The 144179-nt window shown below is 37.7% G+C and overlaps 5 protein-coding genes across 10 annotated transcripts; 2 read left to right on the top strand and 3 right to left on the bottom strand.

The window, feature by feature from the left end:
- Positions 1–16306: 16306 nt before the first annotated feature.
- LOC141426177 (androgen-induced gene 1 protein-like) lies at positions 16307–19938 on the bottom strand. Its single transcript, XM_074085033.1, has 2 exons — positions 19727–19938; positions 16307–17343 (listed from the first exon to the last, which is right to left on the bottom strand). Exons 1-2 carry the CDS (start codon positions 19874–19876, stop codon positions 16804–16806), a joined length of 690 nt encoding a protein of 229 aa, XP_073941134.1. The 5' UTR covers positions 19877–19938; the 3' UTR covers positions 16307–16803.
- A 13235-nt stretch (positions 19939–33173) lies between these two features.
- Positions 33174–35558, bottom strand: LOC141426176 (protein asteroid-like). Its single transcript, XM_074085032.1, has one exon. It carries the CDS (start codon positions 35385–35387, stop codon positions 33189–33191), a length of 2199 nt encoding a protein of 732 aa, XP_073941133.1. The 5' UTR covers positions 35388–35558; the 3' UTR covers positions 33174–33188.
- Positions 35559–36261: 703 nt separating this feature from the next.
- La (La autoantigen-like) lies at positions 36262–42579 on the top strand. The gene is made up of 6 exons (XM_074085267.1): positions 36262–36604; positions 37757–37923; positions 39151–39411; positions 39686–39832; positions 41467–41575; positions 41968–42579. Exons 1-6 carry the CDS (start codon positions 36478–36480, stop codon positions 42303–42305), a joined length of 1149 nt encoding a protein of 382 aa, XP_073941368.1. The 5' UTR covers positions 36262–36477; the 3' UTR covers positions 42306–42579.
- Positions 42580–44447: 1868 nt separating this feature from the next.
- Positions 44448–45892, top strand: LOC141426175 (uncharacterized). Its single transcript, XM_074085031.1, has one exon. The coding sequence runs from the start codon at positions 44585–44587 to the stop codon at positions 45872–45874; it is 1290 nt and encodes a 429-aa protein (XP_073941132.1). The 5' UTR covers positions 44448–44584; the 3' UTR covers positions 45875–45892.
- Positions 45893–47617: 1725 nt separating this feature from the next.
- LOC141426392 (GTPase-activating protein skywalker-like) lies at positions 47618–125748 on the bottom strand. 6 transcript variants are annotated; one of them, XM_074085265.1, is made up of 11 exons: positions 125394–125748; positions 102109–102313; positions 67965–68089; positions 63022–63168; positions 61531–61715; positions 60653–60818; positions 60310–60339; positions 55488–55646; positions 54247–54350; positions 51945–52082; positions 47618–50725 (listed from the first exon to the last, which is right to left on the bottom strand). In XM_074085265.1, the coding sequence occupies exons 1-11, from the start codon at positions 125694–125696 to the stop codon at positions 50584–50586; spliced, it is 1704 nt and encodes a 567-aa protein (XP_073941366.1). In that variant the 5' UTR covers positions 125697–125748; the 3' UTR covers positions 47618–50583. The 6 variants fall into 6 exon arrangements, with proteins under 6 accessions (XP_073941366.1, XP_073941364.1, XP_073941362.1 ...); XM_074085263.1 differs by lacking the exon at positions 60310–60339 and adding an exon at positions 59637–59723; XM_074085261.1 differs by lacking the exon at positions 60310–60339 and adding an exon at positions 58951–59043.
- Positions 125749–144179: the final 18431 nt, after the last annotated feature.

The following is a 144179-nucleotide window of genomic DNA, read 5'->3' as shown; positions in this document are numbered from 1 at the left end:
GGCAACACGGGTGTACTTAAAGGGGCGATCAGCCCGCATGCAGCAACACCAATATTTGACTCGGCAGCCATATTTGCAGAGCGCTGTTTGGATTGCAACAGGACGTACGGATTGAAACGAGAGTTCAAACTAATATGAAAGGTTCTTTATTAAACTTTTTCTATCATAGGTTATATTTTTATCAGATTGTTTGTTAGTTGGCTTTGTTTAAAACAAGGCGTTGTTGTGAAGACCCCAACAGGCATAAACTTCCGAGCAAAAATTTTATCAAAAATATATGAACACGCCTCTATTGTTAACGGCGTAGAATCGTGTTCAGATATTTTCTGCCCACGCTGACCTTGCTACTTTTTCTTACGAAGAGAATTAAAAGAGAAAATAAAATCAGGTACCTAATTATTGGGTAAATTATGGGGGAGGCCTGTTGTCCAACAGTGGACGTCCTTGGGTAAATGAATTATACCCAATGCAACTGTAGCTGCTAAACTTGGTATGCGGTTTAACAGTTCCAAATGATTAATGACACCACTAAACTGAGCTTAACACTATCAAATTGGTTTTTAATTAAGCTTGATTATTTTGATGCGTTTTAATCTAATGAACGCTTACTAAAGTTACCTACGTTTATTTCAGAAATAATAGTAAAACTATTAACGAACATGAAACTGCTCGTCGATAAAGGAAGTTAATGTGATTACAATACAGTTACATTTCAATTTGCCTAATGGAAGCAAATATCGCGATAAAAAGAGACTGAAATCTTTCGATCAAATTACTTAGAGGGCATAAAGACGCATAAAAGTCCGGCTCACACGCACAGTTTTGCTAATAGTTAGTAGTCATTATGACAGTCGAAGGTTATGGCTTGAGTGGTTGTAAAATAATTAATTGTTGGTACATTAAGGAGGTTTAGCGGGAAATTATGATGGGTGGGTGTTGTTATTGATTATAATGTAGGTACCTAACACATTGAAACAAGAAAGAAATACTGCGCATATATCGTCGTGAGCCCTCGCGTACTTTATAAAGAACCAATTACCTACCACTAAGAATAACGACCATACGAATTGCAAAAATTCGAATTGAATTTGAATTGAATTGCACATTGAATTCCTTTAAGGGATACGAGTAAGTTCGCCTTTGTACGTCTTCTTATCCTGTGTTCTGTTATTTTCATGTGTTTTTATGTACAATAAAGAGTTTTACAATACATACAATACAATTGTTCATTGAATAAAGCATTTGAAGATTTTTTAAATAATATCCAAAGTATAAAGCCGGTGACCCACGTCTAAGTTTGAAGTACCTACTACGTCCATGTAAAACAAGTTAGAACTCAGGAGAATATTGTGGAAATTTCGTGTATATATGAATTGTATATCAAAAACACGCGTCGCGGATTGTCAAAAATTTTCTTTTCTGTTTTTTTTTCAAAGTGTAGTTATAGCATAATTAAGTAAAAAATATTGACAGTCTGTTTCACCACTCATTGATAATTGTAATGGGACAGGTATGATGCCCCGTCTCTGTTTATTATGACAAACAAACAGAGACGGCATCACAGATATCTGTCACATATAATTTGTCAGTATGGCGTGCAACAGGCCCTTGCTGTATTATCTTCACGGGAGAGCCGTAAATATTAGCACAAATAAATCGGGAAGCTAAAAATCCGAGTTTGATAGTGATCAATGAGCTTATTGTAGTAGTATTTCGTTCTTAAGTGTACGTAATTAGTATATTTTAAAACACTTTTACTAGTTCTATTTAAACACTAGGTTACCATGAATAATTGCTACCTACGTTATCTATCTCCATATAAATAAAAAAACTATTTCCAATGTTCATTCAAAACCAGTGTAAATAAAAACAGTTGACGACCTTAGGTTAGGCTGGCGGTGACCCAAACGGGTTAACTTAGTTGACAGCCTAATTCTGAGGCTTACGTGCTCTAAAAATATCGCCTTTCCCTCATCACAATATGACAATGCGCTCCCCAGCCTCTTGTTTTTCTAATCTTTTTGAAATTTCATTTTGACAGTAAGCCTTAGGAATTAGTTTTCGAATAGTTATTCGAGTGGCCTCGTCGAGAACGCTTTTGTTTAATTGGGCACGCTCGGTATGGTAAGCTTTAAAGGCGCAAGAACAAATCCCGGCAAACACACTTAAAAACTTATACGCTCACTTAATTTTTAGATTTAGTTGAGGTAACGCTGTGTTAACAAAAGAAATGTCTATGGTAGCTTTTAAAAATGATAAAATCTCTTGCAAAGTTTGTCCTGCCGCTACCGCCATCCACCTTGCCGCTTTGCACCTTTGCATGGCGCGAAGGGAAAGATAAGGTAACGGCGCCTATTACCGGGGGTATCGAAATCGACGGCCATCACCGCGGCAATTTAAAATACGCATTTTATAATCAAACCGATAGATTTCTTAAAAAATATATTTTACACGATAAAAGCTTATTTAGTCGACTCACGGATCTATGAGCGCTAGTGTATGTGAATGAATCAGAGATCTCCCAATTCGTGATTTTCCGAAATGGCACCGACGGAAGAGGATTTGCCATACTAACGCGTGACACCACATACAAGCAGACTCGAATCTTATTTAGTGTTTTACAAAATATTTATGGCAATTGAACTAATGTTATGGTTTTTAAATGTCTTTTTATAGTTTTTTGTACGAGCTCTGAATACTTCTTGTACATTTTTTGGCCCGGAAATACGATTAAAATGGAAAATAAAATACAGCGGCGATAGGCGCCATTTTTAACTGTTGATTGTAATACCGTGGTATATCACGGTAATAGTTAAAGTGGTGGTTTTGGTTCTTCAAGCTTTATTTTTGGTATAAATTATCGTTTATATAATTTGTTACAGTTATTCCAATCTTGATCTATTCACGCTTTTAAAAAACTATTTCCGTGGTATGAAAAGTATTAACAAACTCTTAATTTTTAACAAAAACTTCAATACTGAATTCGTAGTTTCTATAGAAACCGTTATTTTGGCAAGATGTTTAAATATTGCGATGAAATTTTAAATTTACTTACCAGTTATGTAATTTTGGTTACATGCCAGGGATGTAATAAGTATTTTTGATTTGTAATGCAAACACAACTCTATCCTATTGTTTGTATGGGTCGGAATTAGATTTTACAATACTCCAAATTAAGCCAATTAACGATGGTATGATCGCATAACCCTCGGTAATAGAATGTATGGGACTCTATTACCGACCCATTCAATTGTCTTTGGGTCGGTAATAGGGTCTTAAAGAAGTACCTATTACCGAGTGACATTTTATTTTTCTGATAAAATAATTCACATTTAGGGTACCGTAAGTGCAGATTTTTTTGATAAAGTTGTGAATTTTACTCAGCATGCATACATCAAATTATTACTAGTGGCATAAGCATAAAAAATACAGTGGGCTGGATACACTATTCGAATCATACTTTAGTTTTTTTTATTTAGTGTTCTCAAAAAAAAATGGTGTACAATATAATATACAGAACCAAAGCCATTACCTTTTTTTAATCCCTCGGTATTAAGTTCCAAATCATGAGTCGGGTTCCTTTTACCGATGGTAGAAAATGGCTGTTTTTTTATGCCCTCGGTAATAGAAGCTCAATTCGCGGTAATAGAATCACAGCCTGTCCATTACCACGGTAATAGAAGATTTGGGTATTTTGATTTCAATAATTATTTTATCAAATACTAATAACTAATACGAGCCCAAAAAGTTACGACACTGAAAGTTCAATAAACGCTCTTAAATAAAAAAAATATTCTCGTTTGTTAAGGAGCTTATTTTTTCAAATGAGTCCCAAAAATTAAGGGTATCAACCCTTAATTTTTGGGACTCATTTGAAAACTTCCTTAAGTACCACGGTAATAGGCGCCGTTACCTTATTTGGTCGCTCAGCTAGTGGAATTTAACTTGGCATGCCAAAGGATACTTCTATTGACCTTGGGATTTGAGCGCTAAGAGAGATATGTAGGTAAGCAATCGATTCCTCGCGTATACCTCCATAGTACATCTCTAGTGGAAAGACACGCTAACTTTGAAACAACATAAAATATGTAGTATGGTAGGTAGGCCACTGGTTATTATTATTGCGCTATGACACTATACAGGGAGGGTTCGATATTCAGAAGCTGAATACACCTCGTTACTGCATCTTGCGCTTGGCAATTTGACGCCACAAAGTCCTTTGTGGTATCTCCACTTTGGCCGGTCTCAGGGATGGCTCAATTCAATCGCTCTTTTATATATATATAAGAGGGGGAAAACGAGCATGCGGGTCACCTGATGGGAAGCAATCACCGCCGCCCATGAACACCTGTCAACACGAGGGGTATCACAGGTGCGTTGCCGGCCCTTTGAGAGACTGATAAGCTCGTTTTTAGTGTTCCGTACCTCGAAAGGAAAAAACGGAACCCTTATAGGATCACTTTGTTGTCCGTCCGTCCGTCTGTCAAGACCCTTTTTCTCAGGAATGCGTGGAGGTATCATGCTGAAATTTATATCAAATACTCAGGTCTACTGTCCCTTGGAGCTGTGAAAAAATCAAACTTCTAAAAGCCAACAAAAAAAATACAGCCGTTTATGCCTACAGGGTACTTCCCTTAAACTCAGAATCTTGAAATTTGGTACGAAGCAACGTCTTATAGCACAGATAAAGGAAAAATTGCGAAAACCGTAAAGTTATAGTTACATCATATAATAAAAATATTTTTAATAATTTTAAAGTTACTACCTACAGGTTTGTACGGAACCCTCGGTGTGCGAATCCGACTCGCACTTGGCGGGTTTTTTTTAAAGTTCCCTAAGTTGTACCGCTCCGGAAACACTGTCCCAGGAAGGTGCTCTGATTGAATTATCGTCGTTTCATCCAAATATTTCAACATTTTCTCGAATATTCATCTGCCATAATTAATTTTTCTTTCTTATATCCTTATCCGTGGTGGCCTAGTGGTTTGACCTATCGCCTCTCAAACAGAGGGTCGTGGGTTCAAACCCCGGCTCGCACCTCTGAGTTTTTCGAAATTCATGTGCGGAATTACATTTGAAATTTACCACGAGCTTTGCGGTGAAGGAAAACATCGTGAGGAAACCTGCACAAACCTGCGAAGCAATTCAATGGTGCGTGTGAAGTTCCCAATCCGCACTGGGCCCGCGTGGGAACTATGGACTACTGAGAGGAGACCTGTGCCCAGCAGTGGGACGTATATAGGCTGGGATGATCCTTATATATTTTCCAAGCATTTATCTAATAGTGCATATAGCGACCACATAAATATACACTAATATTCGATCTTGGTAAATTTACCCTTCAATAAATTAATCCTTCATAGATTAACAACATAAAACTGTGATACATTTTGTGGTACCATCAGCCAAATAAGTGGTCTATCAATTTTTAAACAAGTCCCTATCAAATGGATACGACGCTAAAGTCGAACTTTCAAGTTGACAGAGACGTCTATTGGCATTATTGTTTTATGAGATGCAAACGATTATCAACTTTAGGGTGGTAGACCACATATTTGACTGATGGTACTATAACTAAATTCACGTTGCCTTGAAAAGGGTTAAATACCACACGCACAGCTTATGGTAAGTTAGATTTGTTGACTTCACGCACAAAGACTTGCTATAGCAATTCAACGTGGGAATGCTGCCTGCTTCATGGGCACCCTACCTAAGGGTCCAAATTTAGATAGTAATTTTTAGTTTTAATTTTTGTTTAGCTATTTTAAGTTACTATTTACAGAATAAATTAAAAAAAAAGAAACAAAAAGCTACTTTTTTCAATTTCCCATATAAATATAAATATAAATATCACGGGACAATTCACACCAATTGACCTAGTCCCAAAGTAAGCTTAGCAAAGCTTGTGTTATGGGTACTAAGCAACGGATAAATATAATTATATAGATAGATACATACTTAAATACATAGTAAACACCCAAGACCCGAGAACAAACATTCGTATTTTCATACAAATATCTGCCCCGACACGGGAATCGAACCCGGGACCTCAGGCTTCGTAGTCAGGTTCTCTAACCACTAGGCCATCTGGTCGTCAATATCCGCATTATATTGCCATGAACGTAACATAATTTATGGCACACATTTTAGGTCGCGTAGGGTAAATGCCCTAATGGCGTGATTTTGATTTATAACTAAACCCGGTTCCGCTTGAGGGTTCCATTTCCATAACCGAAAATTAAATTTAGCACGAGCTTTACGGTGAATGAAAACATTGTGAGGAAAGCTGCACACACCTGTGAAGTAATTCAATGGTATGTGTGAAGTTCCCGATCCCTCTTATTCTGAGAGAAGGCTTGCGCCCAGCAGTGGGACGTAAATAGGCCGGGATGCTGGATTCACGTTAGAATTAGTAAAATCTCAGAATATCAATACAACTGCCAGACTTTTTTTATGCTAGCGAAGTCGCGGGTAAAGACTAGTGCAACATAATAAGACATACGTAAGTAATAAATAAATAAATACTCAGTTTTGACGCATTTTTGAGATACATTTTTTATGCGACGTCTTTACGTTACTATTCAATTATTGGAATTATACCTTTATACTTTTTGTGGTAGATACTAGTCGTGGCAATGATTTTTTAGGCAAAGTTAGGCGACGGAAAGTATAGTAATAGTTTTACTGAAATAATATTTAAAAAAAATTACCAGTATTTTAAATATCACATATGAGACCAGCTTCCTGAGACAGCGTTCCCGGAACATTACAACCTAGAAATATTTAAAAAACAAGCTTATCACTATCTCAAAGGGCCGGCAGCGCATCTGTGATACCCCTCGTGTTGAAGGTATCAACGGGCGGCAGTGATTGCTTCCTTTAGACCCGCATACTCATATCCCAATCTTTGTAAAAAAAAAGTTTTTGTTTATTCGCGGTTAGTTGCGTTATACATATTATATTATCTATATTTTTAGGTGATGTCCTGTGATCACCTTTTGTTACTGTCAAGTCTAATTATAACTACATCAAAATTTCAAGTAACAAATACATCATTAGCATACTGTACGAGTATTTTCACAGCCGTGGTGGCCTAGTGATTTGACCTATCGCCTCTCAAGCAGAGGGTCGTGGGTTCGAACCCCGGCTCGCACCTCTGAGTTTTTCGAAATTCATGTGCGGAATTACATTTGAAATTTACCACGAGCTTTGCGGTGAAGGAAAACATCGTGAGGAAACCTGCACAAACCTGCGCAGCGATTCAATGGTGCGTGCGAAGTTCCCAATCCGCACCGGGCCCGCGTGGGAACTATGGCCCAAGCCCTCTTGTTCTGAGAGGAGGCCTGTGCCCAGCAGTGGGACGTATATAGGCTGGGATGATGATGACGAGTATTTTCAAATTTAATTTATTTGACTGTGGCCGTAGCTGCGCAGTTACCTTATAATGTAACTAGCTTTTGCCCGCGGCTTCGTCCGCGTGGGATTCGGTTATCGCGCTCTGTTCCCTCTAAGTAGCCTATGTCACTCTCTGGCTTATAAACTATCTCTATGCCAACATTCACGTCGATCTGTCGCTCCGTTTCGACGTGAAACACGGACAAACATACAAACACACACACTTTCGCATTTATAATATTAAGTATGGAAGTATGTTATGGATATCACATTGCCTGCTCATTCAATACAAGTGCATGTACTTCTAATAGCAGTAGTCGTCTCTAGGGTAAACGTTCCTAATATCGTCCCTCTAATCTAATGGACATTGCGTTAATATAAACTAAGGGTCCAATGCTGGAGTCCTAACGGAGGTTTTGATGGCTGATATCAAACATCTGGGAAATTGGATTGGAATTTAGGATAGTTTAGTCAGATGACAATTTAACACGCGCAGCATTTATATTTCTGTTAATCATTTAAACAAGACACTGAGGCTGCTAATTTTTTTTTCTTACCTGAGTTCCTATGAAGGAGGGTTATGTTTTTCGAGCGTAGTTATGTTTATATCTTTGCTCGTTTCTGTAGCCGAAACGGCTGGATGGTTTTCAACATATTATGACACACACACACACACACACACACACACACTTTAATTTTTAAGTAGATATAGTTCCTTAAGGATAAGTTCCTAGTTCCTAATTACTCATATTGTTACGAGCAGCGTAAACTAATTTTAAACACATGTTCTACTTTTTGGAAGAGGGGGGTCTCCTGCTACAGGTAACCTAGGTACTTACCTACTAGGAGGCCTCAACCTTAACATTTAAACGACACAGTTATACAATAAAATTATTATTATTATTATAATTATTAGATTCGTCAAAACTGTCACGACACGAGTGACATAGAGTTATAATGTTTCAAATTCCCAGTCCGGTCCGGACTGTTGAAAGTGCTACTTAACAAAGTTCTAGACTACTACATTTCTTTTTTTTTTCAATTTTTTTTATAAAAGTACTTAGTAATTTATGAAGTAGGGTGGCAAACAAGCAAGTGAATCACTTGATAGTAAAGGGAGCAACACCACCTATGGCCACCATAGGTGATGTTGCTCCCTTTACTATACCACTTACTATATCATACTTTATACTAGCATCACCAGTACCACTACCATGAGTTTACAGTTTTACAGTGACCGTACTCGATAGCGACGGCGTAAATTATTTGTATGGAGATTTGTACAGCGCCTTTACAAATAATTTACGCCGTCGCTATCGAGTACGGTCACTGTAAACTCATGGTAGTGGTACTGAGGATTGCAGATAAGTCGTCAGCCATCAGCTCAGATAAATTATATGCCATTAATTTTATCGGCCAACCAAAAGGACAGACTGTGTAGACGTAGATACTAACTGATAGATTATTATCAAGGGAGTACTTATAAAATGTTTTCTACTCTTGTACTGTAATCTGCGATTTATTTAATCACGAACAGTAATATAACAGCCTTAGATGAATGATTGGTCTCGCGCGCTCGCTCGACTAGATACCGCGCTACTTAAAAACAAAAGGTTCGTGAATGCGGCAACTCAATATTGTAGTGTGCGTAAGAACGGTGTAAGACAATTTGCAAGGATGCTAGTGTGCGTGACGAATTGTGTTGCCAGCTGCTCCACTGTTACCCGAATTATTGGGAAAATAAATTATTCTGTGGTCTATTAAGTTACTGGTTACAAAATGTATCTTTGGAAATACTTAGAAATGAAGAAGTAATTAAGAGTGAATGTATTAATATGTTTGTGTATTAAAATGGTATGGTATGATGTAAGTATATCAATGATCAGGCCTCACTTTTAATTAAAAAATATATATATTGAAGGACATTCAATATTTACAAATTATTACTAAAAATTCATGGACTGAGTCACCAACTAAGAAGTTTTGCGTACTTAAGATAACACGTTGCACCTATAGTTAAACCTAATATAATGTACAGGTTAATTAAGACTTAAATAAAAAAAACTGTTTACAAAATATACATACATACATGCATACATACATACGCTTGAAAAACATAACCCTCCTTCGGGCAGTCGAGTAAAAAGTTAACATTTCAGGAAAATGGGTAGAAATACAAAAAAAAATTTTTTTTCCTTTCCCGTAATACCTAAGTAAATCAGCTGATTGGGCTTTTTGAATGGGAAGACGAAAAACATTTTTAATTTTAAGACACATTCACCCCTTAATTAAATAGTGTCGGGTAACAATTTATACACCTTCAGTGTATATATCACAAAGATAAACATTAAATAATAAAGAACTAGGTTATATATATATATATAATAATTACGTTAGATACTTAAATAAAATAAGTTATTAAAATTTATCAGCATTTAATGCCAACATAAGTAACGCATATTTTAACATCGTCACAGGTAAGTAAACGTTAATAAAAAACAAAATTTAACTCAGAATTTTTTGTCATTTTCATATTTCTCACTTGTTTATTGTTGTTTACCTTCTCTTTGCGTTTGCCATACTTTATACTGAAGTATGAAAACATTTAAAGTTATTTTTTCTCTAATTTTCTATGGTAATTAATAAGTACCCAGTCGAAGAAAAAGTATTGTCCCTATGCAACGTTGTATAAATAAGTCAAAAAAAGCTCGTGGCGTCTTTTTCTTACTATGTTCGCTAAAGCTCACGTCGTAACTCACGCCACTCACCTTTTTTGAACCCTGTTATACAACTGTTGCATAAAATACTATTAAGAATGTTGTTATGCAGTGATGTTAGCGCCTGACAAAAAATGCTGTGTTTCATTCTCGTCGTGACACTTTGCTGTCCTTTGCAATGGGAACTTGTTACACATTTTGTAACGGTAAACAATTATTTTAATTAATTTTGTATTTTATTTAATTGTATGTGCTTACATATGGATTCATGTAGGTAGTCTAAGATAAATTATTTTATTGTTATTGTTTTTTTGTTACAGACCAGTTTCGGCCTCCGAAAATAGGTTAACAGAAATAATTTGCGAGAGCAATTAATACGGTTAAGCGGATTAGACGGTCTATTTAGAGATCCTTACGCGTAATTTACGAGAAGGTTCATAGCTGCGAATAGGTTTATAAATGAACAAGGGATATTAATGGAGGTCAACGGACTGGCTTTTACGGCTGTTTTACGCAGTACTAATTTACGTTTGATTAAATTCTATGTTATGTTGATAGGAGTTTAATTGCTGACTTACCCTGTAGTTAGGGTATAGTTACATACAAATTAATTGAAAATGACAAGAGAAAGTGGTGTTTAATGTAGGTAGATATTATAGCATATCTACAGTGTTGCCTATAACATGAACAATACTGACTGGCTCTGTTACATGGGGCATATTGTTGAGAGGCCAATGGAACGCATGCACACACATTTTGCACAAATTTTCACATTGCCATTTGAAACCTGTTCCAAACGGTCCCAACAGCGTCCCAACAGAGGTGACCCTGGTTGGAACTTGGTTTACAACCACGGATTGTGTTTCGGCTACGGTTTACAACCACGCGCCAACTCGCTATCGAATCAGCTGGGCTACTATGAAATTCGAAAATCGAAGTTCGTCTCGTGCCGTCCCTCTCACTCTCGTATTAAGTAATATAAGCGCCAGCGGGACGGCAAGATACGAAGTTCGAATTTTGCACTTCGTAGTACAGGGCCAGCTCCCATACTAAGAAGTCGGTTGGAAACACGTGCCCGTCTGCCAAAATCGTTGAAGCACAATACACACAACTAACGTATATTGTGGCTGTTTACATGGATGGCAACAAGTAACGCCACCCTTGTTGTGACGCTCATTTACGCCGTCTGGAACGCGCTTTAGTTCCATAATAACCGCTATCGTTGAAGAAGGAAAAGTTAAAGTGAGACGCACAAAACCAGAGGCTTTATTGTCTAACACACTTGGAATAACAATAGTTTTCATCACTTCTTTCTGTCACAGGGCATAAGACGAGGGTAGAAAGAGATGGTGAATGCGATCGGGAACGTCAGCGCGTTAAGCAGCGTTTCCAGAGATTTGCGAGGATGTTTTGCGAAGAATACCTATGTTTTTCGTTAACCAATAGAAAACGCTTCATTTATCTCGCCTCGCTCCGCTCAGCAGTTTCCACCAGAGATGTGCTGCATTGGCGTATATAGGGTTATTTTTCAGACTGGCCTGGATTTTTGTGTGAAGATATCACAGTATTAATGAATTTTGAATCGGTCGTCCAACATCCTGGGTGGGCGCAAGACCATACTGGGGTGGGCACGACCCACCCGGCCCTCCCTCTATATACGCCTATGATGTGCTGTGCGAGCATTTGTAAATGAAGTGTTTGTATTGGTTACATTCCGAAAAAACACATCCCTCGCAATACATCCTCGCGCATTATTGGTGGAAACGCTTTAGACACTATACCCTTCAAAATATCCTTGCAAATTATCAAAAAGGCAACTAGTAACAAAAGGCTCGCCGCCGTAAAGTGTAAGACCTCATTAGTAAAGCCTAAATATACTTTTTGCGCAAACAGCGCGGATTAGTGCCTCTCGTTAACGCGGCTTAATGATCGTGGTTTGGGGTTCCACACTGGCTGTACCTCTATAGTTCGAATTTACTGCGAGAGCGGGTATCCCACTAAAATTATAAATGCGAAAGTTTGTAAGTCTGTTTGTTTGTTTCTTCATCAAGTCTAAACACAGGACATAAGATAGTTATTATCCCGGAAAATTGCATAGTTCCCGCGGGATGGCGATAAACGAATTCGCGCGGACTGAGTCGCGGGTCACGGCTAGTACTTTAATAGTTTTGTTAGCGTTGTTGAATCGATGTTGTGTGAGCAAGGGTGGACACGTCGAAGAATGTTTCGACCAACCGTTTATATTATGCATTCTATTATTATAGCATTTTCAGTAAGCTACAACACCGCCCAAAAATCCTGTTTCCCTTCAAACCGCTGTACAAAAAGCGGCAAAACTTTCCGTCCTCGAAAAATATAGTAGCGAAATTGTCGGTCGTTTTTCACCTTTCTAAATCTCCCGTTGGTTAGAGTGAGACGAATGACGTGCTTACAGTGGAGTAGTTCAGCTGGTTAGCCTCAAAAATAAATGAAATGGAAAATACGTGAGTTTTCGGCTGCGGTCCGTAAATCATACGGTTTGGAAAATGCAAAAATGCAGTAAGTAAGTCGAAAATATGAAAATAGTCGAGGCAACTACGGAATCGTTTACTTAAAGTACTTCTATAAAAACGTAGAGAATACTTTGCTTGCTATTAAGTGCTTAATGTTTAACTGTTAATTATAGGAAGCCCTTGGTGCTTGAGTACGACTTACACATGGCTGTTACTCGTATTTTTTTTAAATTCCAACGGCCAATGAAAATTTCATAAATTATAAAAAGTAGTTTTACTTTGGAATAAGTTTTTGTTAAAATTTTCATGTTTAATATCAGCTTTTTTGTACTGCCTGTTCTTTTTGTTGACTGTACTTGCGTTGTTATTCAAATTATATTTGCGTGTCAAATTTCAAATCGGTTTTTAGAACAAGCTTATTTTACAGACTGTTCTCGAATTGTCATCCAAACCCTATATTACTAATCGACAAACAAGTCTGTCCACCTGGTTGGACGGTTAGTATTTTTTTTTCTCAACCTAAAACCCAGTTGGGCCCAAAACCAAACCAATCAATCGGATCACTTAGAGCTGGGTGAAATTAAATAGACTAAGACTTGCCAGATTTGACCCAAACATAACGTAAAAATTTTAATTTTTAAAACAAGTTTTTTTTCTGACTGTACTGTACTTTTTATTAACTCGACTTGCATTGCCATTCACCTTACATATGTATACTGAATTTCAAGTCGATCCGACCACTGAAAGTGGGTCAAAATGAACTTGCAAGATTTGACCCAATAACAACAAACAGGGCAAGTTAATAGTTCACAGTCCGATGAGGCACATATGCCTCATGGGTGGTTTCACTGGTACGTCCATGCGGCACATGTGCCTCATGGCAATGACGTATCTTAAAATCGTATCCCGAGGCTTCGAAGATATTAAATAAGAAGAATTTTGAGGCACATGAACGTATAATATAGAATAATCATAAGGAAAGTATTTAAAATAAAATAGAAAATGGAAGGTATTAGGTAACACGTAAGAAATAGAGCTCTGCTCAGGACCGCGCCGCCGGAAGGAATGTGGCTCTGCTTCTAGACTGGCCTTCTGGGCAATTCAAATGATTTCGAATACGCCGCGCAGTTCCACGCGCCGGTGTGCAGATGTTTCGACACTATTGCCAACACGCGGACCCGACTGCGGCTAGGGGGGTAATGGTTTATCTGGCCGCTACACAATTACTATGAGGAAAAGCCGAAAGAAAGCTAGCACATTGCTTCGGGACTATGAATTGTTAAATAAAAGCTTATGAAAATTCCCCACAGCTTACTCACGGTTTGTTCTTGGCCACCTTATTTACACCCTTAGGTGTGCGTAAGCGCCTTACTCTAACCGCGTAAATCTCCGACTTAAAGTGAACCGGGGTGCATAAATTCAGATTTTTTTTTAAGTTTTCGGCTTTACTTTACCGCTAGGGGCCGTTGACTTTGTGTACATTGGAGGTTTTTCACCCCCGACGCAAGGGGTGTTGAAAGTTTGAGGCTAATGTCTGACTGTCTGTGGCATTGTACCTCTCAAACTTATGGGAGCGTGTGTATAGGATATGGCGAATGCAGAAGTTATCACATACCGTCAATGATATTACTCGTATATATAAACAACTATGAAATATCATTGCATACCGTATTAACTAACTGTCCACGCATTACATGTAATGCACCGTCAAACTAGCTCTGCCACGTCTACGTGACGTCAAAAATGGATGATTCTATACATTTGTGCATTACCTGTAATGCACGGACGTACCGACCCATGACAGTTGCGAAAGCGAGGGACAGTTCAAGTGTTAAGATGGTAGATCAAATATTTGTCCGGTGAAGCCTCGGCAAGTAGCAAAGCTTGGGTTTAAAACTTGAAACGTCATGTTTTTCCAGAGCTAATACAAAATTAGATAAAATGCTCGCATCCGAAAACCTCCACATAGTCAATTTCATGGACATCCTTAAGCCGAGTTTAGACCGGGCCCTTTTCCACCATGCTGACAGGTGCGACTACTATAATATAGAGAGCCGTTGTGAAAATACGCGTATGTTAGTCACAAAACACTACAATTGTAACGCAAACCTGACACAGCTTTAGTCTCGTATCGTGTCGTATCGTTGCATAATTGGCTACTGCAAAAAAGATTCTACACCATCAAAGAATTTCTGTCTTGCAAAGGGTAATCTTTATTATAATGAATATAGTATTTAATTTGCTTGTAATTGAATTATATAATTGTTTTTTTAAACAATTTGCATGCTACTGTGTAGTTAAATAGTTGTGTCATTATTATTCCTATCCACTATCTTATTGTACACTATTTTCTGCAAATAAATGACTTATGACTAAAGATTTACTGACAACTCTACAAATAAATCAACTGGGAAAAATTATTCTTGTTTCACAACATTATCATTAAATTTGTTTGCAGGTGGTAGGACCTTGTGCAAGGTCCGCTCGGATTGCTACCACCATCTTTCTCGCTAATCCTGCCGTGAAGCAGCAGTGCTTGCACTGTTGTGTTTCAGCGTGGAGAGTAAGACAGCCGGTGAAATTACTGGCACTTGAGGTATCCCATCTTGGGCCTCTAGGTTGGCAACGCATCTGCAATCCCCCTGGTGTTGCAGGTGTCTATGGGCGGTGGTAATCTCTTACCATCAGGAGACCCACTTGCTCGTTTGCCATCCAGTCGAATAAAAAAAAATTTAGATACAAATAATAGATCGTCACTCGACATATGTCACTGACAATTGTCAAGTTGGTGAAATAGGGGCCGGAAAGAAAAATCCTGCACGATGCATTACATTGCGGCGCTCGCTTGACCACTACAAGCTCGTTGGCTTTACGGCCTTGCCATGTAATGCAACTTGCACGGCTTTTATTGTAGAGCCAGAGCCCTTGAAATTCGATCATCTTTGATACATTTAATTACCCAAAGCGCTCAATATCCAAACTTCATATATAGTTGGGGATCGTCATTACCTGTGTTCTCTTAGCAGGCTTCAAGGGACCGCAGATTAGAGTATTCGATATCAATTTCAGCTTGATACGTCCACGCGTTCCAGAGAAAAGTGTCTTGACAGACGGACGGACGGACGGACAACAAAGTGATCCTATAAGGGTTCCGTTTTTTCCTTGCGAGGTACGGAACCCTAAAAACACGAAGATATTAACGTTTATAACTAATGATTAACTTACCTAGTCTAATCAACTAGATATCAAAATATAATTCATTTTTAGTAGATAAGAAATGTTAACAGATTGGATTCTAATCTCTGTAATTTGGCAAATGATAATATTGTTTCAAACTTCGCTGATGTTTTTGTGTGTAAAACTTTTTTATGGAGACATAAGAATAGAATAAATGTAAATACACGTAGATAGTTTACATAAAATTACTTATTATGTAGGTACCTACTTATCTGTTAGTAGGATTTATCATAAATTTGTTACTTTATTTAAATCGTATGTAAATCTTAGGTATACCTATACCTAACAATAAACTAACTAATTTATAACTGAAAAAAAAACTGTCTCTAAAATACACATAGCAGGATTTTTTTCTCTAGATACTTTCTCTTTAATGTCTTTCTTTTGCTTACATATTATTCTATACAGACATTCTTGAACTCTGAAAACAATTCATAACTTTCGGGTGCAGTTGCGCAATAAAACATTTTTATCATAAACAGTCTTGATTTATTATATTCAACAGTAAGTTCCATAAAGACATAGTGCCTTGAGGAACGACATAATAAATAAAATAAAAATAAATTATTTTGATAACTACATCGTCGAATCGCATGTGCCATTTTTTTTCCAAAAATTAGGTATTATACTGGAAAAGGTACAAAATCTAATAACACTTGAAATTATGAAAAGTAGTCATTCTAAATAGTTGCAATAGTTACTGGAACGTTCTTGGAATGTTGACATTAACCATTTTAATTTTGCCAACTTACGAAATAATTAATTACATACAAACAAATGGAAAATTAATCTTTTCTGATTATAGAAATGTAACACTTTTAAGACACTTTTACACTTCTTCGAATATTTACGTTGACCATTTTAAGTTTGTCAATTTATCCAACACTTAACAAACAAACAAATAGGAAAATGTACCTACTTCACCGATCATAGGAATGTACACTTTTAAAATTACGGAACCCTTATTTACTTTTAATTTTTTGCTGTGAAACCTTCGACCAAACCAAAGTATTTAACTTTTCTCCCAAAATATAAAAAACTAGCGCTATGCTACAGCTTATAGTAATAAACACTACCCTAGCAGGCCAATTCAACACATTAAAAATGGGATACACCCACGAATTGGTCTCGAAATAAATATAATGGAACCATAAAGTGTATGTTAAATTAAAAGCAAGAACTATTAAAAATCCTGTTGCTTTGGAGGGGTACCGCCTGTAGGTAAATGTAAGTTCTAACGTTATAAAGATTAAGACAAAAGTATGCATAGTATGGTTTGCCCAAGACGGGAACTCCTTCGCGACATGGTCAGGGAAAATCAAGTCCTTGTCCACAGCGTATATACCCCAGAAGGCGCATGCGACGTAGAAGGCTGTGGGGAAGGCGAGGATGAAGAGCTTGTCATTGATGGACCGGAGGATGGAATTCTGTTTTGGGTTGGCTACGTTCGTGCCGACGTAATCGTTCAGGACAGCGATGGTGAAGTATGTCGTTTGCATGCACTGGAACAATAAATAAACATTTAAAACGAGAGAATTGTCACACATTTTCTTTTACATTAAAGACGAAACGGAGTCTACACTACGAAGTGCAAAATTCGAACTTCGTATCTTGCCATCCCGCTGACGCTTAGATTACTTAATACAAGAGTGAGAGGGACGGTACGAACTTCGATTTTCAAATTTCGTACTAGCCCTCCTTTCGAATTGGAAACTACAAACACCATTGAATTGCTTCATAGTTTCCCACGGTGGTAAGTTTTAGCGCGAGCAAAGCTCGGTCGCCCAGGTACTATATAAATGTCATTTTACAAGTACATAAGTAATCAACTGTCATTTTTTGGGTTCCGCAGTCAAAATGGCAAAAACTGAACCCTTATAGTTTCGCCAAGTCTGTCTGTCTGTCACTTGTAATCACTCTATAATAGCTTGCCAGTAGAGTCGTGTGTCATCATTTAGAGCATCGTAACCGCTTATCCACTTCTGCTGCTGACTATACCTCAACTTTTATAAATTGTGTTTGTTTCTCTATTTTTGTATAATAAAAAGTTTACGAAAACACTATGGGGCTGTTTCACCACCCATTTATTAATTTTAACTGACGGATAAATTTAATCAATGGATGGTGAAACAGCCCCTAAATATCGTAATAACATGCACAAGCTTGCAGGTGGTAGGACCTTGTGCAAGGTCCGCCCGGATTGCTACCACCATCTTGCTCGCTAATCCTGCCGTGAAGCAGCAGTGCTTGCACTGTTGTGTTTCGGCGTGGAGAGTAAGACAGCCGGTGAAATTACTGGCACTTGAGGTATCCCATCTTAGGCCTCTAGGTTGGCAACGCATCTGCAATACCCCTGGTGTTGCAGGTGTCTATGGGCGGTGGTGATCTCTTACCATCAGGAGACCCACTTGCTCGTTTGCCATCCAGTCGAATAAAAAAAAAAAAAAAAGCTATTAATATATTTAAGAATGTAAAAACTATCACTAAATTAACCTACCTACTGTCACTTACCTTGTAGGGACGCACTGTTTTGAAATTGAACTTTGTGGTTTTTTGAATAAACAATTAACTTAAACCATAATTGCTTATCTTACAAAACAATCAGGTTTTAGGTGCAATTTTATATGTTTGCCATGGTATTTCGTCATACTCGGTCCAAAGTCTAAACTGTCACTTAAAAATGTTGGCATGTATTATTATAATAACCGGAATAGGTAAATACGATTTTTACAATCTAAAAATTGTGTTGTTGGCATTACTAATGTCATCATCGTCATCATCCCAGCCTATATACGTCCCACTGCTGGGCACAGGCCTCCTCTTAGAACAAGAGGGCTTGGGCCATAGTTCCCACGCGGGCCCAGTGCGGATTGGGAACTTCACACACACCATTGAATTGCTTCGCTGGTTTGTGCAGGTTTCCTCACGATGTTTTCCTTTACCGCAAAGCTCGTGGTAAATTTCAAATGTAATTCCGCACATGAATTTCGAAAAACTCAGAGGTGCGAGCCGGGGTTTGAACCCACGACCCTCAGCTTGAGAGGCGATAGGTCAAACCACTATGCCACCACGGCTTTTTATTACTAATGTGTTATCCTTTAAATATGGTCTACTTTACATATTCAAATTAGGCAGGCAAATAACTATACTCAAAATCTTTATTGTTTTCGATGTTGTAAAGATAATCTGAAAAAGTAGGTGCAGTTTCCAAATCTTACTTGTAGGTAAGGTACAGCAATATATGTACAGTCAAGTGCAAAGATATCGACACGGCCAAAGTTACAAAAATAAGTATACACGACTTTGTGCACTTAACATTAAGATCGTGTATAAGTACATATTTTTGTAACTTTGGCCGTGTCAATATCTTTGCACTTGGCTGTACATAGTCTAACTCTTACTAACAGCAAAAACACACCTCAAACTTCAGACAGTTGATTATTATGATATTCAAAGTCAGCGTCAAAATTTCTATATGTAAGTATTCAATTTAGGCTCCAGCACTTATGAATGTCCAAAAATCATCTGCTAATAAGGAACTCTACGGTGTATATATTTTTAAAATAGATCTACAAGTTATTAATTGACTTACATTACTTTAAATACAAGTATGCAATGATATGTTTTACACAGTAGATTCGCTATTTGAAGTAAGGGGATTCCGAGCATCCCTGTTATTATATAAAAAAACACTTTTCTAAGAGAAAACAAGCAGAACCAAGGAATGACAATATTATTAAATATCTTTCCCACTCCAGCATCCCACTAGGCAATGACCTATCATATCAATAACCACGAATTAAACCATTCATCAATAGCGTAACGAAACTGAATGGTTCTTTCAATTCAATCGACACATCTAAAGATATTTAGAATACAACTTACCAGACACCAGAACGTCAAAAATGTAGTACGTCCTTTCAATGGATAGCTCTCCAAACCCTTAGGGAATGGTATATTTATAAAATTCTGGTCGTACCACACCGTGTACCAGTACAACGAAGCAACAGTCAAGTGGTATAACCTTAACAACATGTTGACACTAGCACTTTACTATACTTCACCGTTTGACGGCTGCACGACGAATGACGTGACTCCATTCTGGTTTGACGAGCTGATTACGTGCATGACTGGTAATTTTATTGATAAAGCTTGTTAAGGCTGAGTTTGTGACTTTAAACATTTGTTATCGTCGTTCTATCGCTGCTCTGTGGTACCAGTATCCTGTTTCGAAGTCTGCTGACTTGGCTTCAAGTGTACTAATATTGGCTATTACAGTGATTGTACTTAAATTTATCATGAGTAGGTTCTGATATAAGTACCGCAAGGTTCTCTATCGTTTGCCCGAATTTCATATGCCCGAATGTATCGTTTTCTAGAATTTTCATTTGCCATAAAGTAATTTATTTCTGAAATAGTAATTTCTTCAGAGTTGATATTAAACTAACCTAACCTAACCTACTGCATTCTATATGATGACATAAAGAAAAATGCTGAAAACAGCACGGTTCTATATATTTTATGGCAAACGATGGTATGGCAAGTGAAATTCGGGCAAACGAAATTAGGGCAAATAAAGGTAAACGGTACCGCAAGCAGAATCTATCGACTATCAGCTAAATAAAAGCAAAAAGGCAGGTAGAGTCTTCTTCGCCCTCGATATTTGGTATCGATGAAGCTATCTTCCTGGGTCCTAGTGAACTTTTTAAAGTATAAATTAAAAGGTAATAGGTAGTTCGATTTGTAGTAGAAATTGTTCCATAAAATAATTAAAATCTAAAATAATAAATAATTAAGATATGAAATAATTAAAATTGCTCGAATTGTTAATTGAATTTGAAATAATTAAGCCTCGTGTCTGGAAAATTGTTTAGCAGTAGGTACCCTACCTTCCGTTATTGCTGACTTGTACTTTTTTCTAGCAATTTTGATGTTTTTTTTTTGTTAGCTGGTGCTTCGCATGTGGTCCCATTTGGTCAAGATCTGAACAGAAGTCTTGGAGTTACTTTTTTATTTTATTTAATACGTAAATTGAGTGAGAAGGCGGCTGTCAGGGAGGAATGGAGGCGTATTGTTAAGCTTGCTACCAGCACCTAGAAAATGATGACCACGACCACTCTGTCAAGAGTGAAACGACGAAGAAGAAGAAATTGCGTGAAAATACCTACAATAATGTGGTAGTGACTTCCGGGTAGTCCGTCCAGGATCGTCTCCACAGGACGGTTAATGGCATCGGCTTGAAATTTAATATACAAATGTAGTTTGGGTAACAATACAAGGACAGTCAGCAAAAAATAGCTTGTATCTATTAAAAATATTTTTTTTACTATAAACTTATTTTTCTACCCGAAGCAAACAGGTAGGCGTGGTAACTTGGTGGAAGAGAGCGAAGAAAGGTGCGATGAATTACTTCAATTTCTCAGGATGTAAGAAAGTTTTCAGCTCTGATGAAAATATTTGCCGAACAATCATTTGTTTTTAGGGTTCAACACTTCAAGTGGAAAAACAGAAGATGTAAGTACAGGGTCAAATTATTTCCTAATTCGTTTATTTTAGCATTAGAAAAAGGGGTAAACAGTCTTGACGAGTCTTTTATCGATTAGGTACTTATGAAACCAAAAGAATTAAGAATTAATACCCATTACTGTGACTTGTTTTTCAAAAGTGTTTTTCAATATAAGATACGTCAAGAGCGCTTACATTATTTGTAATGCAATGCTAAATTAAAAATAAACGAAGCGTCTACCTATTGTATAGTCGAGTTGTGTGTAGCATGGTAGAATTGTATTTAATTTGTAATTGCGTAATAATTTTATTTCTCTTGACATTACTCAGTTTAATTTAATTTTGTTTAATTGATATAATATGTAATTATTTTAATGAAATTTGTGTGACTTAATTGACATTAGATATAGATATATTATTTAGATTAAGACTTTTGCGTGCCATATTATGGCGGAGCATGCATTCATGTAACTGCACCCACCTATCATGTACAAGTAACACCTGTGATGTTCCAGCAAAATAAATCATTTCATTTCATGAATTAAAGTCCTCGACCGTACCTTAGTGTGGAGGATACCACACACAATAGAGAAATCTCTCTCCAGGCGAATGTTATGGCTGAATCGTAACGTTACGAGATAATCGAGATATACAGCTCTACTGTGACAGACAGGCAAACATACAGACAGACGGACAGCGAAGCGACTGTGATAGGATTCCGTTTAACACCTTACAAAAACTGAAAATAGCTTTTTACTTACACATTCCAAAAAAAACTTATATTAATTAATCTTGTTAGCCTTAATCATTTTCAATAATTCAATAAATAATATTTTTTTAATTTTCAATAAAGATCCGAGTTACAATAATTTTCATACATGAAACCCTCGGCGCGCGAGTCCGACTCGCACTTGACTGACTTTCCTTGTATAGTAACCGCTGACTTTGGGCTGACTTTTTTCATCTCCGGGTCGGCTAGATAACGTAAGAAAAAGGTCATTGATAACTTTAACCTCTTGTTTTTATATTGATAAGTATTCTATATCCGGTTGGCGTGATTGTGGTAAGATATAATCTTATTTGGTTATAATTATGAACGGGTGATTCTGGTTGAAATTTACCACGAGCTTTACGGTGAAGGAAAACATCGTGAGGAAACCTGCACAAACCTGCGAAGCAATTCAATGGTGTGTGTGAAGTTCCCAATCCGCACTGGGCCCGCGTGGGAACTACTGCCCAAGCCCTCTCATTCTGAGGGGAGGCCTGTGCCCTGCAGTGGGACGTATATAGGCTAGGATGATGATGATGATTCTGGGTGAACATTCGAACGTTTCGATCGCTCTGTTAAACGTCACCATCCCATGTTTATTAGCACAACGGAAGGAAAAATCGCAGTTTTTGATCACGATAGATTTAACATCGGTATTTTCTTTCGTTTTTTTTTTCTCTAAGCACCATCTCCTTTAATAATAGTTGCTGAAACGTTAATGACGAAAAAACCGTCCAAGAGTGAGTTGGACTCGCGCACGAAGGGCTCCGTACCATTATCTACATACCCCCTTATTCATAAACGACAATCAAACCTATTTTAGTTAAAATGCCGCTAAAATTCGTTTGTCCTTATCTGTCACTTCGACATTTGTATTTGTTAGAAAGGGACAAAGCAAAGGGACAAACGCCATAAAAAGGAAAAAAAAAAAGACAAAGCATTTGTTAGTTAACATAGGCTTGTTAAGTTTTATGAATAAGGGGGTTAGACACTGGCAAAAAAACACGTTTGTTGCATGGGAGCCCCCCTTAAATATTTATTTTATTCTGTTTTTACTCGTAGTAGAACGTACGTACGTCTCGTTTCGTCGTAGTAGTCTGAGAATCAGAAATCCAGACTGAAGATTTGCCAACGAGCTATGGAGCGCAGCATATTAGGGGCCAAAAGGACAGACCGTATCCGGAACACCACATTGCGCTCCAAGACTCGAATAGCTGATGTTGGAAAAGCGACCGCCAAACTTAAGTGGGACTGGGCCGGGCATGTCTGCCGGATGCACCCACAAAGATGGGCGCACAAAGCCACATGGTGGGTACCACATGACGGGCACCGACGGCAAGGCAGGCCGAGGCGGAGATGGCGAGATGACCTGGACGCGGAATTGAGTGAGTGGCCAAATATAGCTCTGGATAGGGAGATGTGGAAGTCAAGAGGAGAGGCCTTTGCCCAGCAGTGGGACACAGTTATAGGCTAAATATAATATAATAATAATAATAATACTCGTAGTAGTTGTTAGAGTGGGAACAGAAATACATAATCTGTGAAAATTTCAACTGTCTAGCGATCACAGCCTGCTGACAAACGGATGGACGGACAGACAGCGAAGTCTTAGTAATAGGGTCCCGTTTTTATTCTTTGGGTACGGAACCCTAAAAACGCCATAAAATTAATATTTGCCCTTCTACATTGATGAGCAAAAGTAGAAGTCACTTTCCATACAAAATTATTTCAAAGTTTAAATTTCTTTATTCAATTTAGCTATTACGAGCACTACTGAATGTCAAAAAAAATCTACCACCGGTTCAGAAAAACCTTTGTTGAGAAGAATCCGGCAAGAAACTAAAATTTTAAGACAAGTATTAAGTTATTTTTGTTTGTCAATGGTTTCTTGAGCAATAATTGCGCCAGATGCATGATTTCGTTGTTGCTGGAGATCAGCAATGAGCTTGCGCCAGATGCACGAGTTCGTTGTTGATGGAGATCATTAATTAAACTCACCTTGGTTTCGTACTCAAACAGTGCCCTACAGGACCCTCTTGCCGCTCCTGTCTGTCCGTCTGTTTTTCATAGCTCAGTATTCTTAATAATCATACTTGCGAATGTAACTTTCTGTCTGTCACCTTTTCAAGTTTAAACCGCTGAATTTAAATGAAATTCGGCATGGAAATATTTTGAGACCCTCGGAAGGGCGTAGGATCGTTTTTATTCCGGAAAATTGCCTAATTCCCGCTTTAATTTCCTAGAAAACAAAGTTATCGTTATCATTTAAACGGTTCGTCATACGAAAAACGTGTTTTTTTTTATTATTTAAATGGGTAGACACTTGAACATTTCGGTTTATGTTAACCACGACTGCTATAACAACAAATACCTAATTATGTTTCAGTGGGTAGGGTTTCATGTACGGGATTTTTTTAATTTTAGATAAATAAATTAAAAAGGCGGTTCCCATACCAGAAGTTTTCATTTCGGTACTGTTGTAGCCATGGTGCAACGAGGTTAGTGAGCAAAGGTTTACTTCCTCTAAGGAGCAAAGTCTTAAGCGGTCACTCCGCTCAATAAAGGCTTACCGTATTATCATGTGCCCACACGGGCTAAGCCGAGCGTGCCACGAACTAGCACGAAGAAGTATGGTGACCACGAAGTTACTTGAACTAGAGACTGGCTTTAATTTGCCTTCTGGCTGAAAGACGTGTGGGGCCACTCATAAATTAGGTCACACAGATTGTGTCCATTTTTAGACCCTTGTCACACCCATGACCATTGCTATGAGAATCGCAATTATTTAGTTCCTGTGTCACAACACAAACCGCCCGACGTATCCCAAGTGACGCCGGGTCACGCCCTGTTGTCCACTAAATAGTGGCCTAATTTTTATATTTTCTTTCGTTAATTATAAAGAACTATGTTAGTTTAGAAAGTATTTATTGTAAGTATGAGCAATGTTGGCTGAATTATGTAAAATGGTTCATTTTTATTGTTTTAATTTGTGATTTTCGTGTAAATTTCGAATTATGGGTTAAAGAAGTTAAAGTAGGGACTTATAAATACAATGAAGTCGAAATGTTGAAATAGTTTCATATTAATAGCTTTACTTTTATTTTTTACTATTGTTGTATGTGTAAGTATATTGTTATTTTTATTATCGTAGTACCATACATTTTGTTAATTTTTTACTGTTAGATATTCCCGAGTATGTCTGAATAAAATAAAATATAAACTAAACAAAATATTTGCGTACTTCCAATAGTTATTTGTGTCACGAGGGAGCAAAATGGTATATTTACGGCGAGGGCGTACATTGAATCCAGAATGTAGCGAAGGATTCTACAATAGAATCCTGAGCGTAGCGAGGGATTCTAAAGTAGAATCCTGAGCGTAATGCGGGATTCAAGTGTTAACGCCCAAGATGAAAATAATTTTGCTCCCGAGTGGCTCATACAACTTTTCACACCGAGCAATAAGAAACTTGAAAAAAAAAATATAATTAAAAAACAACCAGCATAGAAAATGGCGTAGCTTTACAATTATCAACTTCAAAAAATGGCATTTGCAATAAAACACTTAGAAAAGCCTTGAACAGAAAAGTTGCACTTTGCTCCCTCTCGACAGGGAGGAAAAGTTACTTTTCTGAGGGAGAGGTGTGAAAAATAAATTACCAAACCGAGAGTCTGTCGTTAAATACAAACCAGTGTAAATAATGCAAATCTACGTTTACCTACTACAAAAAAACTTGTACAGCAACATTTGTAAACATAACCTTGATTCGAGCACTCATATTCTCGCCAACCCATTGTTTCCCTGCGATTAGGTAACCCAAAGGTTACAAACACTTAGATGTTATTATGTTGTTATGTTGATGTAAACACGAAACGAGATTATATATCGACTTGTGCCGTTTGCTTAAAACTTGGGCCCTTTTGCTAGATATTTTTAGCATCGTTATATCAGCTAGAAGATGTCCACTGGGCATGGACATAAACAAAATGCAATACAAGACAAGACAGGTACACAAGGGCGACGCCAGCCGACTGTGGGATTATGCGGGGATCATGTACAGTCTAGAGCTAATGAACCAAGTGAAAATTGCCAAAATCCAAATATATAGGCTAAAATTTTTGTTTCTCTGCAACACCTCCCCCTGCCCCCCTTGGCGAAGCCTTTGCAGCTTTGAAATAACTTATCTTAGATCGTGAGGTCCGTTTGACGTTTGCTCGTGATTGGTTAATAACTAACAATCGCAAAATTTTAATTAAATTCCGCTCCGTTTCCTCACTTTGACATTGGCACAATCGTCGTTCTATCCGAACTTGTATATTGCCATTAAAAAAAAAGAGTATTTTATGGGTAACTATCTATAGGCGATGGTGATTCTTTTCTAAGTTCCAACACACGACCCGCCGCTCGTATATGTCATATAGACCCCAGGAAAAGTGTCAAAAAAATTATCTATCTATCTATCTAATACCTTTAAACTTAAACAAGCAATTCTTGTATATATGTATTTCGGAGATCTCGGAAACGGCTCCAACGATTTCGATGAAATTTGGTATGTAGGGGTTTTCGGGGATGAAAAAATCGATCTAGCTTGGTCTTATTTCTGGGAAAACGCTTGGGACCGAGTTTTAGCCCGAGTGGAGCTCCCAGATATTTTAGTCTTTAAACGTGGTTTCAACTGGACAGCTTTCTACATTTTGACACAATTAAACTGAGTTAAATATTTGGAAAAAATATTCTAGCAACAATTTAGGTACCTTAAAAAGGTAAGTCCTCTGAACGGTCACTTCATGGGCGCCCGAGCATCTATGAAACTCAAACGGCGACAATGTTGTGTCTAAAGTATTAACTTTTCTATTAATTCTCACCAGTTATTGCCAATAACGCTTTATCCGGATCAGCTGTGCCAATATTTCTAATGGCCCCTCACACTCTCGCAATAACCTGCGAATCGACGATTACAACACACGGCGATACGACGCGCGTTTCCGTGAGCTCGGTGCCCTTAGTGTATTTTTTCGGTCACAAAATACGTCTCGATCGCGTTTGCGTTAAAATCTTAATTTGTATGGAAACACGAACAGCACCTCTAGCGGCACGTTTGCGCAACAACTTTTGCGAGTGTAGGTCTGCTTGTCCAATTAACGTAAACTATTTCGTCCGCGTATCGTAACGTTAACGTAAACTCGATCGACTCGACTAATCAAAACGAATTGGGATGCCAGATGTTTCAGATTTCGCGGGATTCTCCCTATTGGCAGATTTTTCTTTTGGGCCGAGCAACGTTTGGTATAATTTCGTTACGCCTATTATTCGTTTCGCCGAGTAGTCGGTAGGAAGAATAGCGATATCCAGATTTACTTTTATTTAGTCGATTGTTTGTTTCGTAATTGTTATTATTTCAGTTGATCGAACAACTGTTTGCCGAAACACGTAGGTGCGACGACGAACGTTAGCGAGGAGAACTGTTAGGTAGAATTGTGACTTGTGTGCCAGAACCGAACTGCTGGCGTCGCGACTTAGTTTGTTTTGACTTCAGTATAAAATAAACAAAAATTCGAAAGCGAAAAGTTGTTCGAGCAAACGTTAAAAATGTGTAGTGATGCAACGGCTAAACGAATTTCTGTTAATAGTTGTTCGGCTTACTGACTCACAAGCCAACTGAATACTTAGTCTACTAAAGGTTGAGTTACGAAACATCTGCGTACAAATTCATCGGCGTAACGTTACTCGGCGAAACGTGGTCTGCCAATCAATAGTCTGCGTAAAAATTGTCGGCGAATCATTAGGTAACCATCACCCGAGCCGCCAGAGCCATCTTACGAGTAGTTCATACTGACACCAAGAAATGGCCCCGTTGAAACGTAAAAAAAACATGAATAACAAAAAAACATTATTTTACTTCAAGAAAGCGAATGTGGTCGAGGACACTAGAACATGAGCCTCGTGTGCCCTTATGGTAAAGACGGTAAGCCAAGTGCAAAGATAACACGGCCAAAGTTACAAATATGAATACACGTCCTTAATGTTAAGTGCATTAAGTCATGTATAAAAATTTCTGTAACTTTAGCCGTGTCGATGTCTTTGCTCTTGACTGTACTAGATGCTGAGTAGAAGTACAGTCAAATGCAAAGACATCGACACGGCCTAAGTTACAAATATGTATAGGTATGTTCTTCGTAACTTCTGAGCAAATTAAACCGCCGAACCGTGTTAGAAAGAGTTTGGTACCTATTACCTATAGAATTGTGTATCCCAGAAAATTGTGTAGTTCCCTCGGGATAGTGGCAAATTAATTATTTTGCACATAAAATTTCCAAAATTAAAGTGCGAACCCAGGCTTGAACTTTTTTTTTTTTTCTTTGACTGGTTGGCAAACGAGCAAGTGGGTCTCCTGATGGTAAGAGATCACCACCGCCCATAAACATCTGCAACACCAGGGGTATTGCAGATGCATTGCCAACCTAGAGGCCTAAGACGGGATACCTCAAGTGCCAGTAATTTCACCGGCTGTCTTACTCTCCACGCCGAAACACAACAGTGCAAGCGCTGCTGCTTCACGGCAGGATTAGCGAGCAAGATGGTGGTAGCAATCCGGGCGGACCTTGCACAAGGTCCTACCACCTGCAAACTTGAGTCCCATCTGCTTGGGTGGCTATGGGTAGGTATTCTAAATCGATGGGCTATATGTCACACCACTAAACTACCTGTAGATAGTAAACCTAGGTAGGTAGTGCCACCGGAGTTGACGTTACGCATATAAGAACTTCTCATGTACCTAATGACAGCCCTCCACAAAAAAAGAGGAGTGTTATAAGTTTGACCGCTATGAATGTGTTTTTTGTCTGTCTGTCTGTAGCACCGTAGCTCTTAAACGGGTGGACCGATTTGAATGCGGTTTTTTTAGTTGAAATCAGGTTTTCTAGCGATGGTTCTTAGACATGTTTCATGAAAATCGGTTCAGCCGTTTTTGTTATATAGAACTTTGAAGTGACCAAGTCGGGGGTTATCCAACTTCTTGTTGGTTTTGGTTAGGTTAGGTAGTGTAGGTAAATTGTGTGTGTAGGCAATGAGGGATTTTTTATCTCACTAGATGGCGCACTGTTGCGTGAGGTTTTTAAGTATGGCTTTCAAAGTCTGTTATTACGGGCGTGAAAACAAAGTTTAGATTAAAATCATATTTAATACGCCTTAAAACCGTACCATAAAAATATCGAGCATGCCACAGCGCTACACTAGCGCCTCTAGCGGCGAATTCATACGCGATAGCCCTCATTAATCATTCACTTCCACTCTCGTAAAGGTAACTTTATTTGCCGTGGATATAAAAAAATTATAACAAAAAATTTAACCGACCACTCCTGCTGGCTCGTGCTGAGGCACCGACTTCAGACTGGTAGAAAATTATTTTCATGGTTTTCGATATTAAGCTAAAGGATCAAGGTGAAGCGAAAAAATGAAGAATCGATTCCTGGATAAGTAGATATTGATATAAGGCGATATTTTTATATACATTTACTTACCTAAATTTACCTTTCCTTCGTTTTGCACCTCAGAGTTTTAGAAATTCATGTATGTACATTTGAATCGTGTATGCATGTGCCTTTTTTTTATTTGGTCATTGCTGTTTATGGTTATTTTTGAATTTTGTTGTATTTGTTTCTTTGTGAAACAAAAACACGGTCTTTACGGCTAAGGAAACTTGCGCAAATCTTTGAAGCAATTCAGTGATGGATGAGCGTGAATTTCCACATCCACCCTGTACCTACTTGTGAACTATGGCCCGAGCCCTCATTCAGCAACTGAAAATTGGTACCTTGTATGCGGAGCATTACAACTAAACGCAAAGGGCCTTATTGCCTTTATTAGATAGTTTTTTTTGCCTGCCTCTCAGCTTTTATCTGGCCTGGCGGGAAAAATCCTAACCTCAAAGTTAAATCCATTGCCGCGTAGGTAATGTCTACTTATATCAATGAAACATAATATAATTTGATTTCGGGCCGAAAGTAAATGCCACTAGATTTCCCAGGGGCGAGCTGACCCGCGGCGCGGCATATAATATTTTGTTTAGAGCCTTTTAGAATTATTAGAGGACCTAAACATATTTTTTGGGTGTCGGGAGCAAAATCAATCTCTTTTTATTACTTTCAGGAGTCCATTAGAGAGTCAATTTCACACAGACTCCTCGTAAAGGCCTTTCCTTTGGTAATACATTTTGGTAAACTCGCCTCCGCTTCTCTAAAAATAACAGCGATGGTTGTTTTTATTTGCGTGCGAAACAATGTACCTGCTTATGAATGTAAGCCGTTAGGTAGTGAAGTGAGCCGACTGTCCAAGTGAACGGAATCAAGAACTTTTAGTACTTACTGAAAAATTACTTACAAAATTCCCGCGGAACGCAGACAAAGTTGCGAGCAAATATGCTGAAGAGATAAACTTTGTTTGTGTATTTGTATGTAGATAGGTACTTAAGTCTCCGGATAGTCTGACCAATCCGCAATGTTCACTGATAAAAAAAAAACTACGACGCGTGCCACGTAGGACATCCACCTGGTTAAAGCCGCAGGTTCACGGTGCATTCGGGCCGCTTCCAACCGAAGCAACTGGAAGTTTATGGGAGACTATTTATGTCCAACAGTGGACTTGCTACGGTTGGATATGACGATGATGGTGATGAAAAAACTACACTATTTATCCCTGGTTCACACTGTGCACTTAGTGTAAGTTTTCGGTTACAAAATAGGTACGTCTCGATCGCGTTCCCGTTAAAATCTCAATTTGTATGGAAACAAACACAAACATCGCAAACGATCCGCTAGAGGCGCTGTTCGTGTTTCCATATAAATAGAGATTTTAACGCGAACGCGATCGAGACGTATTTTGTAACCGAAAACTTACACTAAGGGTACTGGGCTACTTTTTATCCCGGGTAAGTAGGTACCAGTGAGGGCGCTAGGACGGCCTCGCTCCTTGAGTTGCTCGTTTTTTTGCTCTTTTAAAAATCGAAAAATATGTAATTCTGATGCCAAATTTAAGTCGTAGGACTTTAATTTTAGGACTTAAATTTGGCCGCCAATGGAAGGTGCAAAGTTACTGCGGAATACGGGCGAAGTTGCGAACAGAATTAATAGCAACGTTTAGATCATTTACAGCAAATTAGAAACATATTAGCGTCACAGCAATCTAAATTCATTTGCCATTGATATTTCAGTTTATGTATGTAACCCCAAACCCGTAGAGCTCAAGTCGAAACACAGTAATTAAGCCAAATTCCCTCGCTCATGCATATTCATACCGCAACTCACTTCGTCCTTAACAGAGCAAAGAAAACATAATTTCGGGTCAGATTTTCATGAATATGCGCTGCGTGTGATACCTAAATTCTCTTATCCGGTTGAATAACATGCTATTTGTTTAGGACGCCATCGCCACACACAATTAGCTTGAGTGTGTTTTGTTTCGTCGAGTAAATACCGAACTACTTACTGCAGTGTGATCAGTGGCGTAGCGTAGTGGGGGGGATGAGGGCGGTCTGCCCCGGGCGGCAATTTTGGGGGGCGGAAAAATTCCTTAATAAATAATAATGAATAGTATCTAGATAATACCACTAGATAGTATCTACGATTCGGGCCGATATATGAATGATTATGAAATTTTCAATTAGGTAAGCTACTCATACCTACTATGACGAAATCGGGGAATCCCATTCTATAATTGAACGGAACAATAATAATGACATCTTGTAGGTATGCTATAGTTTTTAGGGCTCAAAAGGAAAAAAACGGAACCCTATAGGATCACTTTTTGTCCGTCTGTCTGTCTGTCAAGACCCTTTTTCTCAGGAACGCGTGGAGGTATCAAGCTTTAATTTATATCAAATCCTGAGGTCTACTGTCCCTTGGAGCTGTGAAAAAATCAAACTTCTAAGCCAATGCAATCAAAAGATGCAGCCGTTTATGCTGCAAATTTCCGCAAATTTTTGAAACTTGCAAGGGAATCAAAACCTACAGGGTACTTCCCGTGAACTCAGAATCTTTAAATTTGGTATGAAGGTAGCTATTATAACTGAAAATCTTGATTTTTGATATCTGTCTGTAAATATCAATGACCAATATAATCTCACCCCACACTGCGTACATTTTGCTTAAGAGTAGGGTCCTGCATACACTGGATGTATTAAATCACTCGGAAAAAGCGAGAAATATCTTAAAGACACGATTCTCGTTTACTTACTATAAATGTGTACGGAACCCTCGGTGCAAAATTTTCTTCCGCCCCAGGCAGCTGATCACGCTAAGCCACTGAGTGTGATCAAAATATAAAGAATTCGCGGGTAGTCAGATCTTGTCCTGTCCATGTTTTGACCCGAAAGCTGCCATCATCTTACTTACTAATGCAATGCCGCGAAACAGCCAAACAGCAGTGCTTCTGATGCTGTGTTACGTCGTGGAGATAAAGATAGTCGGTGAAATTATATCTACGTGGCTTATGCTATCTCTAATCCAGATCAAATCTGTCCAAACCACTGGTACAGTGAAGTGTATAAATATGTACTTATTCAAAGTTTCTAAAATATGTACCACTGACTCTTATATTCAAATTCAACGCATGAAGACCGTGGTAACATATTTTTGAGTGGTTCGAATAGATACATGTTTTTGCACTTGACTGTACCGTCTGGTGCGGTAAAGTGTACGAACACGTATTTGTCGACTGAACAACCTCATTATTCAAACCCACCACACCTTGACAAGAACAAGGATAATTTATAGGTTTAGGTTAGCTTGAAAAGATCCCTTTTAGGGATAATTTCGCCTTTGTACATACATTTTACATACATTTCTCTTAATACACCTAATACGGGTGATAAAAATAAATCAAAAAGTTATTTATAATATTAAACATCCTAATAAAACACCCGTAACACGTAACACCCTTCAGGGACTTCGGAGCCCTAACCTATGAATAAAACATATGCATTAGACATAACAGTGCCACAAAAAACGTGCAGTTAGGGTTTTTTAGGTATCTGTAACTTAGAATAAACATTAAAAAAATCAATAAGAGTGTATACAGTCATATAATAACTTCTGATTCAAAACCTTTAACAATAAAAGAATTAATGACATCATCAATATCTTGGTCTGCATTTTTCCTTCTTCCTCGTTTCTTCCCCACTTTCCCCAGCCATTTGGTAGTCTCCAAATTCATAACTTCTGCACACTTTTCATAAATTCTATATAAATTTCTTAAAAATCTTAACACGGTTGCACCTTTGATATATTGCTGCAAATAGATGTATGGTTCCATCTGGTGTTCTAAAGCCAAAGCAATATTATAAACAAAAGTCCCATTATAGCATTTTGAATATGTAGTAGCCTCATAGGGATCACAGCACAAATTGTTCAGTGAGTTAAATTGATACAGGCAACACTGAAAACTAGCAAATGAATGCATCTTTCTTTTGTCATAACTTCTTGGTTTCTTTTTTATAGTGGCATCTATTTCAAAGTGCTTCAGTAGCACACTGGCAGCCAACAAACAATCTTCATATTGGACCTTGTTTTTATTTAAAAATATTTCATCATCTTCACTTTTGACAGCTGGCAACCTTTTTAACTCCTCCACTTTCTTTGAATATTTGTTATTGAAATAATTATGCCCCCTGAATGTTCCAGTTTTTTCATCAATCACTTCTAATGTTAAATAACATGTTAATAGACTTAAAACATGTGCTAAGGGAGGTTTAGTCTGTTCAACCCACCATAGTAATGCAATCATGTATAGTTGGAAATTTTTTGGCAAATGCTCTAACATCCCTAAGTCTAATTTAGGCATTTTCTCTTTGATGAAATAAACAAAACATATTTTTAACTGCTCATTGCTTAATTCATGAAATGGTGTTTCAATTGGTCTAGGTATGGCATACTCTCTGTTCACAAATATCCTCTTATAATTTAAACCATCCTTGCTGACATAAATGCAATAATCTTCAGAGAAATCTGTTAATAGATCAAATGCATATCTGAGTATGGGCAGTGTGCATAAAAAGGAGTCCTCGTCACTGTAATCTTCTGCTTGTGGGGAACAGAAATGCAAATGGTGCACATACAGGTTTAAGTATGCTTGTGGTACTTGATAAGTCCTTATTTTCTGAGCAAACCAATCTGGCATTCCTATTATCATTTCTTCATCAGGAATACTTTCTTCGTCTGAAGATTTTTCTTCATCGCCTGATGAATTTTCTTCATTGTCATCAGGTTCATCTTCCGAGTCATTTTCATCGCCACTTTCAGGCATGTGCAACTCTGTCTCTGATGTAGATTTGTTGTTATCGCATAAATTGAAATATTTCAAAGAATTACAGGTTTTACTGTTATATCCATCAATACTTCTTTTGATTGTGGCAAATATTCTTTGTTTCTGATTCTTCGGAATCCTCCCCAGTATTTTAGCTACAGCAGAGTCTAATGTCTCGTTTTGCAGCCATTTGAACAAACCATGGATACACCGCTGCTGCTCATTCTGTTTCTTTTTACTTTTAGGTAGTTTTAGTTGGGCAAAGAATTTGTTGAACACACCTTTTTTGACGTAATCATTACCCAGCAGTGTTGCCAAGAGGGGTAAAAGTTCATCATCAAGTCCTCCAAAATGACTTAACATGTATTCAACTTTATACATTTTGCACTCTAAAGCGTTTATCTTGCCGCCATTTTCTTTATTATCTATTGGTTTAGGCTTCAACTCTAAAGTATTAAAAGGTATGTAGAAAACATTGTAGATGAAGAAATCGGAGTCATAACTTAGTACCGGGCAGTTCAAATGTCGGGCCATGGCGGCAATTTCGTCATCAGCCTCAAATTCGCAGATCGTGAAAGGTATTTTCATCTCCAGAAGGACTTCTTTGAATGTGTCCCTCAACAGAAGCGGAAAAATCTGTAGGCTGCTTTGGGTTACAGGGTCAAGTTGTGCAGCACCCTTTATCTTGGATTTTAGACGACTGTAAGCAGTTTTCAACTTACGCCTCTCGTATGTTCCGTCGAAAATCACATAAGGTGTTACGTTACATTTTCGTAAATTTTTCATGAAGGTTTTAGTGTACGCAGCGAACTTGTCATAGTCGCCGCCGAACGCTGAGAAACTGTTTAGAAGCCTATAGAGCTGAGCGCACAAGCTGTGTCCATCTATCACCAAATTGGTATCGTGCAGATGATGGTCGCGTAAAAACGCATTTTCGTTATGGTTTATGTACGTCGTCAAACCTCTTACGCCCATTATGGCACTTATTGAAACTGAAGTTAAGTTCTTAAACTAAGTAAAAAGAAATAAAACGATTTTACTATAACTCCCATAAGTAAACAAATAAACGTATAACGTGACACTATTGAATTAATTTGATTGATTAATCTAATTTTGTAGGTTATGTTATCAACACAACACGGAGTCACGGACCAAAGAGTAGTATAATCAGGGGGGGGACAGTCGCCTATACCGTACTAATTCATGTCGATAGCGCCGCCATCTCCTTTACGGTTTTACTCATGGTTAACTTGCAACATTGTCGATTCAAGCAATAAAAAAAAGTGCAAAATTTTTACACTGTTAGATACCTTCTTTAAGGAAACTAGATTTTTATTATATTTGACAAATATAACAAATCGTCACTACTTTGAAAAATCTCGTATTTAAAATCAACAAAATTAAATTGAACCTTGACGTAATGTTCATAAGGTCCACTCGGTAAAATTATCTATTTTGAAATACGTTTTTTTTTTAAAGTAGTGACGCAATTAGAATTAGAATCGATTATTGCAAGTCAAATATTTCTTACAAGAATAAACATTAAAATTAAAACCTAGCGTAATTCATTTCTGAACGAATCTTTAAAAATCAGAGATGAATAACAGAAATATACCTGTTTTCTTCACACTCCAGTAACATGTATGTGATGTATGTTATGCTTATCTCTGTCTTATTTTTGCAATGGCTGCAGGACTACTAAAAAACTTGCATCTCGAAGTTCGTGTCGTGCGATCTCTCTGACACTTATACTTTTTAATACGAGAGCGAGAGAGACGGTACGATACGAACTTCGAGTTTCGTAGTAGCCCTGTTGCTTTCTTTCGGCTTTCGGCCTTTCCCGCCCTTCGCTTCCCTTCTCTCGCCCTCGCCCCTCTTCAATCAAATCATTCTTTTGCTTTGCCCGCGTGTATGGAAGAAGTAGAAACGCACGTGTTTCATTTAAAAATTGGAGTTAATTCTGAGCAAGCGTCTGATTTTTTTGGGATAATCATAAATCACAGTACTAGCAGTGTTTTTGCCAATTGCGCTACATTGCAACGTTGTAATTATCTGAATCATAAAAATGACTGAAGAGAAGGTAGCTGAAGTTCCTACTGAAAGTAATGGACAGGAGAAAAAGGAAACCGATAACGTTGAAGAGAAAACTGATCTGGATATCGCGATTATTCGACAGGTCGAATATTACTTCGGTGAGTCACGATTACCCTAAATACATTTTCAAACGTAGTGATGCACATAGTTTTGCCAAGGATTTTCTATTATGATCGCTTAACTTGAGCGCGTTTGGATGTTTATTGCCTTAGAGACAATTTAACGACTCAATAGTTCAGAGTTAATAGTGCCAACTTAGCATTATTAATTTAAGTATCATATTTTTTACTTTGCTTCTTATGTAGGTATGTCAGAAGTCGGAAACCAACACTATATAGGTACACTCAAAGAACTGCTAAAGGAGGCACAATCCCTGTGCATGGTGAAAAAAACCTTTCATGAAAATATCAATCAAAAACAATAAATACCTTTACAAACCAGGATCACATTGCACTTACCTCAATTTCTTAATAAAGTACTTCATCCACTAGTGTTTACTCAGTAACAAACGCTCTTAGACCAGTGATAGGTACCCGAAATAAACTATCAAATCAGTGGGGTAGAAGATGATCCGTGTGAGGTCCACATGCAAAAAAAAACACTTTTGAGGGTGATTCATTTACAAAAATGTATTATTAAGCATTCATCATTCATTTAGTCATTGTATTGTATTAAGCTTACAGTATGTCCGAGACTATGGACATGGGGCTACGAGACAAAACATTTGGGGGCCTCTGTTTTTGACTTAACGGAGCTGACAAAAACTACTCTTGTTCAAGCAACATATTTATTTTATCTACACCCATATAGTAAATTCTCCATAATGCGTTTAAAAACCATAGATAATGACCAGCATTGCGACATTGGATTCTATTATGAACATGGCTGTATTGTATTAAGTTAGAGATTTCATACATCATTACAGCACCGGGGCGTGCTGCGCCGCGCGCACCAGCAGGGCGCGCAAGTCGTCGCGCGCGCAGCTCGTGGGGCAGACATACCTAGTTCTCGTTCATTCCCAATGGTTCTTAACACATGATGGAGGATTTAATATGGATGTAGATAAAATATTTTATGCAACTGTATGTAATTAGACCTTAAAACACTCATGTGACCCTATTATGAAAGTTTGCTACTCCTTGTTTCATAAAGCCACACTCGTGTTTTAAGGACCCCTGTTACGATACAGTTGCATTAATAACTGTTCCATAACCAACAGTAAGTTAAAGGCGTAAATATAATGATTCCAGGTGACCTGAATCTTCCCCGTGATAAGTTCCTCCGTGAGCAGGTAAAACTGGACGAGGGATGGGTGCCTCTAGACATCCTCATCAAGTTCAACAGGCTTGCACAGCTCACTACAGACCTGGCGGTCATTGCGACTGCTCTAAACAAGTCTACCACAGGACTGATAGAGGTTTGTACTTTTAAAGTAGAAATCTAAGATTCCTATGCCACATTTACACATGCACCGATGCACATTGTAAGTGTTCTTAGTCTTAAAGCATGTACTACAGTTAACTACAAAGTTTTTTTTTAATCTTATATTTTAATGAGGCTTTAGTACACCAAATGTGACTATGTCAGCCTCATGGGGACCCTCGAGATACATGTTACACTCTCCCTTGTACTGAAATCTAGTCTCTGGACTCTAAGGCCTGTCTAATGAACCTGTAAATCAGCATCCTGCATCGCTTCTTCTAAAAGTGGTTGACACAGAATCACATTGACAACTCCAGTCAACAAGCCCATACCATCCAGATACCTGTTTCTGATGTCCTTATTCTGATCACATTCCGGAAGAAAATGAAGGTCTTCAGTTTTATTACAACCAAACTACAAAGTTGATATGGCCAATGTTACAATAAATTGTATGTATACACATCCTTAATGTTAACCTCCTGGGTTACCCAGTACACACTTGACTCGTGTTGTGCGTGACTTGAGGACATAAAAAAAAATGAAATTTATGATTGATTCAAATTGTGGAAACAGTAATTTTACTTCAGGTCTCAGGAGGTTAAGTTAATAAAATTGTACATTACTATCCAAGAGTTTGTAAAATCTTGAAGCTTGTGTATGCTTGACAATAATTATAGTCCATTGTTGCGTGAATGAATTGCCTTCATTTTTTTTATTCTTGTTTTTAGAGTTCCATACCTAAAAAGGAAAAATGGAACCTGTTGGTTCACTTAATGCAATCAGGAGATATAATTTGTTTTTCACAGAAATACTGTGACAAATAGTTTTATTCATTGCTGACTTAAATTGTGAAACTAATTAATACCTTTATCTAATGAACTAATTCTAATTTAATTTGTTTGGTGATTCCATAATGACAATATCATTTATAATTTGTAAGTTATTCATATTTCTTCAAAAGAGTGGCAGAACATAATTTATTTCCAAATAAAGCATTTCATTTCTATTCCATGAAATACAAATATACCTAATTTGAGTGCTTATAAATTTGCCTGGGCCCTCTATTGATTGCTTCGATTGAAATTTCTTGGTCAACATGAAATCAATTGAAAGTAGAGACCACTCATATTCTTGAGCTAAATAATTGTCTAGCAGCTAGACTCTAGCTATACATATTTGAAATAGCAATTCATATTATAAAACCTTTTTTAAAATATCGCAGGTATCAGAGGACAATAAGAAAGTCCGTAGAAGCCCAGAAATGCCTCTTCCAGAAATGAATGAGGAACGCAGGAAGGAACTTGTGAGCCGAACAATCTATGCCAAAGGGTTCCCCAAGGACTTGGTTCTGGATGACTTGCTGAAGTTCTTCAAACAACACGAGGAGGTTGAGAATGTCATCATGCGAAAGTATCAAGAAATTAAGACCAAGACGAGGCATTTCAAGGGATCTGTGTTCGCAACTTTTAAGACTAAGGAGCAAGTAAGAATACTTAATTTTATTCAATTTTACTAATATTTGTAGGGTATTTTTATTGCAATGCAGAAATATTTGTAGTCATTACAATCTTGATTATAGTTATATTATAATCTGATCAATGATAAGTATATGAAACTAATTAAAAAACCAAAGTAACATTTGACTGCTGACACTGAATTACGCAGTTTCATATGTTTTGTCGAGAAAAAAAGTAAAATCTGTTAATATATGACACACCTATCAAAATCTAAAACGAATTTAATTTACATTTTCACAGGCAGAAAAATTTATGGAAATAAAAGATTTGAAGTATGGAGACAATGAGTTGATCACCAAATGGCAGGATGCATATCTCACTGAGAAGCAAGAAGAGTATGCCGCCAAGAAAGAGAAGAGGGATAAGAAACCAAAGAAGGAAGATGCTGTGAGTAACATGAATCTAAGCAGGGTTTCTTAAAGTGGGGGGGGGGGGTAAATCTCCATATACCTGTGTTTTCTGTACTATGTGTTGATGTTCAATAAAGAGTTATTGTATTGTATTGTGGGGTCCATAGCATGTGTATCAGGGGTCCACAGTAGGTCAGTCTGTAAACATATTTATCAGGAAATTTTCAAAAAAGTGGTCCTGACTGCAATTTAAGAAACCCTGAATCTAAGGCTAAGTTCAGTTGACAAGCGCTTAACGCGTGTTTTGATAACGCACAACTACATACCGACGGTTATATATTGAAGTTATATACATATTCGGCATCAGTAATTTTTTCTCTTTTGTTTGAGATGTCTCAAAATTTTCATAAAACGCTTAGTCAATTTCTCTTTTCAAGTGTCGATGGCCTAAATAAGCATGTAGTTGTAAACGCGCGTTAAGCGCTTGTCATCAGAACATACCCTTATAGATTACTAACAACCTGCACCGGCTTCGCACGGAAGCAATAAAAAAAATATCAAAGAATTAAGGTCTATAATCAGCACTTCATATTTTTCACCTCTTCCCTAAAACTACTGTCAGACACATTTACTACTTTTAATACCTTTAACAAGTTAACTCATTAAAGGTAATTGGGTAAGGCTCACGCACGACACGAGCGTTTCGCCAGCCTTTTCCAGTGTGTTATGAATATTGATTTTATTATTATTTAAGGATAATAATACTTTACTTCAAAGAGAAACTACTTTCATCAGAAGTTGACGCAAATAGTTATTGTATGCATCAATATTCATAACACACTGGAACAGGCGGGCAAAACGCTCGTGAGCCTTACCCAATTGTGATCTACTTCTGTTAAAAAAGGTCTATCTATTGTAATTATATATGAATCATTAAAAACTGATACCTACTTTTAAAGGTTCATTTTCAGTGGTCGGATAAGTCAGTCGATTTAAAGCATGCGAGATAACGACCAATGGAAATCATTGAGCAATTAGACACTTGGTCGATATATATAGCATCGGGTATTCCCCGCATGCTGCCTCTGGGCTAATGAAATTCATCGATCATTTGCGACGGTATGCGTAAACATAAATCTTCATCATCGTCGATGGAAATATATATCTATAAACAAATCTGCTAAAGACTGAAACTTATAACATAAATAACAGGTCAGTCATGACTTGAGGCTGTATTGTCTAATGCGCGATCGCTCGCAACCTCATTTCCTATTTCTTTCTACTGTCATCCTATATGGTTTGCCAGAAGGAAGTGGTCAAAGCAATTATAATTGTAAGACAATACAGCCTCAGGAAATGGCACCTTACCTCGCGCCTTCCCTGTGCTAAAAAAATATGACATCACATTGGTTACGGAAATCATTCCATTTAACCTGTGAAGCAGCCTTTGCTCAAGTTCATCTGTATTTATAGGTCGTTGCCTGTGTTTTGGTTTGGTTTAGTTTAAGAGTTCGAAGGAACAACAATTTTCGTCATTAAGTAGCGCAGGATAGACGTGCCCTGTACATAACATGTAAACGTCATTCCCATTCCCAACAAATACTAGCAGAAAAAAATGCAGTGAACATTTATATTTGACTTGGACAAAAGCTAATCACTTTTCCATTCCAGGAAAAAGCAAAAGATGACATCCAACTGCCAACTGGCACGGTGCTATATTTCACCCAGAGCAATGAAAAGTTTAAGCGAGAGGACATCAAAGAAGGACTTGAAAAACTTGGTGAGTGTGTAACCGAATCAGAATTTGAAGGGTTAGAAACTATGAACATGAAACTACCGTGAGACTGACTCATATTAAATGAAATAAAACTCAGTCGTTAGTGCACGTGTTGCAGAAGAAGGGCTACAAATTAGCCCAAAACATGTCAAACTCAAACTCGATTTAAGGTTTGAGTTATCTGGTTTTATTTCATTTAATATGGTTAGAAACTAAGTATTTTTTTACCTTCGCTTTAGGAAATTTGGATAATTAAAACGAACTTCAGTAAATTCATGTTTATGGTTTTGAGTTTTTCTTGATTTCTTCCAACACTGGTAGTTACGAGTATGTGTGAAAATGATAAATTAATACAACTTTGCCATACTAGTAATAACTGATGTAATGTTTTTCAGAATGCGAAATCGCCTATGTAGACTTCAACGCCGGCGATAGCCAAGGCTGGGTGCGTTTATCCAAAGAAAACGCTGCCAAGGAGGCTATTGAAAAGATCCCCGACGGCAAACTCACCATCGGCGAAACAGAGGTCACCATTAAACTGCTTGAGGGGGATGAAGAAAAAGCTTATCTAGACAAGACTATCGAAGAAATAACCAAGCGGCGTAAGAATCAGAAAAATAACAGGCATAACAGACAAGGCAAGAATTACAAGGGAAAACACCAGCATGGAAAGAAACGCAAGCAAGGGAACCATGAGGAAGCCCCGGCAACCAAAATCAAGGCTGACAGCTAGGCGCAGAAGTTGTGATCCGATTCCTTGTAAATTGATTAAGCACATCTTCAAGTTTATTCATACGTTAGAGATCTCAAAACTGTTATTAATCAGCTAGATTTCATATTTTGTTGAGGTCTATTAAAAGTTATGAATAGTGTAAACAATGAATGTTGAAACATGCAAATACGTTTTTGTTATTGAAGTGTAACTTAGATATTTTAAGATATCCTAAAGTGAAACTGAGTTTCTCTTTATTTTTAACGTACAGGTACTAAATAAATCTTTTATCAAAGTTCCTTTTTTATTTACTATTAAGATAAGTTTTTAAGTTTTTTTTTAGTAAATCTGTATTCAGCTTCATTTCTTACTCAGCCGTCCACTGTCCAGTCCGGTATTAAAGCTTTGGTTTCCTAGGATAAGCTGTGCCGTCATTATAGCGACCGTAATAAGCGGTGAATGACGTCACTAGAACGTTGTCTATGTGAACAAAATGGCGCGGTTTCCTAGAGAGCGGTGTTAGGAGGAGGAGGAGGAGCAGTATGAACTACGGCCGCTATTTGACGGCACCGCTGATCCTAGGAATAGGAAACCAAAGCTTAAGACCCCTTTCACATTAGGGTGACAGTCGCTGAGCAGATCATAGACCGTCTTGAGACCTTACACGCTGCTGGATGGAGTCACAAATTGGCGGAATTCTTGTCGTCTTCTATCATTCATTTTATAAATCGCACTAATATAATAAACGTGAAACTAACTGTTCGTCTGTTACCTTTTAATGCTTAAGCGCTGAACCCATTTTGATGAAATTTGGTAAAGAGGAAAGTATGAGACTGGAAAGGACAGAAGGTGGTTTTTAATCCCGGAAAAATACATAGTTTTGGGTTAGGTACTTCATAAGATTATCATCTGTTTTCCGCAATTTCGTCTGCGCAAAATTCATTTATCATTATCACGCACCCGCTAGAACTATAAATTAAATTTCTCAAACGTTTTTATTTCCATTCATAAATATGTTATACTTGTACAAAGAGTAAGTAGAGAAAAGATACTAAAGAAGGATGGTAAAAGTAGCCAGAGTAAGCCCCAGACCCAGAATACACATGCTTGTAATGTAAATGCCATAGCATGATGCTGTGTACCAGAAGTTGATATTAGTTTTATGCGTCATGTTCATGAAAAAATTAGTAGGCTGGGCCCTCATAGTGTGGAAAGTTTCTCTTTCAGTGAAACGAGGACGTTTGATTAAAGCTTGTTAAGTGTTTTTGCTCAGACAACTTTATTCTGTACATTACACTTTAGTTCTAGACTCCCCGTGCCCGTAATGCCCGTGCATTTGGGCATTTCTATCTACCGAAATTTCTATATTAACGAAATTTGGGAGGTAGAGAGTTCATGATTCCGAGCTGGAAAAGCAGCAGGGCTACTACGAAACTCGAAGTTCGTGTCCTTCCGTCTCTCTCGCTCTCGTATTAAATAGTATAAGTGTCAGAGGGACCACACGACACGAACTTCGAGTTTCGAGTTTCGTAGTAGCCCTGCAGGGTCTCCAGATTTGTCCCCAAAATATTGTATGGATGTGTCCGTTTTGTTACGAAAATTATTAAGAAAAAGTCTATGGCCGCACAAGACAATGAGTGTCACCAACCGACACGCTATTATTCAACATTTAAGTTAAGAGCGTTTTCACATTATCCGATCCGATATCGGTATGGGACGACGATAGACGACATCCGATAGCCGACAGCAATGCTGCTTTCACATAATTTCCGACAAAATCGTTCCGATACGGCCGGCTCAAAATGGCCGCCACGCATCGGGCTTTGCGCACACAGAAACAATTTAGATACACGCATAGCACATACAAACTTTATCATCCGACAGCCCACAGGCGTCCGATGGTGCCGTCAACATATCGGTGTCGGCTCCGATATCGGATATCGGGCCGGACAATGTGAAAGACAGGTACAAATTTCATACATTTTACTTGCCCCGATAACGTATTGTCGTCCAATACCGATATCGGGTCGGATAATGTGAAAACGCTCTGCTCTGATAGTCACAAATGAATAATCAAGCCCACATCAAGCCAAACTTCATCGTGGAACCATAAATGATATTGTGATCACTTCGAAAAAATACATGGCTTAAAAGTGAACGCACGCTTCTCATGTCGTGTCGTCATGTCAATTTGACAGATGGTGTGGCGTCGTTTTTCCCCGTCTCTCTCTTGGCTGTGAACAAAAGAAACCCAAACAAACGTATGAATTAATGCGTTTACGTAAGTGAAACCGATCAAAATGAAGCCAGAAGAAACCTCTAAAGAGGAGGAAAACAAAGCAGACACAGCCAGTGAAGCTCCAGTGTCTGGAGATGTGATTGGCGACACTGCTTATAGCGAGCGGTTTGTTTTGAAAATCCTGCTTAAATTAGCTAATTTAGACACATTAAAGGACGAAATTAAGGAAAAATCCTTTGAAGATGACTTGTGCACGCTTTGGGATATGACTGCGGAGAGAGATGTAGTTTTATTTCTACAAAAACATGAAATTTTAAACCTCTTTTACTTCGCGTTGCCGGTTATAGAAACGCCGCGCATTATTGAGATTATTGTCGGTATCATCGGCAACTTATCTTGTCATAAAGATGTCGTAGCCACTCTTATGAAGATGGACAACTTTTTAAACCTCCTTCTGGGCTACATGAAGGCAGATGACAGTCTTGTACTCATTCAGGTTTTGCGTCTAATAAATTCAAATTTGTTTCTCGCCCACGACAAAGATGTTGCAATTTGGATGAATCTGTTTCCAAAGATTGACTATGCCAGCACTTTATACTTTATCTTGAAGAATTCTTCAAACAAAGAGTTATTGGTGACTGCTTTAGAGAATTTTAACACACTATGTTCATATTGCAACACAGAGAAAACAAGGACAGTGTTCTTTACACATTTTTTAAAGAAAGAAGCAATGGAATCACTTGCAGCGGGCTTCACGGAGATAATTGTTAATAAAAGGGACTCCTGCGAACAGGATGAGCTAGAGAGGGTGCTTGTCATTACGTTTCAAATCATTCTAAATTTAGTGGGGTTTGATAAGTCTCAGGAAATCTACAGTGAGACTAACGACTGTGTCACAACCATGATCAGCCAAGCTTTATGCTATTATGAGAAGAAATTAATTAACCAAAAAGAGATTGACTCGGATGTAATCGATATACTGGACTCTAGCATTACGATAGTTAATGTATTGAAAATAACTTGTGAATCTGATAAATATTTCAAAGCGTGCCAGAAAATGTGGAGAGCTGTAAGCTTGATTATGAAAAATAACAAAAATGGGAATAATTTTGAAGAGGATGACAGAGAAGAATTGACTGAATACACAAAAAAAATGGTCAATCCATTGGCCACCCTTATGTGTGTTTATATGAGAACTTGTTCAGAAGAAGCTTTGGAAAAAATTCTAGATGAGCTTGGAGAGGAATGTGAGAAGATTGTTAATTCTGTTAAAGACAAGGAAATCCAAACTGAAGTTAGTAAAAGGACTGCCAATTTTAGGACTAGGTTAAAGGAAAATGTAGACTCGTAATAAACATTTGATCAAATATTTTCTTTTCTTTATATTTGGATTGTGTCAACTGACCCAGTTGATAGAGGTATTTAATCTTAAGAGCAACCTGTACACAGCTGTATAATTATTGTTTCTTGGAAAGTTATTTTTTTAACCATATTTAATCACTACTGAGCTTTGCTTAATATTTTGATAGTCGGAAAATCTCATTTAACCAGAAGATGGCACAGCTAGTTCACTTTTGGGCCCCAAAAAACTGTAGTAGCAAGTATCATCGTAATTATTAGCTATTTTTCGATATTGCTTGTTAAAAATTTCTTTGTTTGATTTGGCACACATTCTATTGACATGATACTAGCTTTGCAGGAATAAAATTTGATATTTTAATTTTTAGGCCATTTTTAGGTTTCCATACCTTGAAAGGAAAACCTTTATAGGATAAATTTGTTCTCCGTCTGTCCGTCTGTCAAGAACCTTTTTTCTGTTGGAATTTGTTTATCTTTTTCACTCTGTTTATAAATAGGTAAAGTTTGTTTGTATATCAGGGGTTTCTAATCTTTTTAACAATGAGTACCTGGGTGACCGAGCTTTGCTCGCCTTTGCTCGGGCTAAAACTCGATAATAAGCGTTTTCCCAGAGATAAGACCAAGCTAGATCGATTTGTCATCCCCGAAAACCCCTACATACCAAATTTCATTGAAATTGTTGGAGCCGTTTCGGAGATTATAGATTATATAAATATACAACTTGTTTTTGAGCATGCATTAATTTGTAATTTTAATTAAAATCTGCGTATTAATTCACTTTTTTGAAATGGTTTAAAAAATTGAAATACTGGAATAAAATAAAAGTATAATTTTTAGAAAATTACACATTTATACAGCTGGCAACACTTAAACTTATAGACAGCAAGTGAAGCTTTCAGCAAAATCTTTTAAATCTAAACTTCTTATATTTCAAACGCATATGTAAACAGCACAATAGTCTGCTGGTTCTGACCCAAAATAATATTACTCTCTTGCTCACATTTGTCTCAAATGAGCGAAAAGGAAAATATGATTCTAGGTTGCATGTCATTTACTATTGGAGGTAATCTCTGGAACAACTTAACCCAGTGGGGCAGTGGTCGGCAACCTGCGGCTCTTTAGATGTAAAAGTTGCAGCTCACCTATACCTGCAAAAACTTCGCTCTTTATGTCATTTAATACGCGAGTGAAAATGCGATACGAACTTCGCCGTACCTGCAGTTCCATACGCAAAATTTAGTGATTAAAATACTTTGTCAAAATCCTGAAAAATCGTGCTATCACTCCACTAGTGACTATTATATATCTATCTTTCAGACATGTTTTTGGTTTTAAAAAATCCAACTTGGAAGCAAATGACACTAAACGCTTACGTTAGTGGCTCTTTGGAAGCTAGTAAATTTTGAAAATGATAGCTTTTAGCTCTATCTTCTCAAAAGAGCCAGTTGCCGACCTCTGACCCCTGATTAACATAAACTAGTTTTTATCCTGGGAGTGAAGTGTCGTGGGATGACATTGAAGTTATGGGTAAAAAGTAGTACAGAGCTAATTTTATTTATTTATTAACTTTAGCACACAAAACAAATTGTAAACATGCGGTACAGTAATGAGAATAATTAAGACAAGAGATCATTTACAATCACATAACTACATTGTATTGTTTTCCATGTTATTGTAATTTGTTTTAGGATTTTAAAAAATGGAACCTTTAGCAACCAAATGAAACAACAACAAATATATGGGATTATATATTTTGTAGACATCATAAAGCAACATTTACATTACCATTAAACAAGTTTCGCTCCGCCGAGGCGGACTAAAACTATCGAATGTAACAGTACATCGTAACGTAACAAAACAAAGCTCACTCGCACGGCCGCGGCCCACTCACTGATATGCTCACGTCAACATACACCACAAATACTGAAAGGGAGAACGAATATTAATAACAGTATACTTTACATTATATGTATTTATAAACTAACTAACCACGAGTTCCTACGGGCCCCTCGAGCGAGGCAAAATCGCACAAAAATTTAAATATCAATTCGTAAATATTTAGATTATATCGTTAGAGATAAAAACAGGATAAAGACTAGACTTTACACTGATCAACGACAACGTTGGGCGCTCTCCTGCTACGTTTCGTCCCGGGCGAAGCTGAAGCGATGCTATACTATCCAATAGACTTCTTGGTCTTTGCCGGCGAAGGCACGGTATGAGCACAAAATGTAGCAGCAGAACTCCTGCTAACAGCAACATAATATCGCGACTGGCGCCCTCCTGCGGGCGCGGACCGGACTATATAACCTAAAAATTAACTTACGCGTAAACATGTATATGTATAGGCGGCGACACAGTGCGAACGGCGTGTTTGATGCTGCGGCGGAGTGCGGCCGTTCGCACTGTGCAGACGACTATACCAACTCAAACAACTGAGCGAATATATCAAAGTTATCAGGCATAACTTTTTGAATACGCCGCACACCGCAGGGGGGCGCAAAATTAACATTATATAAATCATTAATTGTTACCTATTCAATAAATTACATAAATAATCTGAATTTAAAACAAGTCTTAGGCTTTTGATAAACATAATTGTATGTAGTACCATTAGAAATTCCAGATTAGCTGCTTCCAAATTGGCATAGGTACTGTTTTAAAACAATATTTAGAAAAATAAATAACAATTTTAAAACAGCAATGCATTGAGAACAAAAGTGGAAATAAACTTAGCCAATGAAAATCATAAATCTCTTAACGCCACATCATGGACTCGACTCTACGTCGGGATGATGAACTGCACTCGAGGTGATGACGAATCGGTGATGAGCCGCTAAGGCAGATAAGCCGCTGGTGATATGACAATCCCCTTTGTACTAGCAGGGATATGTATTGTGATGTCCACATAATGCTACGATCGCATTCAACATATATAAATAATCGCACATTAAAATTACTTCGTTTCAAATTTAAAATTCTTAATACGGTCAGTATTTTTTTATCCACTATAGTTTCGTCATATACCAATACATTAAAATTACATATGAAAATTTATGTATCGATTAATTTGATAGGCGATTTATATAAATCCACGAGTTAGGACACTATTTGTAAATGAGTCATTCAAACACATTCCAAACATTGTTTCACGTTCGAGAAAGAATAACATTGTACTATGTATAAATTCAATCGTGAAAATTTTCAAAATCTCCCCGCTAAATACAAACAGTGCCAGAAATAATACAATTTAATTTTGTATACTGATTTGTCGTGTAATTGTCCAGTGGTCCATATTTGGCACATAACTGACAAATGTAAAATAATACAACACCATAGGGCGTGTTACGCTCCTCCCTACGCATGTTTACTATAAGGTACATATAACACCGATAAACTGTTAAAGTCCAAAAACGTGCGTAGCGACACCTACAAAATTCTACTTTAAACATCTTTGGTACATTTTTGTGAGCAATGACATGGTGACAGTTCTGATTATACACGTATGCGGCGGCAACGGAATGAAGCAGATCTTGGCGCGGTTTATATTTAAGCTGCACACATCCTATGACCTTCTTCACTATATTAGCCGATATGTTTCGACATATACCTACTTTAGTAGTTACGATCCAAAATTCCGAATTGGGTATACAATTTTCGGACCAGATCTGATGTGTCGAATACAATGTCGAAGCCGGAGTGTTTGAGTTCCAGTCAAAAGTAGACTCTAAAACGACCATCCATTTATTTATGTAATTAACGAACCAAAGACGAGCATGGATTAAAACTAAGGTAATCCAGTGACTACACAAGTATGTGTATGAGTACGAATACATTTAAACACATGCTGGTTCATACGAAGGTAAGACAAGTGCGGTTGTATTGTCCACTGTTTTGCCTCCGTGCGAGATTTTATACAATAAAAAAAACCTAATCCTTTATATACTTCATAACATAATGGATGGTCATTTAGGTCGGTCTACTATTGCAATAAGAACATGCTATCAATACATCAGATAACCAGCTATGCTTATCGTGTAAATTTCTACACTAAACGTACAAGCACTTCACCTGGTAGTCAAACGGGTGTACGTTCGTTAGTTGATGCATGCCCTTATTCGTTACCTAACCTGGTTCTCATAAGCCAACGAAACTGTCAACGGCTAGGCCTTACATATTGCTTTCTTTAAGCGTATTTAATCCAATAGTAGGTATGTAACATTCATTTTGTACTTACACACCCTACACGAGTAAATATCGTAACAACCTAATTTACCCCTTCGTTGTTCTGAACGGAACTCGTTGGGCGCTCGCGCCTTCAAACGGGGAGCTACTGGGGAGATTAAAAGTCGAATAAATAGGAAAATACAACTAGTACACAGTCTATTAATCGGCAAGAGGCGGCCGGTCAATTACACAAAAAAACCTATGTTCACCTACGTGCAGCTCACTTATTTTACTGTTGGTACAATATAAATATGCAAGGATCGAGGTGATGTGAACGAATTAAGGTGCGGACATACTACATGCCAACCAACGCGTGTCAGTGCTAATCAGTCCCATAAATTTATGATCAGTTGCATATAGAAACATGCGTCGGTCGACGTGGCGTGGCATCGCATGGTTTTAGTAGTATGTTTCCGCCATTGGCTGCCGTGTAATTGAGCGGCGTCCACCGGCGCGTCGAAGGGACGAGATTCTCTACGCTCCGGAGAAGCCGTAGACCTCCAAGACTCTGATCTCAAAGTCGCCGCTGGGGCAGAGCGGCGGGTTGTTGAACGTCGAGCAGCGGTCCGTCTTACCGAACCGGATGTTCTCGTCCATCCATATCGCCTGCCCGTCGCTGTAAACGAAACGCATCTTATAGTAGGTAGTCTATTTTCTGAAGTATTAAATAACCGCAAGTCATAAAATTCTAACGCGCTTGGAATCACAATTGCATTCACCATTTCTTATTTGCCAAGGAGTGCAAAAAGAGATTTCAGTGAATGCGATTGCGAAAATAACGGCCTTGTTTCTGCAGCGTTAAATGGCTGTTATATACGACTTAATCATACAAAATAAACTTAATAAAAAACAAACAAATGAAATCATCTTGATGAAACCTACATACACCTGTGAAGCAGTTATGTTGAAGATCTGTGGGCGCAAAGTTAGCAACCCGCACTGTGCCAGCATGAAGCTGTCACCTAAGACAGGACTTCCCAAACTGTGCGTCGCGATGCCCTGGGACATAGCTGCAGGGGCGTCGCGTGTCGATTGCTTTTTTAATCATTCAACGTGTAACATAAGTTTTGATATCGTTCTTGTTTTGTAATAAAGAAACATTGGAACATAGAATCTCCTCCTTTTTTGAAGTCGGTTAAAAATTGTCCATATAGTGTTTTTCTGATAACCTGTTACTAGGCTAGTACTAAAATTGGTAAGTATTTTTGGGGACTGGGTTGAGCGGCGGGACAGTATAAATAAATTTGGGAAGCCCTAGTAATGACTGTATGCTCTGTGCGTGTGTACCTTTACTTACAAAATGTATTTAATTTTTTTCATATAAATTTTACGAGTCAGTTTTGTGACGCCCATACCGAATGTGAGAAAAACGTCATAAAACTGTCATTTTTCATTGGGGCATTTTTTTAAACCATCGGAATCAATTGTGCTTTTGATTCTGAGTAGAAAAACCGTTTTTTTTCCAAAACTGAAAAAAGAAAAGAATGGGTACACTTTTTTTGTTAAAATGCCCATAAGAATGACTTCGTCCGCTCAATCCGTTACCTCCTTTTCCACTCATTACCCTTTTCTAGTGGAAGGCAGGCAGGCTCTTGGCCTGTGCCTAGCAGTAGGAGGTACTCTTATAAACGCGAGAGATGAGATAACGATACTATAGCTGACAGCACTCACCCGCCGCCAACAGTAATCATCTTGCTGTCCCCAGCCATGAAGAGCGAGAAGGCATGCGGCGACCGCGTATCGCCCTCCCCCTTATCCTCGAGCGTGCCCACCCACGGATACTTCGCCCGAACAGGATGCAAGCTGTAAAACTTTAGCTTTAAGTAATGACTAACCCTCCGCCGATGGTTATCATTTTGGAGTCCGCTGCCATGAAGAGTTCTGAGCCGTGGGATATTCGCTGCTCTTCTGGCTTGTCACCGGCGGCGGCCGCTACGCCGACCCACGGGTACTTTGCGCGCTCCGGGTAAAGGCTGCAAGCGAATGAGATGGGTTGGATGCCAAGCGGTTCAGGGACAGGGTTTTATTCCAGGAGGATGGACTCGTGTGACAGTAAACGTGTGATGCTAAAATAAGCCTGTGCCCGTTTTTTATAAGGATTGGTAGAAACAAATTAAGAAATTAGTAGCTCATTTTACGTGTACTGAGAATGTCTTGTCGACAAAAAAAAAAAGATTTTTTAGTTGTTTTTAACACGCCAATCAAAATAGAATAAACTTGGTTGCAAAAAAATATATACAGCTAAAACTACGACATGACAAATGACATTTCAAATAAAACTGCAAAAATATCAGAATAATGTACACGTAAAAAACTCATTGTTTTTAAACTTATTTAGTAAGGGCAACATCCATGCAACTATATAATTTAACGTACTCGTAAGTTCGACCATCTAAATAAATTCGTGTACAAAATTCCATTCAGCTAACAAATCAATCAAAACACTACGTGTACTAAAGTTTAACGCTACTTTGTCTACGGTAGGACTTATATCTAATGGCATGCATGCAAGCGTGTGGGTGAAGTAGGAAAATGTGCGAAAAGTGCGATTGGTGATTGGCAGCGTTTACCCGAAGTACCCAACATAAAATTATAAGTCTCAGTCAGAGACATACAGTCATCCAGTTTTAACGAAACTCCAAAAATATTAACCATCATAAAAAATGATTTTTTTTTTATTATTGAACAATTTGTTCTCCTTTGTAGTTGTTCTCTTATAGTCACTTGTATAAGTGAACCAAACCTTTATAGGTCACAGTAGAACATACATCTCTTTCCAACCGGACCGGGCAGAAAGAGACAGATGCAAACCATATTCAAAACGTAAGTTTAATTAGAGATCACATCGGAATCCTTTTCACGTCTGTTAGTTGTAATTATAACAAAACCACATTAACTAAACCCAGACACAATTATCAAACCAAACACCATTAACACGAAAAGGAAGGTTTTTTATAGTTAGTTATAGTTCATAGCATAGAGAAGGTACGGTAGAGTTAAGATTAGTAGGTGCAAAGCAGCTACTATTATTTTTTACTTTAATTCTAGCTAGAAGAATAATTATTCTACTGTAAGCGTAAAGTTTTATCCATTACAAGAGAATAGTAAATATAGAGGTAAATGTACCACTTCAAATTGATAGCGTCCAGTTAATTCTAAATACATTACTCGCTCATTAGAAAGAATGGATATAAACTTATGCATACTATATCACTAGCTACAAGTGCTCGTAAAGTGATCTTCAAAGGATCAATATAATTTTAGCGATTTACGAACTAAACTTTTTTTTTCAGAGGATTGCTTTAAAAGATCGCTTTACAAACACACTGTGACAAATACAAAGTTATTATTGTTAAACTAAAACACACCAGTTAGACTTAGTTAGATTAAGCAAACTTTCTGTTGAACAGTGTTCTAAAATTTTGTGCGTCTTATTTACAGTACGATTACTTGGACTTAACACTTGACAGACGGGCGTGCCTTCAGTCAATTTTCAACTTTGAGGTCATACAAATAAAATAGTTTTTAATCTGTAAACGTGGGTAGCGGTATACTAAAAATAGCTTTATTTGTATGACGTCAAAGTTGAAAATTGACTGAAGGCACGCCCATCTGTCAAGTGTTAACTCGAATTAATCAAACTGTAAAAGTATGCATTATACATATAACACACGATGCTTTGAGAAACATCGTGTGTTTTGTATAATGCATTATTGGTGAGCCAAGGCCTAGATTTTGGCTTTCTGTTGCCAAAATTAAGTTCCCAAAATATAATGGAAAAGTTAAATCTATTTTAACATTTCTCAAAAAAATTACAATACTTTTATTAGACGTAATACCTATTTAGCACAAAATTTAAGAAAACCATCAAATTACTAGTAAAAAAGTCAATATCATGCTACAATCTAGCTTCATACAAAACACTCAAACCTTTAACTCAGTCAATTACAATTTCAAACAGTTTTAGACCCTAAACTGAACGTCAGCGGACAGCGGCGCTACGAGCGTTTTTTTGTATTCATTGCGCGTACTGCCAGATGACCACTGAGCTCGCAGCTCCGCTACCCGCCCCGCTGGCGTCCAGTCCGCGGCCTCACACCGTGCATCGGCTTAATCGTCGTAGAATAAGGTTGGTACCTGAAGAGGAAGGTCTCGCCGGTGCCGAAGTAGGCCTGTCTGTTTCCGCGCTCGTCTTTCTGATTCCGCTCGAACCACCGCGTCGAACAGTATGCGCCGAACACCTGCAATTTTAGACAGACAAGTTTTAAATACTGATAATAGGCTATAGCAGGTATCACCGATTAGTTTATTCGGGGGTCCGGTTTTTAAAGTAAAAATACCATCGCGGCCCGTTTCTTAAATAAGCAAATGCCTTCGAGTTTATTAAATAAGCAAATGTTATTTAAAAAAGTAACAAGGATTTTTTAACATATCAATGTGAATTATTAAATAATTACTCAATAATACAAGTTACTGTTTACTTAAGGTCCGCGCAAAATAGGCTGGCGGTCCGGATTCGGACCGCGATCCGCCATTTGGTGACCCCTGGGCTATAGTGTCCTAAAAAAAATTTAATAAATCCGACAGTGGGATTATCAGAAAATATTGGAGTCGTTATTTTCTCTTGGCAATTAAGCAAAAAATGATGAAGGCATAGCACTAAAGACCCGTGTGACGCCATTTAAGCCCAACACACTCAGAAGACGGGCGCGGGCCGTGCGCGGGCCCGCGCCCGTCGTCCGTCGTCACAAACAGAGCGCAGTGCTACCAACTCAAAAATATTTATCCCTAAAGCTTAAGTTAAGAACCCTTCTGGGGACAAGGTCATTAAATTGGCAACACTGATAGCCGCTGCGGGTCCGACCCGCTCTCTGTGTGAATACAACGAACCGCGCGGCTCACGCGGCGGATACGACCCGACCCGCGCACGCTTTGTGTGTTGCGCTTTAAAAAAAAACGATAGAGTAACAAAATAATAGGTAGGTACCTAATGAACTTTTGGAAAACACCACAAAATGTAACTACCCACCCAAAAATTAGGCACACAACACAGAGCGTCGGTAGGCCCCTCACAAGAAAAATGAGGTAAAGTTTGCAGGGTGGTACTACGAAATTCAAAAATCTAAGTAGGTATCGTATCGTTCCTCTCACTCTCGTATTAAATAATATAAGCGTCAGTGGGACGGCAAAATACGAAGTCCGAATTTTGCACACGATACGATACGAACTTCGATTTTCGAATTTCGTAGTAGCCCCGCTGGACTGACAGGAGCCCGCTTGGCGGTCGGCACAGGACAATGTTGCGTTCTTTAGCGCAGACCTAAGTCAGTGGAAGTCTTTCGCCTAACGATGTACCTACAGTAACAAGGGAGTCTCACCTCGTTGTTGCAAGTCTTTATCATGAGCAGCGTGGGCTCGTGGTGCTCGACGCGCACGTAGAAGGTGGTCAGCGAGCAGCCGTGCTCCTCCGTCGTGTACAGCAGCACCGGCTGGTACATCGTGATGCGGACCGGCAGCCACGACCACAGCGTGAACAGCTGGAATACAGACCACGGTTGGAGCGAGACACAGACCTAGCGAATCATGTTCTTCTGTCGTATTCTGTCGGGCAAGTTCGTTTTCTTCTTGCTTTCTCAACTAGCTTACCGACGTTTGCTGAAGCTGATTGAGAGAGCAAGACAAATACCAACTTATCCGACAAAAGACGATGGAATAACATTATTCACTGCAACTGTAAAGAGCGACTAGGTACGCGATCCGCGAAATAATTGTTCTGGTTATTTTTTTTGTAAATCTCGTCATAGAGGTGACAGACGCACAAGAAATTTTGCCATATTTTAATCAATTAGCTTCCCTCGTAACGATAAATATCTATACAACGATCGCGTTATATATACGTATCCACGATTGACGATTGGCAATTTTTGAAGTCTTAGTGTGTCGAAGGCACAACCTTTTTTATGTGAATTTATGTTTTTATACTTTTTTTATCAATTTTGAATAATTTTGTATGTTCTATTTGGCAGTCTCATTAAAGATACGTACCAGATAACACGTGTTTTAAATTAAGTAGACTCGCAGACCCTTAAGGCCCAGTTTTAGCCCTTAAGGCACCAGACCGTAACACTTAGGGTACCTACGTATATAAATTTACGACCTTGACTGTACGCAAGAGTTTGCTTATCGAAGTGATCCAAACAAGAAATTAATGTTAATAATGAAGTCCCGTGCATAGTAATTATAATAAATGTAAGCAAATCTTCTAACTAAATTTTTAATTATTTGGGACGGTCCAATTGTTACGAAATTTGGTAAAATATGAAACAAAATAAAAACAAAATAAATGTAATTTTTACCTAGAACGTATAACGCACGAACGTATTACGTATAACGCCCTGACTCCGAGCGTTGTGGGACTAAATTTCCGGCGCATCTAGCGATTTCGCTTGCACTATGTAAATTGTGGATTTATATATATATAATTTTCAAAAAAATTATAGATATTGTTTATAGAACAATTATTTCGTGAAATCGGTAACAGGACAGTTATTAAATGAATGAAAAACACACAAATTAAATTAAGTACCTAGAGTTCAATCGAACGTCTAATGATATCGAGCTCTCGCTAAACTATTGTGAACCATGCCCACTAATTGGTGCTTATTTCGAGTAAATAGACTTTCTACTCTACACTGAAACTTTTTACCATTGTGTCGTGCCAATTTCTTTACTTGTTACCTCTCTCCTATTTTTTTAAGCTTGCTCAAGGCTAACACATTGAAATTTTACTAATAAACAAACATTTATTAGTAAATTTTCTTCATATAATTTCCTGTTATTTGGATGCTGTTTTGCAATACTGAGTCAACCCACTGTCATTTTGCAATACAATGTCAACTGTATAAATCCTTTTCTAAGGGTTGATAATGTATTGCAGAATTAATCAGGATTAACACACTATTGCTAAACAGCATCCATTTAGGCTTTTTACTCGACAACGGCAAAACCAAAAAGAGGAGTTATGATTTTAGCAGTCCATACATGTATTTTAGATAGAAAATAAAGACTATTCTAAGCCTAATCATGGCTTTAATGATGCATTAAGTCTTAATACTCAATTAGATCATGGCGTATTTTCTTCCATTATATGGACTATCTCAGAAGAAAATTTTTAAAGAGGCATTTATCTTTAAATATGGTTTAACATTATCCTGCCTTCTTATATTCAAAATCTACAAAATTTCAAAAATATATGTAAAACATTCACTGACATATAGTTAGTTGTGTCGTATTAGTACATCTACAGGTGCTGAGTGCAATAGTGCACATTCGAACACAATATTGATATCGAACATAATTTAACCAGAGATCAGCTTTCCATACTAACTATACTAACAGCCGAGCTCTGATCAAAAATAACATGTAAAACCATTCCACTTGTCAAATTAAAAAAAAACAACCTGTAGTTCAACAATGTGGTATGATTATTATAAACTACATATAAAACAATCATATAACAATGCATGCAACATAACACATATGACATATACAATGGACGAAACATTAATAAAAAACTAAGTTAGCTAAACTAAAATAAAAACTGCAAATGTACAATAAATTCTACGGATGAAAATACTGATTAAATTCTACATGCCTTTATCCCGTTTATAATACACCCCGAGTCAACATTACAGCACTCTCCGGATACCCAGCTCTATTAAAAACTTAAAATGGTGACACTTAAAAAATATATCCTATAAACCCGTATAATTAATTTAAAAAATCCTTCTGCCTTGGAATGCCTACTGGTACAGTGTTACATTTAGATCACTGTGTTACTTAAGTATATCCTTTACTTTTTAAACTCAAAAGCTTGCGTCTTACAACCAGCTTATGCATTCAAGAAATAACGGTTCCATACGAAGTTCAGACACTTTCGGTATAAAATTGTTTTACGCGAATAAGCAAGCGTTTTGGCACACATGTAGATAATAATGTTTTGGCATCGGGTGAATTCGGCAACTCCGACAACTCACTTAGTGTTAATCAAATACAGTGTTGGTAATTAACGTGTTCGTGCCAATTAGCATGAAGCTTAGTGAATGTCAAATGTCATAGTGAAGATGTCATAATAAAGCACACAACACATTAATAATAAACTGTTGGCAGTGGAAACACAACAAAGTTACTTTTTTTAATATTTCTAATATGGCAGCATTGCCTTCTGGCCCCTCCCTTTCTCCCTTCTAAGCTCCCTTGTTTTCATGCCAACTACTACAGCCACAAAAGACTGACTGCAACATAAACTACATTATTTTACCTTGATCCTCCGCCACAAATCGTGCACCAGGTACCGCTGCGCGACAAATATAAGCTAACATGCAGAACCCTTCGTCCTCTTGCACATCAAACAATACAATGTCACATAGACCCAACTGCACCAAGACAAGGAGGGTGGGTTCCGTGTATTAGCATATTTGTGTTGAACTGACATAACTGTGGTGCACGATTTGCAGCGGAGAAGCAGCATAGGTAAAGCAGTGTAGTTCAACAAAGTAACGCTTGAATCAATCTAATAAATCGATAACATAACACGATAATTGACTGAAACTTCTTGAGCAGTCGTGGATTCAGAGTTCACCCGACACCAAAACATTATTCACGACATATGTATCGATTGCGTAACAACTGTCACCTCGTCTTTACACCTCCAGTATTACAAAGAACATAAGGTTATTTACTTGTATTGCAAATGTTAGAGGTGCTACCGAATTTTTGTTCCCATTGCAACATCTACTTATGCCACCGCTAACTACGCCCGTATGATGTTTGACCGCAAACCTTCGGTCTTAGCTCTGAAGAGTGCTGTTTCTGATCCTTGAACACCGCGTTAGGGAATGGGAACCACGTGGCCAAGTGGGAGGAGCGTGGACTCTGCGGAAGATTTGTCAACATTTTCTTATACCTTGGTTTCGGGAGTTGGTTCGGGTGGCAGTCGGAGCTACGGGCGACCAGAGCCACTTTTACGACCATAAAAACCAATGCTATGTGACAAAACAGCTATTAGTCCGCTGACCAATTGCATAGCGGCTGTGATCAATAACTACCATTGATACTTATATCATTGAGAGCCGCCGGGAATTCGTCATGTTTAGCTGTTCTTACATAGAATTAGTTTTTTGGAGTGAACAAAACCACTCCAAGGGTCAAAGTAACCCTAGTTAACTTAAAACATGTTTCTATAATTAGCTATAAAGTACCTACCTATGGCTAAATTTCAATACTGTACACACAACATGGACAAAAAAACACAATCCAAGACAGTATTAAAATAAAAAGAGCCATCATGCAAAATGGTAGCTTACTTTAGGTATATAAATAAATTCTAAGCGGAATATTATATCGACGACATGTTTGTGGCAAATCATAATAAAAAAATAGACACCTAGTGTAAAGCTGTGCATCTAAACATCGATGGTCGCTAGCTCGTATGAGGCGACACTGAGGGTGACTTAATCGTATCTTACTTCACTCTGGTCTAGTATCTGCGACTTGATAGCTTGGATAGGGTACACGCCCATCGATAGGGCGCGCGGGCCCGGAGAATGTGAGCCCTAACGGGAAAAAACTGTTAGCACTCACACAAAACAATCTTACATGCGACGTCATTATCGAGAAATCGCGTTTATTAGTCTCAAGCTCCGACTGTTGTTACTTGATTGGGCAAAGTCATTTTCGTACGCAACTCACACGCATGCCAATTAGATATCGTAATTCGAAACAAATCGATGATGATGGGATCGTATAAAAACACACACTGAAACATCGAGAAAACAAGAAAAATCCCACATTCAAAGCGAATGAAATGAATATAAAATTCGAGAATCACTATATTTTTTTATTTCGTGATTATTGCGGGGTCTGAATGATCACAGCGACGTAACACAACATGATTATCATTCACAAGTCTCGCTACACAGACTGAACATAACATAACGTTGTGGGATCGAGAAAATAAGGAGAAACTATTAGGTATTTTACAAAGTACTAGTCTATGCCAGCCGTGAGAGAATGTCTCTGTCTCTGTCGATCGTCGACTCGGGACGAATTGACACGGAAGTTAGTCGGGTTAGAATCGCAATCGAATGACTGAATGAGAAAGAAAAGCGAAAGCCACGCCTATGTCGTCGTGTACGATACCATTGTTTTGCACGCTTCCTCAGACATTCTCTGCAAATCAAGTAAAACCGGTATACATAATTATACAATACTCTGTATGCCGTGTGGTGCGTGTGTGTTAGAACATCTTTGTGTCTGTTAGAGCACTTCTACCCATTGACTTATGGATTAATTGGATTGGATTACAGCAGCGTCACATTTCCAAGACTTGGACGCTTCAAAAAGCACCTATGATGCTTAGGGTCGGAAATTTGACTATACATCACAAATAGTTACAAGATTGAGACTTAAAAAATTACAGTATTCCTTGTATAGTTTGCATGTGGTTTATAGTCGTAAATAAACATCCGTGATAGTAACTCACCTCACGTATAGTCAGGGTGTGCGACATCATCTGTATATTGACCTGCGACTGGCTGGTCGGAAGATTGTCGGACGACCGCGACCTGACCAATCGCGATCCTGTGATGACTTGCTTCGACTTGAGCGTCATCTCTGTCTTTATGAACACTCGTGATATGTACTGTGAACTGTAAAAAGGAGAAAATAATATAGGTTATAGGTTGTGATGCGAATTTAAAACTTTTGCGTCATTATCATAAACTATCGGTATATTTTAGTTTAGATGGTAAAATTTGGCGGCTAAGAGGTTAACAAACTATTGGCAAATTCTTGACGTAGGTATTAGATTGACGAGCGACGCGTTGGAAATAAGCCAAATACGAACTATATTTTATGCCTTCTTATATTTAACTAGTAGGTACTTGAGGAAAAATACAGTATGCTTTGTATAAAAAAAATATGCGTGAAACTTAACTACAGTACAAGCTTTTAAAAGTGAGCGTTAACATTCTTGTAATAGCCGAATTTATTTAAAATTAGGTATACGGATTGGATGACCATGCAAGAAAAAGTACGTATTAATCACCGGAAAAGCTTGTAAATACTAAGTTAAAAAAACTATTAAAACACCGCAATTAAAAGTATTTAACCCTTACGTCGATCAATAAGTTAGATAGGAAATCGGCTCATCAAAACTGGCAAAGATTCACCCCAGCAGCTTCTTTACCCCTATCCACCGGAAGTGTTAATGTATCGCGTGCTTTGACGCAGGCAGATCCGCGTCAAACTTAAGACATTATTGGTATTACCTAAGATATAAACAAGACTAGAATGCGGTTTTTTTACCCCTGCTTACGAGAGGTTAAATGCAGTTTTAACTGTTAACAGGTAAGTACTCACCTTAATGCTCTAATACTAAACGCGGTCCGTAGCAGCTTGGTCGGCGAGGCCGGCATGTTCCGGCAAAACTTGTCGATGGCATGGTCGACGCCGTTCTTGGTCGCCTCGGCGTACCACTCCGAATTCTGGTTGGTTGAGTGCTTGTGGAACAGGATGAGGATAGCTAGCGCTACCCTGTAGAATACCTGAAAGACAATTTGGGATGTATTAAGATAGTTTTCAAGATTGCTTGCTGTTAGATCAGTTTATATACAGCGAACATAATAGTGTAAATGAAGGAAACTTAATACCAAGATTTTGTCATTTTGTAAGAATGTTTGTTAGCCGCAGCCACCACTCAGCCGTTGCCGAGAAACAAATTAGACCGTGTGTTAGACAATACGGCTCCTTTGGTTGTAATCGAAGGGGTTAAGACTTTTGAGCATAGTGATAACTCTGCGAACGACATTCGTTTAGAGTCAAAATTTACACTCTACCTTAAATTAAACTTTAAAAAGATCACAACCCTGCCCCCTGTACCCACTCGTACTACAAAAATTGTAAGTGCTTTACAAATCGATTATATTGTTAACACTCTCTTGTAACTAATGTGGTACAGAGGGTTGATCTTACACGTGTTCAGACGAAACAGATGTTTTGTCTAACGCAATTAGGTAAATATGTATCGAAGCAATATTCCCGAGCGGCATCTGCATAACTTCAGAACTAATTTAAATTTAATCAATGGAAAGTTCTCAAAGATTACTCGAGTGTAACAATCACCAAGCGCTATTATTTAGTCTATATTGATTTACTAAATGACGGAGGGCCAACAATAGCTGGAGTTAGTTAGCGTTCCGTGAGATATATATCTCTAACGCAAGTAACTCCGTAATGTAATAACTTCACCGTTGAACTTTAACAGTATTAAACTTGCGCATAAATTAAAATGAAAATTAAATAACTAATACGGTATAAGGCTGTTAATAAATAAATAAATAAATAATGCAAATGCGGATTCCACGTCGGGCGTGGCTCGTGTAGAGTGACTTAAAAATGAACTTTCCCTTGGTATTTTTGGTATTTTTGTCTTTACATGTTTAATGGTAATTATTAATCATACTCTTTTAAGTTTTTGAGAAAGGATTGTTATTCAATGTGGAATAGACCCTTTTATAGTAAACTAGCTACTCGTCCTGGCTTCGCACGGGCGCAACTATGAAAAAAAAAAAGAAAAAAAAAGAAAGTCTGTAATCAAAGGTTCACTTTTTTCTCCCCCAGAAAGTAGATAGGTGTACCCCACGCGAAGCAGGGGCGTGTAGGTATTTATAAACTGAGGCGGCGTTAAGCGACTATGTAAAGAACTGATACTGATAAAGAACTGATTTATCCTATGTAAAAACTAAATTAAGTTAGGTACCAATTTAATGAAATTAACAACTTAATTGATGAGCTTGGTACCTGGTGGAAAAACATGAGTGACAACATTTGGCACTAGTGATAACAGCTCACCTTGATGCCTTCATGGAAGAAGCAGTCGAGCACCCTCACGAGGTGCGGGAAGGGCAGTGCCGCGAGGATCCACCACTGCCAGTCCGCGTAGATGCGCTCAGGGCCGATCGCGCCCGACAGCCGCGACAGGTGCTGCGCGGCCGACTTCTGCAACCAATGGGACACTGTACGGAAACTGAAGTCGATATGCCTTCGCAGCGAAAAAATTAACATTAGACGCTACGGCGTGGTACTGAGAAAGTAGTGCAATCTCTTTCTGTCTTACGGTAATTGCCAACACTACTTTTTTTGTCGTAATTCCAAATTAGTGAGCTCACTCATTTCGGAATTGACACATTTCGGCGCGGTCAAAATGTGGTTAAGGCGTATCTAATCTTTATCTTCGTTTACTTATCTCTTTGTGGTCGTTGGTTGAGGGTCAGTAGTAAACCTTTATGAAGACTTTCTTGGGGAAATAGAAATAGAAATAGGAATAAACTTTATTGCTATGAAATGGGAAACTAGTGTGGCGGCTTGCCTTCCACACCGCAATGCTAGCTGGAGTCAGAGTTCGTAGTTAGCAATTACAGAGCGCTGCTGTCCACTCTCGCACTTTCACATCTGGTCTCTTCGTCGTCCCTAGGACGTCTTTTTAATACCTATAACTCAGAGTTTACCCGCATAAATGACCTATAGAGCTGATCAGGCTTTCGGTCACAAGGACTGAACTTTAGCATAAAACTAAACATTGGTTTTTCTTCTGGTTTTAAAGCGAGTAATGGAAAAAAGAAATGAAATTGGTTCTTATATGCTACTGAAACAACGAATATTTTACAGGGAACAAGGCCACGTTACTGTAAAAAATAGGTCATTTGAGATTAAATCTATACTTAAATAACGTGCATGTATCGTGAGCCGACCTACATCATTTCTAAGTAAGGAACACGACAGGAAGGAAATACGAAAACAACTTAGCGCAATATTCTCTTATACGTGAGCTTTGAGAGACGCTAAAACTTCGTGCAGTAACTAATGAAACAACCGCATCTGTCTACTAACAGCTACGTACGAGAGGAGAATCTTTAGTGCACGTTTCAGTAATAAATTGCACGTGTGTTGACCAAGTGTTAAACGCTATGAGAACAGTTGGTCAATTGAATTTTGTTTCTTTCTTTTGTACAATAAAGAGTTTACATACATACATACAGTTTGTTGCTGATATGCACCGCTAGAGGCGCTACCAATTTGACCGAAATGCCTGACCTAGACGTTTCTAGTAATCAAAAATTTACTAGTGCAGTGGTTCCGAAATTCAGGGTAATAACCCGGTAAAAGGGTCAAACTATCTTTTAGGTTCTTCTCAGTGTTTATGCCTCTGTACTCGTATATTGCTTGGCGTATGATGTCCCGTCATTTCTGCCGAGTCATAGATATATTTTGAGGTCTGCCCACAGCAAATCTAATACGGTCAGTCCATCGCATAAGTGATCTTCCACGGAGATTGGTGCTCTCAAGTCTGCCAAGGACGACCAATCGCCCTACGGAGTCATCGTTTCGCATAAGACTAATCTAACTAGGCTTAGGTGTTTATGCAAGGGTGCTTTAGCCTAAAGCTCTCGTAGTCCCGGCTTGTAGATTTTAGGTTGCCTTTTTTTTTTTATTCGACTGGATGGCAAACGAGCAAGTGGGTCTCCTGATGTTAAAAGATCACCACCGCCCATAAACATCTGCAACACCAGGGGTATTGCAGATGCGTTGCCAACCTAGAGGCCTAAGATGGGATACCTCAAGTGCCAGTAATTTCACCGGCTGTCTTACTCTCCACGCCGAAACACAACAGTGCAAACACTGCTGTTTCACGGCAGGATTAGCGAGCAAGATGGTGGTAGCAATCCGGGCGGACCTAGCACAAGCAACCTACCACCTGCAAAAACCTGCCTTGCCTGCACTACTAGCAGTGAAAACAGCTTGTGACTTCAGGATTTGCACGCATTAAACGCGACCTAATTAAACGAAATATTGTACAAAACAACTGTTTGAATAAACAGTAAACAGCTCTGACGAATAATACAAGATTAGAGCACGGAGTTGAAAACAGTTAAGCAACTCTTAACAAAGAGCCTACTTCAGAAGCTTAAACTGAGTAAATAGAATTTAATTATTTATGTTAATAGTTAATCTACAGTTGAGAGCAAAAGGGATAAGCAATTAGACGTAATGATACTTTAAAAGTAGTGTAATCCGAGTAACGATTTTCTGGGGGAATGTTCGGTGGGTAACTGAGCAAGCGAACGAGATTAAAAGAAACTAAACTGATAAAGTGATAATAATACTTTTCTCTTAATACATTTTCTATACATTTTTACCACTTATTGCGTCGACATGTCCTCAACTCGCAATTGTACACTAGATGGTGCAAGTGACCCTAAAAAATATAATTATCGAGCCGATTCTCATAACACTTATATCGGACTAAGTCGGCCAAATGAATTGTCGATTAAAAAATCGGCCAAGTGCGAGCCGGACTCGCGCACGAAGGGTTTCGTACTATCCGTACCATTATCTATACAACATTAGACATTAGCAAAAAAAACACGTTTGTTGTATGGGAGCCTCCCTTAAATATTTACATATTTTATTGTTTTTTAGTATTTGTTGCTATAGCGGGAACTGAAGTACGAGTACATAATCTGTGAAAATTTCAACTGTCTAGCTATCACGGTTCATGAGATACAGCCTGGTGACAGATGAACATACAGACAGACGGACGGACGGACGGACAACGGAGTCTTAGTAATAGGGTCCCGTTTTTACCCTTTGGATACCGAACCCTAAAAACGAAATCGGTTGACACGCACAAACTACATTAATTCCTTAAATATCAGAAGGCTAAGCGCATAGTTTATGGTCAGCGAGAAATTAAAAAACCGGCCAAGAGCATGTCGGACACGCCCAAAATAGGGTTCCGTAGCCATTACGAAAAAATTAAGTAATATTTTTTAAGGATTTCGTATTTTATACGGAATCTTCCAAGTTTAGGTATATTTTATACCTTAGGCTGCTAATGCTATATAAGAGTAAAACTACTAATAATTCACAAGCAAACTTAGCCGTTATAGTTTTCCTTGAAAGTTTGATATACTTACTACCATCCTGAATATTTTCAAATTTTTCCATCCACCGGTTTAGATTTTAGAGGGGGGGGGGACGCTTGATTTTAATGACAATTTGCACTTTAAAGTAGAATATTTCGCAAAAAAAATCAATGAATCGAAATATCGCCTAAGCAAACCCCTAATGGTTTTAAAAGTCCTATCCAACGATACCCCACACTATAGGGTTGGATGAGAAAAAAAAACACTTTTTTTTATTGTACCATTTTGTCGGCATAGTTTAAAGATACATCCGTGCAAAATTACAGCTTTCTAGCATTGATAGTCGCTGAGCAAAGCCGCGGACGGACGGACAGACAGACAGACAGACATGGCGAAACTATAAGGGTTCCGTTTTTGCCATTTTGGCTCCGGAACCCTAAAAAGTTAAAAAAATTGCAGGCGCGCTAGCTCGACAATAATTTATTATTCGCCAGTTAATTTAAGCTTGTAAATAAAAAACAGTGTACTTAATTGAAAACCTTCCTCTCTTCGACGTCGTTTCAAAACCCTCTTTAACTATCCTATTATATTCTGCGACCGTTGTTGCTACATACAGCTACAAGCAAAAAAACCTTTTTCATCACTATTACATAACATGACCTAGAACGGGGTTGCATACAATCAACCCCCGGCATGGCGCTGAGTTCAACCGCATATCGATTTTTTAGTCGCGTGCCGTTCACCCCGCTCAATAATTTATCGAGTCGATAATAGGGCCGTAACCCCTGGTCCTTCGAGCCTGATACTAGCTATCGAGACAGTATTTATCATGTGTATTTCTGACATATTAACGTCTAGTTCCAGCCTTTGTTTGAGATTCTAATATATTAGCTCGGTGTGGATGACCTGAAAATGGAGTGATGCAATTCAAATGGTTGCTGCTGCACAAACAAGTTATCGTGTGTATTGTATTTTAAGTTGTACGTAACGTTTCGTTCGATTAATTAAACCATAAACTTGGGATCCTACTTAAGGGGCTACCCGAGGTTTTCATCGATTTTTGACAAGTTTTGAATCGTATCTCCTACTTTTGCACTACAGATAGAATTATAAGTCAAACGGCTATCGGTTCTCCAATCTTTTATCTCCATTTTTGTCTACCGGATTAAAAAAAAATGAATACTTACTTTTGTATCATTTTTTTAAGCATTGTCTGAAAAAACACTTATTTCGTATCTCTATTGACGTGAAAGATCTAACATATACGAAATCTACATTCGTCTTTGACGTCTCTAAAAACTGGTTTTCATTTAAAACACAAAAGTTATGGACAGAAAACCAGTTTTTTGGTCTAAAATTGTTCAACTTTGATGCCAAATATCTCGAAGACAATGAACTTTGAAGTAAATATGGGATACTATATTGCTTAAAGCCGTTGTTGTTAATATAATAAGCTACAAAAAACATTAGAAAACTAAGGAATTCAGATCGAAGGTCATTGGGGCATGGGATCCCTTTAAAAGAGAGATTTCCATATTTTATTATTTATTAGCAAATTTTCTAACGGAACCAACTTACTTGGTTTAAAGTTAAACAGAAAATCGGACGTTAAACTATGATCGAAACCAGCTGTAAGCGCGGTCCAAGGTTCAAGAATTGACTTCCCCTGGGGACTCGGGAGTTCTTGACGCCCGTCATTCCTATTTAATTAATTAGGTATTTTGTGTGTAAGGTGCGTTTCAAGGCTGTCGAAATAATGATCTAGCAGCACCTCTGACTCCGATCACAATTAAAACGTCCAGCTCCTATTCTGGTCCCGGTATACCTAGTAACATACGCAGCTAATATATGTACAAGAGTAACGCTTACGGCATGCTTTTTGGCGATTTGTAGCACCGTCTTCCAGGTCACCTCATTGAGGAGTTTCGTCTGAGTAATGAACATCTTATCCTTTGATGCCACCAAACTCGCCATGCAGTGATAGCATTCTTCCTCTGCAACAAAAATAAAACGGTTAAAAAATAGCGAAGAAATAATGGTAGCACGGCATAACCAAGACAGTCTACCGTCCTATCATTAGACTGTATGCTATTTCTACGTTTTTTGGGTTCTCCTAAGGTGTGTCATAGTGTCAGTATGGTTTCATGTATCCTTGACGCTAGACTTCACTTGGTATATTGATTCACCGAAATATTTGCGTGTACGAAAGAGATGTACTATTTCATTTCTAGCATGTGCGATGGGGATGTCAATAGCGCAACGCCAAGTGAAGTGCCACCATCACATTTTCACGCATTTTTTCAAGGACACTTACATACATACATAAATAAAATCACGCCTCTTTCCCAACGGGGTAGGCATCCTTCCACTTGCTACGATTCTGGCATACAACTCTCGCTTCCTCGCTTCAAAGACACTTAATATTTCGTATTTCTCTTATTACTAAGGATCTAGTAATTAGCACAATAGGTAACTTAATAAATAACATTTCAAACAAACACAAGATAGTACCGACTAAGAAGTAGATTTATTTACAGCAACAGTATTATCAAAACCAACAGTCGCGTACAAATATTGATGTAACCGCGAAATTGTCTATCTTAGAATAAACAGAGCGAAGTTTGTTTCAATTGAACACACCCTTATCAATCAAATAAACAAACCAAACAAAATGGAGAGCGTAAGGGAATCGTGACGTTTCTATTGTCGAAATGTTTACAAATTGGGGCATGGAGCGAAAATCGAATTGAAGTCAATAAGCTTTTGATGAGATTTGGCAGTGTCAGAACGATCGGTCTCGAACTGGAGAGAATATCTTCATGAATAAAAAGAGATTTAGGAGTCATTCCAAATAAATCGTTTGCAGTAAACAGGTTCCGCCTGTTCATGTTCATTCAGTCTCTTTCTTCGCTACACTCTTGACAGATTAATCGTGGGCATCGGTTTAAGAACAGTAGTGAATCTCCATGATGCGTTTCTTGGGAAAATAGTGTGATTGATTTCCCTTTGTCATTTACACCGCAGTGCTGGAGTCCGGAGTTCGTTGTTGGCAATTAGTGAGCGCTACTGTCCACTCTCACATTAAGGCCCTTAGTCGTATTTTATGACACCCACAGGAAGAGACGGGTCCATTCTATTCTACTAAATGCACCAGAACTTCTCAATGACATAAGTGCGTAACTTAACAAAAAAAACCTTTTAAAGTTTCGTGCTTTTTAAGCGTACTACTACGATTCCCGGGACTTAATAACGCAAAACAATTCTGTTTATGAGAACATAGCGTTCAGTAAACGCTCAACTGGGGCGCTCTTCTTTGAATGACACATGCCAGTCTGTCTGGTTACATAAATGTCTAATAAAATGCTTTATCGTTAACAAACAACTGCCCCAGAATCCGCACGAGCGTTTATCTGAGATTCGCAATCTTGATCAAACAGCAGCGAAGAAACAAATAAAAGAGATAATTTTCGTTACCGTTTTTGAATAACAAATCGGTCAGAGGCCCGCATTGTCTAACTAACGCGCTGAAGTTCGCGATCGCATTCACCATGTTTTTCTATTCTCGTCTTATACCGTGTGACAGAAAAAAGTAGTGAAAACGACTGTGATTCCAAATGTGTTAGACAATACGGTTACAGGTCTTCGTTTTCATTTGTGGATAGGCTTAGTAGTATTACAATAGACTTGTAAGGCTTTTGATGTTTACATCGTTAGTGACGCAATAGATTTTGTTTTAAAAAAGCTAAATCAAGTGCACACGTTTTGTTTAATTAAGGTTTAACGGCATAACAATCAGTGAGTATGCAACAAATTCTGCCTGTATAATATAAAACAAAATAAAGGTAACTAAAACTACATACAAACTAAAATTATAAATAAAAAAGTTGCTCAAAATCACTGCCAGGTGGTAAGGTGCCCAGAAGGCTGGCAGCATTACCACGCTGTATGGCAATGCTTAATCTTTGTGCTAAGAAAAAGCCAGCCCTCTGGTCACCCGAAGCCGTAATCAATTTGGACGACAAATTTACAAATTCTTCTTTATACTTTTTAATTCTGGTTGGCCTATCACAATCCATGACTAGGTACCTACTGAAGAGTGTTCGACTGTCTGACACGTTAATCTCGTCTCATAAAAGTTCAAAGTCCATACCTAGGCCATGTAAAACGAACAGGCGTACATATACAGTCAAAGATATCTTTATACTTTCGCACCTTGTTATTGTATGCCTTCTGACAATTTTATATAAAAGTTCAAACACGAAGTGACAGCGACAAGTGTAAACATATCTTCAACCTCGACTGTACTTCGTTCACATCACTGAACTAACACGACAAATAAGTCCTTACAAAACCACCATTCCTTTACATTTTAATCATAATAACAGAGTTTATGAAGAGGGCTAAATTTACACAAAGAAATCCCGTCGAGCGTTTCCTTGGGAATCCTGGAGCCGTCGAGTTAAGTGGGGTTTTCACGTCACCGTCAGTACCATTATAACCTAGCCCAACCGATTGAAAGGATGAGGGGAACAGTTGGCATGTAGCCCACTTTCGGCTTTCAATCAAAATCAAAACAAAGCGTCCAATTAGCTGGAGGAAGCGGATTTCGGTCACCAGTCGCCCCGAGTATACGGTGTCACGTTAGTGTCCACATTTTGAAATAGCTAGAAACATATTCTAAGATGATAACGAGATACGTATAACTTAAAAATGCTTGTTGATATTTTTAACCGACTTCAAAAAAAAGAGGAGGTTATCAATTCGGTTGTATTCTTTTTTTATGTTTGTTACCTCAGAACTCCGTCATTTATGAACCGATTTGAAAATAATTTTTTTCGTTCGTCTAGGAATGCTTTCAATTAGGTCCCATAAGCACCAAATCAGGATCTCATGATTGGGTCCTAAGGAAATCGAGGGAACTCTTCAAATATTGTAGGAACGCCTATGGTAATTTCGATATATTTAGGAATAAATAACTCGTCAATTTGCTCTTGAAAATCATCATTTGGTGAAGTGGAACTGATGATGAACACTCAATTTGACCAATGGAGCGACTACTCAATAACAGTACTTCAAGGGTTGAATTTCAATTACTTTAACGCAGTTGCTAAGCAATTTAAGCTCATCGTAATTCATATGATGAAATGGAACGGGTGCTGAAGCACCAGGACTCCTCAATAATGAACGTCTCTGCATCGGAAAAAGCAATTTTTCGTAAAAGGTGACGAGCAGTTGACATTAAACTATTGTATCTTAGATCTTTTACACTAAAAAGCGTGAAAAAAAATTATAACAAAAAATAGAACCGACTACAAAAAACCATGAAAATATTTTTCTACCAGTCTGAAGTCGGTGCGGTGAGGTAGACGATTATAGGTCCACTCCTGCTGGCTCGTGCTATGAGGCACCGACTTCAGACTGGTAGAAAAATATTTTCATGGTTTTTTGTAGTCGGTTCTATTTTTTGTTATAATTTTTTTTTATAATTATTTTACGACCGTGAAAGACGCATATGCGTACGACTTGCATAAATAAATATTTACCATTGCCTATTGAACGCAATAAAAAGATGCGATGAACATCATATTGAAACAAACTTTTTAATTTTTTTTTTACAGGCTCGCTGTATATTCGCCATCGGATCGGATACATCTTCAAAATGTTAATCTATATCGTCGGGGGGAGTATAAATCCGATGATCTACCACACGTAAATCTGCACTACTTACGTGTAAGTATATGTATAGTTTTACAAGGGATGGGTTCAACTTCATATTTGTTTTATTTCTACGAATTTGGAGTAAAGATTGGAAATTGGCTATTTATTAGATACGCGGAATTATACAATGCTAGTTACGCAGATTTGCACTATCCTCGACTATGTACCTAAACGTTTTGACTATCATAGCTTTCATGTGATGCGACTGATACCTATGGTGTAATGACGCTGTTGGAAAACCCATAAAAGGGAAGTAGGAAATGTTATCGACAAAATTATTTTCGTCATAGCTGTGTCATACATAACCACAATGTTTAGACATACTTATAGGATAAAAATAGCATAGCATAGCATTGATCTATAACAAGATACCAAATAACGTCATAATATTGTATTTTACCTTATCAATTAGATTGTTTTATCATAAACATATCATGACATATACATGCTTAATTTAATTTGTTTAAAGGTACATGTTGTTCGGTCACCCCGTCTTTAGTAGCCTGTCTACATACTCATAAACACAACGTACAGCTATCAGGACAAAGTGCTTATAGTACGCATAAAAGCTTTTAAACAAAACTAGATATATAATCGCGATATCGTGTATTACGAGTACAAACTGCAGGGTTCCAGTGGTGGGGCTAAAAGAAAGACCGCGGGAGGCAAGACGTAGAGGGCAAATTTAATTACAACGGTCGACGCTCTTCTATTATTTTTATTTTATTTTAGCTCCTAGCTAACGGAGGGGTTATTAGTTTAAAGAAGAGTTCGAGTTGGGAATTAAATGTCCGCTGAAGCCAGTGTTTTATTTCAGTGAAAGTTTCAAATCGCAATTATGTTTAATGAACTTTCACGCACTGTAATAGCTGCTTTTTTCTCTAAGTTTTTGGGCTTGTTTCACCATTCTTAGATAAATACCTAATATTTTATGTGACAGGATATCTGGATGCTTTATATTTTATTAAAAACAAAATAAACTTCTTAGACACCAGTGAGATAATTAGATCCTAGATTAAATACATATTTGTGGAGCGATGATTTTTTGCTTCCTGCATATCCTTTAAGTATGAATATACATATATATGGAAATTATACCGAATAGTTCGTGTAAACGCCAGAAAGTGCACGCACGGGACGAATTGCGACGTGCGTGAACGTAATCAGCATTTTGACGTGATTATTACCTACATTCTCAAGTGCCAACAATATAAATTTACTGGTGCCATCAAGTCTTTCCCCGTGCTATTACGTCTCGTCCCAAACGTAATTTAGCCAGGCTATCGCGTCACTTTGCTCCAGAAATATCAAAGGAACCTTTTCACATAAGCCCTTCGCCAAATAGGACAGGGAACTGCGCGATTCTCATACAAATTGACCATGATTGGGTAAATAGGATCTAATTTCCTTTGTGTCGGGTAGTTTAGAGCGCGTTTAACTCAAAGCGTTCGCGTGTTCCGGTAAATGGGTAGAGGGTCGACGTTTATGGTTTTATATCGTAGGAAATTTTATTATTTAGGATTAGGATTTTACTAAGGCTTTTGCGGGGTCAGCAACGTGTGAGTGTCTTTGGTGTTACAAACGTGCATTAGGCGGCGGTAATTGCTTACCATTACAGAAAAAGAAACGAGTCACTTCAAAATTCAATATCTCAAAAACGGCTGCACCGACCGACCGAAACATGTCTAAGAACCATCGCTAGAACACCTGCTTTCAAATAAAAAAAACGCATTCAAATCGGTTCACTCGTTTAAGAGCTACGGTGCCACAGACAGGCAGACAGACACACGCATAGCGGTCAAACTTATAATAACATCCCTCTTTTTGTGTCAGGGGTTAAAAATAGGTTCATTCGTCTAGGTCTAGGAGCTATGTTTCCATGCTACGGAAAGACACCCAGCCAGATACATACGCTGAACTTATAACACCCAACATTTTGCGTCTCAAGTTATAAAAAAATCTTACAACCCTTCAAGTCACAGGTTTTCAATGAACTTAAGCTTTAAATGAAACAGTTTTCTTCTTTAATAAAATTATTCTTAGTTCTAACTGCGAGTATCTTGTATTAAGTCGTCAAAGAAAGTAACCAGTCAGTCAGAACCCTGAATAAACTAGTGACATACTTACGCGAAGGCATCACATGAATAATCGAGCCATCCGGTCATTTTCAGAACGTTCACCTTCCACACTGAAACTTTTATGTAACCTTTCAGAGATCGTTGTACCGCATTTGCACAAAGTACCCATGGCGCTATATATAGCGGTCATTTTGTTATTACATGCGAGGAAAATGCACGAGGAAATAATGGAACTGAGGGAATACGCCGAGGATTATTATGGCTCCTGAGTTATCTGGAGTATTTAGGTATACTAAAGTTATTTCTACTGGCATGTTGATGTAAAAATTTAGAGTGACCATGCCTGGTTACTACATAATTCCAAGCCGGGCTGCTCGCCAAGTAATTAAACTAATTATCTCACAGCACAAAATATCTATATGCAATTTAGGCTAATTGATTGATAAGCATTACACTGGTAATAGTTATAAAATTTAGTTCCTGTTCGGAGAAATAATTTCGAAGTCTTTAAATTGATTAAAAAATAAAGTAAAAATGTTCACCGAACCAATTCTTCACCGTTCGTTTTTGTTTTATATGATAGGGGGATAATGAGCTAAAGAGTCACCAGTTCGTCTATTTTCCAGTGTAACTTCAGGTATTTAACTTTCTGGATGCCGAAGAGCAGCCAGCTACGACGAGGCTTACCAAGATGATGATGGGCTGATTTGGACGTGTATGCAAAGGACTGGGCTGACATTGTGCCAGGGAGTGATGGAGGCCAAGAGAGAAAACTTTTGCCCAGCAGTGAATATTAGAGTATGCCAAATAAAAAACAGTTATTTAAAGCCCGAACTGTCTATTACAGAGGAGGAAGGGTTCTGTTCCAAGAATGCAATTTGATGTATGATTTCTATGACGAATATAGCGACCAAGGAAGCCTCCCGGCGTTCAAGCATCGCTACAACAAACATGCGCGTGCGCGGACGTTTATTAATTCGCATTTACTACCGACAAACACACTGCCAGATGCTCTCTGCATATCGTATATCACCCGCGTCTGAACATAGCTTTCTATTGCATGCCTAAACATTATATTTTTCAACGTTTAGAACTATATTTACATAGTTAATGCGTGAAGGTTTTCTGCGTGTCGTGTGATGTTGTGAACGTTTGCCTTAAACGAGATAATAGCAAAAGCCTCGTATCGTATCATGTGAAATTACAACAATGATTCAAAAACGATCCTTCCGAGATAAAATTCTTTACACCAGTCTAAAGTTCTAAAGACAGCTCTTAATATTCGCATAAAAAATCTCTCGTCGAAAATACAAAAACGAACGAGACCATGGGCTTGTTAAAATAATATCTAATGGAAGCTTGGGCAGATTACGAGTAATTGGATTCGCTCAGATTCTAATTGAACTCATTCGAATAAAACCAATATCAGAATTTATCGAAAATATATTTCGCGAAAAAATCGCGGGCAGACGTTCATAAATCTAACTTGCGGAGTCGGTTGACGAATCAATAAAACTTTGCAAGCTGACGGATCTCAAGAGTCTTTAGAAATTCTCCATTAAAGATGGATTGTTAGCGATAGATAGTTAAAAGTTAGGGTCGCTTGACTTTTAAAGGGGTATGTACGTAAATTGAGCTTACTTCGTCTTGGACAGCAAAACTACGGAATGATATCAGTAATCGGAAGCCGTAATCCGATTTCCTAGTCGTACGACTGTCATAATGAGTGAATAAATATTACGGCATTATCATTCCAGGATTGTTAGGTACCACACAACGGAAGGTTAAGACGCAGAAACTTGATCAAACTAGGTTTAGGATCGGTACTTTATTCAGTTTTCATAAAAAGTTAACCCTGAGTATTATCTCTTTTAATATTTGCTAAAATGGTAATGAGGTAAAGACGCCAAAAAACGTCAACGTTCATATTCACTCAGAATATAAGGTTATGTATGATTCTAACCAAAGACAAGGCGTCTTCACTACTCTCCCGGCCGGATTAGCCGTACGCAGAGTAGGCAACTCCTAGGGGCCCCGCCAGGGTTGCTTACCCCGCGCGCGCACAAAAGACATCGAAAATGATTCATAAAGTGAAACATGAATTGGAAGTTTTGTATTCTCAATGACAAAACTATTATTACTTTTTCTCGACCCATTCTGGGGGGCCCGACATGGTTGATCTGGCCCTGAACACTCTTTCCATAAACACGTCTTTTTCATCCATCATACAACTCTGTCCTCGCACAGCCAGCCAAGCTGCCATAAACTTTTTCATAAAAGGGTTAAGGTTAGTTAGAATTAGTAAACACACTCATCGCGCCTCGGAAACCGCAATAAACCGATCGGCGATAAAACAGGTTATTGCATTCAATTCAGCCGAACAGCTGGACGTTCATAGACCACACCCGCCCGTCTCGTATGACAATTTTGCGGTCAGAATATTTAGGTATTCAAAGAGTAACGAGTTCTTTCCTGTTCGCAGTGTCTTTATTTGTTGACTCGTTATAAAGTTGTTTGATTTGATAGATTCTGTAGTAAAAATAAAAAATAAAGTCGAGCGTAAGAAAAGTTTGCAGACTACATTAGGTATTTAATAACAACAATTGAATGTCTTCTCCGTAACTAAAGTTTTTTTACGCTTTTGTCCTCAAGTAACTTGGAAATTCAATTACGTAAGTTTATTAGGACTGTGCGGGTTTCATATTTACCTTTCCCTGAGTTAAACAAGAAATTATTTTCGCAAATTTAATTATTATGTAAATATTAATCTGTTTGTTATTGAGCGATGAGGTCACGTAAGTAGGTGCGACAAGCGAAACAAATAACTTTGATGTGTGTCCTTGTGTTGTGTGCACGCAAAAAACAACTAATTGCTACTGTCAAGTGTAGTATTAAATAACTGTGACAGTATGAACTTACACTTACTACGCTTAGTGTCTACAAAGCTGTTAAATAAATTTACTAATTCATCGGCCATCAATCGCGAACACTTTTATTTATGTTGACATACCATATTTCTGCTAAAGATGTCTTAGCTTACCAACGTATGTAGTTTCCTCTAATGCACCTACCTTCTACTTCTTTTAAAATATGACGTTTAAAATGGTAACGAGCTAGACTTTGACTTCTGATCTGACCTGCCACAAAATTACAGGTAATATAGGTAAGGCCTTCAACGACATTGGTTTACGAATTGTGTAAGTTTTGTTAGCTAAAGAAATTGCAACTGAATGAATTTTATCTCGAAGCAACAGCTAGTCATCAGACCAGTTACAACCGCTAACCATTTCCCGACATGTCACTAAGATCATCACTTTTCTACCTACTAAAAAAGAAAGTAAAACGAGAAAAGCGTTATTAAAGCCACTGTCAGTCGCTTTAAGCTGCGCTACACTCAGACCCAAAGGCCTCACGTTCCCCACAGTTGCGATACTCCTGATGATTATGACTCGTGGCTTAAACTAGGAAGCCTCAAGGGCAGCACAAACGGCTATCACTACTAATACACCTATACGGGCAGTTTGATGGCGAGCATAAAACGTTAACAGCCGGCGGCGCCGTAAACTGTACGCGGACGCACGTCGACGGGACAGGATGGCGGGAAGTTTTGCAAGTGTTTTAGGAGATTAAGGGGCTGTTTGACCACCCATTGATTAAATTTATTTGACGCATAAATGTGATGCCGCCTCCGTCTATTCGAACAAAACAAACAGAGATGACATCACATTTATCCGTCAAATAAAATTAATCAATGAATGGCGAAACAAACAGGGGGTAAAGTAGACAAAGTTTGTTACGGTTTTGAGAGAAGGTTTATAGCAGATAACCTAACCAGCTTAGAGAAGTTGCAAAACCACCGACGTTGTCATTTCAAAGATCATATCCCAAAAACGGCTGAACCGAATTTTATCAATCATAGGTAAGAACCACTGAACAAGACTCGCTTTCACATTTCACAAATCGGTCCATCCGTGGCATCGTAGCTCTCAAACAGACGCAACGATCAGTTTTTAGCCCTCGGGTTAAAAACTGATCTAAAACAACGAGTCAGATATGGACTGTTAAATCTTACGAAACCATATAGTTCAGTAGTTAAACTAAACTAAACGCACACACAACACGGCCGAACGCTTTTTCCTGCTCCTGCCACTTGAACTTTCCTGATCTGATCCTTAATAATATAATCCTCACTAACATTATAAATGCAAAGTAACTTTGTTTTTTGTTTGTTACAAAAGCTCAAACTACTCAACCAATCTTATAGTAAAGCAAATATGATATGGAGATAGTTTGATCCTTTGAGAAGGACATAGGATAAATTTTATCCCGGAAAATTGTATAGTTCTAACGGGCGCGGGATAGACAAATTCATAGCAGACGAAGTCGCGGCAAAGGTAACAGCTAGCATTGGTACAAAGTAGTAACAAAATAGTGAAGTAAGATGGGGTCAACCTCGTAAGAAGAGACCAAGTCGTATTCGACCATGACTCAGTTAAAATAGAAATGTCACGTGCGAATGAGTTCATAATGCGCATGACGTCGTCAGAGTGACCATTAGATACATGCGGTTAACGAACATAATTAAATGAATGAGTTAACGGTGATAACACAACTAATCGAAGAAAATGTGACATGTGTGACATATAATGGGTCAAAGCAAACCAAAAAGCTCATCAGCTTTGACTGGTTTCGATATTCAAACAATTTAATAGTCACTGGAACGGCTATTTCATGAAAACAAACTTAGTAGCCCTTAATAATTCAGTGGTGAACCATAAATAAACATGAGAATAATATACTCCTGCCGAACAACCGTCAATTTACAAAAAAAGGAAACCACAGATTTACGACATGATATAAAATAGAAAGCCTTATACGTAATAAATCAGGAAACAGTCAATAAGATAAAAGGTACTACTTTGCGGTGGGATTTATTTCTTATTTTTGCGCAATATTATGCGAAAACCGCATCATTTTCATAAAGCAGTTAAGAATACACAGACAATAGAAATTATTCGCAAGTTTAGTAAATCTTAAACGATAAATTCGAAAGCCTTGAAAGCTTGGCAAACACTTGAAAAATCTTTTGAGCTATTTTTAAGCCACCAAAAAGATTACAACAGAATAAAAACGCGAAAATAGGACGCCTCATGTTGAATCATTTAAAATTCAATCAAGTGGCTCTAAAGCCGACACGTGTCAAATGGAATATCAATGACCGTGGAAACGGTTAGATCATAAAAAACGGGACTTTGCTTTAAAACGAAAAAAATAAAAACTAGCCGGAGTGCAAGACTTGTCAAAAATTAATTTACAACTTGAAAGAGCGCCTTATCTTCTAAACAAAATCAGCCGTTGAACTTTCAATATCAGTATATGAGATATTCGGCGAAATAAAATCAAAACCGACCTTCAACTCCTGGCAAACGCGTCTCAACGTTGAGTCACGACTTACCAGATAACATTATTGTCACATGAGTAATTAATACAATATCTTGACTTGCAAATTTTAGACAAGTAATTAATTATTAGTACAGTCTTTTGTTGTACATTGACGATATGGCTCTTCAAGCTGGTTGAAATGTGTTGTAATGTAACAAGTCGTTGTATTGTGCAATGTGAAGTTATCGCGTTCAAAAAGGGATTCATCGCTAACAAGATAGGGGCTAGTGCCTCCGTTTATTTTGATGATGCAACCGGACTTAACTTTAAGCCTAAATATATTTATGTGGCTGGTCATAAACATGTAATCATGATTTATGCTTGTTTAACCAACTAAATCCTCTTTGAGATATAGAACGTCCGAAAATAATGTTAGAAGTTTAAGACGCCATAACAAGTACGACACTAAATCGCCCTTAGTAAGAAGATCTGAAAAGAAATAACTGGCAAACTGTTAATCAAATAAACACGTGACTCATATAGTTTCTGACTATTTCAATTATTACTTATTTCTATCAACATCAGAAATGATAAACAGTTTAACACTTACACGTGAACCTGTACGACGCTACATCTTTGAAGACGAGAAAAGTCCTAAAGATGTAAAACGTCATCGCAATCGTCTGCAATCACGAACGATAAGTGTACGTGACTCCAACCACGATAGTTGGAGACTGGGTTCTTTTTTTGTGCAAATATACGGAATCAATTTATTTGCCTTCCTTCTGAGTCATGACTAGCGTTAACTGGTAAACGGGATAAAGGTATTAAAGTATACGTAACACGAGAAGCTTTATTGTGTCTTTAATATACGACTTCAATACTTATCACAAGTAGTATTCAGCATACATCATTACAGTTGACGCACGATCATTCGAATCACACAAAGCAAAATGCTAATAAATGGAACAGATAATTTGTAAAACATGCCAGTTTTACGGCATATTTATTTGCCTTTTATTTCAGAGCCGCCAGCGTCGAATGAGGACAGAATAACTGACAACATTCGGCTGACATTTCAGAATCAAGACTACATTTAGCCCTTTAAGGTTCACACTTGCAGACCCCTTTTAATTTAATCGTATCTGCAAGTAAATAAAACGTAAGCCGTATGTTTTACGTCAGTTTTATCGGCTGATAACACGTGACGTTGTGGTCGTGCCGTTACGGCATCGACAGATACTCCTGGAGTAATCCCGACTAATGCTTTTGACGCATGTTGCAAATTGATAGACGGTAAAAGTGTTGGTCATCATTGAAATTATTGTGAAGCGGCGATGGAAATGATAAGTGAAAAAAAGTATAACAAACAACTTTTATCTGTATTATTTGTTCCGCAAACGTTTTCTGCTTAGTGAAGTCCAAATAGCCAGTAAATGTATTTTCCCGGGACTCCCGGACTTGCAGTTCACTGAGCTCATTCTTGTGTCACCTCAATGATAAAAATGGTAAAAGGCGGCTTTTTCCCACCGCCATTTTGAATAAAAGGTACTTCATGAACAAAGTATGATAAATCATATTTTTACAAACAGTGTCACACTCAGATGGCAATCAATTTAAAACAAAAGATACAGCGACAAAAGATGCTTTGTTGACAGGATGTAACGACATAGTACATACATAATTATGTATATCTACCAATACAAGTGACATAGAAATTGAGGTTGTATGAGAGACCTTGAACCTTATAGCGACATGAAAGTTAAAAGGTTCACAGGAAACCAGCCAGATGCGAAGGGACCAATTACGGACGGGAGAAATTGTACATTTTTGAGGGAACTAAAAATAAAAAGGACGAAAGGGTAAGGTTTTTTTGAGTTCAAAAGGACAGAGGTGCTTTAATTAACTTCAGTTACGCTTCCTCCTTACTACGCGTATTTCTCACGAAACAGAAAAATCATGTTAGACCGGGAGATGGTGACACAAAACATTAGGTCATTTGTACCAGTATGGCGGTTCTTCAGGGGTCTAATTACGGAATGACAAAAAGAAAATGATGGTCATAGCGCTGGTAGCGGCGGCCCAATCGCGTGGGCGTTAATCGAACGTGTCGGATAAATAACGAGTGTCGAACGATTTGTTCCACAAAAATGCTTGTATTTTCCGATTGTCGATAAAAAAGAAGTAGGCGGTAGCGTAATGCCATACTTCTCCGGTGTGACTTACAGCCCGCCATACCGACGCGAATACATTAATTAAAAAAAAAATTCAACCCAAATGGCAAAAGGCTAATTTTTGCACAGCTAATCATCGTCGAGTAGCCATTCACGGAAATCACCTTGCCATACTTTTCCGACGGTTCCCAATGGCCGCCATACCCCCGCAAAGGAGTAATTTATTTATTTTGCAAAACGATTTGTACCAGCCTTAATTTTTTTTATTAGCCTGGTACAAATGGTTGAATTGTTTTTTTTTAATTAATATATTCGCGTCGGTATGGCGGGCTGTAAGTCACACCGGAGAAGTATGGCATTACGCTACCGCCTACATCTTTTTTTATCGACAATCGGAAAATACAAGCATTTTTGTGGAACAAATCGTTCGACACTCGTTATTTATCCGACACGTTCGATTAACGCCCACGCGATTGGGCCGCCGCTACCAGCGCTATGACCATCATTTTCTTTTTTGTCATTCCGTAATTAGACCCCTGAAGAACCGCCATACTGGTACAAATGACCTAATATTTTGTGTCACCATCTTCCGGTCTATGTGGAAGTACGGTCATAAGTTCTACTTTACTACTAATACCGCTGTCACCAGAAATTACAATACTTAATCTTAATAGTCTGTCTTTTTTGTGTACTCGATGCCTGAACTAAACTATAAATAAAAAAAACTAAAAATTAACAATTAAAATATTGTAATAACATTGTGATATTAACCTACAAGAAATTTAAAATTGACAAGGAGAAGCATAGACAGAGACAGTACTTCGCTGCAAAGAGGCTACCGAACCGAGCAATGGGCGTTTAGCGATACTTTCATTTGAATCTTGGCCCGCTTCTTTGCCATTCCTTCGTGTTTTTCTGTTCGAATGCATTTTTAAATAGTTAATTGAGTACTTTAGAGCGGTCCGAAAACTGTGAATAATGGAATGAAAACACTCGCTTTAAATTGGTCTCTTTTAGAAAAGGTTTACTTTGCGCTCAGGAAAGAAAACAGACCAAGAGTCATTTGGTTGTAACAACACAGAATTAACACTCACTTGCCAGGCACACAGTTTGAAGAGTTTGGTACGGCATTATTCTGCCAAGGAGCCTAAAATAACGTAATCTATCTAAAATTACACGTGAACACAAAAATCAACATTATGTATGACATAATTTAACCTTTTAATCGCTCTCTCTAAACAAATAGTAGTTGAGACCCGGGGAAGGACATAGGATAGTTTTTATGCCGGAATATTGCATATTATTACTCGTATCTGCGCGGGATAGCGATAAGCGGAGGGGTCGCGGGTAACGGCTAGTGCCTGTAGATATAAACCACGATATACAAGGATTTACAAGACCATGAACCGCTGTTACATGTACATAAGATCAAATATTTACATTCAATAGTCGTGGATGTTTTATTGACACCAAGATATGAAATTCGTCAATTTATTAAAGCACAATATTTTAATTTAATGCATGCCACTGCTAATCATAATATTTTCGAGTTTATATTAACAATCGAAATAGTCACATATTAACCTAGTCTAGCACTCGAATGTTAAAACGGTGTAGTGACAATAATGTAAGTCTCCTGATGGTGCTATTGCATAATCAATATTGTTTGTTTTTTTGTTTGTTTACACTATTTATTGTACAAAAAAGGAAACACAAAAGATTACAAAAGAAAAACAAACAAATATTTTCTTTGTTATAAATACTTGAGTTTTAATTTAGTTCAGCTCAACAAGATTTCGGGGTTAAGAAGGGCTACGAATTAGCCCGAAACATGTCAAGCTAAACTCGATTTAAAACGTAAGTTATCCGGTACAATATCATTTACTATAAATCAAGTAACTAACTAGTATTGCCTAGAAACTTGAAAACAACCACGACACTATACGAAGTAGGTATACTAATCAGTATCATTCAAAATTAAATAGATTAAGTTGGACCACACACAGTTATTTGAGGGAAGTAAAATCGAATGTCGTTGAACTAACAATAATTACCAGACAACTAACGACATAATAATAATACTAATATTATAAATGCGGAAGTACTCGTAACTCTGTCTGTCTTCCTTCACGGCTGGTTAGCCGATTTAGATGACATTTGTTCTGAAGATAGTCTGAGACCCTAAGAAGGATCCTGCGGGATAGCAATAAAACTAATTACATCCACGGAAGACTGTGTTGTCCACAAAAATCAAAAATACCCATAACCAATTCTTAACTAGATCTATCTGACTGAGAATCGAATCAGAAACTTTTCCAAATTGGCTACCCCAACCTAACCCGAACGAACAACCAACCATTCCCATTATAATCAGCTAGTTTAGAATGCGTCGAACCGTATAGCAACAACGAAAACTATTCAAACAAACGGACAGCCTGAAAACGTTCACTCTTGACCCGCAATTGTCCCTGAAATCAACTGGCAGCTGATTACGTAGAGCACAGTGATTGATGACACAAATGGAACATTAGCAGTAGCCGCCTACGACAATGATAATGGTCACGTGAAACGTGTACTAAAATAAAGTAACTATTAATAAAATGTCCGATGATAAAAGCCTTTCGGATGACCCAACACACGCTGGGCTGGTGTCGTTGTTAATTCGATAACTACATAACCAGATAAGCTACAGGATTATTTTAAACAAACATCTATATAAGTTTAGTATAATTTTGTGTTTATCAAAAACAGGCGGAAACCACGAGTTTCCTTGAGAAACTTAACCATCCAATTTCAAAAATACAGAGATAGCTGATGCGGAACAGTTCTATTAGTAATTAACAATTTTAGTACAAACATGTTGTAAGTGAATCATTTCGATCGGTTAATTTCTTTATAACCCATAGTAGCTACAATAAAAAGCACAATAAACTCATTTTATGTATAAAACTATAGCAATAAAAACAGGCAATACCCTGTTAAATAATATTATGACACGATCTTTTGTTTAGAGAAGGAGAAGGACGAAACAAAAAAAAGTATCATCTTAAAATATTTGAATTTAGAATTAATTCGAAAACAAAAGAATGACTAAAGATCAGCCGAACCGTTTTAGTACAGCGTCGGTTCAAAGTTGACAAGTCAGTTGTAAAAATGGAAATTTCGAAGGCAAATTTACGTGCGATCATTTTTTACAACTAAAGGGCAAAGGGGAAGGGAGGGTTCAAACCCTAGGGGTTTAACGCGTCTTCAGTGCTTTGAAGAGCTGACTACGGTTTTTAATAAAAAAGCACCATGCATCCGGACTGTGGAACGCTGGTTGGTATTTAGAATTTCTACGTGGTTGCTCTAGTCTTAGGGGTATGTATTATAATACCGATAAACGAAAGACCGAATTTCACAAGACCTATGGACGGAAGGCCGAATATTAAAACGTCGAATGGATATATGACCGAAAGTTTGAAATCCCGAAAGTACATTTGACCGGCAGCCTAAAACCCGAAGACTACAATCCCGAAGATCAAAATACCTACACTCGAAAGGTCGAAAACTCATAATGCCGAACAGTCATAATCACTACAAGTAAAATAATCGACAATCAATATATCGAAAATCAAAATACCGAAACTGCCGTTATACCAAAGACGAAACAAATATAGCAGGAAAAGATGTGTGCGAGCGAGCGAAGCGAGCGAGCAAGACGGTTCGCAGCAGAAGCGACTCGGATAGGTTAGGTTCAGAAGGCTAAGGCGGGAACGAAGCGGAGCGTAGTTCCCGCCTTAGCCTTCGATGTTAGGTTTTTTTTATAGCAGGCAAGATACTTAACTGCACTAAGAAAGTAGGTTGGATAAGATTCAACAGCAAAGATCATTTGTGAAGCAATATTATCCGGGCTGCTATAAAAAAAACCTAACATCGAAGGCTAAGGCGGGAGCTACGCTCCGCTTCGCTCCCGCCTTAGCCTTCTGAACCTAACCTATCCAAGTCGCTTTTGCCTCGAACCGTCTTGCTCGCTCGCTTCGCTCGCTCGCACATATCAAACTTTTTTTACTTTCGGTATTTTGTACTTTCGGTTTTCTGAATTTCGATTTGTTAAGTGTCGATATTTCAACTGTAGGTAATATGATTTTTCGGTATTATAATACATACCCCATTTTCGGGATTTTGTACTTTCGGTCATTTAAAAATAGATATTTCGACCTTCGGTGTATCGGTTGTCGGTATTTTGTACATTCGGTATTCTGAATTTCGATGTGTTATGCGTCGACATTTCAACTGTAGGTATTATGATTTGTCGGTCTTATAATACATACCCAGTCTTAGTGATAGGCACCGTGAAGGCCGACCAAAAACAGCCGTAACCCAGGAGAACATTGATGCTATACGGCAACTGATCCTCGAAGATCGCCATGCGATATACCGTGAGATAGAAATAGAAGCTTCATTAAGCATTTTAGGGACCAGTGTTCAAAATATTTTGCATGTTCACTTAGGCGTAAAAAAAATGATCTCACGCTATATACCACATTTACTTAGTGAAGACTAAAAAATGGCTCGCGTTAGATGGTGTCGCAAAACTCTGCGGCAATTCAACCGAGGAGACTCTAAACACGTTTATGACATTATCAGTGACGAATCTTGAATATATGCCTACGATCCGGATTCTAAACAGCAGTCGACTGTTTGGGTGTTCCAAGATGAGCCTGGCTGGTATACCACTGTTTGTTTACCTGAAGTTATCGACGAGTTCCGAAAAAATAACCCAAGACGTCGTATAGTAAGTAGTCGAAAATCTGGAACACCCGCCGTAGAGCCCAGACTTAAGCCCAAATGATTTCTTCACTTTTCCAAAAATCAAGCAACAACTTCGTGGTCAACGGTACCGGACGCCTGAAGAAGCGGTTGAGGCATACAAAACGGCCATTTTGGAGACCCCGACTTCGAACTGGAATAAATGTTTCGAAAACTGGTTCGATCGAATGAAAAAGTGCATATGTAATGCAATTCAATCACGGTGATTACTTTGAAAAACAATAAATACCCTTTAACTCATAAATTGTCTTTAGTTTTTCCAAACGACACAACTTAAAAGGCAGCCCTCGTAACAAATAAATGTTGTCAGTTAGACGAATGACAAAATAACCATTTTTATAAAAACTTTTTGAAGGTAACTCTGACAAGTAAATTCCAAATACAGCACATGAATGAGACGTCCAATCTAAGCAATTTCAAAGCCAATTGTATAAAGAGATGAAACAATCAACACACGATCCGATTGAAAATCATCAATAAGAAAACAAAATGGCTAATACAAGTATAAGCAAGTATTGCTAGGCACTTACTATTATCTATGAAAATGTAGATCAACAATAAGATAATATTGTTAACGTGTGGGTTAATTTAATTGATAATGTTGTCCACGAGTGTTATGATAAGTAGGCATTTCTAATAAATAGAGTCGATAGGCTTAGCAAAGCCTCTACCATTACGTAGCAAGCAATGCTACAAGCATTCTACTCGTATTTTCGTTCATGGAATTAACCGAGACTAAGCTTCGTTATCTAATAAACAGATAAAATCTGGAAGTGTGTCAGCAATTTCTGATTGGAAGATGATAACTTATCATTTTTATATACCTATACGAAGTTCCTATAAATCTTCCTAACTCTACGTATATTTAAAAACTTTGCCTCATTAACATTGTGCTGTTATTGACAAGAATCTGTTAGCACATCCGACGTCGTGTTTGGAGCATCGAAAAAAACACACGAGCAACGTTTCAATTTGGATTCTTGCAGACGAGCCAACGACCTTTACTCTTATGGCAAACACAAAAGCTGAATAGAACCGGTGAGTTGATAAAAATACTGTTATGCAAATAATTGTCACAAAGGCACTCCTAATATAGAGCATGCAAACAAAAAAACTCGAGTCCAAAATAATTCTGTTAACATTTCTGATGAGCAAACGTGGCTGCAAGCCAAAAATTCAGTGAAGATAATTTCAAACGAAAACGAAACATGTACTCGTACACGCAATGTCAATATAAACAATGTAGTACGTTATGAAATTAATTTATTTGTAGTAGGTAATAATCCTTGCTCTGGCTGCGGCAATAAAGGCCAACTACCTATAATGATTGCTAATGGTTATATGTAACAGAACGATATTCAAATGAGTAATTCTAGAGTATTTAAGGACACTGCTCTTATCGTTACATATGTTAGATTAACTAACGTTACAACGTTCCCCCGCTGCTTTCGAGCACACCTGTTTGTTCGCCACGGCCGAGTGAGTGTCCACGGAGTGGCAAATGCGTCTTGAACAGAGTTGTTGCAATGTATTGTACGTGGCCGACATATTAGGTTGACAGAGGATACGTAATACTCTGAACATGTGGATTAGGTACTTGATAATACTGAAGTGCGAAAATAGAAAAACGGTTAAACTAGACTAAAATTAAGATAAGTATAAAAATAATTATGGTGTTCTCGTCGTAAAAGGATCCTACTACCGAGGGCGGTAAAGCTGGTTTTGTTTAGCTATCGTATATAAGGAATAAATTGTCAGTTAACCTAAGAATCACTCGTAGACAAAAAAAATCTTTACGTTATATTTGGTCAAGAGCGGCGACTACCTGATATTTGCTTAAAATGTAGAGCGAAACATTTAAATGCTCTAAACTTCCAAAGTATCCAGCATCAAACAATAAATATCAAAAGGCATTAAACATGATCATCTGATTATACAGGTTTTGATGAGTTTTTAAACGGCCATCAGCCTTAGGCAGGTGACAGTAAACACGACAGCGATATGCGGTTCCAGCCGAGCTCGTAAACTCCTTTAATGTGTTGCAAAACAGTGTACACATCGAGAATCAGTGGAACAGATATTGCGTACTCACAATACTGAAACGAATATAAATATTTTGTCCGAGAATTCCGAAAAAGTAACTTCTAAGTAGTTAAAGCAATATCACATGTTGTTGTCATTTTAATCGTGTGTTGCACCAAATTACTTTAACTATAAGCAATGTTAAATCAACCATCAAATCAAAGAGATTTGACGGCTGTTTGGATATTGATGCAACTCACGCTTAAAAACTTCGAGTAACCAATTCATATAACAATGAATCTTTAATGGTGCAGAACTAGAAGAGTTTAGAGATATATCCCGAAACAAAGACATAAGTAAAATTTACAGAGCCCAAACTACACAAGAAACGAGACCATCGAGTAAATTAAGATAGCAAAGTGTTCCCTGCGGAAGGGTCACGACCTGGATTCGTTAACGATGCAAGCCGGGTCGAAGCTCTCTACGAAGATAAAATGCAAGGCTAAGAAAATCTCAGAGGTAATAGTAGATTGTTGCACCAAGCACAAAGTTATTTATTATTGCCCCGAGTGCCGATTTGGAGCCCGAGCGCCAGCGAGGGCTTTAAAAAGCACGAGGGCAATATAAATTACTTAATGCGACGTGCATAATCTGCTTTTCTTTCAACTATTACTGGAATAGCAGACGGAAAAAAACTCATGCTTAACAATTACTAGGAATGAAATGTCACTCACTTGCACTCGATGATTCCATTTTTGTAAGTTTACATTCGCGCTCAAAAAATGTCCACGGAAAATTCGCAAGGTTCCCGCCATTTGCCATTTTTTTTAATTTCTTACTTTTTTTGGCAGAGTTAGTAGCCAGTAGCAGATATTTTTACCCGCGATCTGTCAAATTTCGGATGGGTGCCAGGTTGGTCAACCAAACACAAAGTTTTTTTTAATTATACTATAGTTATATTATAGTTGTTGAGCAACCAACCTAACACTAGATTTTTTTACAACTATGCAGGCTAATTCTATAGCAAAAATACTTGTGTTACCTCTTTGGTGGTCCAATTAAAAAAAAATCGAAAACAATGCAATAAAGGATTTTCATACATTTTTTCTGCTCTAGAGCAGAAAAGTCCCGCTTTGTGCTGGGTATTTAGTGCGGTTATGATGAAATTAAAGCATAGTTGGAAGAAAAAGAGATTTGCCGAGTTCAATGAACTGGAAAAGGATCGTATTACGATACAAATGTTCTGGAATGACTTTTATATCCGTAGTCTAGAGAAAATAATGTTGGGAACAACCATTAGTATAAAATACGACATGTTTATTAAAACAAGGCAAATGTAGAATTAAACATAAAAGGGCATGCGTGAGTAACAAGTACAAATGTTTGCATTAAACAGAAATAAAGGGTAAAAGTGAAACCCTGTAAAGTAGAGTGGAGCGAAATATAAGTCGAAAGAGTCCTTTGCAAATAGCTGAGCGAGAGATTCGCAAGTGCCCATTCTGAGCTTCACAATAACTTACTTGACCTACATCGTGCGCGGCTATTACGAGCGGCGACACGTATTCCACAACTTTTAAAAGGAAAACCATAAGGAATATCATGGTGCTTCGTCGTAGACTGTACAGAGTACGTGATGTGAACGAACTAGTTGAGATATTTAATATCTTACTACAAGGTCTGGCGTAAAGCTTAATATAGGAGTGGGGTAACTGAAATTGTTTGCCAAGCGGTTTATGGTTGTGTGGGGTTTCATAAAGAACTATGTATAAGCGTCAAGTAGAAGGATAAACATCAATATTACATGATAAAGTACTGTTTGCACTAATAACGAATGAAACAAAAAGTAAGTGTTTCCATAATAAAAAAAAGCTAGTAAAAACACACGAAAAAGAAACTGTAAACCATAATGAGCCGTGGTGGCCTAGTGGTTTGACCTATAGCCTCTCAAGCAGAGGGTCGTGGGTTCAAACCCCGGCTCGCACCTCTGAGTTTTTCGAAATTCATGTGCGGAATTACATTTGAAATTTACCACGAGCTTTGCGGTGAAGGAAAACATCGTGAGGAAACCTGCACAAACCTGCGAAGCAATTCAATGGTGTGTGTAAAGTTCCCAATCCGCACTGGGCCCGCGTGGGAACTATGGCCCAAGCCCTCTTGTTCTGAGAGGAGGCCTGTGCCCAGCAGTGGGACGTATATAGGCTGGGATGAATGAATAGAAACCATAAATAAAATTCGTTTCCGAGAGACTGATTCCTTACGTGAATAGGTAAGAGTAACGCAATGATCGAGTTTCATTAATCCATCTAAGAACGTGCGTCGGAGAAATTGTATGTAAAGCTATAGCGGTGATGGATAGTGGCTTTTAGGAAAACAATGTTATCCTTCAGCCTGATTTATACCCAAAAGGGGTAGTAAATTAATGATAGAAGTTAGTATTGGATATAAGACAACGTGATGGTGAACTAACCACAAGTTTGCCAATAGTTTTATTGTTTTCACTACCTTTAATTACATTACGTATAATATGTGGTGCTATATATTTTCATTAAAGCCGTTTCTGGAATGTGTTTGTTGAAAGGTTTGTAATTTACAGTTATTGACCGTAAAGCTATAATTAATTTCAGATTCATAGTCCGATTTGGAAATACAGCATCTTATTGCTCGATATTGTGAATAATGGAAAAGAAGAACTCTTATTTGAAGTAGTCTTGCCTAACCTACCCTACTAGGTTTTCGTATTGAAGACCTCAATACCTGCTTCGTTAGCTAAAACCTACGGATTTTTTTACAAATAAATCGAAATCACGTTACAAGTGCCATTTTATATCAAATTATTTCTCCAAAGACAGATCTAAAAATCTAGCAAAAGATGTTAATACAAGCAACTCTTTCAAAGATTCCGTCACAATTACAAGAAACTCAGTTATAAGCAGAACAAACAAAGAGTAGCTTTTCGCAACGTTGTTTGTAGGCACCGCGTTAAATTTCACAGACGCCGGCGCGGCTGGTGCGGCCGCTATTTCTGTAACACATGTTCGATTGAACCGTCTACGGAACCCTGGTACAAATATTGTCTGTAACAATACGTCACGTTTTAAATTTCAACCTCGAAAGAAATCCAAGAACGAATAGACCTATTGATTGCCAACCGTCCCCAGATCTAGCATCAGTTGCTGCGTCAGTGACAGATAGTCGTTATTTATATTAGTCTCTTTTGTAGCAGACCGACAGGGAAATTCCATGTAATGTAATTAATTTAAACACCAGACCACCAGATTACTTGTGATACCAGTTGTCTTGTTCAAGGAAGCAATTCCAGCAGCTTTTTCTCCTACTGGAACCGGTATACCTGCAATAAACTGCAGTTCATAAAAATATTTCGATGGAATTTAAACAAATACATTTTTTTTTGCAAATTCAGATGCTTCGAGTCACTGCAGCAAGCTAGCTAGCACGCTTGCCATTTTGTCAAGAGTAGCTTAGTGCCTCTTCCCTTAGTGTGAAATGACGCACATAGCCACAAAGCTAATTGTGGCCATTCGTGCTAAATCCCGCCGCTCACGCTTGTCGCGGTGCAATAGTAAAGCCACTGTTACACATGCTCGTTAGTAGCAAGAGAGCTTGCTACTATCGAGCAAATGCTACCTAGTAGCATGTGTGAACAGGACATGCTACTATCGAGTATGCTTATTAGTGGCATGCTCGAGACGGGGGTGGAAGGGGGGAAAGGTTAATAAGCAAGTGTGAACGCGTTTGCTTCAGTCCATGAGCATGCTTATAAGCATGCTAGTAACGAGTATGTGTAACAGTGCCTTTAGTACGTTCTTTGAAACTAGTAAACAATAGAGTGGAAAGATACCTGCTTTCCAGCCAGCGATAATCGTGTACTATTGATAGATAAGTATGTGCATAAACAATCCCACATTGCTGATTATTTCTTACGATTTTAGTATACCTACACAAGATGTCTTCAAAGTAATTCGGCATTCAGCAAATGTTTGGGTTAGCTTGATTGAATACCACAAAAAATTTTCATTGTGTTTCTGATTTAATAAAATGTAGTCACGCCCTTGGCGCCGTACACTTTAACACTGCGAATGTCTAACTATCACGGGTCCCTAGATCAAAAAACGTCTTTGCAAACATTTAAACAACATATCCAACGGGTGTGGTTTAGACGAGAAAAAAATCATACCTACTTATCGTGTATTTTATTTAAAATTTTATTTTAGCACTGTCGGCGTAGTTAATACAGGCAAAAGTTCATCTTTCTAGCAGTAGCAGTCTCTAGCTAAGCCGGGACGGACGGACATGGCGAAAGGGGTCCTTCGACAACAACGGAACCCTATAAAAGGCAGCGCATAATACTAGTGTTAAAATTCACGATATTTCAAAGAACCATCGCAAGCGTACCCTATACCTATGTATTATAAGAAGGAAACCAATTCACTTATTTGAATATTGCACCAAATCCATAAAAAAGAACCAAAACTATGCAGCACCATAAAGAGAGTCGTTCTACGTAAAGGGGCGGTTACGTGACAAGAAACCATTTGGGATGTTAACTTCGACCGGTAACTTTTTACTTAGACGACGGGGACACAATAAGCGAGCGGCGGCGTGGAAAATGTGATCTAGTCAAGATAGTGCGTATCAAGGAAGTGCGTTGGTCGATACAATACATACAATACAATAACTCTTTTCTCAAACATGACATGAAATATTGACGTTGTGTTACAAATAATAGGCTGAGAAGTATCGCGATGCAGGCGCTGCGGCTCGCCTGCCTGCCCGCGGTCACTCTAGCGGCCTGCAAAGAGATTTCATACAACTTTGCAGGCCGCTGGCCGGCAATGCGACCGTCTTTTGTTTCAACGCGCGCTCTGCGACACGGCCTACGCCGAGCAGCACCCGCCCCGCAGCCGCCCGTCGCCCGCTAGCAGCCAGCGCGACACGCGCTCACAACAGGCCGACCAGACTAGCGTCCCGCCAACTTGTTTTCTGTTTTTTTTTTATTTCATGTCATGTTTGAGAAAAGCACTAAACAAGCCTCGGCCGGAACGTGGGGTTGCCGGCCTCGCATCCCTATCCGTCTATATCTGCTTGGCCGGCAACCCCCTACCCTACTTCCCGGCCTCTACAGTAATGTACTATTATTGCTGTAATAGTGAGAATCATAATGATTGCTCTATTGTCTTACTTTCTATTGTTTTAAGGTTAGCTGATATCGGTGTTTTTCTATATAAAATACGTACTTATCTGATTTTGTAAAAAATATTTATATGGTCAGGATACGCTGAACACAATGTAATAATAATTCCAACAATTTTACCATATTTCGAAAAATAAACTTATCATCCATACTAATATTATAAATGCGAAAGTGTGCGTGTTTGTATGTTTATCCGTCTTTCACGTCGAAATGGAGCGACGGATCGACGTGATTTTTGGCATGGAGATAGTTTATAGGCCAGAGAGTGACTTAGCCTACTTTTTATCCCTAAATATGGACAGTTCCCGAGGGAACAGCGCGATAAACTAATACCACGCGGGCGAAGCCGCGGGCAAAAGCCAGTATTCTATATTCTTATGCGGGTACCATAAAAGTATCCATGGACACTACTAATGCATTCCTCAATAGACTATCTATTAATATGACGATGATGAATTTAGCTTTATTGCAATAGAATTAAGTAAAGCTTCTTGCCACCAATCTGTAGCAATAACATTATTTTCATCACACTTGCTCGTAAACAGTGTCGTAAAATGCAGGCTACCTTGGTTGCAACCCCCCAAATACTCGTAAAACCCTCGACCTTAATGTGCTTGTCATGAAACCCGTGGTCGGTAAATGAGTCATTGCGCGTACAAATTTTCTTGTCATGAAGCCCAAGGTCGGTAAATGAGTCAGTGCCCGTACTGATGGTGCTGCGCGCCCTCCTGCTGCAGGACTACATGCACACGCACGCGGCACGCTGCGGCGCATGTTGAGGGAGGGGGAGGCCAAGAGCGTAGTCTAAGGTACCGCCAATATTTGGAACAATTATATTTTTTCTTTTAGAAATATAAAATTTTACTCGCAAATGTGATGAAAAACATTGTATGTCGCACGGTCGGTACTAGAATTACGAACATCGACTCATTAAAGCCCTCAGTCTTCGACTTCGGGCTTCTAATAGACTCTCGTTCGTAATTCCTTATTTACCGCCCTTAGGACACAATATACTATATATAATAATTACATGAACGTGGCATTGAAAAACCAATTCATAACATCATAACCACAATAGTCAATAAGAGTTAAACAACAAGTACAATTAAAAACTCCAACTATCGTAAAAATTGGCGATTTTATTCATCGTAATAGTACCGTTAATGACGGGTTATTTTTATGACATTTACATTCACATGACACAGAGTACGTCATATTTAACGGTCTCCATTAATTTTTGATGGAAACGATTTTATTTTTCACTTCTCATGCTCGTAAAGGTCGTGTTTATGCTGTATCTACGCGACATAAAATTACTTTTTATGCTCTAGTGCATAAAGCACAATCTTCGTCCTGGACCAAGGCAATCAGATGTCAACAGCACAAACAAAAAAGTTTCTACGTATTTTTTTTTAATATTTTTTTATTTTGTAAACGCTAAAAATCAATCAAATCAATCAAAATAAATCAATAAAACTACGTCATATTTAACGGTCTCCATTAATTTTTGATGGAAACGATTATATTTTTCACTTCTCATGCTCGTAAAGGTCGTGTTTATGCTGTATCTACGCGACATAAAATTACTTTTTATGCTCTAGTGCATAAAGCAAAATCTTCGTCCTGGACCAAGGCAATCAGATGTCAACAGCACAAACAAAAAAGTTTCTACGTATTTTTTTTAATATTTTTTTATTTTGTAAACGCTAAAAATCAATCAAATCAATCAAAATAAATCAATAAAACTAAAAATATATAGTAATAGTAGTTAGGTAGGTAGGTATAGTAGTTAGTATTGTAATGATTTATTGTTTCCACTGTTGCTATTTAATTTCTTCTCAAACGAAGTGAAAAGCAGTGTCAAACTCGAGCATTAAACCCATTTTCCCCTCGACGTGTCTATCCAACCTCGCCGTACCGGCACGGGAGGCTATATGAACGTCTCGAGTAAAATGGCTCGTTTTATGCTTTTGTTTTACAGTCTACTATTATAGATAACGTACAATTATGAAAAACGCCGACTCATCAAGCCATATCGGAATGACTTTGAAAATTCAATGGAATAGTGACTGTGCATGATTTTAACACCGTTACAACCTTTGTACCTGAACAAACTGGCTTTTATGTACAATGGTCCTCGGATGTATACAGACGAGGTGCTCAAAAATGTCTCAACACAACAATAAAGGAGCAACAGAAATCTTTTCATGTAGAAAGATAAACGTTTGAAAGATTAATGTGATAAATGTTTTGCAACCAAGAATAGCACTTAAAGCTTAATATTTTGTAAATTTATCCATTGAAAAGTGCTCTTAACTAGATACCTACCTCACATGGATTTAAATGTAAAATAAAAACCACTTTAGGTAGAGGGAAGAAATCGTATTTTTTTTGCTTAAATATTGTTAATTTTTGTTATATATTGTTCATTAAAAATTACACCGTTCTAGCACTAACAGTCTCTAAGCCAAGCCACGGACGTACATGGCGAAACCGCATAAGCATTTCTTGTAGTGCTACGGACTACGGAACCCTAAACATTACAATCACGAATCATAAATATCCTACCAATATATAATGCGAAAAATTGGTATGGAGATAGTTTGAGACTCTAGAAAGGACATAGGGTATATTTAATCCCAAAAAATTGCATAGTTCTTACGGGATAGCGATCAACAATTTAGCGGGCAACGGCTAGTAAAGTAATTAAGTATATATTTGTACAGTTCCAATATTAGTTTCAATGTAGTCTTTGAACCTTACGTACAGTCACCAGCACCAATATCTGACACAACAAGCGTGCATAAATATCTGAAACGACTCTATTTCTAGGGCTGGACGGACGTGTCAGACATTTTTGCTGGCAGACATTAATGCTGGTTTACTGTACAGCAGAAACACCATTCGTCCAATCGACATAGATTGCTGGGTGTGTCACATAACCTAGGTCTGAATTATGTCATCCGACAGACGTAGGCGTCTCTAGTGGATAATATAGGCGGTTTATTACTGAAGATGGGCCGCAATGTTCTGGGTTATGAGGCGGCGTATTATCTTTATTCGCAGCAAGGATGTTTCTAGTTCAAGTCATTACAAGAAAAACTGAATGGAAAAGTTTGTAGTCATGAGAGTGAACTTTGTGACGTTTCTCTGTTGTCTACTAGAGCGTGTCTAAACTTAAATGACGCGTCCCTCAGCTAAATCAGTTGATTATGACTAAGTAGTTAGACAGCAAATCTTACAATAACCGCCCGAGTCTAACGAGGAACTAAATTAACAATTAAATAATAAATAAATGAATATCACGGGACAATTCACACCAATTGACCTAGTCCCAAAGTAAGCTTAGCAAAGCTTGTGTTATGGGTACTAAGCAACGAATAAATATAATTATATAGATAGATACATACTTAAATACATATTAAACACCCAAGACCCGAGAACAAACATTCGTATTTTTCATACAAATATCTGCCCCGACACGGGAATCGAACCCGGGACCTCAAGCTTCGTAGTCAGGTTCTCTAACCACTAGGCCATCTGGTCGTCCTAAAATTTAACATTTACATTTATTATGCCGCTCAGGTTATGTGCGTACAATTAGGGGCTGTTTCACCATCCATTGATTAGTGTTAACTGGCGGTTAGGTGTGATGCCGTCTCTATTTGTTTTGTTCGAATAGACGGAGACGGCATCACATTTAACCGTCGGTTAACGCTAATCAATGGATGGTGAAACAGCCGCTAAAACTCGTTTGCTATAATGTCGTTCGGAACTCGGAACAGTAGCGCGGTTTCTTTTTCTTTTTTTCTTTCGCGGTTTCGGCGACCGGTTCGCCAAGTGGTTAGAGAACCTGACTACGAAGCTCGAGTTCCCGGGTTCGATTCCCGGCCGGGGCAGATATTTGTTTTGTATGAATAATACGAATGTTGGTTCTCGGGTTGTCGAGTAGGTATCTATAGTAGGTACAAGCTTTGCTTAGTTTGGGACTAGGTCAATTGGTGTCAAGTGTCCCATGATATTTTTTTATTTATTTTACTTCTCATATCATATGAATTTTCCGGAAAACGAAGAAATCCGACGAGTCCCGAGAGACATTAACATTCTAGCTGTACTGTACTGTACATCATATATAGTCCGAGTGACCACATTTTTTTTAAGTATGTGTGTAAAATAACTTATTTCCTAGCGTAAGCCCTTATACAACCAACTTTTTGTACTAATGTTGAACGGACGGCTATTCATTTCATTTATTCTCTTTGTTCCATAATTTCACTTATTGATCAGCATGACAAAGCTTTCTTTGCATTTATTTTCCTTGGAGAAAGAACCTCATAGCGTACGGTTTGAATTTATTATGCGCAAGACATGATGTAGGTACTTAGGTGACACATGAAATGAAATGCAACACACAAATTTAATAATAGCGAACGACTCAGAGACGTGGATATTTTTAATTGTACGTGTGCATTTCTGAAAAAAGCATTCAAATAAACCTTGGAGAGTACATCGTAGGAAAACACTCGCAATAGTGATAAGGATAGGTGTACCTATAATAAAGCAATTTTGTGTGTTTGTCACGTTTTCTTATATGAATCATTAAGGAAACTATAGGTCTGTTTGTATTTCTTTGTCTACAATTTCATGTTTATATGACTGTTTGTTTCTCAATAAATAAATAAATAAAAAAAACACGAATTCGGAATATTTTAGTAATTAGTTGTCAAATTGAAGAAAAACGCTTGTCATAAATTTTCAGAAATTTTACATAAAACTTGTTTAATAGTTGCCCATCAAAGTATTATTTTAATATTTTTCAGGACGATATTCAGTGACAAAGTCAAAGCCATGACAGTATGTTGAGTAAAAACTTCCAATATTATCCTTCCAGTACCTATCCGAATAAATTTTATAACATCTTATATTTAATATTCGTATCACATCCTCAAAATTATTACCTATCCACCTATGCCTATCAGATAAACGCATTTCGTCTGCCATATCACTGTGATCGAACAATATTCTTCATTTTTTACAAACCTTTAAACATAAACCCGTGAAAAGCAATCATCTTTCTCATAAACTTGCGCGTCTCATAAATTTGCAAATAGATTAATACAATAAATTTGCCAATAAGACGGAACGTAACTTTTATTTACCTAAGGGGTAACTGTGATAAGAAAACAGGCGAGTTTATTATGAACTGAGCCGGCGGGGCGGTCACGCGATGTGTAGACGCGATCGCAACCCTAGGGGGGCAATCAGAGGTATATAACAGAACTCACTCGACTTCGTACACCGTCACTCGTCGTCGATGACCTAACAAATATTTTACTAAGAAATATGCCGTAATATTTACCTTATTTTGAAACGGGTAAACATATTGAAAAACGGAAAGCTGACATTTAGAAATTCAAAATTAATTTTGAAATGATGATTTAAAAAGACCTGAAGCCCGCATTTGAGAAGCACAAAGGTATTAATTAAAACTCTCGAGATTTACCGGAAGAGGAAGGTCCGTCGCGCTCTGCCGCGGCTCCGAAACGAACAAACAGCATGTAATGAGAATTTTATTCAAGCTTTTTACATGGCCCTTTAACCTTTGTGACAGTCCGAAACGACTTTTAATGCGAACATTAATTGAATGAAAGCTTTACGATATGAGCACAATTAGCAGGCACATTAATTATTTTAAACCACGCTGTACTCCAATAATCATTGAATACCTGACAATACTCAGCGTTGAAATTATGAAATGAAATTATTCGACTGATGAAACATCTAATTATGGATGGACAAGATGCAATAAACAACATAGTGCACACGAGTCCGGCTAACAAAGAGCTCATCTCGAATAAATCATCAGTAAGCAATAAAGAGCGTAACAAATGTACGCAAACATGGGAGATTCCGTTACGGTAGAATAGTTCGAAGAGTGCACGCTGCCAGCGAGACTGGCGGTAAGCCAACCACTAAAATCCACAGGCCCGCTTTTATGCGATACCTATTAGAAATAACGCTATTTTTTTCGCGCGGAAACGACGATGACGCCGTCTGAACTCTCGCTGTTCAGTCAGTGATAACGTCAGTGTCATGGCCGGGGATAGTTCAAAAATAATTATGTGCAGACACCGTTATACGATACGAGCAACAATAAAAACCCCGAACCGAATTCAATGCTTTCAGCGACGAAGTTGAGACGCGAGTCAAAGTCTTGAGATAACCTTGCATTCTTGGAGAGGAGACATTGACGATGTAGAATATTTTCTACATAGAGCTTAATCAAGCAAAATCAAAATTATGACGGTACTAACCTGTTACCCGCGACTTCGTCCGCGTCGTATTCGGTTTTCACTATCGCGCTGGAACTATGAAATTTTCCGGGATAAAAACTATCCTATGTCCTTCCCCGGGACTCAAACTATTTGTATACCGAATTTCATCTAAATCGCTTCAGCGGTTTAGACGTCATGAAGTAACAAACAAATAAACAGTTAATAAACAAACAACAGACTTACAAACTTTAGCATTTATTATATTAGTAGGATGACGCTAGTATCGAAATACCTGGAACTCATTAAAGGTAATCGCAGACTATATGCTGTAGAGAATATGTAAAATGTAATTAACCGTTAATCATTGAAAACTATTTCTAACGACGTAAAACTCAAAGGCCATTAACTAAAAATAGAAAAATGAATCAAAATAAGAAGACTTTTTAAAAAAATCTTCGCAGAAGTTATGTTATTCCCATATGAATAGAGAGCCCTATGAAACTCCACTGAGACTCCATTGTCAATTCTATTTCGCGCCGGTTCCCATGATATTACATTATGTGGCGTTGATTTATGCATGTATTGTTTACAAGAGCTATCCATCAGAGACAGTTGGTACGAAACGTAATAGAATTTAAACAACAAGATGATAACTCGAAATGTCTGAATCGGTGGAAGTGCATACGGACGGACTGGGATATCATAAATGGTGTGGCGAGGACAATGGAGGAAATAGTCACTTTTCTAGTCATCCGGCGGCCAAATTGATACGCCGCAATCCGACCTCAGCCCGCCTCCTCACGTGGCGGGTGGTGTGACTCGTGACAAACGTTCCAACTCACGTTCTTATCCCAATTCATCTGCCTTGTACACCCGATCGCGGGATTCATCAAGATCAATTGGATACGAAACAATATACGAAAATAACACAACATCGATCGCGAACGTATCTGTTCGCATTCCGTCCAATTACACGTTAACGTGCGAGTAGGAAGCGAGATTCGAAATTGGCAAGCAACGGATGGAATGCAAATCTGCGGCGTTCCAGACAGGGGTCCGAACGTCGGGCAACCGCGGTGGGAAGCCAGCATCTCCCGCATTACGAACCTTGGAACATAGCACGAGAGATCAATTTAGATCCCGATAAGACAGATCAGCAGAACCGAGTTTGATAAAAGACTTCTAGTCTTTAGCCGAGGTCGTAGAGCTCAAAATGGTATGCGACTCTGAAGATAGCGACGCAGTTGCAGACAGGAGACTCCTCCGGCAATTTGCCTATTGCCACGTTCAATTATCGCCCCTCGCACTCATTACTGAATTAGCGCGAGAGCGACATAAAACTTCGTGACGCCTCAGCGGGCCAGTTGAAATCGTGTAACCGGTTCGCGTCTGTTTACACTGACTTCTTGGCAAAATAAAAGTAAGAAAAACAGATGCGTTAAAGTTTTACAATTCCCAAACGAGCGTGTACACAAAACAATCATAATAAACTGTATTTAAAAAGGAAAGGAAGCGGGTTATAAACCCGGAGGCCAGTAATTTATGGATATTTTGTGGTATCCATTAATGACATGACAACCAATATTGACGTGACGGGCAAGTAGTAATTCATAAACTAAGTAAAAAGCTGACATTAAATAAACAACTTCCATTCAATTATAAGTACACAACGCGACACGACATAGATGAATTTTTCTTGGCCAGATTTCAAACAGTAGCAACCACCAAATTACCGGTTAAGTAGTAATTAAAATATGATAATGTAAAAAAAAAATAGTGTAAAAAAATGTTAAAAGGCTTAAATGACTTTATATCGTATTTTAGATTTCAATAGAACTGTTTATGATATCTAGTATGACCAGTTGACTGGTGAGTCGTATGCTTAAATACTAAAAATAAGAGAAGCTGTTATATTTTCCCGAAAAACTGAAAATATAACCTATGATTTATTACACTAACAAACCAGTTTTCAAATGTATGTAAGTAATAAATTTAAAATAAAATTATAATTCATATTAAGCAGAGCAGCCCCCAAATTATGGCTGCTAGCAGAACTTTTTATAAAGGCAGAATGCGTTTCATTTGATTTTAATGATGCTGAAATGTTATGTTCTAGGTCACTGCTGTGAAATTTCATGATCAATTGACCAGATGCTAACTAGACTGACCAACTGATGATAAATTCGGTGAACTAATTTCTAAATAAACATGTCACGTGTCATTGCAAAAATCAGCTGCTGTTTCTAAGAAATAAACTAGTCAAGAACATGAAGAATAACGATGTAGAAGACAGAACTAAAATAGATGATAAAGATCTAGACATATTTTATGACGACTTACCAGGCATAAAGTGTAATAAAGCAGCGGTGATGGGGTAGAGACTAGGACTGTATGTGATGTCTGGACACGCATAGCCGACGACAGAGACAACCCTGTCGGCGACCGCTCGTCCTTTACGCGTCAGGTGGTACCCGAGGCAGTGTGTGGCTTCCACGAAAGGAGGAAGCATGATCGGCTTGTCCGGCAATTCCACCGTTCCAAAAACCTGTAAGCAAAAATTTTTATCAAAATCCGTCATCTCATTTACACAGAAAGAAAAAAAACATCTGATGGTGTTGGGTGATTGTAGTCTACAGCGGTGGCGTCAGATATTCCCGTGGTAAAGCCGAAGCAAAGATCGCTTACATCATTTATAAATTCTGTATGTATGTCTTGTTTTTCTATTTTGTAAATATTGGGCAAGCCGGTGGGAATAGGGTTCTATGGACGCTTCGCCACTGGTAGTCTATAACGTCCACCAGAGGAATATAATCATTTAGCCGGTCGGTTTATTCGTGGCACACAAATGAACAATTGTGTAGAGATATACGGCAGCGAGTGCCCCGATGGGAGTTAATCCCTTAATTTCCGTTGTATATAAAGCTGCCATTGCTTTGTAAAGTCACGGACGTGTTTCCAAGGATATTTTTACATGAAGGACCTTTTGTGCGAACATGCAAATTGATTCAGTAAACACGTATAAATTTGTTATTCAATCTAGAGCCGACAGATCCACGAGTTGAGCCGTGATTATCCACTTAGCAAGCAAGGCCGCCCTCGATGTGAGACGTAAGAATATTTCGCCTAGTTACATCGTCCGCAAGCCGCAACACTTGTAGCTTTGTCTGCGTCATCTTTTGTTCGATTTTCAGTCCTTTTCACATTCAAATCTTCAATACAACCGTGTCATTCAAGCACAATGTGTGTGCACACTTCTGAATTTGATTTTCAGTGTCTAATTTTACGCTGTATATAAATGCTTTTTATAGAACACATGAGACTGCTGTTTTTCAAATATCTAATTTCGAAGCAATTGACCTATTTGTCGTTGCAAGATATTAATGTGTCCGCAGTTCCTGATGTTACGTTTCAAGAACAAGCAGTGGCACCACGTGTGATGAGAACAACATTATGATTATTTACAACTCTTTGTTGCATGTTGTTTACAAAAATATTGTGACTTTAATTAATGTGAAAAAATAGTCACAGTTTCAACTTTATAAGAAAGTTCTACTTTATCTGTAGAGGCTTGTACTTCGCGTCAGCTGTTATCAGTCACCGTTGCTGTTCAAACAAAGGTTAAGATCAATATTTTCGTGTGTATATAAGAACTTGTTTAAATTAACTTTTACATTAATACTAAAATTAAAACTTGAATCATCAGATTTGTAGATTTTTCTAGAATTAAATCTAACATATATGGTAAGTGTGATAAGAATGGCGCTTTTATCGGCTTCAAGATATCTTTCAGCGTTTCGTAAATTCTCCGGGTCAACGACTTGTATTTATCGCTGTCAAAACTCGAATACGAGCAATAACCGTTTGTCTCCGCAAGAGACCGATCGAACCCAGTTCTTGGCGGTCGGCAGATTCTTTTTTTAGCCATCAGCCCGTGAATTGGCGATAATACGGATTAATAAAAGATACGAGGTAAATCCAGATTGCTAGTAAAGTCATAACATTCATAACACTATTTTATAAGATTCGTCATTTCATTAAATAGAAGATAACTGGTAAAATCCCAATTTTGATTGGGCTAATGAAACTATAGAAAGTCAAAGTCAAAGTCAAAGTCAAAGTCAAAATATCTTTATTCAATTTAGGCTATAACAAGCACTTATGAATGTCAAAAAAAAAAACTACCACCGGTTCGGAAAAAACCCCTGCTGAGAAGAATCCGGCAAGAAACTCAACGAGGTATATATATATATTTTTTTAAAACAGATTTACAATATTATTAAATGATATGTATACATCACAAGTATTTAACACAACTTTATTTTTAACACAGTAGGTTCGCTATTTGAAGGGATCGCTAATGCGGATCGGAATTATTTCCAAATATCCCTGTCCATGATATAATCATTAACTTTATAATACGCTTTTGATATTAATGTCTTCTTGACAATAGATCTGAATTTTGTATCCGTTTCATTTATATTTTTTGGAATTTTATTATAAAAACGTATGCAATTTCCCAGAAAAGACTTTTTGGTTTTAGCCAGTCTGTAAGATGGAACTTTAAGCTTCCCTGTGTTTCTAGTAGCCTTTGGCTTATCGACGTTAGTGGGAAAATCACATATGTTCTTCCTAACATACATGATTATTTCAAAAACATAAAGCGACGGCAGGGTTAGGATATCTGTTTCCTTAAAAAAAGATCTTAAAGATTCACGTCTTCAAATTATAAATTATAAATTGAATTTGAAAATTGAAATGAAATTGAAATTTAAATTGAGATTTGTAATTGTACAAACGTTTTTTAGTGTCAGCAAATTGACACAGAATCTGCTAATTATCTTTGTGTTTAGTTTTCAACAAGAAGTAGGCTTTGTAAATAAATTGCGAAATCATTGCCATAAAGGGGGTAAGCAATCTTATTACTTTAGGTTGATCAACATAATTGTAGTTTGGCACAAGTGGAACTGGGATAACGTTAAAAACAAGTGATGAAAATACAGGCTGCACCTGTTGTCTGTTTTCTTTATTTAATGACCGAAATTGCGACTTTATTTGCGTAAACTTCGTTTAATACCTCAGACACATTGTAAGTCGTAGTAAGCTTTTTAAATATGTCACACAATCAAAGACAAACGCGACGACGATTTAATTAATTACCTACTGAGATTTCATTGTCACGAAGTGGTAAGCAAACATAATTGACAGTAAACTTAATTATTTCGACAAACTATTAGCACTAACAGAAGATTATAAATGTCACTGTGCAAATATAATTTATTATTAATGTAACAACAACTTTACACAAGATTCTTTTACCTATATGACGAAGAGGAACAGAGATGAAATATTAAAATAATCAAACGCTGACCTAGCGAACTACCATCCACAAGAACAGAAACTAGACTTCTCAAGTATTTATAGTACTGCAGTAACAGTAAACACAGTTTTAGAAAAAAAATACAACAATTAATAACACAATAATTATTAAACTGGCAAACAGTGAAAGCCACGTAAAAAACATAATGTAAACAGAGCTGCAGCGCTGCAAACCTTCGTTTATCTCAAATTGGAATTCTTTAAAACCAGTCTTACTTGCTGGATGACGTCACGAGCACGCCTCGAAATATTAAGTAGGCACCGACGTCAACAGAATGTCGAACAATGAGCATCAGTCATCTTAGGTTTTTCTGCTGGCCTGTGATGAATTTTAATCTTTTTCATTAATAACAACAAAGTAAACAAATGTTGCAACACTAGGAATAGTAGCTTGTGGCGTAAACAATTTCAAGATAAACAGTTCCATCGTTACTTTCATTCATCTAAACCTAGCATTTAATTTATTTTATAAAATTGACTTTTTTATAATTTACCTACTACTAAATTGCAACCTACACAAAATTAGGTAAAAAAAAATGCTGAAACAACGAGTATTAGTTTGTTCAATGGCATTTCAGCATTTCCTTCTTTAAAAACCAATAACAATAACAAATGAAAAAACGTGAAATGTCATCCGTAACAGCTAGGAACGTAGTCAGCCGACGGATGCCGGTCGCATGCGATCTATTTACTATTTCTACCGCGTTGCGTCCGGGCCCCTAGAATAATGAACAGCGTGGCGTGCGTCCACTTTTTTGTGCCTTGTTACGCGCACATAGGCTGGCATAAGTTAGCCTTGAGATAAATCAACTTATGTCTCAGTCTGCATTTAGACTGATAGTTACATTACAGAGAAGAGAAGTTTGCATCGTGCTGTTTCTGTAAAGTGCTAATGCGTCAATATTAACTTAACTACCGATTGTATCACAGATGTTTTGGTCACAACTCCAACTTTACCTATACAAAAATATAATACCTAACTAACTAATAATCTATATTGTAATTCGATAACATAATAAATAATGACTAGAGCGGATATTCATTTTGATCTACTCTATCCTTACCAGGCGTAAGGCGTATACTCTAGCCGTTCTAGGGTATTTTTTCTAAGTATGCTTATTTTTAATCTAATTTACAAAAGCCAACGTTCAGTTGGATAACGTTAAAAAAAGCTAACTCACCTCGCGCAAAAAAGAACCTACAACTTATATTTTATTCATAAGAAAACAGCACAAGCTATTAGTATTGTCAATCAAGCAGAATCAGAACAGAACGCGGATGATCGCGAGTGCTCGCGTGCAACCACGCCCCCTGCGCGCGCGCACCGGTCGTCCTTCGCGCGCTTCAAGGCCGCCCACACGCTTAGAACACCAAACCCGTTTCGGAAACAGGCTCCATTGTTTATAAAAGCTGGATCTGTTTTTGCTTGAGGATTTTTTAGGAAACAAACGGTCTTTAGCACAGTTAGTACTACACAGTTTTAAAATTGATCCGGAAGAAGTATTTCAGCTGATGGTGATTGGTGGGATTTATAATAAACAGTTGTTTTTATTTTGTAATTTGTGGAAGTGTACAGCGCCAAAGAGGTGACTTTATCTTAAATCACAAATTATATTGCAAAACCTTTAAACGGGGTGGTCAGTCGAACTAACCCAATCAACATCTGATGAAATATCTCAAATCAATTGTAAAACACCTTGTATTTCGGAAAAGTGAATTTGCTTCCTGATGAGTTATAAAAGAAACTATGGGATCTGAATTTGTTCTTTGGTCTTATCTTGATCAAGCAACAGTGGCAAAGAGAAAAACCTTGTCCGCCGCATTCCACACCCCCGCAGTTCGGGCCTCTTTACATTGTACAGGAAGACATCGAAGCAGGTGTTATCATTAGTCATGAAGAAACTATTTATGATGACATTGATAAACAAGACATCTACAAAGAGTCAATAACAAAAACAATAGCGTTTTGGCAAAGATACAGTTTATTCTGGATGACTCTTAGTAGGTATCTAGGTTTCAATTGCTACTTGAAACGAAATCACGAATCTTGGCAATTCAGATAATTAAATAAATAAATATAACGGGACAATTCACACCAATTGACCTAGTCCCAAAGTAAGCTTAGCAAAGCTTGTGTTATGGGTACTAAGCAACGGATAAATATAAATATACAGATACATACTTAAATACATATTAAACACCCAAGACCCGAGAACAAACATTCATATTTTTCATACAAATATCTGCCCCGACACGGGAATCGAACCCCGGACATCAAGCTTCGTAGTCAGGTTCTTCGTAGCCACTAGGCCACCTGGTCGTCTAAATACTTCTTATTATATTCATCAGTTGAAGATCACACGTAGGCCAATTAAATTGGTGAGGATTAGAAAGTATGGCCCTTAATTTCTAACTCGATTAGCAAAATGAGTATTGGTGACAGGTACATTCAATTCATTCTAATGTCTAGAAAGGCTAAATTAAAAACGTCCATTAGAGTAAACTTCACATGAGAAGAGATTAAAAACGCACAATACGATTGTCACTATAACTGCTAATGCAATAATAGCATTCCATCTGTACTATATGGACTGACCATTACAATAATCTGGTTAACTATGAGTGCATTTACATAAACCTTGAACGCTAGTTGCGTTAGATATACAGGGCGGTATTGAGTGCTTTCAACACATGTCTATTACGCTACTGATCTGAAAATATATATGATCCGGCTAGTTTAGCGGGACGATAAATTCATGGGAACCTGACATTTATGGCGAGCGAGTTTTGTTTAGAACGTCAAGTAGATCTTGAGTTAATTGAAGTCTAGATAATAAAATAGCGACGCACGACTGATTTCGGAAGAATTATATGATAAGTTTTAGCTAAGAAGAGTTGGTTTGGATAGATGAAACACATTATATTTACGTACGTACTCCCACGTGCACAAATCGAGTTATCTGCACTCTGTCTGAATTGAATGTTGGTAATCCGACGTTGCTACTCATCGACCAGTTAAAGTGTTGTAATGGTAAAGAAAACCCACAAGCAATAAACGGAGTCAACAACATTCCAGCCTTGTACAAGGCTCAAGAATGGAATTTTTTTAAATGACGATACAGAAATACATTCAATAAACCATATGACCCGCATGAAGAGTTTGAAAGACTTGACATTCCTTTCATGCTCCATTTTATTTTAATCTTCGTAAATAAATCTATTCACGTTCTCTGTACGAATCATAGCGAAGTAGAGAACGCGCTGGTCGCGAGCGCATCGAATTCGCGGTTGGTCGCTGTGTCGGACCACTTTATCCAATTAGCCGTTGATTGTCGGTGGCGAGAGGTCGCGTCGGGGTTGTGCCTGCACTAATTAGAGCCTTCGCCCACGTGCCCATTGTTGTTCCAAACTATAACCCGACTCACGTGCCAGAACCCAAAATTACAATCATGATAACATTTACTAGTGTAACAGCAATAAAATGATTCATGCTGTATGAAAACACAAAGGTATGAAGGTGTCTGTAAAGAATATTCAAATGAACTCCGAAAATACAGAACTTTTCCTATGTGGTTGGATAAATAAATACTTTTGGCGGTGTTATTTACGCACGCGAATAAGATCGAAGATACTATTTTCGGCAGAGCAAATCCACAAGACGGATTCCGTCTGAAATAACTTCGTGTTTTACCATCGGACGGTGCGCGACTGTAAATCTTTCGCAGCCAGAAGTCGATAGTCGAAAACACTCGCGTTATCCACTGCAGAAGTGAATGGCATTGGAGCCAGGGCACTCAGGAACGATGATATTGCTTAAAATACTGACAAAATTATAATTTCAAATGTTGTGTGCGCATAAACATTTCTAACACAAGATTCTGGAATGCGAGAACGCGACAGTTGCATTTTATGTTTCTCAATCTTATGTTAAGTTATGTTATACCTACAACAGACAAAACTAAAGAATTAAAAAAGTACTAATATAATAAATTAGGATGTTTGGATATTTGTAACTTTTGTATGAAGTGTGGAACACCTGGGTAACCCATAGGATACTTTTAATCCTGGAAAATAGCATAGTTCCCGCGGGAGAGCGATACATTTTTATTATCATTGTAAATTGTGGTTTCTAACATGAAATGGCGAGATGAAATCCCAAAATGTCATGTCGAAACGTAAAATTACTACACAGCATCTGTCCGTGAACAATATTGTCAGCTAATATTAAACAGATATTAATTCATTACACGCTCTAGGCAAATTCCATTGTCCCGTTCAAACGCATCCAATCAATAGACTGTTTGAAATAGCGATGTCATACATAAGTAAAGTATTTCCTCTGACTACCTACACCCTATCTAATTTTTACACTACCCAATTTTCAAGTAAACATTTTTGAATTGTTGTGTAAAATAAAACAACATATCCGAATTACTGATATATTTTAGATAACTCGCATTTGATTCACATTCTTGTCATAGAATTACAAAAATTGGTAATAGGTACAGTCACCAGCACCAATATCTGACACAACAAACGTGCATAAATATCTGATAACGACTCTATTTCTAGGGCCGGAAGCACGTATCAGATATTTTTGCACGCTCCGCTATGGCAGATATCAATGCTGGTGACTGTACTACTACAGATTTGACGTTGGTCGCCGTTTACGGAGTTTTGCTTTTAGATCGTCCTTTATCGATACAGCAGTACGAACGAGACAAAAGATATTTAGGTATAAATATCAGTTGTGCTTGCTGAATAAGAAGAACAGATTAACTAACTATTTAGTTAAGATTGGTTTTTTGGAATCTTTTTGTATTTTTTTATTTCAATTCCAAATTTTTACTTTTACGGTCATCCCGTAAAACCGAAATTGAAAATACAAACTGAAATATAGATGCACAGAAAAAACAGAAAAATAAGACCATCACTGGGAATCGAACCCCAGTGATGGTCTTATTTTTCTGTTTTTTCTGTGCATCTATATTTCAGTTTGTATTTTTAACTATTTAGTGTTTACTAGTCATCGCATTGTAGTAACAAGATACTCAAATTGGGTTAAAGATCGTATCAAGGCATGGCAACAACGAGACGTCTCCAACCTATCCAACATTTTAACACGGGCTAAATATAATTAAAACTGATAATGTTCTTGTAATGTTACATGAAAGTGGTTCTAGAATGAGCACCCAGTTTCCTCAGACGTAAACAGCATACGATAAACTCGGACAAGTTATGATTGTTTACATCGACGCCTAGTTTGATTGGTGATATTAGCGAATACGGTGCGGGTTATCATCGGGGCACTTTTAAATATAGATCTGTTTTAAATTAGTATTAGTAGTTACTTTAAGATTTTATTCCAGTTTTATCTTATTCGATCACACTCGAACGGGAACCTTTTGTAAAAAAACTTCAACAGAATGTTCTAGAATTAGTTGTAAATTGGCCGTGCATGTATTCCTAGGCAACTTTTAATTTCTTTGAAATTTGTGCAGTGTATAACGGTGTTACTTAATTATACATATTCAGGTCTCTTTTCTGTTGATCTTCGATTCCTTGCTGAGTAAATCAAAGATCAAATTTCTGTTCGAGATATTCAAAGATATTACGGCTACGCACTATACTTTTTTGATCCCCCCCCCCCTCAAGATAGACCTCTTTGTTCTCCTCTCTGTGTATTTGTATTTTTATTTTTATGTGCAATAAAGAGTTTACATACCTACATACCTTCATCGTCACTTTAAATTGTAGATTCGGATAGCACAAAAGTATCAACAGTTAGTTGTTTTTTTAAATAAATATGGCTATGCCCATTGGACAGTTTTGCCAGTGTCTAGTAGGTTTTACCGTTGTACGGTAAAAAAAATGTAGCAAACGAAATATGAGAGGTAATAGTGGATGAACAGCGCGAATCCAACAGTTAGTTATAAAGTGTCATTGCATATTAGCATGGCATTGAGCACGACCTGCCAAAGCTACTGAGATTGATTGTATGTTTATACTAATCCTCAAAGCTCAATCTACTCGAACCAGCTTATCATAATTTATAAAGAAACATGACATAATGTCCGATGAGTAACTTGAATAAAGTCATGGGTTAAATCGTATAAAAAAATCGGCAGTCAGCTTTCAGTGCTTAAGGGCTATCTTATCAGGCTACTGTCTGTTATCACAATTAATTGACAACCATAATAATGGACCAATGAGTTCATTAACATATAACAGAGTGGTGCACCAATGCAGCATTGGTTCGCTATACTTTATCACTAGTTGCAGGTAGAAAGGTGGAAAACAATCTAAAAGCATCATAATAATCTTTGTAGTGTAGATAGATCCATTATCTGGGAAAGTGATGGTTCTACAAGATTGACATGGAGAATCATGGACTCTCAGTTAAAGCTATTTAGACTTACATGCGAGGTTATGTATATGTAAATAGACAAATTATTAAATTAACAATGACTGCCATTATGATTTTTTCACCAACTTCTTGACATACTTCTTTGTTGGGGAAACCATTATGTAAGGGTCTACAGTCTACAGACATAAATTTAAGGTTAGATTCTGTTAGATACACATTTGTAGTGTGATTTTAGTCAGATAGAAAATGAAGAAATAGGAGAAAATCTATTAGATAAAGTAACCTTGCATATAAAATCGTTTATAATACTGATAATACATAAGCTACATGAATAAAGCAGCCTTTTTCATTACCATTTTCCCATTTTGATCTATAGGTGTTTTGTGAAAACCTTGTTTTCGGATCGCCTTTGCATTGGATAAATATTGGCAATGGTCGAGATAAGGTACAGGAATAGATCGACCTAATAAAGAGGCATCTCTTGCGCAACGGTCCCACACGGATGTGTTTGGTTAGGCATTAGTTGCACAATACGAATACATTTGACCAGTGATAGTGTGTTGGCCTCGCGTGAGAGATTAGCGGTAGGAGTCAGTGAATTATTGGGTATAGCTTATAAAAAAATGAAAAACAAAAAAAACATGCATTGTCACTTTGGTAGGTATTCTGCAAATTACCATTTCTAGCGTAATCTTCAGTTTTTTTTTTTTACTTTTAAAATTAATTATTGCAATAACAAAAATAATAATTATCATGTAGCTAGTACATTTTGTGAAATGAAAGATAGCAACATTAATGAGGACAACACAATCAAGACGTCTGAAACTAAAAACAATGCCAAAGAATTTGTTAGTCGCCACAAATAAAGTAATAAAACTCATTATCGCCGGTTTGCTAAATGCAACAACGTTACGTTATCTCAAACTTAAACAAACTTGAGGTTAATTTATTTTTATGTTGTACGCACGGTACGAACGGTAACAATTTTATCATATTATTGAAGCCAATTTCTGTTTGTGTCGTTTCATTTGGCCTAGACTATGATTTTTTTGCAATAATAACAATATAATTATTCAACTATCCGAACTGATTTGAAAAGATAAGTAAACAACGTAAAATCCAAACTTAAAGCAGTCAAAAGATAAAAAAGTTATTGGCGACAGATTTAACGTTATTATAGTATGTGGAGTGAAGAATACATAAAAGCTGATAACAATCAAAACATTGTGACCTCAACAGGGTTCAGAGACCTCCACACTAATTAGCTAAGCGACCAGTCGTCTGCCGGGCCGTATCACAACATTGATAATGACAATATTATTTTAGTTAATTGATGTTATGACGGTAACGTGATATTAGAAAAAAAACAAACAATTAGAAAACCGAAAAAGTAGGTCATCTAACTCAATAATTTGTATATTAGCTCCAGTGTCATGAAAAAATAAATGAAAAATTACTTACAACTTCAAAAAATGTGCCAGTTATGATGAAAAATGGGCCAATCAACTTTTTTACCCACACTAATCTGTCCGCGACATTTTTCAAATAATTGCAGATTTTTGTAAGTAAACATGTTTTTTCTGTAATTTAATAGATGGTGGGTGAATACATGTCATCCTACTTAAGTTCAACCTATTAAACCGTGAAATATCTTGTTGGAAGTACAATTTTTTGGTAACGCCAGAGACAGTTTTGGTAACGTAGGAGACGCCCAAAGTGTCGGTAAAATAGTTGATTGGCCCAAATACATGTAACCACAAACAGAGTATAACCATGTATAACTTGAACATTAAGAATCTATAAACAGACTATAAGGATTCAAACAATGTGGCAATAATTTCAATAGACTCAGCTGTAACGTAAATCGTGCGATTTAGTGATAAACATACACTTTAAAGCGCGATACCGTTTCAAGTGTCGACAAGCGAACAAGTGATCACATTAATGAACAACTTTACTGATATATAAACAAGGAGAGTAATGTGTGCATCTTACAGAATTATCTAAACCATACAACCACAGACGTCCGTGTTGAATTATCGAAGTCAGATTGATATGATATACACAGACATGCACAACAAACTTCAGCATATTTTGTATGTTTCTACGCTAGGACTACATGACATAATTAAACATCATACGGAGAATTATTAATATAAATTTGTAAAATTTAACACTTGAGTCAACAAACACAGAAAATGTGTAGTAGTTGTACAGAAAACGTACAAATTATTACAAAAGCAGTATAATACAGTAAATAATGCACGCACATATGCACTGAACAAAAGTCAAAACTACGGAAGCCTAAAAACGCACAGAGCCTGCCTGCCATGCATGCGTCTTGAACTAGATGATTGTGATGATGTTAAAAACAATGATAGACACATCATGTTATCAGTAATCCCGCCCAATGTAACGCAATTAGCGACCGGATAACATCGCAGAGATGGTTTTTAAATTGCTTCACTCAAGATTAATGGCGGTCCTTGAATTACTGGAGCAGTGGCTGAGGAAGAAATTAATTCGTCAAGTCGATTCTTTGAAATTTGGTAGTAAGGAAAGTTTTGTTTCATCACTATTTAACTACCTAAATTATTCGAATTTAGTTTTGTTGTCAAAATAAAACTCCTCAGTTTATCAAGACCAAAGATTTGCTATGCACCGAGTGAAATGCCTGTGTATTTAACAACTTTCAAGATTACGATATGAATGCGATAAGAGTAGTTTTTAACGTCCAATAAAGAATGTAAAAAAATATCTTACCAAAATTTTCATCAAAAGTTAGCAAGCCTTTTTGAAATTCGCTCAAGCTATTGAACATTGAGGAGTATTTCCCTAAAGGAACAAACCGGTATCGTTCAATCAACAATCTAATCCCAACCGCAATGAACGCCTATAAAGTGTAGCAGCCCGCAGAGCACACCGGTTAATTGACAGCGATTGCGTAAACTCAATTAGCAAAACCGCAATATCAGAACTAGCATGGCATCTGGTTATCCATTTAGGTCTGCATAGTAACAGTAGCACTTGTCGCTTATTCATGTCAGTTGCCGTTGGCGCTCGTACCACAAATTTCACACAAGGCCCTAAATGAGAGTGTGCAGCAGCACATGTTAAAGCAAAAGGTAATGGATTCGCTGGAAACTAATAACGACACGCTCAGTTTGAAACTACTAGTAAAGTTTGCACACTGACTGATGCATTAAAAACATTTCCATTCAAAAGGAATGTTAAAACTGGGTTGCTTTCGCATAATTCAAGCAGTTTATTTCATAATAACGGTAGAACCGTAGAAAAACACGCCACTATTTAATGGCCTCGCGTAAACTGGCCGAAAAGTAATTAAGATAACCAGCGATATAAAATCGGGACGACAAAAATAAAGCGGACTTAGGGAACTCTTATCCATTAAACATAGTATTACCGCAAAGGTCACGCATCTGTAGCAAATAAACCATGTGCACAAAGGACTCGTAAACCGTGTCTTAAGCCCGATATAGCTCTTACTACATTGGTTTAAGACAACGCCAATATTGACCATTGCAAACGTCTCAAGGTCAGGAGAATGTGCGTTAAACCTAACAAGTGCAGGAAATAAGTTCTTGTTCCTTTGTCGACTTCCTGTGCGGGCTGATCAATAGTGGCGGCGTTAGTCACCGGGTGAGGTCTGGCAGGTGATCTGATTAGCTGACTCGCCAAGGACGTGCCCTCTGGAGCGTCAAATCAATTTCAGAATTCGATTTACGAATTTCAATACAAAACGGTTTCCCGTGTCGTGTTGTTTTTGTGAGATGTAAATGTGGGCGTCACTTCTCTGATAGCGACAAAACAAAACAAAAATAGTACGGTAGTTAGAATGTTCTGCCGTTACGTTTCTTGGATCATAGTGCCAAAGTGTTGTCTCAAGCGAATTAAATAATGATAATAGTTGCGAGTTGCATGTGGACGTAAATATGAGCATTCCTAAGGATTATAATTTGAGCACAAATATTTCAGAAACGCACGGGCGGAATGAACTCGAAGCTAGATGTTTATTGAATAAACACTAGGTACGGACTTAAAAAGAGCCTTAGATTACTGTTCCGAAAAAAGAAATAACGTTATTTGAAGGAACATAAATAGACTATGATTATATTCTTCTCTTTCAAAATTATACAGTACGTATTTTTACTGTATCCAATTGTACTCGTACGAATCGTAAAATGTTTTGCCTTTTTGCCTAAATTGTATAATTGTTTACTTAAAGTCGACTATAAATATTTATACTCTGGCCATATCTTTCTCTTCTCTTTTATGTATCTATTCAACAAATATCTACTAATTTTAATGTCGCATAAAATTCAATAACAGCAGTGTTATTGTTTGACTTTACATAGGTAAAGTGGCGTGCCGTAATGGCGAACGGCCAACTCCTAAAATAGATTGTACATCACTCGGCTTTTCTCACCTTCAGCTGCTTGCACTGGCGTCACGAGTTTTGGGGATTATTTGTAAAATCCAAACAGTTTACATTTAACAGCCAAAAATGATATTTTGAAAGAAAGAAAGAAAATATTTATTTGCCAACAGTAACCATACCAGATAAAAGATAAAATACAACACAGATTATAAAAAAAGAGTAAAATAATAATAATTTATCTTTACAAGTAAAGAGCAGTGGCAGGCAGCAGTAATGACGTAGACAAAACCTAACACTAACACCACGGTAACTGCTCTCTAATGATACCCACTTATGACAGCCAATTATAATTGACAGGGAGGAATTTTTCATAGCAGTTTAAATATAAACACAACTATTCAATTTTAGCTCCCAGTTGCTAACATAGGATTTTTATTTATTGAGACTGGCGTGGAAAATTGACATCTTTTCGTTGTATTTTGTTCAAAAGAATATATTATGTCGTAATAATAAGACAAAAGCATCATACTAAATATTTTACTGCTTGACACGTTGACATTGCGAGAAAAACAATATCCATAAATTAGATCGCAACGATAAAATAATCTACGTAACGGTTAGAACAAGAGCTGTCGATATATCGATTTTAATAGTACTCATGTCGGTATACACGACTGAACAATATTTTTCCGCGTCCTAAGCAGATCCGTGAAATGCGAGAAGTAATCAATCACAAGACTCGCAAGCTACAGGTCGTCGACATGATGTCAATCCTCTTAATGAAAAAAATACCGGTCGTGATGCTGGCATTACAAGATCTGAACACGAAAATGTTATCGAAGTATAGGTAGAAGATAGAGACACATACATACTCACAGGTTTCACTGCGTTGTGAATAGTTCAACGATTGCAAGAAGCCCAAATCTGAAATTCTAAATATAATCAAATATTGTATTCGTTGATACACAATACTTTCATATTGCACAGGATCTTTAGTATGGATGGGCAAACTTCAACTGAGTACACAGCTGGTATTCTGCCAGATGACGAGAAAACAATAGATGAAATTGGGTTCGAGCCGCCAAGAAACTGTGCTATAGAAGTCTAAAAACGAGACGTTTGCAGATAATTATCCAAGATGAAATAATTATTGCAATCTTATACAACGTAATCGTTTAAATACAAGAAGCAAAACCTACTACAATAAGGATTACAAAGCAGTACTTAACAGAAGTTATGTAAACTGAATATACGATGAATATAGCATTGATTGTCATGGTCGTAAAACCGAAATATTTTAAGAATTAGTGACAAAAGCTAGTTATTATTAGGGCTCAGAGACTTGATTATGAATGAGTAAGAAGGAATTTTCAATTAAAGCAATATTATTTTGTCCATCAACTTAATACCATATCAAAGTCTGCGAGGATTAAGCAGGCACAATGTTTCTAATAAAGGTCGCCGCTGAGGCCCGGTATAATCGGATTTCACTTAATGAGATTATGGTTTTACGTCAGCGACGTTTTATTTATATCAAGAACTCTATAATTACAGAGTAAAGGGTTAAATTTATAGCATTTTTAATTTAATAATTATTTCTTGCAATTCTATTATACCCGAGATTTTATCTGCAGTAAGAAAAATCATTTTTATTACCTTTCTTCATTTATCTTTTATGAGTACCTAGGAACTGAACATTTACAAAATCAGCAACGATTCTCAAATGAGATTTAAATAAGTAGCAGTTGATGGATGGATGAATCAAAGTTCGCTGGAGGTCAGCACAGCGGTGTTAAATGAATTGAATGCTGACAACTACGCCAATTTACCACATTTCGACCCTAAATTGTCGTTGCTTTCCCCGTGTCTGTCTTTGTCTCACAAGTTAAAAGCGTATATGTTGAAAAGGGAGGCGTATTGGAAAGCTAACCGCTTCTACATGTGACAGATCGCGAGGTCAAGGCGCGTAAGTCGTTGGCACTGCACTATAGCACAGCTGTTAATTGACATGAAATGTGACTGTCTTTACGATCTCATAGAAAATACTTATAAACAAGGAAGATTTTATTTTTTTGTCAAAATATGCTGATATAAAAAGGAAGATTTTAATTTTTTGTCAAAATATGCTGATATAAAAAGAACTTAAATCCGGATGATGTAAATTTCGATAATCGTGTCGCTATTCGAATAAGTGTGCATACATGTTCGTGGTACGCAATGATTTCGTAACATAATGACGCTAAGTATCGGCAAGTGCAAATTAAATCACAGACATGTTCGTTAATTCGTACATCACAACATAATTTGGTCATAACATGAATGACTAAGACGGTTACAGAGTCTGCACAAAAACAAAAACAAAAAAAAACGACAAAAATATCGAGATGAATCAGACGTAAACACAAAAGTATATGTCAAATCGTAAACAGACATTCCTAATTCACGAACATATGAAACCACGGTTAATGGAAACGTTTATTTCTGTATGGCATCCCCAATGTCGTCTCGTTTCTAAGAAAACCGGAATCTCTTATTCTTAGCAAGGTGAGAAGCCAAGGAATTTGGTGCTTTGACTCATGGCACGGATATCCGGATGAATAAGCGATAAGGAGAACGAGCAGAAACATTCCCCCATTGATGATACAATGAAAAATTGGGAAACTGTAGAACAGTATCTACACACTATCAATCGTATAATTATTAGGAAATGAATAATCGTGGATTAAAATTGACGTTCCAAGAAAAGGAATTATAAGCTTATTACTTTAGTTATGACTATTGCAAAAAGCATATTTTCCAAGAATTTGTCAAACGCAAAACTAGTGCAAATATGGTAACAAATGGTGCACCGGATTTTATTAATTAATCTCACCAGCATGACATGCACTAGATACACAAATAAAGACATATTGTGTTAGAGCGCGTGCGCGGCAAGGTGAACCAGGCCCCAGTTGACGCAGTGCCAATCGCGCACGCCGAAATAATATCGTCCACATACACTGCATTCACGGCATCGGGTAAATAAAACATGGCCAACATGCAAGAATTGGATATATAAAAATAAAGCGAATGGGTGCAAAATAATTAAAATAACGTAAAGAAAATTAAAGGTCACTTAAAGAGGAATTGAGGGTTTGTTCAGAAGTCTTATAATTTTCTAAAGTAAAAACAAAAATGAGATTTGCAAGAGAACCAAGAAATGCAACATAAGTTTACAAACAGTTGTACCTATTATTGTATTTAAGCACAATAAGTACGACAAAGGTCTGGTGAAAGTTTCAACAAACCTAAAGCACTGCAGGGCCAATAAAATTGCTATTGAAAGCGTGGAGGGAAGCACAATGGAGCATTATTTATACACTTATAACAATCACGATAAATATTAAAATTAATTACGACTCTTCCGTCGTAAATTTTATTGATTATGCTAATCACTTAGCCTAAAGAAATTCCACGTTAATGGGTATGATAATGTTACGTCACGTAAGCAGAAAAGCAACACAAACTCTATTATCTCTCCAAGAGAACTCCATAATCGCGTTAACGACAGTAATAGGAACACATCACTGAGGGAAATCAACTAACGGCACAATAAGTGCTGCATAGGCACAGTACACCTCTTAACAATGGTATCCCACTTGAGGAAAAACAGCCTGACGAGTGGTCACAATTTGCAGCTCTCCCAAACCTGTATAATGTATAATAAAAGTAAGCTGACCTGTAAGTCAAAAAGGTAAACACTTGAGACTTTTTATGGAGGCGTCTTCAATGTACATAATATTGTCATTTTTATTATGTATTGTGCTTTGTTAGTTGTTGAGTTTTTTAAAGAGGCTGTTATACTTCACTAATGACGGTCACATCTCAGAAACTTAAATAATTAATTTCAGACTCATAATGTAAATCATAAAAAACAACGCACACCTGGCGTGTAATATTTCTTAATATTGGTCATACATACGTGTATCATATACAGGCGTTTTATGGACATTAATTACGAGAGCCATATTTTAAAAAATAGGCCGTATTTGAACCGATTTTCTTAGTGTTATTATAAGATCAATTGCACAATTTGATTGTCAGAGCTGCATAAAAACAAAAGCATTATATTAATATTTAGAAACAAGCAGTTGAATTGTTGATCACTAATTAAGAACCAGATTATCAAGTAATTTCCTAGGCAAGCAGTAGCATGTAAAGAATGTCATTTAAATTGAAAAGGTTTCAGTAGACGGAAGTGGTGATGCACAATAGGTCAACAGGGATCTATTTTAAGGAGAATAAAGTAAAAACACCCTGACAATCTAATGCCATAAGACTTAACATGAAGTGAAAATTGTAAATTCGCCCCGGACCCGCCCAAAAATTTGCTTTGTTATAATATTGCGTAGTTGCAAGCATGTTACCATTTTATCGTTTTGTTTACAGATATATACGGATTAGCGTAACATTATGAGAACGCCGGCGAGCAATTTACCAACAATAGAAATGCCAAGTGAATCTGTTCAGTTTAGTCATAAGCTTGTGTGTAATTTTTGGAGTACGTGAACAAAATATGACATTGATGGTGAGCCGCAACGTGACGAATTGCGTAATATTTTGTATTTAGTTATTTGTTAAAGCATAGGCTTCAAGCATCATTTCAAACGTCGCCTATTGCTTACCTCGTAATTTTCTCTCTGTGTATCTGTTTTCTGTATCGCTTACTATTGTATTGTATCTTTCGAGTATGAAATGTAGTATAAGCCATAACAAGACTTTGCTTTTTACCCCATTTTCGTTTCGTCCTCGAAAAGTCGATATGTAGTGTATAACAATAATGATGCCGTAGAAACACAGGTTTCATTACATTCCGATGAGAAGAAATGCAACACATATAAGTCCCTGTAGATAAGACGCTGCCAGTTAATGTAAATTGTAAATACAAACTGAAATATAGATGCACAGAAAAACCAGAAAAATAAGACCAGCACCGGGAACCGAACCCAGGTCCTCGGCATTCCATCCAGCAGTGGTGTAGCGGTATAGCACGTGGCACGGAATGCCGAGGACCTGGTCTTATTTTTCTGGTTTTTCTGTGCATCTATATTTCAGTTTGTATTTTCAATTTAGGTTTTACGGGATGACCGTAAAAGTAAAAATTTGGAATTGAAATAAAAAATACAAAAAGATTCCAAAAAAACAATCTTAGCCAGTTAATGTATTTGTTCATTGCACTGTCGAGACGCTTATAGAATAGCTGCTGAAAGGCTGCACACGCAATGCATTACAAAGCCGTTTGTCTGGTCCTCGTGGTCGCAGAGACGTGACAACTGTGCGGTTAATATACGGCCGAGTAATCGTCGATCCGAAATGTACGACCAGATAATTCGTTTACAATGAACAAATTACATAAGATAAGGGCACGAATTATCAGGGCGTGCAGTAGACAATTACCGGTCATACATTAACCGCTCCCCCGCGGCTTTACAGAAACGGCTGCATCTAATGTTGCCAATTCAAAACTCTTGGGAAGAATTTAAGACAAAGACGACATTGTGGCTACTTTTGACATTGAACCTAGCCACTTGGGATTTGTTGTACTTGACAAGACTGTCGTTTTAAGACAGCTGGTTCGTCCGTTTTAACCTTTTAATACAAATTTTGTTGTAAGTCCTAACCAGCTTCATACGTTGTAAACACATAATATTCGTCACAGTACGGTATCACGGCATTATCGGCCGTAATTAGCTGCCATTGTGGCCGCTAATTAAGATGCGAGCCCATTGTTGCGCTCGCGACGCTGGACACGGATGTTTTGATACAGTAAAGTATTATTTATTGTTTGCTTCCACGCTTGATGTTTCTATGGATTAAATGCTCGGGAATATAGTGGGGGAAGCCGTGGTGGCCTAGTGGTTTGACCTATCGTTTCTCAAGCAGAGGGTCGTGGGTTCGAAACCCCGGCTCGCACCTCTGAGTTTTTCGAAATTCATGTGCGGAATTACATTTGAAATTTACCACGAGCTTTGCGGTGAAGGAAAACATCGTGAGGAAACCTGCATAAACCTGCGAAGCGATTCAATGGTGCGTGCGAAGTTCCCAATCCGCACTGGGCCCGCGTGGGAACTATGGCCCAAGCCCTCTCGATCTGAGAGGAGGCCTGTTCCCAGCAGTGGGACGTATATAGGCTGGGATGATGATGATGATGATAGTGGGGGAATGGTAGATTTACATTTTACTGGAGTAAAACGCTAATAATATTAAACTAGTATAATTTAGGCCCTGTTTAAATGTTGTTAAACCGAAAACGACAAAGTCGAAACGGTTATACCGTTGTATTTGTTTTTTAATTTGAGAAACTATTTAGATAGTTTATCAATCACGGTGACGGTAGAGATTAAATTATTATTAGATTTATTATAACCAGGCATATGTTTCTATAATCTGTCTTGGTTTTTGTAGTAGTAGATTGGCTTTGACTGGCTTTGATTGGATTGGATTTGACGACCAGATGGCCTAGTCTAGTGGTTAGAGAACCTGACTACGAAGCTTGAGGTCCCGGGTTCGATTCCCGTGTCGGGGCAGATATTTGTATGAAAAATACGAATGTTTGTTTTCAGGTCTTGGGTGTTTAATATGTATTAAAGTATGTATCTATATCTGTATAATTATATTTATCCGTTGCTTAGTACCCATAACACAAGCTTTGCTAAGCTTACTTGTGTGTGTGTGTGTGTGTGTGTGTGTGTGTGTGTGTGTGTGTGTGTGTGTGTGTGTGTGTGTGTGTGTGTGTGTGTGTGTGTGTGTGTGTGTGTGTGTGTGTGTGTGTGTGTGTGTGTGTGTGTGCGTGTGTGTGTGTGTGTGTGTGTGTGTGCGTGTGCGTGTGTGTGTGTGTGTGCGTGTGTGTGTGCGTGTGTGTGTGTGTGTGCGCGCGCGTGTGTGTGTGCGCGCGCGTGCGTGTGTGTGTGCGTGCGTGAGTGCGTGTGCGTGTGCGTGTGCGTGCGTGCGTGAGTGCGTGCGTGCGTGTGTGTGTGTATGTAAAGAAATATATCGAGCCGGTTTTTTTACGGGTTTTCGTTGATGACGTCCGTGCGGTCATTATTTAAATAACAATCTGACTAAACCAAAATGACTAAACTAGGCAAATGTACACAAAATTGTAAAAATGCGCACTGCGGTAAGATACCTACTATTATACTGCGCACGAGTTTTGATAAAGGTAATAATGACTAGTCAAACATCAGCATTTTTGTTTATTTGACTGGATGGAAAACGAGCAAGTGGGTCTCCTGATGGTAAGAGATCACCACCGCCCATAAACATCTGCAACACCAGGGGTATTGCAGATGCGTTGCCAACCTAGAGGCCTAAGATGGGATACCTCAAGTGTCAGTAATTTCACCGGCTGTCTTACTCTCCACGCCGAAACACAACAGTGCAAGCACTGCTACTTCACGGCAGGATTAGCGAGCCAGATGGTGGTAGCAATCCGGGCGGACCTTGCACAAGGGCCTACCACCTGCACCTACTAGGTTTTAAATAACGACAAACTTCTTTTGACTAAAACAATAGAAAGTTTATTGTCCAATTATTACATTTTTTTGTCAATTGGTAGAATCAGTTAGTTGCAATCTCCTTTTAATTTTATCAAGAAGAGTTTAAGGATACCGAAGGGTTGACGTCAATTTCAACTTTGTGTAATAAAAAAACAGTCGTGTCATTTTGTGGTTTGACCTAGGGCCTCTCAAGCAGTGGATCGCTTGTTCGAGCCCGGCCTCGTAAACCTGAGTTTTTCGGAATTTATGGCCAAAATTACATTTGATATTAACCATGAGCTTTGCGGCAAAGGAAAAATCTTGAGGTATGTGTGAAGTTCGTTATCCGTACTGGGCCGACGTGGGAACTACGGTTCAATCCCTCTCATTTTGAGAGGAGGCATGCGCCCTGCAGCGGGAACATAGGCACAGGAAAAAATAATAGAGTTCTATAATGTATACATTTCTACAGAAACAAGTTTCCGATAAAATTTTGTCATCTCTTTTTACTGACCTACAAGAAAGAAGATAATTGAAAACATCGTAGACAGAAATTCGCAACGCGCCCGGTGAAATGCTATGCAATGCGCCGTAGAAGTCGCGAAGAGTGCGCGTGCGTTGATGTCGTAAACAGGGGCGAATGACAGGCGCACAGTGCGATCAAGATAACCATATAAAAACATCTACATCTTTACTCTGTTGAAATGGAATTATATTTCGTCGTGCCTAATCGAGGCATGCAGGCCCTATACCACAAAGCGCAAAACTCGAACTTTGTATGTTGCCGTCCCGCTGAAGCTTATGTCATATAAGACGCGAGTGAAAGGGACGGTGCGATACGAACTTCGATTTTCGAGTTTCGTAGTAGTTCCTGTGGCCCCTGGCCGTAAGAGAGCGTGAACGCTGAAGCGGCTAGCTTTACTTGTAATGTGCAGTGATCATACCGATTGCACACACAGAAATACGCCAAAAATACAGACATTGCTTATGTGAACGTTGGCCATACATAACCAGTCCATTTTGAATAATCAGAAGGTAACTAAACCAATAAATAATAAGATGTTTAGATTTTTGTTTGTCCATGCATTGTTTTAAAATTTTGTTTGGATTATTGTTGACCGGTGGAGATGTTATTAGGTCTGTCCACCTTCTGTATTTACAAAGTTGTGCAAAAAGTAAATAAACAATCCGAAGATCACAAATGAGATAACACTGAGGTGTCGAATCGCCGGGTTGAAATGCTAGAGCCATTTCGTTAAAAATTTAATATTATTTAAATTCTGGTAAATAGGATACTTCTTATTCCGGATAGATGCAAGGTCTGTGTTGGATGTTTAGAGAAAAAAACTCTTGTAACCTACAAACGAACCGATAAAGAACCTGACTTGGCACCTATCCAGGCATAACCATTAAGCATACAAACATCTAGCTAGAGCTACAAAAATTAAACTTATATCTAGGCTTATTTTATTTATTATATGACTGGTAAAAACCGCTGGATAAGTATTTTCGTGATACAGTAGCATTCTGTTAAGATTAAGCGGACAAATCTAGAAATAGAATCTATTTGTTATTTCGTATATTTCTTTCAAAACTTATGGAAGCCTTATCTAATTTTATCGCAAACGGCGGTTTCTTGTGACGAGTCGGCATTTTGTGCTGTTGAACTACAGTCATTATCGCACAATAAAGATTGTTTCATGCTCAATAATTTTGTTCCTAAATTGCGAAACACGTGCGAGGACCAACGAACTGTTTGATTCAGCCAAATAAAACAGGAGGCGTCACGTGACTAGAATGAATCAATTATGTTAGACAACCGAACACCGTGTGAATGGAAATCATCCTACCGAATCTACAAGGCCACTTTCTTATCACGGAACGCTGCGTCGACCAAACAAAGTAAATACATGTGACCTTGGGCCATCAGATAACCTACAGGCTTGCGTAACGAGAGAGCACTGACCTGCGTGACCATGTCCCAGTAGAACCCGTCAAGCATGGATTTGCCATGCTGGTGCTGCCGGCAGAGAGCCGGCCAGAGCGAGGCGCGGACGGGGCTGTTGATCGGCCAGGAGTTTTCTCTGATGAGTATCTTCAGCTCTCGTTTCCTGCTCTGCTGGAGGAGCGGCTGTACTTCGTCGTAGGTCTTGAGGGGTGCTTTCTTCCCTGCGAATAGGGGAGTGGGTAAGCACTGTGTCCAAACGGGGGTGACTGACGCGAGGGATTCTGCGCTTGGGGCGCGGAAAGCGGCCGGTTCTATGTACATCGCGGTGGCATGAGGCACATGCTTTCGGTGCGCGCGCGCCGCCGGCACTGCGCGCCAGCCTCCGCAGAAAATGCGATAGCGCCCTGTCACACTTCGATTGTTTATCTAACCGTGCAACGCGCACGGGGTTTCTGACGCCAGATATATTTTAAAACAACAATAAAACTGAAAATTGTTATTTAATTAAATTTATTATTATAATCTTAATTTATTGCTAGTTACTAATAATGTAGAAGAAATTAAATAACTAAATGAAACTTTTTAAACAAAACACAACACAACACACAAGTCACAAGTACTAGCAGTAGCTAGTGTATTATTTCAATAACAATAATAATAAATAAAGCCCTAAGAAAAGCATTACCTACCATCACTTTAAAAATTAATTTTCAACTTGAATTTTAACCATAAAAAGCCAATTTTCAAATTAAAAAAACCTAATCCCTATATACGGAAAATGTTAAAAAGTGATAAACAAGACCATATAAGTAAACATTTCAAGTTTATCTATATTTGTACTCGCGCACGTCACATAAAACGTAGGTACGTAAGGTGCACGGATCGTAATAATAGAACATTATTAAATCACCACAAAACGCAACATTGGCCCAATGCCAGGAGTGTTAACATACAAGTGCCGTACGCTAGTCTTAAGTGGAGCTCTCTGGTACTTTATTTAATAATCCCACGCCTCCATCACGTGTAAAAGTAATAATTTAGGAAGACTTTCTCTTCTACATTGTCTTGAAATATTTTCCTCGTTTTCTTACGCATACATTTATTAATGTCTAAAACCGCTAAAATAGGCCAAGTTGGAATACCGGAAAAATCAGCCGTAACCAAATTAAATTGTGAAGAAAATACATTCAGTATATAACATACAGACATAATAAGATAATCAAAATAGCTCTTAGTAACCAACGGAGCTTTTAAGGGCTAGCTAACTAAGGTAATAGTGGCTTATAGATTGTAAAAAATAAGAAAAAAAACTTAGCATTTACGGGCTAACTAAGGTAATAGTTGGCTTATAGAATGTAAAAAATTAAGAAAAAAAACTAAGAGTTAATCAACGTTCAAGTAAAAATAACAATACATGTAAAAATACCCTACTGAAATTGGTATAAACAAATACTAACTATGTCATTGCCCACAATAATCATTTTAATCACAAAACGTTTCACAATAACTTTAAATATGCAATATGCAATAAAACCCATGCACATAGGCACATATAGGTAAACAAAGAAATGCCAAACAAAAAAAAAAAAACTATTTACCTTTTGGCATTCAATATTTTTGTCTTGTGTTTCTATTGCTGAATAAATCGTTTTTAAATTCGTAGTTAATAAACTAACTAAATTGTATTTTGTATTGTATAAAACCAGCCGCGGGAGGTGGAAGTGTTAAGTTAAACATTAGCCGATGATAAAGCGAGGTTATCTATAACCGCAGTCTCGGCGAAGACGCCGTACCTAATCGACGCACGGTTAAATAAAAACAAAATTTCGTATAACTATACGTATACTATAATAAAAAGGAGGGTAAGTTTGTGTGCACAATTGTCTCTATTAGTACCGTGGCACTATTTCTGTTTAGCCTTTATACTCTCGTAATGTTCCGTTACCACAAACGGAAAAAGAACCATTACTTATAAAAACATTTCGTTGTACGACTATTATGTCTGTTTGTCGAGTCGAGATCCTTTTCTCAGGAACTCGTGGAGTGATATCAAATACCAGATCAAATCTTATTATCTTACTTTTCTTACTTAACGCGAAAGTTTGTATGGATGGATGTTTGTTTGAATGTATGTTCGTTACTCTTTCACGCAAAAACTACTGAACGGATTTAAATGAAATTTGGCACACAGATAATATATACCCTGTATTAACATATAGGCTACTTTTTATCCCGATATTCCCACGGGATAGGGATAAAATCTCGAAATAACAACCGCTGGGCTTTGAGTCATGAAATTTGGGATGTAGGTAGCTGGACGTCTGGAATAACACATAAGCTACTTTTTATCCCGATATTCCCACGGGATAGGGATAAAATCTTGAAATTTCAACCGCTGGGTTTAGAGTATTGAAATTTTGGATAGTTGTTCTTGACACAACCTGTGACACAACCTCAATGAAGACCACGATCTAAATTTTGGGAATTCCCAGAGGAATTTTGTAAAATCCCGGAATTTCAATTGTAACTACTAGATCGAATAGTTTAGGCGTGCGAAGCCGCGGGTAAACTCTAGTACCAAATAATTATCAAATCTGCAATCTCTCTGAGCCGAGAAATAAATGAGTTTCTAACTTCACGCTATAAAAAGATTCAACACACACACACACACACACACACACGCGCGCTCACACACTGTTATTGTCAGTAAATACCTTATTTTTAGTTATAATTTATTTTAAGTATTATTTGTCTATCTTATTAGGGTTTTTTTTACGAACTGATTAAATCATTTCTAGAGTTAATAATTCACGTGGATAGACACTGTACTTCAATGTAACCCTAAGCATCATTGAAATGACATAATTTAAGCAATGAACAACTTAGTTTGTAAAATAATACATAAATTCATTTACTTAAGAAACATTTCGAACACTAACGAAGACGAAACAGATAATTATTTATTCATGATCGCTACTCATTTACATACACAGCCATAATTCACGTACTTCCTAAAAAATGTAGCGAAGTCAAAGTAAGTTATATCGCTGGATTATTAATGTATGGGCAAAAAACTTTTCCCAAAGTATCACATCCCAAAAAAATTTACTTACTCAAATTATTAAATTTGCCAAAAAAACTTATCGCAATTTTACAGTTAATATGTTTCTTTTGGCAAATTATTGTTTCACAAATAATTACTTGGTCATGTTTCATATTACCAAGTATTATTTAGTCAAATGTATCGTTTGGCATAACGTACTTCTCCCAAAATATCGCATGACATAATAACCTACTTTTCTGGGAGCAGTTCGTTTCTGTGCGGGGCGCAGTTCTAACATAACCTAACCCAACCTACTATTCTGATAGCAGTTCGTTTTTGCGGGGAACGCAGTTTTAACCTAACCTAACCTACTTTTCTGGTAGCAATTCGATTCTATGAGAGGGACGCAGTCTAACCTCATCTACTTTTTAACCGACGAAACACAGTACTAGCCATCAGGAGTGGACCTATAATCGTCTGCCTAATGGGCTTCTATCACTCATGATGAAGCACCGACTTCAAACTAGTACCTAGATTAAAGTTAAATAGGAGAAAAAGGTTTATTATTTTTTGCTTTTCTGTTTTTTCGGCGATTCAATTTTTTGTTAAAAAGTTTATATTTTATACTTTTTCTCACCCTTGGGGTAATTTTTCTGATAGCAGTTCGTTTCTGTGGAAGACGCAGGTCTAACCTAATCTAACCTACTTTTCTGGTAGCAGTTGGTTTCTGTGATTGGTTTGTGCGAAATGTCATTTTGAACAAACATTTTTTTGGAATATTAGCCAAAAGAAAACGTTTGCTTAATAAACGTTTGTAGTAATAAAATTTGACAAAGTAAAATTATGCCAAACGATAATTTGACCAAATGAATAAAATGCGAAATGTAAATATGCTAAAGATTCGTTTGGGAAAAGAAACTACTGCGATAAGTTTTTTGGGAAGTGAAATTTGGCGAAAAATATTTTGCCGAAACGTCAGTACACCTATATCTCTAGCTCAACCTAAGCGATGTTCCTTTTAGAGGTGCTTAATAATTTCACCCTCATACAAGACAAGGACACGAATTCAGATGAGATATTTATTTCCGAAATCTTAAAAAAGAATTAGCTTCTTAAAAGAACTACTCAGTCAATAGCCGTAATTCGTTAAAGTAAATCCCAATACACAAACTATGTCTCTGACATTATTATATTATAAGTAGACAATGTTTTCATTGGCAAGCGTAAACAAAAGGACATATTGACATATAATGGCACTAATAGGCTATGTACCATTTCTATTAAAGCGAATCTTATAGTAATCTGTGATTCTGTAGAGCAGCAGAATCAAAAGAGTTGAACTTTGAAGAGTCACCTTAACTCAACTATCTCCGAATGAAAGTATATCCAGAACAATGGAACAATTGCATTATTTTGTATTCAACGAAGAAACCATTTATATCTCTACTATATCGTCTAAAAGGTGTTCATGTCATGTATCTTTTAAGGAGAGACATAAGTCATAACATAAGCGGCCGCTAATCAAAGTTATTAAATACACGACACCACAACAAAGATCATATACTCGTAAAGGTATTTGATGCATTATACAACATATTACCCCAGGTCAGGAGCTATATATTTACTATACATAAAACCACCTGATAATCACGTACGCTGAACGTTCTTCGTGTGCAAACACCGACATCTATCGGAAATTGTAAGTATTGCAATTAAATCTTGCGCGATCGTTACTTGATACGAGGCGGAGTTTCAAGTTGGCGAAGCAGAATATAGATGTCACTGGTTGGCTACATTGTTGCCGGTTATGTGAATGCAGTAAACAATAACATTGTTGGGATGTGTCATATCGACGTCTTAATAAATCTCTTATTTAAACTATGTCATGTTTAATACTCAAATCAAGAAACCCCTCCCTACCTACCTAGGTACTACCCAGATACAAAAGACCTTTACCGTATCGTCACTATTGGGTTCTTGCTATGTATAAGCTAAACCTAACAAGACTACTCAATAGATATTTCGTTTTCTTTTACTCCGAATATTACTCTGATAACTTTTAGTCCATTCTCTATTCTATTTGAATTGATTTTTCTTTTTTTTTATTATGTTTTAGGTAGTGTTTTGCTTATTGTCAGCCACACTACCATTTCCTTCTTCAAGGTGAGGACCGAAAACCAGCAGCTCTGCTGAGTCCTTTACCTCTTCACAAATTATGTTTTATCTGTTTCTTTCTTTGTATTTTGTTATGTTATATTTTTGGCTTTGTGAATAAATATTCTTTTATTTTTTTATTTTATTCATTTTTCATCACAAACACCGCGACGCGACTTAAACTGACAAATTCAATTGTCAAAAATCCAATCTAATAATTAAGTAACTATATATTATAGTTTTAGTAAAATTAATAGCAACATTCAAAAAGGATTAAATTTAGTTTTTATTTTGATTACTGTACTTTTAGTACTCGCGAAACAGCTTCTTCCTAATGTCTTCCATTTCAGTTTTTACCGAGCTTCTTTTGACCTTCTTGGCTGCAGCATTCCACTTCCTACGGAAGTTGTCGATGTTTTTGGCAACTTGACCTGTCTTTTTTAAGATGGCTTTGACTTGAGCCCAGTAGTGCTCGATTGGACGGCACTGCGGGACGTTTGGTGGGTTCAGTTCCTTGGGTACAAAATCAATGTTGTGATCCTTAAGGAATTTTATGGTGTCCTTTGCGTAGTGAGCTGGGGCGAGATCAGGCCAGATACAGTGCAGGAACATTGTATTTTCCAAAAAAAAAGGCAGCAGTCGCTTCTTCAGGCATTCTTTAATATAAATTTATCTGTTTAGCGTACCTTTTGTGTCAAAAATTGAGCTTTTGTCGCCACATTCGCAGATTGCCTGCTACACCAGAAACTTTTCGCCAAATTTTCAAACTAACAGTGGTTTCCGAGTCAGAAAGAGTTTTAGTTGTTTTGTAGTTCTTTAATTGCCGTGTAAAATTGTGGACCGGGTAGCGTGGAAAAGTCAGCTTTGACGTTTCATCATCGATTATCAAATGCAATTTTTTGTGCGTAGAAAATCGTATAGTTTTCGAGTCCGAGTTTTTATTATCTCTGACGGACATGCTTCGATTTCGCCTAATACAGTTTATTATCTTTCTGCCAAGTAGAGTAGTGTAGAGTCACTTGCTCCTTGAGTTCTGCCACTTCGGGGCTGCTCTTCAAGAGACAACGAACTAAGGTAGTTTTTCAGTATGAAATCAACGGAACTTCAGGGTAATTTTAAATCCTTTGCGATGAAACATGTAGGACGTTGCGGATTTTCACGCCATTTGGAAACGACTTTCTCGCGGCGTTGTCTTCTGTGCATTCTGGCAACTGAATAATGCGAATATCTTAATTCTCTCTATAGGAATAAAAAAGGTAAGAATGACACTTCATACTACAACATGAAAATGGCAGCCATCTTGTTTGGGATACAACTCACAGCCGTTTGAATTTTACAGTTTTTTTTTCGTTACATGCTTTAGGAAGTTTCGGAGAGTCCATTGTCTCCGGCATCAATACTTTTCAAGCAATCGTTTCATCTTGCACATTTCATCCTTGGCTTAGCATATCGAAAGAGAACTTTTAAAACAATCTGCGTGCAGTGTCTGAAATCCTTTGTTCTTATAAATCTGAATCAGGCTTAATAAATTTGTCATGAAGCGTGAATCCGAAATATAAAAGCAAATTATTCGAAAACTGTTTATTTTTTAGAGCAAGGAAAACAATTAATGGGATTCAGCGTAGTCGTAAAGGAAAACTCTTGGCTTTGAAACTGTTCCAACGAATCGACTCACGCGCATCCGATGTCGAATGCCGATCCAAATGCTTCATGCAGAAGGCATGGTCAGGGTATAAATAGATGTACTAAAATTCAGCCGAGATTTTAATCCCTTTGTGTGTACGTTCGCGTTTTGCGATCTTGAGATTTTTTTACAGTTGTACCAATCTTCAAAGGAAGACCAATATTATCCTCTTTAAAGTATTACTTACTACAGAGTTTCATAACACTAGTTGAATTGATTTATTTTATTACTTCCCAAAATATTTTTTTTTCAAAAACAGCTTTGTTAGGCATAGACACATTAATATCAAACTAATAACTTAATAATGATGTTCTATCTATTCTATAGTATAGAATCTATACCCACGGTAGGTATACGCATCTTTGATCTTTCCATGCTGTTTCAGCTGGTGAATTCAATTTAACTCTGTCCAATATTTTTTTTACTTTGAAACTGGGGGAAAACACGAAAAATTCCCGTGCTTTTACTCATGACTTTAAAATTTCCTACCTGGTCTGGCAGCTCTGGTAGGTAAAGGGCTACCAGGTAGAACATTTTAAAGTTATGCGAAAAAGCCTGATTTCTACAGATCTCGAGGTCAAAGGCTGACAAGAGTTGGCCCACGATCATAAAGCATGGCGTAGTCTGGTATTGGAGGCCTTGGCCCACTTTGGCTCACTGCGTCCGAACAGTAAGTCAGTCTACAGAAAAGTCCTGAGATGATTTGGCAACTGAAATTCACAAGAAAATCGTAACTTTCTAATAAATGAACTAAAAGAATTTCCTTGCTCACCCGCGGCCTTACGATAGCTAAGCTTATGCAAAACATGCGTGTTCATGCAGTTCCTCCACCTCCACACTGTAAGAACACACACAAATCACACAAACCCATCTATCACCACCACCACACTACACTGACGCGTTTCGAACTCAACCAGAGCTCATCTTCAGTGACACAACCGTACACCATGCTACCAGTTGTTAGACTAACGAAGCACAACCACCGTTTTAACTTGTTTGTTTGGTGGCAAACAAGACAAAAATTAGAACAATAAAAAGCTAACTGAATTCAATGAAATAAATCGATACAAGACCAAACATACGTTTAACTTGAAACATGTCCTTCGAAATTTAATGCAATACGATGAAATGCAGTCGGAGGCACGAGATTGAGCGATGAGCGATAGGTAACAACATTTATTTTTCACCATTTCATTCTGTCAGAAGGCAAAGAAGGGGATAGATAGATATGATATACTATAGCGAGCGTCCACACGTCAACATCAGAATGCTACCTTTACTTAAAATCGCTACTCTGCAGCAGGTGTTTGTGGCCGTCTTCATAGCAATATAATTGATTTCAGTTCATGGACATATTCGTCAATTTTGAATAAAGCAAAGAGACAGTTGAATGAAACGCTGCGAAGCCGTAGGTACTTACTTAACCTACTCTCAGTACTCAGCATTGATTCGTTTACTGGAGTGTCACTCAAGAGTCGTCTACATCTCAGAACAAGTGATGTCTGGAGGGCGAAACATATAACCTAAGCACGTGTACTTATTGGAATTGATTTTGAGGTGACGCAATTTATTTTGAAGTACTATCTTTATTTGGAAGCACGTGAAGCATGTTGGAAAGAATTTAATCAGGTTTACACAAAGGTTCATCTAATTATTTTGCTGAAAATGTTCTTAACCCCGAAGCAAGAGGGGTGTTACAAGTCTGACCGCTATGCGTGTCTATATGTCTGTGTGTGTGCCTGTCTGTCTGTCTGTGGCACTGTAGCTCTTAAACGGGTGGACCGATATAAATGCGTTTTTTTTTATTGAAAGCAGGTTCTTAGACATGTTTTATCAAAATCGGCTTAGCCGTTTTTGAGATATTGAACTTTGAAGTAACAAAGTCGGGGGTTTTCCAACTTTTTGTTGGTAAGGTTATTTATTCCACAATTTGATCTCCCATAAAATTATTAATTTAACAATCACGTTACATCAACAATACAATAACTGTTTTGAACACTGCACACTAAGCAATATAAACATTACATATTAAGACATCTAACTTGTAAAGCTAGATTAGGTCAGACTACTCTGACTAGACTATTACAATTGTGAATAGGTACTTTTACAGTTTCTAGGTGTTTATTTCTTGTTTTTAAGACACACATTAAATTATAGAGAACCTATGTTTAACCACTATTTTTGGTCACGGTATACCAAATATGATATTGTACCTGGGCGACTGAGCTAAGTAAAAGATACGTAAATTAAGCTTTAAAAGTAAAACGTTAATACAATAAATAAATAAAAACAAGTTACGTCTGACACAAGTTGTCACAAGTTGACACAACACAAGAATTTCTCGTTTAAAGATATAGTAAAAAAAAAGCAAACCATGCAACTGGAACAGCTTATCTTATTTATGACTATTGTAACTAGTTACTGTTGGGATTACTCCTCTGGGACTTTCCCGGGCGCGAATCAATAACGCAAAGATCGGCTAAGGATTGCCTGATCGTCTTTTTTATCAAGACAAGTCTTATTTGTTACCTGTAGTATCCATAATAACAACAGTTAAACAATTGTAAAATAAAAAATACTTCTATTTTTGAAAAAAATAACTGTTCCCGCAACTTCACCGTCGTTACATCGATATTTTGCAATTTTCAAAAGTTAATACAGTTATTATTCGTGTTTTTGTAACTGTTTCAGTAGTTCCAACTATCATCTACAAATAAATATAATAGCATTCTGCCCTAAACTGCATTTACCGCAGACCACCAAGTTAAATGTCTTTGACAGCAATAAATCCCCTTGTTTTTCAACAACATTACAACATTTAAACGCTAAAAAACTTCCTCAAAACATTATTTATTTCGCATGATAATGTAATGATTCTTTAACTTTTGATAATAGCAATTTATTCACCAAGAGGAGTAAGGCACAGATACTAATCGAGTGTGCATTTGCCGTAAACCACACGAGTTTAGTAATACAGATTACTTGAGGGTAATCATCTGCTTCGAGAGTACCGGCTACACTTAGGTCTAGTTTTTTCTAATTGTTTTCCAGCCCAAAAAACGTTAGATAAGTACGTCAATACTTAGGGTGTTACCAGACCAATCGATCGATTATCGATCGATTGGTCTGGTAACACCCTACATAAAGTGATGACACTTCGATTCGCAGGTTCCAACTTACGCGTAGCGTGAGTCAATGCAGAAGTGTCTCTCTTTTGAATTGAATTCCCGGGATTTTGTCCAAATTCCCGACAAAGAAATTTATCTCACAAAACAGGTTCCATATTTTGTTAGTACCTACCAGTACACTCATAAACAACGATAGAATACACATACATATAAAGATGGATAAAAAAGTAAAACAAGAGTCACCGACATAGCCAAGCGAATTAGCACATTGAAGTGGCAATAGGCAGGCTATATAGCACGGAGAGCAGATGGCCGTTGGGGCCGAAAAGTTCTCGAATGGAGAGGAGACCGCGGATCAGCAAGCACAGCGCGTGCAGCGTAGGACTTCCACGGAGGACGGATGACCTGGTTAAAGCCGAAGGATCACGGTGGATGCAGGCCGCTTCTTAGCGAAGTAACTGGAGGTTTATGAGGGAGGCCTATGTCCATGTCCAACAGTGGACGTCCTATGGCAGATATGATGATGATGAATGAAAAAGAAAAAAAAAACAATTTTATGACATGGAAAAGAGGAGTCATAGATGCTTAAGTGGTATCCTCCCTCTCACCCTTCTCTACCCCTCATCGATACGAGCAGATCATAAGATACTGAATCGTTATACACACAAAGGCAAACCTATCAAAACACCACATCAACCTTCATTCCAAGGAGGTTTTAAAATTTATAGCTATTACCAAACGCGCAAATTACCAAACCTGCTCACAAAAGCCGAAAAAGACTGTGACGGAGCGGCATAAAAATCTACTACAACCGCAAATTTACAGCAAAAACTCTAACAGGGAAGTTGTGTTGATCGTTACGGCGTCGCTTGCAATTTATTTATTGCCAACAACTCGGGCTTTGTACATTTAATTAATCATCTTTTTATAACACCGTTAAAACGAGCATACATTAATTAGTATTAACTTTTGTCACATCACCTTCATTACTTTAAAGACGCGATTTCAATATGCATTACGTAGCGGTTTCCTTATTTTCCAGAAAGAATTAGCAGCGTTGTGTACATTACTACAAAGTTTGTGTGGCAGTTTTTAATTCATACATATAATCATATTTCTTTCCTTTCCCATCAAAGGGATAGACAAGGCCGCGACTTTGTTTCCACCTGCTATAATCTTGACATACATCTTTCGCTTCGTCAGTTTCAGTTTCGCTTTCGTATTTTTTAACTCGCTTCAAAAAAGGATGTTCGACTGTATATGTATGTCGAACTAATAACACGGTTACTTAGGCCCCTGTTACACATGCTCGCTTCGCTAGTAGCATGCTACTATCGAGCAAATGCTACCTACTAGCATGTGTGAACAGGACATGCTGCTATCGAGCTGCTTTTTAGTGGCATGCTCTCTAATAGCAGGCCCTGCTATTAGAGAGCATATAAGCAAGTGTGAACGCGTTTGTTTAATGAGCATGCTAGTATTTGGTAGTGCCACGAGAGTTGCAGATACAAGCAAAAAAAAAGTTACTAAAAGTGAATTTGTTATAAAAAAATAAGGTTAGACCGATGTGAGTGCTTCGTCTACAGGCCTGACAAGAGATGTATGCGGAGTTTGGTGCAGAATCGCCTTAATGTCGTTTCTGTCTTTTGTCAGCAAGTGTCTTAAACCAGGCTTCATCATACTTGCGACCCTCCAATACAAGTTTGCGCCAATCAGTGCGTTTTTCCGCTAGTTTTTTCCCAGTCATAGTGGTCAATTAAAAGCGCGTCCTAATGAATGCATTTAATACGGAGGTTTCGGGCAACAGGTTGCAAATGCAAATTATATACGGTGTAGATCTTTTAGATTCGCAGTTGCTTCTTAATAAAGCTTAATCATCACCTATCAAAACGAGATGGTGCAGTCATTAGGCATTGTGGCAAATGGCAATATACATTTACAAAATGAATGCAATGAGATTTGTTGCGATAAAAACAGTTCTATTGAAAATGACTCAAATCAAAGGCAATGCCAACCTCAACATTAAATACAGACAATCGTTTAACGACCTAATAAAATCTTAAGTATGCGCAGTTTATGGCAGTTATTCAAAACAGCGTCTCTAATGTGTAATTTTGTTTCATTTAACAAACTTAAAAACTAGGCCAACGACTTCGCTAAACAGCCATGTAGGATAGCAAGTTGATTTTCCTTTTACTGCTGTAGCCTAATTCTGCTCTAATTGCAGTAATCATCAAGCCAACTAATCCAATGGGGACCCCCGTTTGCCTTTCGCCAGGTGGCGTGACTTCCCCACCACGTGCGTAAGCGCATGGCCCCCCCACTTAATTTTCATTCAGTTCTCACGATGTGTATACTCGTCTCTGTCACACGTAGCGCGCGAGAAGGGATGTGATATATCGGATACTTGCATTATCTAGGACCATCGAAGCATGTTTGTTCAGAGAACTTGTGTAAGCGGGCTCTTTCTAATTTGCTTTGATTACGCGTTGTGTGGTTTGTGTAACGGCCGGTATAATTGCGAGCATGTACAGAAATACATCGGTCTCTATTTTTTGCCATGTACCTTATCGAAAAGGAGGAAGCTTGTATTGTCTATTTCGCGCGCGATATGGGAACCGTCTCGGTAGAAATTTCTTTCTGTATGAGGGGGACCGATTTCGAAATCACGTCACTCGACGATACCATTCAAAAATAGTAAATATTGCTACCCGACTACAGACCAATTAAAATTTTAGACTACTTTTTTCACACACAAGTTTCGTGGTACCATCAGCCAAATATATGGTGTACCACTCTAGTTGATAATCGTTTGCATGTCACAAAACAATAATGCCAATAGACGTGTCTGTCAACTTGAAAGTTCGACTTTAGCGACATATTCATTTGATAGGAACTTGTTTAAAAATTGATAGACTACTTATTTGGCTGATGGTACATCGGATTTTTGTTCCAGTCAGTCTCTTTTAAATTTTATTTATTAAAAAATCAGCAATAACAAATTGCCACATTACAGGTGAAGACCCAAATCGTTACACTTCCAAAACTAGGTATAATGGTACATACGTCAAATTTTCTTTGGCCCCGCGTCAAATTTTTAATACAAGAATTTTAAACTGAATGGCAATCAAGAAAACTTGACATTTGGTTAGACATTATGTTCAAAATATTGTAGCTACTCTGGGTCTTAGGTCGAAGGATATGGGATAGGTTTTTCCCGGGCTCCCAATAAATGATAAATTCGCTGACGATGAAACATCATGCGTCCGTCCAGTTCTACCAAATCATTTTTTTCTGCTATCGGTTTCCCCATCTTGTCCGGAATGGTTTTCCTCGATTGGGTTCATTGAATTCCAAGCAGGTATTTTATTTAACCACAGTGCTCGGAAGTTTTGAGTTGGTCAGCAAAAAAAAAACCTAACAATTTTTTGTAATCATAGCAGAGATTAGTTTACACAGCATATTGGCATCATTCTATTAAAATCATATTTACCTAAAAAAAAAAAAAAAACATTTATTGCCACAGAAAATAAGACAGGTTATACAATCAAATAAAAAAAAACATAGCAGGTGGCAATGGGCTCGGGCCCAGCATAAGCTGCGAGCAATAGAAACTTGCAGCGCTGATTTTGCTGCGTACCTATTATACATAATGTATACGTAATAGGTATAGGTAGCGCCACCAGAGTTTAGGTCACGCACATAAAAACGTGTCGTGTATGACGGCAGGATTTTGACATTTATCTAGTCATTCATTTTATTCGTTCTTCTTTTGTGCAGTCAGTTCTTTTTGTAGCTGTGCGTGTAATCATTCACTTCAAATCTCGTGGCATTTCCTATACGAGACGCGCCTCAAAGTGGTTATTATTGCCTGGTGGTTAAATCTGGCTATCAAATCTCAGTGATATAACTATGATGGTCTCAAATAGGGCTGTATCGGAACTTCGACTCCGTCTCCGTAACTGCAGAACTTCCGCAATAAATCTTACTTCCGCCTCCGCATCTTCCTCCGTCAAATTTTTGCGGAGTTGTAAAGGAGGTTTATTTACGTGGACATACAACGCGTGCTTAATTTTTAAATATAACAAATAAAGGTAACAAAGGTGCGAAACTGTTGTTCGTGAAATATAAGTTCCCCTTCTTTATTAAGATTATAGGTGTGCTATTAATGACCCTATACCAATTTGAAATAAACATTGACTTTCTACACTTCCACTCTCACTGCTGCCTCCGTTAACCTCCGCTTCCTCGGTGACGAAGCTCCTAACCTCCGCTAAGAAGATCTCCGTTACAACCCTAGCTCAAATGGTGGCAAAGTTAGCAAAGATACCTCACAGCTCCCGTTATCAGCATACAAACTTTCCCATCAACTCTGTTAATAAGATCCATGTTATCAGTCGGAAATCTCAGAGAAGATAATGCGATAACACAGGAGTGCCTTATCTATCAAGCGCTTAGCATAATGCGATAAAGATTCTCTCAATAGCATCTCTGTTTGCGTTTATGAGTAATGTGTACGTTAAAGACTTAACAGAAGGCATTTTCGTTGCATATGAATTTACCCGACTACGATAAAAAGAAGATTATGACTTAATAGCATTTTATTTTATGTATGTAGTTGATTCCACCCAGTTGCCTTTACTACATTGATGCTTAGACCTAGAAGTACGAGCTTGCGAATCCTTTTAATAATAAGAAGCCAGAAATTGCTGTTTCGGCTGAGGTGGATACATAATACATACGAGTATAGTTATTCTCAAAAATCTAAAACGGAGACAACTAACAAAATGAAATGGAAATTTAATTGACTTTAAGTATTGGTTGGTTTTTTTGAAAAATATGGCTTTGTCCATTGGAGGACAATTTTGCCAGTGTCTAGTAGGTTTTGCCGTTGTACGGTAAAAAAAATCTATAAAACGAAATATGAGAATGAGAGGTAATGGTGGATGAACCGACTTTAAGTATTGATTATTAAAAAAACAATCCGCAACCTTCTATCAATGACATTTGAAGAGAGTATTTTTCTAGCAAAAACACCTAAAGCTATTGCAGACACAGATAAAAACGTTTAATTTGACTTGTTATAATCTTGTGCCTTCATTTTACATTGGGGTAGGACTCTGAAGCGTTTTCGGTTTTCCGTGTGTCAACTAATAATATCATCCTCAACTAAAAATCTCATTTACCACAAAAGTGGTGTGCGGACGCTGCCTTGAAAAGTTCTATCAATCTAGATAATATAAACTGAAAGACCAGCGAATGGTTCAAGTTTTAACACAACTAGTTTTCTATTGTACCAAAGTTTCGGTATAAAAGACGCCGTTTTTCCTTGTTTACCAAACTTTACCAAAAGGTCTAACAGGGAGGTTTATTAGCACTCAAGTTTGTAAATTTTATAGTTTTCCCTTTAAGAGCCCGGGGCTGCTAACTTTTTCTGAGTATGTTATATGTATATAAGTTATAACTTATACATAGTATTGTGGGACCCTCGTGAGTAAATTAACTTGGTAATTAGGAAAATTGATCGTGAAATGACATGGAAAACCCAAGATAAAAAGGGTGCTTTCACATTTAATAATCCAATAGGTACCTATTTCAAAAATGCCGGAATCGTATTTAATGAAATTCAGCTAAAACCAGCTTTCTATAAAGAATTGTTCGTCCGTGTGTGGAAATAAAATTGGTTTCCCAACTTATTGCTCAATTGACTGCGCCAGCGTTTCATTGACACCCTTAATTGACTCCATTAGGGGTTTGATATAAAAAAAAACGACGTACCATAGTATAATTTGAGAACTGTAGCTCCAGTAGGTAGTTTTCATTTTCTGAAGCGTAAGTCACAAAAACTCAGCCAATCGTTGAACATGTGTTTAACACAAGGCAATTTCACATCCACAGAAAACTGCCATTATTATGCATTAATATCTGTCACAGCGGAGCATCCAAATTATCTGCCACGTCCTATTGGCCCTAGAAACACAGCGTATCAGTGCGTATCAGATATTTATGCGCGTTTTGTTGTGTCATGTGTCATGTCAGATATAGATGCTGGTGACTGCATGTATTTTAAAATACTTCAAGGGTTGTTCATTTATTTTAGTATAATAAAGGGTTTACAATTTAATTAAAACAGTTCCCTACATCCGAACCGGGCCGTAACCTCCGTACCGTTTCCATGTAAATACGCAAGCCTATATGGTTTCTCATTGGAAATTTTAACACAGGCTATTGTTGCACTGCTGTTTGGACAGCGAACGCACAACACGGGGCATGTTTCACAAACAATGCGCTCGATGTAGCGGTTCGGGGAAACATCTGTGAAACTAGCTGGTGCTGCGCTTTGAAGAGCATGCTTTAGTTTATTGACAAAAAGATGGTTTAGGGTTCCGTACGTTAGAAGTAAAAAAACGGAACCATTATAGAACCTGTTGTCTGTCTGTCATAACTCATAACCCTTTATCTCGGGATCGCGTGGAGGTATAGAGTTGAAATGAAAACTATATTATTATACTCAGGTATCAGGTCAGTCTCTTGAAGCTGGGGAAAAATCAAACTTCTAGGTTGACGCAAAACAGACGACGGTATATGCCGCAAAAACGTATACATATTTCGACACACTCCAGGGAATTGAAATTTATAGGTTACTTTCTGTTGACCTAGAACTATGAGTTCTACCTAGGATTATGAGTACAGGGAAAAATATGAAAATTATACATTTGTAATATACACAGCGGCACAAAATTTGGCCCATTCTACATACAGAATTACCTATTACTGCATTCATTTGAGGTCCAGATTTTTTGCCGCTCAGTAGTGTTATGTCTGTCCGTCTAGTCCTAAATTGCGTATATTTTGCTTAGGAAGCTCTGTTAACACTGGCTATTCATAGATACCTATACAAATTTGTACAGAACCCTTGGTGCGAGTGTCACTCTTACTTGGCGGGTTTTTATTACTTGAACTATCCCGAGCCACAGGAAAGACCCGTATAGTATGTTAGTTTAATAAATCGCTATCCAATTAAGCTATAAAGTTACTCCCCTACGTACCAGTAAAGGGGGATCATGACAGCTTGTCTGAGGAAGCCGGCCTATCACAATGTGCCCGACGAGGAGTAATTTGTATCTGTTGATTAAACTTTACTAAATAAACAGAAGCGTTCTAATTAGGAAATCTCCTACAACTCAACTGTACAATCCTAATTTGTCTACGAACAGACGCAAGGACGCAAGATGCTTGAGAAGTAGTTGAAAAGAGTTCGTTAATTGGATTTGGTAGGGTGTGTTTGAACGATTTTCATAACAAAAAATATGTAATTTTGACTTTGCATTACTTATAATTATATGAGGGAGCCCTCTCATTCTGAGAGGCCTGTGCCCAGCAGTGGGACGCATAAAGGATGGGATGATAATTAATGCGAAATGTTTAATTTAAATCTGCATACATGTTTAGTTTAACCACTATACTATAAAAAAAGAAATGTAAACTGCATACTTTCTGAGAACATCATAAACATTTGTTTTTTTTTTATTCGACTGGATGGCAAAGGAGCAAGTGGGTCTCCTGCCTGATGGTAAGAGATCACCACCGCCCATAAACACCTGCAACACTTGGTATTGCAGATGCGTTGCCAACCTAAATTTAATCTGTCATTGCATAATAACCGAATAGTCATTTTGAATAATATTCAAAACGAATAATAACTTTAATTTCTTTTTCTTATTTCGATGGTTGTCACGCATAAAAGATTTCTATCTTTCTTTATTTTTTTATTTTATTTTTTCCGGCGATCATGCGCAAGATAGTAGAATAGTCTCGCTGCTGGGCCGTATAAGACTGACCTCCAACAGCATGCTGAGCGTGCTTGCTGTAAAGTGCGCTGCAATACTTGCACGCTGGGTTGGGCTGATTAAAGGGGTGACATGTGCAGATAAGTAAAAAATAAATTTTGGTTAGCTTTAGCTTGTATAATTTAATTAATTAATTTTAAGTACTAACTAGGAATAAGCTCTGTTACTAATCATTTATGGAGTCCTGTGTATTCCGAAATAAATAATTTATTATTATTAAGTATTATACATTTTACAAAACACCGTAAAGTAAGCGAGCGAGACTAAGTCGACGGGGCTTTGGTGAAGCTCCTACTCAGTGGTCGAGACGCTTCGCTTCGAAATACTACTAACTTACTACTAACCTAACCTAACCTAATTCGGTATCCTGTATTTGGCTCAATAATTGTCTGCCAAATGTTTCATTTGCCAACTGTTTCATTTCCCAAGTCTTAATTTTATCCAAAACAAAAAAATGACAGTGTATTTTCTTATGCTTTTATAGAACTCCGTAGGTTTTTTATATGAAAGTTCCGAATAAAATATGGTTTAAGAGAAAATCGTGAGTTGGGAAACGAAACAGTTGTTAAGTGAAACACTTTGGAAGGAAATAACTGTGCGAAACGGCAGAGAACCAAAATATATTACGATTTACGAGTATGCCCCTGATCCTTATAGTAAATGTTAGTATGCATTTCCATAGTTATATTATACATGCGTCGAAATATCAGGATCGCATTAAAGGTAATCGCGATAGTACTACCCGTAGAAAATATTTATGTGTAATGTATCATCTAGATATAACCGTTAGATTTCTATTCTATCTAGGCATTAGGTACTTGAATCCAGTGGTACAAGTATACCGGTGTGCCTGACACAACCTAAAAAGGCGTGAGCAAGGATTATGAAATAACATATTTGAGCTACTTGTCGGCTTTAATATAGATATCTGTACTTGCAGACTGT

The sequence above is a fragment of the Choristoneura fumiferana genome, chromosome 3, assembly GCF_025370935.1.
Source record: "Choristoneura fumiferana chromosome 3, NRCan_CFum_1, whole genome shotgun sequence".
NCBI lineage: Eukaryota > Metazoa > Arthropoda > Insecta > Lepidoptera > Tortricidae > Choristoneura > Choristoneura fumiferana.
This window is presented reverse-complemented; position numbering and strand designations above follow the sequence as displayed.

Bases quoted from the DNA above. Each gene is read 5' to 3' on its own strand.
- LOC141426177 (XM_074085033.1), bottom strand. From the start codon at position 19,876: ATGTTGTTAAGGTTATACCACTTGACTGTTGCTTCGTTGTACTGGTAC. The intron at 17,344-19,726 runs GTAAGTTGTATT...TTATTGTTCCAG, and splicing joins TTTTGACGTTCTGGTGTCTG to TGCATGCAAACGACATACTT.
- LOC141426176 (XM_074085032.1), bottom strand. From the start codon at position 35,387: ATGGGCGTAAGAGGTTTGACGACGTACATAAACCATAACGAAAATGCG.
- La (XM_074085267.1), top strand. From the start codon at position 36,478: ATGACTGAAGAGAAGGTAGCTGAAGTTCCTACTGAAAGTAATGGACAG. The intron at 39,833-41,466 runs GTGAGTAACATG...TTTCCATTCCAG, and splicing joins AACCAAAGAAGGAAGATGCT to GAAAAAGCAAAAGATGACAT. The intron at 41,576-41,967 runs GTGAGTGTGTAA...AATGTTTTTCAG, and splicing joins AGAAGGACTTGAAAAACTTG to AATGCGAAATCGCCTATGTA.
- LOC141426175 (XM_074085031.1), top strand. From the start codon at position 44,585: ATGAAGCCAGAAGAAACCTCTAAAGAGGAGGAAAACAAAGCAGACACA.
- LOC141426392 (XM_074085261.1), bottom strand. From the start codon at position 125,696: ATGTACATAGAACCGGCCGCTTTCCGCGCCCCAAGCGCAGAATCCCTC. The intron at 68,090-102,108 runs GTAAGTCGTCAT...TTTTTGTTGCAG, and splicing joins TTTATTACACTTTATGCCTG to AGGAAGAATGCTATCACTGC. The intron at 54,351-55,487 runs GTGAGACTCCCT...CTAAAATTGCAG, and splicing joins TAAAGACTTGCAACAACGAG to GTGTTCGGCGCATACTGTTC.